We start from the raw sequence: 111,622 nt of genomic DNA on the forward strand, positions 1-111,622 counted from the left end.
CTATTGTATCATCTGATTAGCTATGGTGCCCCCTGCCACTGATCTTTTCTCTGCTGCCCATCTTATGCATTCATACTTTTTTAAGGAAATTAGATTCTTCCATACTCTTTCTAGGTTGTAACAAATGTTGTTGATGACTCACGTATCTGGTACCACTGGCTATGTGGGGCATCGAGCCATCAAAGGCTAACTAAAGAGCCTGGGCCCATCTGGTCCTGATCGCCTTCACACGGCGCACTGACATACCCCGGCAGTCGGTTACATAACGTGCTGAAACATGCGCGGTGACATCAGGAGGAAGAAGTGTCCAGCCCCCCTCCCCCTCCCAATGTGCTGCGTTCCCTGAGCTGGGGAACGGCCCTCGTTACTCTTATGCAGGCCTTTAAAAGCCCGACTAATGATCGCTTCCGTGCATTTGTGGCTGATTGGATAAAGGGGGTGCCCCTGCTGCCGACAGCTCACTTTAGCAAAAAGCACAGGAGCCACCATGTAGGACAGAGAAATAGCCACAGAGAGAGAGCAGGCGTGAGCTCTGACATCACATCCGAACCCAAAAAAGAAAGCAATTGTGTATGACGGATGCTGATGGCCTGAGACCACAGCACAATTTTCAATACACTGGAAGGGGAGAGCAGCCTCTCTGCTTGATTTCCCTACTGCATTCGACTGAGAGGGCAGGGTCGGCAAAGAGCAGCTGATCCTCTGTTTCTCCACAGCCCACACAGCAGTGGCCAAGCTGGGTTTCTCTTCAACACATAGTTAATAACAGACTGTATAGCTGACCTTAAAACAATGTCAGAGAAGTGCAGTATTTTTAATTAAACCCCTGTAGACACAATCACTGGAAATGAGTCAGCTTTGAATACAAGTCTATTGGCAAAAAATGGGATTCAGAAATTCCATTCATCTGTCAAACATAAAGACCCCACTTAGCTTTGAATTTGTTAAACTTCTCTTTGAGGTGTTAAATTTTGAAAAAGAAGGGTTAACTGCTGAAGTGTGATGGCTAACAGCTAGCAAACCTTCTTTGCGGATGCAAAGGGATAATCAGCCAAGGTATTATAACCAGGGTTTCTGATATCTCCATAGTAATTCTGAACTAGATAGAGCACGCAGGATCCATTTGACTGAAATGGGAGATTTAGATGAAGTAATCACAGTTTTCAGTGAGCTGAAATGCTAATATGGGCATGACACAGCAAGGGTCAGATCCTCAATGATGACTTCTGATAAGGACAACAAGAAAAACGTCAACTTGATTTCTCTTCCTACAAGATGGCTGAGCGGAACAGGCAGCGTATGGAGGCCCAGCTACTCCCGTGAGAGAACAGGGCGCGGCATGCCGGCCCGTGGGTTTGTCCATGCCAGGGCCTCGACCCATTGTGCCAGAGTTACCCGACCTTGTGAAATATGTGGAAGCGTCACAGTTGCAGGGCAGAAAGACAATGGTTGAGCACCGCTGGGAGGAAGGAAGCCCTGTAGAGGCGGTTTCTGGGGGTGGGTGGCCCCCACTCTGGTCAGGACGGCCCAGTTCACAGTTCATCACAGGACACCTATGGTCACCCATCCCAAAACAGTGCTGGGAAAACAATATGATCAAATCCAGAGCCCAACCATTCACTTCAATCATTAAGTACATATATTGTAAATAAGAATGTAAGTAGGAAACAAAAAAGCACCAATAATGCCCAAAGTTTGGCTGAATGGTTGTAGACCTCCCCACAATTCCAGAGTACTCTGATCTTTTACGCTAAATAAAAACAGACAATGGTACCATAATTGCTGATATAAAGCACACATGAATCAAACAATAGCATATTGTCTGTTGATTTTAACATGGAGAATGACAGGAACACGCAAAAATTAATTAAGTAATATAGTTTCTGTTTGTTATTATTGAATGCTGGGAATGCAACAAACAGACAGACTTTCTGTTTAATGCATCTGAGATATAGGCATGAAATAGGTGATCTGAGCAAAAAACAACTCCTGCATATGTCTGTTTGTACGGACAAAGGAGTACTGGTTGGCCATTGCTGACCTGCTATGCAACACTTATGTTTAAAGCGACATGGAAAGCAAAATGAGGCCACTGAGGCTGGCTGCTCTTGTTGTTATATAACTGGAACTCTCACAGACGGCTTAATGTGCTCCCGTGTGTAACCAGCTTATCAACAATCCACTTATCCTTAGGTATTTGCTTCACATGAGTGTGGTTACACTGAAATTTACAATGACAAAAATGTGAGGTTTTGATAACCACACAGGAAATAACAAAACAGATAAATACATGACTGGCATCCCATCCAGGGCGTGCCCTAGGCCTGTGCCCTGTGATAGACTGGCATCCCATCCAGGGCATGCCCTGCCCTGTGCTTCCTGGGCTTCTGCCCCGGACCAGGATAAGTAATGAATGTGTTTACTTACATGCATTACATATATAAATAAGATTAAATAAATTAAAATTACCAGGTCATACTATAATACTACACTCGATAGTGATCATATATAGCTGAGAAGATACTTGGTTAAGTGCTATCAGGAGAGAGTTTGCCCAAGTTTGAGAAAAACGATTTAAATTCATTACATCCTCAATGTAACCCACAGGCCCCAGTTTTGAGCAATGTAATGTGAATTATCAGTTGCATTGACAATATTTATTAATATTATTTAAAAGAATGCCTCAGAAGGCTAAAGAATTTAACTCCATCAAGAAACGAAAACCTAAAAGAGCAGAGTGGGCAGGAATGTGCCTGCAATCTTAATTTAATAATTCATATTCCTCCAATTCCTTCTTCATTTTAGCGTGATATTAATAACATATCAGCATTGCCAATCTTCAGTCACTTGCTTCAACTTGGAGAAGACAAGATGGCGATGAGGGGCTGACACATGCCAGGCAGAGCCTGAACTTTACTTTGCATTGCATCTCATTAACGCCTTTGTCCTATTAACTGTATTACCTGTTATTTTGTGTCTTTTCCTATTTCAAATATGAATAAATGTGGGGTATTTTTAACGCTGCCATTTTTCTTTGGTTCTCCAGTGCCTGGAAGACCAAGAGTAAATCACCAGTCCTTAATCCATTAATAAATAACTTGAACTTTAGTTGACAGTTGATCTCATAAAATTGCCTCCTGTAATATGGCCACAGCAAAGTAGCTTGAGACATCTGCAACCATTTCTTTTGCAATTTCCTCCTAGGTTGCAGATACACGATGTTAAGATTTTCACATAGCAAAATTCTGTCTCTCTTCTTTCAAAAAAGGTGCAATCGAGTGCGTCCGTGTCATGTGGAAGCCTCTGGACCTTTTTGCCGTGAGAATTTACAGCTGACACACCTGGAAACCTGGAAGTTATGGACCAGAAGTAGCTTCTACAATTGGCCATTTTATAAACCACTTAGAACTACGTTGTTCATGATTTCTAAAAGATAAAACTCACTTCCTCAAATATACTTCCCAAGAATACTCTATAATTTCCTTTGTACTTCTGAAGTACCGTTTCAGAACCATAACAATGTATATATACATTCACTTCCAGGGAAAATATATTGCAGTTAATTAGCATTTCCCAATGGATAAAGTTACTTAATTACTTTAATAATGGCAGAGGCATTTGTTAAAAGCAACAAGAATGTGTCCTCTCAATATTTACAACGTATGGAAATCATTTAAGGTGTTGAGGAAAGAAATTCAAATAAAAAACAACCAAAGTACAGTACTGGTGCAAATAACCAAGTTTTTTATTAAAACTTTTTGGTTTCCATTATTTTTGATAGTGAGTGCCAAAGTAACATAACTGCTGAGTCTTAATATACGCCAGAAAAGGACAACAAGGTACTGTACTGAGACAAATTCAAAGAAGAAATTTGCTGAATTTCCAGTAACTTCTTATCACACCAAGAGAACTCCAATCAGATCGAACCACAATAACACAACAAAATATTTCCACATCATACACTGTCAAATGGGCACGATTTTGTTTAAATGGATGGCAAGGGGTCCGTGCAGACCGACTGGCAGGTAGCAATGGATCCTTTGTCTTCTCTTCCTTGTTTCTGAGTGTGCAATCAAAAATAAAATCCACTGACTGAACCACATTCATGCGTGTTAATTTTATCTGCATATCAAACAAAAAAAGTTGCAAATTCCAAGAATTAAACAATGGTTAAAAAAAAAACTAAATTCAGCGTGGAAATTGGATTGAAAGCATTTTGGAGGCCTCGCTAGGTGGAAGCATGGCTCCGTGGAGGTTTTGGGCACACCCTTGCTCTTTCCCCCACGGTCATCTTGAGGTGTGCGCAGATGACACCAAGACCGAATTGGACCCAAATGAAACCAGGCCAAGGCATGGGCAAGGGGGCCAGGACCTCCAAACAGACTGCTAATCAGTAGTTTTCGTTCATTGCTGCTTTAAAAATGGGCTAAACTGCTTTTTTTTTTTTTTTGCTTTTACCAAAGTTATACAGCTAAAATAAGTGAAAAAGAAGGCAATGCTTGTGGAATGTACAGTGCATGGTGAAGCCTCGGTCTTCACGATGACTCGGCCTGCTTCTCCTGTTCAATGGCTGCAAGAAACAAAGCAAGGCGTTAGTATCTCCAGAAAACCATCATCAAAGCTTTCAAAACACACAGGTATGTACATATGAAAAGATTTTTTTAAATGCATATAATTCCTTAAAGTCTAACAGACTGAAATAATACAGCAGCGGGAACAAAGGAAAAGTCTAAGATCATAAAAATTTGCTATTAAGTGTATTGTTCAATCTTACTTTCTTTCGAGGGTAAGGGATTTTTCTCCTGAGTCTGAGTCTTTTTCAGCTTGCTCTTGTCAAAGCTGGTGACCTCTTCCAGGTTCGGTTTGTCAGACATACTTGCTGAGTATCTAATCAAGCGTTTTAAAAACACAAAAGATTAACATTAAACAGGTCCGTTCGTCTCCGCAATCTCCAAGTGCACGACAGACTGTAAGATTTGCATCATATGAGCAATATATGGACGATGAGGGACAAAAGCACAAGGGACAAAAGAATGATTGTATTTCTAAGATACAGAGATAATTTACATAACAATTCAAGTTCACACGCTGGGAAAGAAAACCTGCGGCGAATGAGGGTATGGCAAATGCGTCTATTTCTTTAATTGTAGATTAATAAATAACGGAAAAAAAATCTTAACAAATTTCATTAAAAACTCAATTCGCATGCTTGGAAGAAAAATAAAAAGAAAAAAAATCTCCTTCAAAGTTGAGTGCTTCCTTTAAACAAAAAGACTGTCCCGCAGTCTAAGGAACCACCGCCCAGCTCAGCAGACAGCCAGGTTTCTAACGGGAATCCTATTGTACACCATATTGTCTCCAAGACACGGGGAAATATACTCTTCAATGTAATATTTACGATTAATTTTCACAGGGAAATACTTATCACCATGTTTAACTTTAAGCACATGTATATCTTTTATTCCAATCGGTTGTTTTATTGTCGTCCTTGTGAAAATATGCATCGATGACCATACCACGACATTTTATAGCAAAAAATCTAATACATCTGTGCAAGACTGCACTGTGTAATGCCTATATATGCACATATCATCATGCATGTGTTTAATAATATATTATATATAATACATATACATCCTTTATGACTCACCAAGTTCGATGCACCAAGATACAGATTCTTCCCAGACGTCTTGCTGCAGCAGACTGAGATGCCTCGCTCGCGCTAACGGAATATACTGTGTGATATGCAAATGAGATGTGTTACGTCATCCAGGCGCTCCAGGAAAGACTAAAGGAAAGTCTATATTTTAGTCATTTTGCAAGCTGAAATCATACTCATATATGTTTAACCACATATGTTTATATAACCCAATAATGTTTTATCTGTTTACATACATTAAAAAACCGCTGATTTCCTTAAAGGTGTTATTGACGACATCTTGTGGGGGCTGATGGTAAACTTGGTCTGATTATATCTATGTATGTGATATATGTATTATACATACAGGTCCAGACAAAAGTAGCACTTAGAGTCACATGCTTCATTCTGCTGCTATTTGAACGTGTGATTCTCTCCCAGATACTAAGGCAACTGTTATAATAATCATTTTTAATGGAGGCGTCTTTTCAAATGAAAAGTACCACTGGCGACATGGAAGAGAGGGCGAACATTAAACTGATATCTCAGAAGCATGTGATTAATGATTCTTAAGTTCTTTCCCCATCTGTTAAACACACGTCCATGTGATCAGGGAGTGGAGGATCTGATAGCCTAGATATCTGCACAGTCTCTGTTATGCCATCTGAACAATCCTCTTTTATCTCAGGGCAATGACACGACTGCGATTAGAAAATGGTTGATTGCTGTCCACGTAGATGCGGCCATTCTGTTTGGAAGCTGTTGGAATTTTTCTGACTAACTTACCGTATACTTTTCACTTGGACAGGAGAGACTATACACTCTCCTCTTCGTTTAGCTCGGCACAGAGCAAACTGTGACGTTTACAAAGCTTCTCAAGTTCCAAATGGTAGGGCTTTAAGTTTACAAAGTACCACAGGCAGAAATTAAAGCTATAGTAGTAGCTTTACTTCAGTTGATAAGTGCAAGCAATGGAAGTCAAACCATCTGATTTTGTGACAGAGGCACAGTAAAGAGACGTCATCTGAGGACCATAATAGACCAACTTTAAAAATATTTAAAGTACCTCAAAAGTGTCTTTTAAAGCTCTGTTTGCTCTGGAGAATCCATTCTCTAAGACATATTGATGTTTTTATGATATATGATTTTAAAGTCATACATCAGACTGTGTACATTGTATGTATAACTTCACATAGTCACAAATTGCATAAATTAAAAGAGAAAAGAAATTAACATACAGGTTGCTGCAGTTGCATGCAGCTGCTTTTAATTTCTGTTATTTCTGACACAAATAGAGATGTGCTATAAATCAGAAGGGCCAGACTTTATTAAATTCACAACCAGTAAGGCTTGAATTTCTGGGTTGCTGTAGGGCTGCACTGCCTAAATCATATATAAAGTTAGCTTAATAAACTTTGAAGGAGATTTGTTATTTATTTTTTATCCATGCACACAAATTGAGTTCTTTTTTATTAAATCTGTTATGATTGTTTCCGTTATATTTTTCTCATTTATTCAGAAGTCTCCAAAGTTAGTAGTAAAATAGTAAAACTAACATCAATGTGGAGCTAATACAACTGCAGTCAAGGTAGAAGATATAGAATTTGTGAAATATTTATATATTTGTGTGTGTGAGAAAGAGAGAGTATATCACAACTACTAGGCATTTGATGGGCTATGCTTTAATATTTTGCTGACACCTAGTGGACAAATCTCAGGATGACATTAATCCTTTTGTCCAGAAGGTCAAATTAAGGTACGTTTCACAGGTCATGTTTTCACAGTTCTGCTTTCAGTGGTGGTTACAGTCTGAAGCAAAACTAACAAGAAAGTAGAATTACAGGCAATCAACACCATTACCTATGTTGTCGGAGAAGATTGTCCCTGGTAGGGTCACGCAAGGCAATTTGGTCCGAAGTGATCAGCCAGACAAAGTGCGATTCAAACACCTCTATGACGGTAAAAAGTTTGTATCATGTAACCTTGCCCAGATTAGGAAAAGTATGCCCCGCCCTGGAACCAGGCCTTGCGGGCAAGTGCCTGGTAGTCAGGTCTTTATCCATGGGGCTTGGCTGGACAAAGCCCAAAAGGTCTGCCCTCCTGTGGGCTAAGTTGTGGGGTATTGTAAATTGTAGATTGGGCAGAAGCTGAAGGGGCCTTGGTGGACTGATAATAGGTTATCAAAACTGGCTTTAGGGACATGGAATGTAACCTCTCAGGTGAGAAAGGAGCTTCAGCTAGTGCGGGAGGTAGAGTATCACCTAGACATAGTTGGGCTCACCTCAATGCACAGCGTGGGCTCTGGAACGTGGATAATGACTGTTGAACCTTGAGAGGTATGATAGGGAGGAATCACCAGGATGATCAGAACCTGAGCAATGCTCTGTTTTTGGCCTTCTGTGCTAATCACAATTTATCCATAACAAGCACCATGTTCGACCTTAAGGATGTTCATAAATGCACCCGGCACCAGAGCAACTTAGGTCACAGCTTGATGATCAATTTTGTAATTGTATCGTCAGTTCTGCAACTGTATGCCATGTAGACATTTGGGTGAAGGTGAATAGTGGAGCTGAGTTGTCAACTAATCACCACCTAGTGGTGAATTGGTTTAGGTGGCAGGAGAAAATGCCAGACAGACCTGGTTGACCCAAAAAATAGGGAGGGTGATTTGGGAGCATCTAACAGAGGCCCCTGTCTGGGAGATCTTCAACTCACGCCACCAGCAGAACTTCTCTTGAACTCTGATTGAGGAAGGAGAGATTGAGCTTAAATGACCAAAATACTGTGCCTCCATTCAGAACTGTGACTGTAAGGCAGCTTATAGTCACGGCAGTGACCCCTGAACCCAGTAGTGGTCAGGCTGAAGAACGAGGCCTTCTAAGACTGGCTAGCTTGTGGGACTCCAGAAGGAGCTGACAGGTACTGGCAGGATAAGTGGAATGCAGCTTTGGTAGTTGCAGAAGCAAAAACTTGAGTGTGGGAGGAGATTGGGCTCAAATAGATTCTGGTAAAATGTCAGACATACGTAGGTGGAAACAGGACTTTACTCATGCTGTTTATAGCAGGGATGGAGAGCTGTTGACCTCAAATGGGGATATTGTCAGGCGGAGGAAAGGACCTCCTGAATCCCATTGATATGCCTTCATTGGAGAAAGTAGAGCTGGAAGACACAGAAGGGAACTCACTCATCTCTAGGGCTAAGGTCACTTAAGTAGTCAAAAACTCTTTGGTGGTAGGGCTCTGGGGGTGGATGGGATTTGCCCTGAGTTCTTCAAAGTTCTTGATGTTGTTGGGCTATCTTGGCTAACACGCCTCTACAACATTGCATGGATGTTGGTGCGTTTAGATTGGGGAGGAGGGTCTGCCCATTAGTTGAACCTCAGATCCAGGAGGACCAATGTGGATTTCATCCTGGTGGTAGAACACTGGACCTCCTTACCTTTGCAAGAATACTGGAGGGTTCTTGGAGTTTGTGTTTCGTGGACTTGGAAATATAATCGTGTCCCTTGAGAGGTCTTTTGGGGGGATTTCGGGAGTATGGGGTGTCGACAGAAAGTCAGACTTATTTCAAGTGTGTTGGAGTACACCAGGGCTGCCCTTTGTCGCAAGTATGGTCATAATTTTATAGGTAATATTTCTGGACGCAGCCAAGAGATGGAGGGGGTCCAATTCACTGACCTCATGATCGCGTCTTTGCTTTTTGCAGATGTTGTGGCTCTGTTGGCTTCATTGACCTGCTGTGTGCACTGGGGCAGTTTGCAGCTGAGTGTGAAGAAACAGCACCTCCAGTCTTGGAGGTCATGGTTCTCAACAGGAAAAAGGAGGATGGCCTCCTCCAGGTTGGGGATAAGTTATTCCCTCAAGCAGAGCAGTTAAGTATCTGAGGGTTTGGTTCATGATTGAGGAATAAATTTAGCCGGAGATCGACAGGCAGATCGGTGCAGCGTCAGCAGTTATCTGGTCTGTCATGATGAAAAGAGAGCTGAGCTAGAAGGAGAAGCTATTGATTTACCAGTCAATGTGCATTCCTACCCTTGCCTATGGTCACAAGCTATGAGTAGTATCTGAAAGAATGAGATTGCGGATACAAGCAGCATAATGGGCTTCTATTGCAGATTGTCTGGGCTCAGCCTTAGAGATAGGGTGAGGAGCTTGAGCGTTTGGGGGGTGGGGGAGCTCAAAGTAGGGCTATTGCTCCTCCATATCAAAAGAAGCCAGCTGGGGTGGTTCGGCCATCTATCTAGGGGAGGTACTTCGGGCGTGTTCAACCAGGAGGAGACCCCAGGGCAGACCGAGGACATGTTGGAGCCATTATATCTCTTGGTTGGCCAAGGAAGACCTTGGTCCCCCTAGAGGACCTGGAAGAGGTGGATGGGCAGAAGGACTTCTGGGCATCCCTGCTTAGACTGCTGCTGCTGTGATCCTAACCCAGACGGCTGTCAGAAAATGGATGGATGGAAATCTGTTGTTAGTTAGCTGGTTGAAATATTTTGGATTTTGACAAAAAGCTGAACATGTGTAATTGGGAGATGCTGACACAGTGGTAAAACAATCTTCTAAATGAAGATTAATAAACTGATATTCAGTCATAATGGCAATTACTACTTATGTCTGCCTTATGGTGCTGACTGTAACAGCATACTGGACATGCACTCAGATTCCTGAAGATGCCCATTTGCATTACCCTTAAACTGTCTGATGTGTTCAGTGAAGAACCAAAATGTTTACCACATGGGCAGAACACAGTCCTATACAGCAAATATTCTCAGATGACCCCCTATTCAGATGCTTTAACTCCAGTTCTCCAGATTCTTGCAAAATTTAATTTTTGTGCCTCAAGATCAGAAAACCACTTCCAGCTGAATGTGAAATAAGAGAAGCCCTCCCAGCTGCCCATTTTCCTTCCAATGATAACAAAACATTTTGCCAGTAAACTACAATAATGATACTGCCAGCCAATCAGAGCAAAGACCAGTGACTCAGGTGATCTGTGATCTTGGCAGGATTCTTTCTGTAGTATTAGGATCAGAATATGCTTAGGGGTGATTAACAAGAAGTGCCATTAAAACTATGCTATGAAGAAAATTACAGACTTTTCACATCTTCTCACAATGAACAATCAATTGTTTTAGTCCACATTTTGCACACTTCCCCTTAAGTCACATGATATTACCATTTCTTGATATTCACATTGTGACACTTACTGTTAGTAGCAGTTCTTCCTTTTCGTGCACCCCACTAACTGTGATGGGCACATATCTGTGCACCTCAGAGTACAGTACTAAATATTTTAATTTTCCACTGTCAATCATAGTTAAATTTTTTTCATGCTAATTTATATTTTTTCTGCATCTTCTGTATTGTCCCAGTTTAGCTCTACTACATACCATCCATGTATACAAATCGGCTAACAGGAAAGTTCACTTCATTCGTAAAAAACCAAAACTATTAAGCAAAAGTATAAAAAGGTGTGTTAGCAAAATTTCATAGTATATCTCAATATAAAATATGAATGTTTTCTGCAGTAATCATCTTACAATTTTCCCTTTACATTCTTGGGTGGTGAAACCCATAAACGAGCTAGACATTCTTCAGAAAATTAGTTCCTAGATTTACTTTTATTAAATTGAAAAGGGGGCCAAGGTATCGAGGCTTAGGAACTCTTCTAGGAATCTGCATTAATAAGTGTAAAACCTCCACATAAGTTAAAAAAGAACAATATTTAATGTTCATAAGCCATTATGTCAGTCCTGCTTATAGTAAATGTTGGATTCCTCAAACTAGACCAACACAAACATTACCTGCCTGTTTTTTAAAGTGCAAGATCATTTGATGGGAATCCATCTGGTGGCAAAGCCAAGTGTGAGGAATAATGAAAAAGGCAATCTGATACCAAACTACAGATAATGCTGCATTTATTATGCGGTTTTATCGAAGGTGACAGAAAGCATGTTAGGAAGAGCATTTGGGTTTCAAAAATGCAAAAAACGGAATGTTTTTGGTTTAAAAATGAATAAAAGCTTTTTATAAAACCAGACTCCATATAATTGTTAATTCATGTTCATACAAGCATGTTTCTTCCATACAGTTCAGTTGAAGAATTTTAAAGTCTTGTTCATTCATACTTCTGGAAATTCTTTAAGTCTGATAGATGTTAGTTGCTTTCGTTGGGAGGGTGGGGTGGTATATAAATCCACTTTTACTGGAATGTTTCATTCATAGCACAATGGTACAAATAATCACCTATGAACCCCTATGAGTTATACTATTCCTGTTGGACCTATTATTTGTATATAAATAGAAAAAACAAGACCCTTGAGTGGAAATGCCAGTAAAAATGGGCTTAGCCATTTCGTATGGTCTAGCCAGAGGGCTCTCCACCCACTGGGAAGCAAGCTACAGGCACAGAGTGAGTAGGCCTTGGGTTGGGAATACATGTGGTATGTCCCTCCTTCACAAGGGGACATGACTGAAGAGGTAGGAGACGGACTCCCCATTATGTGTCCGTCTGATGGCTTCGGCCAGTATCATGGATATATCGACGACCTACAGGGAGGGCAATTACATGTTATGTGTACACTTCCTTGATGCCACTCATTGCTCAATGGTAAAGAATAGAAGGGAAAGTCCCTCCAAATCTGAATTACTAAGCTGGGCCCTTCCTGCGGCTCTAGATGGGTACCTGGATCTTCGGACACTGCTTCATCTTCTCTTCCTGGGGGATGGTATTGGTCACCACCACGGCCTCGAAGGGTGCATTGTTGATCCGTGATATGGCGGGGCCGGAGAAGATGCCGTGAGTCAAGATGGCATACACCTTGATGGCCCCGGCGGAGATCAGTCTGGAAGGAAGCAAACACACAAAAACGGTCAACCCAATGTGCATTTTGGCAGCACTGATAAATAGTTATGCTTCTCCGGAGGGAGAATCTTAGTCCCAAAGAGGGAGCCCCCTGTAGATCTGGGGAGATGCACCAAGCTCAGGGCAACCCCCAAACTGGATAGGTGGTTGTGAACAATGGATTTATTTCTGCATCGCGTGTGGCATATAAATGTTTGATGTTACTGCAAAATCCTGTTTAGAAGGATCCGGGTGTGCTGAATTATATTTCTTTTTTCTTTGGCAAAATGAATTGCTGAAACAATATTGTACCTGTACCAGCAAAGACTAAGAGAGACTAAAAGAGAATCAGTATAGATTGATGTGTCCTCAATCAAACTGTCAATCATGTGGTATGATTCTGCTTACTACGGCAAGAAAAAAAAAAAAAAAAAAAAAAAAAAAAGACTGACTTTCACGATCGCCGTAAGCGTGCAAGGCGGGCAAGGAGCAGGCAGACAGGCGGAATACGGGGTATTTAACAGCGAACGGGGGATCAGGAAGGGACAGGGACAAAGAGAGGAGCGAAGAGAGACAAAGATCTGTCACGATCACGCTGGAAGCGGGTGATCGCTCAGGCAGGTGAGCGAGCAAAGAACAGGCAGGCAGGCAAACTTCGGGATAAACGGGGATTTACTAAGGCAGCGCGGACTGGGAAACATCTCACGCATACAAACATCAATGACAGACAAGGGAAACAGGTAAGACCAGGACTTAAATACAACAGGACTAAGCGACGTAATCAGACAGGGCTGGAGACAATCAGGGAAGAACACGTGGGTAATCAGGGGGCGTGGCACACGAGGAGCCGACGAGCAGGTCATGACACTGACATACAACTCTTTCACAACATAACCATTCATCACAGTGGAATCTGTAAATGGCTTGTAATACTACAATGATTTCCAAAAAGGTGACCATCATTGTGGTGTCATCTGCTTCATTCATAAACACAAAGAGTGGCCCTTGGATCATGGTCATACTTGTTACAAACCAGCCACACTCTGATGGTGACTAAGATGCTGTAATGAAGCAGGGCAAACTTCGCACAAAAGGATTACGATTAAGATTAACTTTACTGATCCCAGGGGAAATTCTGGGGCATACAGCTGGAGAACACAGGCAAACATACACAGGCAAACATACACAGGCAAACATACACAGGCAAACATACACAGGCAAACATACACAGGCAAACATACACAGGCAAACAGAGAAGGTTCTAGGACAGCACACATTGTGCAAACAAAATAAATGTAGTGCAAACAGATAAAAAAAAAAACACAAATAAATGAAATAATCTGAGAAAAGATAACGTGATATCTAGAAATATTTATTTTAGAATAATAATTGTTCCCTGCCTCGTGCCCATTGCTTCCGGGATAGGCTCCGGACCCCCCGCGACCCAGTAGGATAAGCGGTTTGGAAAATGGATGGAAGAATAATAATAGTTTGAAACTAGGTATCGGTACCGATCCATAGTTAATTAGACAGATCGGTATCGACCATATGTGACCGAACCACATTTGATACTTACTTTTCGGCAGTCTGCAAAAAGATAACTTCCATTTCTTGTTAAATTATTTTGTACAATCAATCAATTACATGACAGATCTTTTCCATTTTAGATAAGTTTTTTGCAGCACTCAAGCTGAAAACTAACACTGCTACTCAGTTTTCCTCCTGCTGTGACGTCATGTGCATGCCCTTCGCAGTAGAAGTATAAAAACATCAGAGGCTGACAATCGAAGTATTTCATGCTTTTGTAAAAACAAATTTTTGAAAAAGGTGGAAAATCCCACTAAAAAGTACATGCAATTCTGCGAGACAGTGCAAGTAATGTGGAGAAAAAGCAATGGGTGATGTGGGAGTCGCTAGCTTGGGCTGTTTTGCGCATTGCTGCAGCTTGTGATACACGAGGGGCTGCTATTGCAACGAAGCGTGAATGATGCGGTTGCCAGTGGGAGAAACACTGTGGGGCATTTTAAGCATTCGCCACGTGTGTATCCTCACCTGGAAGATATTCAAATTGAACTGCAAATGCCTCAAAATTGCTTAAAACAACAACATGCACAAACGAGGTGGAACAGTACTTTATGTATATTTCTAGTAGCCTAATTAAAGATTATTCTGGCATACATTTTTTCTTATTTGTACTGACTTTTTAAAAAAAATACTACTACTATTAACAACAGTAATAAATTACAGTAAAAAGAGCCCTTGTATCAGAATCTGCATTGGTATTGTCAGTTGTGTATTGGAATTGGTTCGGAACTGAAAAATGTGGATCGGCTCGTCCCTACACGTGTCCCACATGCACTTCCTATAAGGACTGGACTCACTTGTCTGCAGCATGGCAGATGGTACCACAGGTGTCGGCCATGTCATCAACCATGATGGCCACACGATCCTTCACATCCCCAACTAGAACCATGCGGTCAACCTCATTGGCCTTCTTTCTCTCCTTGTGGATGAGGGCAAAGTCTACGTTCAGGCGATCGGCGATTGATGTAACTCTACAGGAAAGATGTAACGTGGGAACAAAGGGCTGGGTCAATAATGCAGTGGTAAATTCTTAAAACTTATCTTCACAAAGGTATGCAACAGAACCCTAATATTTACTGGTCATAGGGTTTGTGAACATGTTTCAGAGGTGTACTTGATGAAGAGACAGTAACCACAGTTTGACACAGTTAAGAATTCATTGAACACAAGTGCAAAAAATCCTACATTAACAACCTTCAAAAACACCATATTGTGAAACTGAGGTTATCTTGCCATTTACCAATAACAAAATGCTTCAGGCACCCAAGGTTTGAAGACCCCCATTACACCATCAGCCCTGGGGTACACCAAGAAGAAAGCTAACAGACTTACGGTTAGCGCTGGGTTTTGTTACATTGCAAGTCCCCATATTATGCAGTACGAACTAACAGACAACATATAATGATGTGCTTGCTTTTCAGAGATGGGACACACAGGAGTGGATTACTGTCAGCTGCAGTTTCATCTCAGAAGTGGCATTCAAAAAAAATAAAATAAATAAATAACCCCACCAAGGACTGGGAACCAACTACTCAGACCTTAGCTGCCTGAGTTCTTACACAGATGCAACGTCTGGCAACAAGCATCCAGTCTGATGAGTAAAGCAAGCAATGCAATCATGCGCACACAGACAAAAAAAAAATCGTAACAGGAAATCACAGAAGTCAGAGTAATATTATACGAATCACATGTACAACCTGTGCAAACAGGACATACAGTGACAGAAGAGGGGTGGATCATATCTAATAAACCCTTTAGACACTGAAGTAACTGAATAAGAAGCCAGTCTGAAGGAGCAAGGATGTGACTGTGTACATGGTACATGCCCCTTAGGGCCAGAGTAAAACCTACTCCAAGGTGTAACGACTTACCGAGACTGACCGTACTTCACAAACGGTTTACAGGTGGTTGCCAGCTAGCTAGTGTTCTATAGTTGTTAATAGTTTACGTGAGGCCCACACTACAAGCACCATTGCAAAATGTGTCTTATTCCATGGCAAATGTCAGAATTAAATATGAATACAGTAACTGAGGGTCAAACCCCTTCATAAAGATCACACACTAAATGTTCTGGCATTAGCAGAGCAGACATACCGCTTTGCTCCGCCTGCATCAGGTGACACGATAATGCAGTTCTTCCACTCTGGAATGTTCTCCTTGATCCACTGGAGAACCGCAGGCTCTGCATACAAATTGTCCACAGCAATGTCGAAGAAGCCCTGTGAATGTCAGACATGGCAATGAAGCCACAGGTCTTGTGACTAAACACAGATACTAGTACATTAAACACTGTAAGCTTATTTTTTTGCAGTTACTTCTGAATCCATTATATCACTGTGCAGAAGATACTAGCACCCCAGCGATATCTTTTGTGCAATGATACAATTGGTGTCTGAAATCGGTAGAAGAAAATAGTTTGTGCATTAAGCTGCCCACTACGAAGTGTCTGGATTATCTTCAATAACAGTCTCATGATTTCTGGTGAAAGACATTGTTGTTGAATTTTTCAAATGTGTGCTTTAAATCACCACAAAAGGAATGCCATTCACTCCCATTATATTCGAGAAAATCCTGACATTTTTACGGCTGGTGCCTCCATAACTATGCAACTCCCAGCAGAACAACCTAGATGAATAGATAGCATTAAAGCCCCCCCTAAAATACATCCTTTTCTCTGTTTTGGAGTGAACAGCGCCTTTAAAATTCCTTATATTAATTACAATTGTCGTTCTATTTAGCTGAGGCAGTATAAAAGCTATTCCATCAGTCTAAAGAAGAGATGTCTGCTTATATCTAGAATCAACATATTCATCATCAAGCAGCTGTGAACATTTTTGATGCTTTTTGATTGTGGATCTTTCTTGCTGGCAATCTCCCATAAATTGACATCCTGGCTGGCAGTGACTGTGCACTACTCTGGCTGTGTGATTCAGACGAGGGGCAGCAAAAAAGGGGGCAAAGTAACACTGCTTTTTGGCGGAGCTGCTGCCCCCCCCCCATGGGTACAGTCTCACACGGCTTCAAACGGAGTCCACTTTGACATCCCAAGTCTGCAAGAGCCCCACCTGAATCTGGGAGGCATGGAGGTCCATGGTGATGATGTGATCAGCCCCTGCCACAGACAGCATATTGGCCACCAGCTTGGCTGAGATGGGAGCACGACTCTGTAGGATGAAGGTGTACATTACACAAATAACTTAAACCTCCAGCTGAAAGTTACTGACTGTAGTGAAGATGACCAGCTGAATGCTGCTAAATCCATTTTATTAACAGCACAGCACCTCCCCAGTGTGCGTACACCCCCATGCACCAGAGGCATGGCACACTCCATGTTTGTAAACCTGTCTAAGCAGCGAGCAGAATTAAACTGAGGTGGGGGGGGGGAGGGGGCACATTAAACAGTAAGTGTGGCAGAGGTCAAAACAAACACAAAGGGCAAAACGCAATGGAGAGACTACACTGATCTGGGAACAGTCAGAAGACTGGGCTTCCCTAAGGATCAAAATAATTACTACTTATCACATGTATGTACACTCACTTTGATTAAGGGGTGCATGGCATTAACTAATACAAGTGACCCTCACAATAACTGTAATAACAATAAAATGATAATAATAATAAAAAATAAAAAAAAACAGTCTGACTGGGACACCTTCTTCCTGTAGAGTAAACACACACAGGGGTTTCAGTGTAATGCCAGTGTTTCCACAGCACATGGTGACCAAGGTTACACAGTACTAGACGATGTCCTCACACGAATAGACAAGTTTTCATATAAATATTAACCTTAACCTGGGAACCAACAGTTTTCAGATCTCACAAGTGATCTATATAGTACTTATTTACTACTGCTTTTTAGGTTAGGAATGTACATTACAGTGCACTGAAGCATATTAAGCACACATAATGAGAGAAAATGCATAGATACTGAAGTCCTAAGTGTGGCACTGGATATCAGAATCTTGTTAAAAAGATTAAATCGATTCTGTATATCCACCTGTCCTATGCAAGGTCACTGGGGTCCAAAGCCTACCCTGAAAGCTACGGGCGCAAGGCAAGGAATAACCCAGGATGGGGTGCCAACCCATCGAAGGGCGGGCACACACACGATTCAATATCTATTTGTCGACTTCAAATCACCTTAGCATGCTTTTGGACCTTGGAGGGCAAACTGAAACCCCCAAGGAGATCCCACGTGAGCACGGGGACAACAAGAAAACTTCAGACACTTAGAGCCGGGATGGAGACTCAAACACTTCAGAGATGTGCTGCTCCAAAAATCATCAAGTTCTGATATTAACCTGGTATCTCTAGAACGTACATGTTTCTTGGCAGATACTGCACCTGGCTACTTGGACCCTGCCTCTTTTCTCTAGGGACATCCAAGTGACGTCTGAGAGAATGTGACCGGAGCAGCCACTCTGGGGTCCATAAGCACCGTGGATGTTTACATAGCTTGACTTATGCAGCAATATGTATGGGGTTTGGGTAAGCAGACGACCTGTAAGGGGGCTGGAGTCACCTTGTCCTTCTTGTCCTGGCGGGCGTAGGGGAAGCAGGGGATGACGGCAGTGACACGGGATGAGGAGGCGATCTTGCAGGCGTTAATCATGATGAGCAGCTCCATCAGGTTATCGTTGATCTCGCCGCAACCGCTCTGCACAATGTAGACATCCTCACCGCGGACGCTCTCGCCTATCTCCACACTGCAGGGGGTGGGGGGTTCACGTTTGTAAGTGAGCCACGGCCTATCACTGCCCACACAGCTACCAGAAATTTTGCTGAATAAACACTTTATTTTACAGAAAATCAGCTGACTCAGCCCTCGATAGACACCACCTATCGAGTGACACTATCACTGTAAGATGTCATCACTTCGATGATGGAAAAATGTCCCAATATATCCAAGTTATACTTTTAATAAGAGTATACTCGACTATCCCAAACATACTCTATTATCATAATTATCATAACCATACTATTTATACACACAATCACATTGCAGAGACTCATTATTACATTCAACGCCCAATGACTTGGGATGAAGGCTGATTAAGTTAAATTATACTTCCTTTATGGACACGTTGTGACTGCAACATCTGTGTTTCAGTTATTTAATGTTTATTATGATGGGACAGCCAATAACTGCTGACATGCTTGAGAAGGCAAAGTTCCTTTCAAGTTATCAACTCATCTGAGACATGCAACTAGATATTCTAGTGATGCTGCAGGACACTAATAAAAAAATAAAAAAACAGGATTTCTCTGCTCCACGTTCCATTTTAGATAACTTAAGTTTTCCGGATGGGCAAATCACGAGATACCAAAGCCTACATAATGAATGAGGCATGACATTTTATAGCGGCCGTCCACCACAGCGTTCTAGCCAAGGGTAAGGCGCTTTGGTATTCTAGCAAATTCTCCAGACCGATTACTAGAAATAAGCAGGTAATGAAAGGTGCCCTTTTGTATTTTTAACTACGCCAGCGTGTTGAAGGATTTCGGCCGCATTGCGCAACGCAGTCCTTTACTTGACAAACTAGTTTGCAGTTCCGGCTATCACGTGTTCCGGGAAGACGCTCAGCTTACTGTTCGATAATGTGACTAATAAAGCAGCAGTGCACCAAACAACAGTATCGTTCTCTAAAGTTTAAACGCCTTCTGCATGGAAAGCTGCCTATAAGCTGCATCTAATACATACAGATGCACGAATGCACACACTGAGTGTTTCACTTCCACATGCTGCACTGGCTGTGAATGACGGTATGTATTTATTATTACTATTGTTTATTTAACTGTACATACAAATGGATACAATTAAAAGCAACTCACCAGGTCTCTTGGTTACTGAATTTCTTCGTAATGACTTTTCCCAATTCCAAACCGAGTCTGTCAGCCACTTTTTGTGAGAGATCATGATGAGAGCTCCCACTAAACAGAACAATATTTGGCATGATGCAAATAAAAAATGTAATATTCCGCGACGTACACGGAGGAAGCTAACTCTGTACAATATACAGCGTTAAAAATAGGTGTTAAACGAACATGCTAATTGTTACGGCTAAGCTTTGTGACTTGTTCAGCACCGCTTTTAGAAGGAAGGGTTGCGGCGTCCAAAAGGAAATGATGTGCGCCAGACCTGCCCAGTCTCCACCCACTTCGTTTTTCGCGGCCTTCGACGTCGTATAAACATGTGGTTTCGTATATTTGTATTCGGGGACTGACATAACTTTCGCCATACGTACGGCACTTTCTTGTGGTAACCGCGCAAATGCACGTACAATACGTACGCGTTTGCGCAATTTTGGACAGGATTTTACCGCGCAATTTTAACCTTCGCGCCGAATGCGTGTTTCATTCGCGTTGTACAGGTTAAAATGCGCGGTATTTTTTGTCGACGGGAAATGCACATAAATAGCAACGCGCTTGCGTTGTTGCGAAAAGACATTTGCCACACATATCGCTTTATACGGCGAAAGTGTGTCAGTTATGCATTTTTATTTTACCCGTATCGAATGCATTAAGGTGTATCTTTTTATTCACGAAATTTCAGAGCATTTCAAATAAATTTAATAGAAGTGTGGAGACATGCAACTAAAGAAATACAACATTTTTTAACATTGAGTTGGCAAAGACAAAATGGCAAAAGCCGTGATGCTTTCATGCACTAAAGTCGCCATACATGATCTTCGTCTAACTGCCCAGTCACCTCATTACTAGCTAATCAAAAAGTCAGAATGGAAATGGGAAGGTTACATTTTGAGGCATTCCCCCCCCCCCCAAGTCCCTTATTTATTTATTTATTGTAATGCTTTTATTTTCGGGATTTTCAACTTCGAAATTAATGCAGCCGATTCGAAACTACACGTCAGCGTTATCTAATATTCGTTCTTTGTTCATTTACTTAAAAGTCATTAGGAAGCATGTTTGTTTATTTTGGATTTCATGAGTAATGGTCATATGTTACCTATTATTTTAAGCAGTGCTGGAAGGATACTGTATCTTTAGTGTATAAAAGTTACAGATTTGTGTAACTAGTTCAGGTAGTAATGTTATCAGTATGTAACATGAAATTTGGAAGAAAAAAATTCCAGGTAGCAAAAGAATAACCCGTAAAACTTTACTCATTGTTAAAAGGTCAAAATTTTCTTCGTCCTTAAAGACTCCCGTGTTTCTGACCGAGATCTAACCATGTGGACCTTTGACTTCTGTCAATATGATTTCTGGTTCTTCAAAATCAGGATCAGTGGTCTGCAGCACAGATCGATCCTCTGGGTCAGCGAATACCACCGGCCGCTAGCTGCATGGCTGTGAGTTATTACAGTTAACGAAATCCATAATAAAGCTTTTTTCGTAAACGGAAATAAAAAAGATATGACAATACAAGTAACACTAAATGAAAACTACAAATATTACCTCCGAATTAACTGAAGTAAAATAAAAACAAACGTGAAGTACTTTCCTTTGCTGTTTTTTTTTTTGTTTTGTTTTTTAAAATTTCTGTTTATCTGTCATTCTTGAGTCTTGACGGTAACGTAATCCAGCACATTACATTTCGATAACTATTAATGATACCTGGAACGCGTTTTGTCCATTTCAGGACATTAGTGCATAATTTACTCTTTTCATATATGTAGGATTCTCTAAGGATCAGACACAAAACAGTTCCACAACTTTCAGTCTACCCCTAGAAATAAAGTTACTAAAAACGAAACTAAAATATAGGCATATGAACAATACATAGAAATATGTCTTTAAAATAAAAACTAAACTGAAAGCTAAATAAAACCAAACTACTTTTCAATTGAAAGTACTATTTTCAAAAGAAAATTGAAAATATAGAAAAAAAAACTAAATTTAAAAATCAAAACTATAATAATACTGGGATGTAATAGATTGAAAACTGATCTGCACTGCCCACAATCAGCCGACTGACATTAATGCCGGTCTCTGTGGGTCCCTTCAGCATGATTGCAAGAACAGGATCAGCTCCAGCGTCACTCGGTAACCAGTTACAGCTTCGATAGCACTACCCAGGGGACACCAGCATCTGAAATTTTATGCAAAACCCCCTTGTCAAAAGACGGACAGTGAGTCTGGTCAACTTACTCGTTACAGCACTAAATCTGACTTGATGACTATGATCCAAGTGGTGAGTAGGCAGCATAAAGCTGGCCCTGATGACACTAACCGGGTAATTCTGACATGGTAGATGATAAAGTAACCATTGAATAAGACAGCTGCTCTGTTCAGTTATTTAAAAACCTGGCACAGTCTCTCTTAATACAGTATGTGCATAATCTTCGGTTTCCATAGCCTATCCATCTGGTGCTCACGTCAACTGCTTTATTTGTCTTTCATTTCACAAGATAGTCATTCAGTTTCACTACAGCTTGTATCTTCCATTCCATCTCTGCCCAAAGGTACTGTAGGAGTAATAATTTATGAGGTAAAACCATAGATCATGTATAGACCACATCTTGTACCACTCATTTTTGCCTTAAGATACTGCTGATTAATATTAATATTAATGTGTTTCACATGAAACATAATTTATTTTCACTCCTCAGCTTTTCATATATCGTTCCTTGTGTTTTGGGCTAAACAGTTTGAATTGAGTGTTCTCAGTCAGCTGATATCCAGCGATACTCAGCATTTCCTAGCAGACAATGAAGATTTTAAACTGCAAGCAGAATCCAGGTGGTGGAAGTACTTAAAGGATGTTAGAACTTTCTGTTGATTGTTTGATAAAATGAGGTACATTAAAGTCTTTCCATTGGACATGGCAATGTACCAGGTTTCAAAGTCACGACTGAAAATCACGTTAGAAATATGAGCTCTTATAACAAATTATAACACACACACACATATATATATACCAACTGTATATATATATATATATATATATATACACACAGAATTTTACATACACTGTGTAAAAAGACACATAACCTTTTTTTCATACTGTCTAACATATAATCAGACAAAACATTTCCTATTTTAGGTCTGTTAGGATTACCAAAATAATTTCTATTTGCTAAATGTCAGAATAATGAGAGATAAAATGTTTAGAGAATTTTCTATTATTTTTTTCAAAGTGAATATATATGTATATACACAGACACCACACACACACTCACCACACACACTATATTCCCAAAAGTATTGGGACACCCCTCCAAATCATTGAATTCATGTGTTCCAATCACTTCCATAGCTACAGGTGCATAAAATTAAGCACCTAGGCATGCAGACTGCTTCTACAGACATTTGCGAAAGAATGGGTCACTCTGAGGAGTTTAGTGAATTCAAGCGTGGTACCATGATAGGATGCCACCTGTCTATTCGTGAAATTTCCTCGCTACTAAATATTCCACGGTCAGCTGTTAGTGCTGTTTTAACAAAGGTGATACAATTATGAACAGCAGCAATTCAGCCATAGAGTGGGAAGCCACGTAAAATCACAGAGGGGGGACAATGCATGCTGAGGCGCACAGTGTGCTGAAGGCGGCAACTGTCTGCAGAGTCAATAGCTACAGGCCTCCAAACTTCATGTGGCCTTCAGATTAGCTCAAGAATAGCCAAGCAACTGCATCCAAGTCTTACATCACCAAGTGCAATGCAAAGCGTCAGATGCAGTGGTATAAAGCAGGCCTCCACTGGACTTTAGAGCAGTGGAGACGTGTTCTCTGGAGTGACAAATCATGCTTCTCTGTCTGGATTTGGGTTTGGCTGTTGCCAAGAGAGAGGGGATTATGGTGTGGGGTTGTTTTTCAGGGCTTGGGCTTGGCCCCTTAGTTCCAGTGAAAGGAACTCTTAATAATGCAGCATTCAAGGCCATTTTGGACAATTTCATGCTCCCAGCTTTGTGGGAACAGTTTGGGGATGGCCCCTTCCTGTTCCAACATGACTGCGCACCAGTGCACAAAGCAAGGTCCATAAAGACATGGATGAGCGAGTCTGGTGTGGAGGACCCTGACTGGCCTGCACAGACTCTGACCTCAACCCGGTAGAACATCTTTGGGATAAATTAGAGTGGAAACTGTGGGCCAGGCCTTCTCATCCAACATCTGACCTGACCTCACATGTGTTCTCCTGGAAGTATGGTCAAAAATTCCCATAAACACACTCAAACCTTCCCAGCCTTCCCAGAAGTGTAATGAAAAGAGTTGAAGCTGTTATAGCTGCAAAGGGTGGGTCAGCTCCATATTAAAGCCTGAATCTAATGTGATCTTATGTATTATTCTTACTCTAATGTATTAAGAATGGGGTGTCATTAAAGATCATGTATGTGTAAAGGTCGGTGTTCCCTTACTTTTGTTAATATAGTGTATATTAAAGAAAGGGAATCCTGTCCTTATGAACAGTTCACAGCCTTAATCCGCATGATTTTAGTTTTGTAGCTGTTAAATTATTTTGTTAGTCTGGTCAGTTAATCTTAGTTGGGCTTCACTGATGTACTGATTTTGTGTCAGCCTGAATACGTTCTTTTGGGATGAATCAGAGTAACTACTGTTACTGTAATATGTACATATAATGTTTCTTTACTAACAGTAGTGGTGTACAGTATATAGGAAAGAGTTGGCATGATTTTTCACCAGATTAAGTGTCCTTTGAACAAAGAGAAAAACACTTCATCCCTCTCTGAGCATCACTCAAAGCCAGTGAACCGTCATCTGGTGTAATGCTGGACATCTGCACCTGTCAGTACTGTTTGCCATTACTTACTATAAAACTGCTACTTACCTGTAACCAAAAGACCAGTTCAAATGCTCAACAACAAATTTAAATGAATACTGTAGCTGTTATGCAATAATTATATGAATGGATGACACACAGTCCATCCATATGTCTGTCCATCCATCCATCCATCCATCCATCCATCCATATGTCTGTCCATCCATCCATCCATCCATCCATCCATCCATCCATCCATCCATCCATCCATCCATCCATTCCTTCATCCAAACAATAAAGACAGCATGGACGGTATTCAGTGCCTTGAGTGTTTTAATGTGTAAGCAACATGATAGAAAGAGAATTTCTATTTCAATGTTCATTTATCTATTATGATCTCTTATATAAGATTGTACAGTTAAGAAGATATGTGTCATAGCCTGTGGAATGTATCTGACACCACACTTGTATCAGTGAAAACACAGTGTGTGTGTCATTGTTTACAGTTAATACAAAAAATATATATATATCATTTTATTAATGATCTGTATGAATAAAATTTTTCTAGGGTCTTTTTCAAGTAATTGATTTAGTGCGGTCTTTACATCATTTTGCATTTATTAAAAAAATCATAAATTCATTTTAAATAATTTTTAAATTTTATAATACAAAGCAGTATTATATGCACAAATAAGACCATCTTGAGTACATGTTCCTCTTCTGTCATTTTTCCTCTTGTACTAAGGAAGTGTAATGAAAAAATCATACAAGTAGGAGCATGAAGGATTATATTATTTTACCTTCTTTCAGTTTATCTTGCTCTCTAATGGAGGATGAATACATTTTTCCTTTAATGCCTATATAGTGTTCTATATAATTTAATAATTTATATTATTCATTTACATATAAAACAAATATTCACAGGGTCAAGTTCGTGCAGTTCACACTGTGGACTGGTATCACCCCACACTACGGTATATGGCTTGCAAAAGGACACTAGAAAGAGTGTTTACTTATTGAGGAGTGCTTTGAGCGAGCGTGTCAGTGCGTTTATAATGGTGGACATGGAGGTGGAGTGCCGTGCCAGAGCTTTGATGTTGTGGTCATTAGCAGCATTGGCAGAAGCTGCCTCTGCTGCCTTCAGCAGGCATATGTAGTTCATGACAACTTCATCTACTATAGCTACCACCTCACGTTGCTGTACCTCTTCAGCCATGCCCTTCACTAGACACATGCAAGCCTCCGTGAGGCAGCAGAGTACTTGGAAGCTGCATGTCATGGCCAGAACCATTTCCTCTGCGCTTTTGTGGGCCAGCGCCATCTTCCTGCATGTGCTGCCCAGCTCCTTGGACTCCATGGCAAGCAGCTGTACGTACTGGTTCAGGTCGGCCCCTTGGATCTCAGGTAGCATTCTGTCGGCTGTTCCAATGCAGGAGCGCAGCAGGGCAATCAGCTCCCTGGCATCCCTCTGTGCCACTATGAAGCCCGTGGGGAAGCTGTACATTGTGTCCTTCAGGACATTGACACGGGCCAGCCGGGCACTGAAGGTCATGCCATTCAGGTTGATTTCGGGGTAGAGCTGCTCCCCACTTACAGGGGAGGCGATATCCAGTGCCCCTTTGGGGGACTGAGGGGCGTAATTCTGCACGGGCGTCCCTCTGTTGTCTTCATCCTCGTCAACCGTGCGTCTCTTTTTGAGGAAGCAGTGGCTGAAAGGCCCATGGCATGTCCAGTTGCTGGTGTCCAGTTTTGGCAAAGATCGGAACTGCTTAGTATCCTTTGGCACGGGAAGCATGAGGGAAGCCCTTCTGCAGGCCTTCCTGCCAGCGGAGGCCGTTGAATGCCAGGTGACTGAGCCCTGTGGGTGATTCTTGCGTAGCCTCCTTGCTCTTTTCTGCAGTTTGGTGATGGGGATTTGGGGAAGTTGAAAGCTCATGCCGCCAGTGGTGGTTTTGGTTTTCTCAAATGCCGGGGGTTCGATGCTGCCAGAGCTCCTCCTTGACATCCAGTGTTTCTTGGGGCCACCAGTGTCGGAATCACATGAGGATAAGCTGGAGGATGGTGCCTGGCTAAGGTTTCTTTTTGGGAAGTCGGTAGACTCCAGTTTTGGCACATTGGAATCTGCGCTAATGTTAGATGGTGGCAGCACAGGCTTGCCTTCGACCTGTTTGGAGAGAGAATCTCCTCTTCGTGCCATCTCGAGCTCTGTGCAAGCTACACTAGGGGTAGTAGAAAAACACAGAGAATCATTAAGCATTTCCCTGACAACATGCTGCGATCTGCAATCATCCTTGAACCAGTCCTTCTCGCCAGGTGGCTGATTGCTGTATATGTTTTCCGATGGCCTACCAATACTCTCGTGCATGTTCCTCTTACACTGGTACAGAATTGGTTCACCATCAGTGCCTTGCTCTAATTTGCCTCCAAGGCCGGAGATTGAGCTTCTCCTCTCGATACAGTACTTAACTTCAAGACTGTTCATGCATCTCTGAGCATGCAAATCGGGACTTTTCTTCAAGTTAGTGGGAAAAGTAGCAGAGTAGTACATTCTGGGATTGGTACCTGTGCTTAAGGCAGCTCCAACAGAGTGTACCAGATTTGTGATCTCAGAGGGTTCAGTGGAGGGCAGCATGCAGGAGTTTTGTGTGTTGGTATTATTCTTACACTTAACTAAATCGAATAATACTGGATTGTGATGGACATGCTTGTTAACCATCCTTCTTAGGCTAACACATGCGTTCATACCCTGCAGTTTAGCACTCTCTCGTGCCTGGCTTACAGTTATGCGTATAAAGTGCCTATAAGCCTGACTCCCTGCTATAGTTTTGGGTTTAATAAACTGATCCTTCTTATAGAGATCAGAGAAAAGATTATCCCTTTTGGGTGTACCTGTGGTTTCTTTAATCTTAGGCATCCGATGAGACCCATCTTGCAAAGTACCAACTGTGGCTTCAGAGGCAGCAGATGCATGTGCATTAGGCAGCATCTTCTGGAGAACTGAAGGATCCATATTTGGTTGGAGATCCTTCCCTTGATGTATGTGGCTTGTCATACCGTGGGCCTTCTCCTCGGACATTGTGAAACCGAGGCCTTTCTTGGTGTCACCGATGCAATGGGGTGAATCCATAGGTGTGGCACAGCTACTACTCCCCATGTTACACCCAGCATCAAGGGAAGAACACTGTGAGCTCTGCAGAGAATAGCTACCGTCGCTCTGCAAGGATGTCATGCGCTTAGCCAGGTGGTACTCACACAGGTGGCCCACGGGCTGCTCTGATGGGATCTGTGTTGATTCATGCTGTTCCTCACCTGCTACGTTTGTTGGCTTAGGTTTGTTGAGGTCCTTGTCAATGGGGATATGCCCACTGTCCGGGGGAAGGCTTTCGTCCTTTCGAGTCTCAGAGGCACTGTTTTTATCTGTTTCCTTCTCAGAGTCTTTGAGGCCCAGTCTGCCTCGCAGCAAAGCGCGGATACTCACCGACCCAGAGAGGGCAATGTTTGCCATTTTGTTTTCAGAAAACGCCTGCCATCTTTGACTTTTTTCACGAAACGAGGTGCGTTCCAGGTCGAAGAGACTCATGCGGTGAGTTTCCCTTGCACTGAAGGTGTTGAATTTCCCCATCTGTTGATGTTCTTCGTTGCCAGGGTCAAGTGCCTTTAACTGCCGCTTCCCAGTGGTATTTGTATCAAAGTGCCTCCTAGAATCTGCCTCACCCAGTTTCCCTTTTCGTTTGCTGTTGCAGGAATTCACCAGTGTACCCATGTGCATTTGACTGAAATAATCCGTCACAGATTTGGTTTCCATAGTTTCAGGCTCCATTTCGATGTCATCTGAGTGAATAATCTGTTTTGAAGGAGCACCTGCTGACTGCTGCTCTTCATCCTGGTGACCTCGAAAAGTGTTGCTCATTTTCAGGGTGGGGTCAGAAATGGGAAACTCTGCTTTTTCTTCAAGGAGAGGCTGATAGCCCTCGATGGTACCTACAAATAAGCGTGTGGAGCTTTCTGAATGCTTCTGGGCTGCTGCAAGCTCTGAGTTTTCAGTCATTTCAGACGAGTTTGTCTCATTCCCAGAATCTGAAGACGACTCTGGGCTAAAGGCCCGAGAAATCGCTACACCTGCATACCACAGAGAGACAAACAGCTCATTAATAACCACATGTGAGTCACATTTGCACATCTTTTTCAAGGGAGACACATTTTTATTTTACAAAAATAATGAGGGCTATCAACTGAAAATGCATGTATACATAGAAATCAAACAAGCAAGACAATGCAAAATGAACAAAAATCAAACAAATGCAGTAAATAATGAGTAACAGGGATGCAAAGAATGAGATGCATATACAAAACAAAAGAACACAGGACAACGGGTTTGTTTTGAACACAAAACAGATGTAAATGAATAGGATTTTGAATGCTATCAATGAATAAATGTCACAATCGTATAAGAACCTGAGCTATTGGCTGATTGTTGGTGTGACTGTTCCTCGGATGCAGCAAGCGCCTCCAAGGCCTGTAAGGTGGAAACGACAGCATCGTCCAGGGCTGCCTCGCTGCCACCTTCCACCTGTGTAGGGACTGCGTCAATTAGTGACACTGGGATGTCGTCGCTCGCACCCAATCCTTTGGGTTCTGCGATCTGTGCGGCCTGGTGCTCCTCTTCGTCTGAGCTGTCCCTAAACCCGGGTGGGGGAGCTGCGATGGCTAGGTTGAGAGAATGCAGGAGAACGTCGTTTTCTTCCTCATCATTGCCCTCTGGTGGGGGGAGGGTGGTTAAGTCAATGATGTCATCACTAGAGCCTGACAGTTTGAGGAACATTGTCTTGTTCATCTCTCCCACCACGCTGTCCTCCTCGCAGCTGACGTCATCTTCATCCTCTGCGTCGTCTGTGGTTTCCGCATAGCAGATGTCATGTAGAAGGGGCTCCTCGATGCCTTCTGCATTCCCGAAGATTTTTCCGTCACTTATGTGGCTGTAGCCTGAGTGGGTGCCATACTGAAACCCCAATCCATCCCTAGATGAATCCATACTCTTAAAGTCCTCCTCGTTTTGGAAGTACATGGATCTGTGTTCATCTAGGATTTCGGGGCTTTCGTCCAATAACCGCTCATACCCCAGGTTCTGGGGATTGATGCTATCTAAAGGGGGGTCCCCAAAAATGAAGGACACCTTGGCGCTTCGGGGAGACTCCTGGATGTTGTTTTTAGGGACAGAAAGGAATGGCTGGGTGTGAGAAACTCTGTTCCCTCTCTCCCCCATCTGTGCTGCATGAGGTGACTGCTGGATATCTGTGATATAAATGGGAGTAAGTCTATGTTCACTGCCTGCACAGTCCTGGAACTCTGAATCGTCGTCGTATGAATGTTCCTTGTTTATGCTGGAGTCTTCACTGCCGCTGAAGGACGTGCTGTATGTCCACTCAGCAGCTTGAAGGTTAATCTTGCGTCTTAGATCTTGGTCTGGAACGTGAAAATAATCTCAATTAAGTAATCTGAACCTTCCTGCTCTGTAAAAATCAATAACTCGACAGCTAAAAAATGCATGGACTGTTACTCTACCAGAGTCCATGCTCCCTGTGTTACTCCTGTTAGCCACATTGAAGATTGAACGTCTCGAGTCTACTAGCAATCTGTAGTATCCAGCTGTCAGGCAGGCTAAATTCATGGCATCACTGGAGTCCATTAAGAGAGTGATGGGCTGTAATGCAGACAGGAGGAGATTAGCATGCAGACACTGCAGGACCTGGGGCACTGTTCTGTAAAAAACACTCAGCATTTGATGACCTCGCACACCTTGCTCCTGAGATAGCAGATGTACAGTGATCTGAAAGGGCCACGCAGATGGTGGGTTTTCCATCAGTCAGGCTTCAATGAATTCATGACATGAAAAGTACTGACGGGTACATTAAATATAATTTAAGATTTTCTTGGATAACAATGCCGTGCATACAAATTACATAACAATAATAATGCTGTTGGTTCTGTAGCCAATATACAATCTATTCAAAACCAAAAAAGTAGGGCATCATTTGTGTTTCGATCAGAGCTGACTGTAGCACATTTCGAATTTTCAAAATGCATAAGTCTGGTAAAATATCTTGCTTTGGCTCAGAGCCTGACACACCTTGACGTCGAGAACATGTAGCTCCACCCTGACGTTCAGCTCATCCTCTGTGAACATCTCGATGCGGTTCACATGACTGAAATCGGCCAACAGAGCCACCAGGTTGGTCTTGGTGTTGATCACATGACTAATGCCATACCGGGGGCCAACGAGCAGGGTGACCTCTGTATGCTTTTCTCCCTGCTGTGATAGAAGAAAGAACCGTCTGAAATAGGCACAGACTCTTGATTTTATTTAGTGCTGCTGGGAGACTCGGACCTGGAGATCTGCCAGAAGGTGTCTGCTAGGAAGGGACTGAAGAAATCGCCAATACTACAGGCGATTTCACTACTTACTAGTAGGGTGGATTTGAAGACGCGCCCCCCATATAGTCTCAGATCACTGAGGTACTTCAGATACTGCACCTTTGCTTGTAAAGCAGTTAACTGAAAAAGAAAACCAAATTGTCGAGATGCAATATATAAGCACAAATTTAAGCATTCTGTACATTTGAGGTGTCAAAACTGAAAACTTTAGAGACAGCAAAGCCTACAGAATCACCTAGCTAGAGTTCGTGAGGAAAATCTAATGAAGAATGATTGGATATATATTTAAGTTATTTCCACTAGGGAGCAGCCTTGTCACTTAAGCAGTTTGCAATATCGAAGCAAAATATGTTTGAAATGTGTTTTTTCTCTTGAGACAAAAACATATACACGTTAGATTTTCAGAGACACTGTCAGGATTTCTTTTACTAGGTACTTTTAAAAGAGACATGAAATATTACTAGTAGCGTACAAGGACATGGAATGTAGAATATAAAATAGTGAATATAATTCCATTTTGCTTAATTGATTCAGCTGGCATTGCATGAATTGAAGTACATTGGTGTGGAATATTTTAAATGTAATTACATGAGGCGGGTTAGAGGCTATGCTGTTCACACAGCGTAAATGTTCCCCTGAAGGTGTTACAGTAACACTGTGTGAAAGGTGCTCAAACTTTCATTCGCAGTGTAGGGAATGCGAAGAACTCGGCGGCTGATATGTCAGCGGTGGTATGTGAGGGAGAGCCCTCAAACTAGCCAAACTTTGTCAGCAGTGTAATGTGATTCTAGTGAGGCTGAAAATATGATTTCTGTTTGTGTGTGTCAGAGACAGAGAGGGGGAGGGAAATAAAGAAACAGCAGGAGAGAGAGAGAAGAGAGAAGTTGTAGGGAGGGAGAAAGAAAATCCTTGATTCATGAAAAGTTAGCCTCCTGCTAATTTTGCAAAACTGTACAAGCTCACAAGGTCAGCCCAGAAAGGCCCCTCAGTAGGCTATAGCTGAAGTTTCATTTCACATGAAACCCAGAGAGCTGTGAGCTTCAGGGCAGCACAACTGAAATCATTACACAATTCACTGGAAGTCAAGAGCAAGGAGGGAAAGGAGAGGGAAAAGTTTCGGACAATATGCATGGGCTGGTTTGACTTCCCGGGGCGGACATGCTGAGCTCACGGATATGATCAGTAGGAGTCTCAGGCAGCATCTCATTTGCCCTGAAACTTGAAATGAATCACTGTCCCCCCCCCCCCCCCCCCCCAGATTTCCAAATCCTACCTTCCATCAGTCCACCCATACATCATCCATCCATCCATCCACCTATCCATCCATCCATACCTTTTCACTGAATGCTCATCTAATCAGAATGTTCCAGACACAAAGAGGAATGACCTAACTTCATAATGGAGGCTGCTGTCTAAGGGTAATAGTATACATTGGAAACGTTCTAGTTCATTGTGCTGCTTTAATTTCCGATCACATTAGATACGTCTATTCGTGTAATGTTTGTGTTCCCATGATGAAAACTGTTTTCCAGACCAATTCATATGCACTTCAATTGAATTCAGAGAGCAAATTCAGCAGAAGAAACATGTAGTGGCTACCTTCTTGCCCGGTGGTACGAGATTCTGATTGGTCTTGAGGATGTGTGTCAAGGCTTTCTTGATGTTCTTCTCCTTCATGCTGGACAGCACAGCAGGGGGCAAGAAGAGAGCTAAGCCCCATTCTTTCCTAAAGAGCAACGCAGGAATGTTACTAACTTTTAACCTTATTAAACGTGCCTTTATGTAAAAGTGACTATTTGGAAGGGTGGGATTTTCCTGTGAGACTCAGGTCACCAACTCTCACAGCTGTGAGATCACTTCCACTCGGGTTTGTGAGTTGAGTGGAAACATAGGAAATCCTTCCTATAATCCGTTACTCCAATCGCTCAGTAACAGAAATACACCCTCTATGGAGCAATTTAATCACAGAGTCCACCCCCCCCCCCCCCCACCCAAAGCTTGTGATTTTCCAGTGGGACTTTTGTTACATTAGTGTTTGGACTGCAGGTATGCTTTATATGGAATATTCTTTTACGATAACATAAAACATCAGTTCAAAGGAATACCTATTAATGAACAATCAGTGGGACGGGAAAGCTGTGCTGTGCTTCGTAAATATATTCGGACAGGCTCCATTCATGGCTTGATGTGACCCAGATATTAAGCTTCAGAACTCAGTGTAAACGTGTCATAATTTTTTCCATAGAAGAGAAGCCAATAAGCGACTGGATGAACAGACCAAACTTACTCGATATATTTGATGGAGACCTTCTGTGTCTGTTTCGTGGTGACCGTGAGGATGTACATCTGCAGGGCAGCTAGTCTCAGTGCCATATCGTACTTCAGCTCCGGACCAAAGCGCTCCAGCACCACATCATTACAGCTCTGATGGGGGGGGGGGGGGGGGGGGGGCAAAGGTCACATCCTCTTAATTTAATTCTTACTACTTGTGTAATTGCCAGGTTGCTGCTGTAATAGCCACTAATTTGTAGGGAAAAAATCTTTCTGAAAGAACTATAAAAGGCCTGTAACAATGAAAATGTTCTATTAAGCGTGGATTTTCAGTATCTGAGTACTTTCTGTCAGATGATACCTGAACATAGAGGTATTCGAAAGCCACCGCGTCTCTTCTTAGAAGGTCGATGGGGTCCTTCGGGACAAAGCTGAGCCTGAAGAAGCATTTCATCTTGTGAGACCCTGGCCGCTGTGTCACCTATTCAAGGGACAATACCATGAAATTAAATGTCACCCGCGGGCAGGGCTCAGGTTGTCATGGGATGTACATGAATATCATCCCACCTGTGGGGGAAAGAAATCACAAAAACCACCCCCTTTTCAGTATACCAGCTGCTCACCCTCATCTGAAATGCTAACCTGAGGCAGCGTCACCTGCTACAGGAGGAAGAAGAGCGACAGGCATGCCCAGTCTGACATACTAACCCAAGGTAGCATTGCCCCTTACAGGAGAAGGAAGAGCGACCCACACACCCCAGTCTGAAATACTAACCCGAAGTAGCATCACCCCCTACAGAAGGAGGAAGGGCAACCAGCTGCTCACCCCAGCCTGAAATACTCACCTGAGACAACATCTCCTGCTCATGAAGGAGCTGCATTTTGCTCGGAGCCCCTTCGCCCCGTTGCTCTAGCACCAGGGAGAACTGCTCGATGCTCTTAATAGACAGTTTTTCTTGCAGAGTCAGGATAACATCCTGCCACGCAAGGAGGCATCAGTTAATACAGGCTTGGAAAGGGTCTTGGGCCAACAGTCTTTTTATGAAAAAAAAGTATTTATTGCTGAATCATTTCTTTACAATTTTTTTTTTTCTCTAGGTTGCATTGATGTGTATTGTAAACTCATGAGCAATAACAATTCATTGTAGATATACAATACTGTGCAAAAGCCTTAAGCAGTCAAAAGAAATGTTTAAAACTCTCTATCTGGGTAGCAAGTGTACTTTGGCTTAGAACAAAAAACACAATTTAACATTAGAACATGTGCAAATTGAGAGTAACACAATAAAAACTAGCAATAATTTCTTCTGTTTTCTAAAAAGTTACTGATATCTAGTTGGATGGCTAGATGAACACCGCTTCAGTTCCCAAACTTCTCCTCAGGGGCACCTCAGCCACTCCATGATTTTGTTAAATTTCACCAACAGCTCAATTAAATAATTAAATATATTGGTTTAAAAAGTCAGTGACAGATTGACTAGCTGTATGAGGTGTGCTAGTGGCCAAGTCAAAAAATACATGGCTGCACTGGACGGTCCCTGCAAATACTAGGATGATTTTAGCAGAGGTTCTGAAATGGCTAAGCTGACACACTTTGACAGGCATAATATCATAGTTTTACACCAACACAAGGAAACATCATTTTCTTTGCCTGCCTAAGACTTTTGCACAGTACTGTACATATTTTAAAACAAGCTGAAATATGTAGCCCTACTACTTAAGCAGTACTATTTTATACTGTAAATATTACCAGCTGTGTAACATCATTCTGACCAGTAGCAATGGATATGAATTTAAATCCTGTTCAATATCGCAAACATAAAATGCAGTTTCCTAAATTTTTGTGTGTCAAAATTAAAGATAAATATCTGATTATAATTCCAGGGCAGTGCAGGCCCCATTCCATCCAAATCTGCACACCCGATCATGGAATATGAAGCTCACTTTTATGGAAGTGTTGCTATCAAATCGAAAGGACTTTGTCTGTCCGTTCTCCAAATACACCTTCAGGACATTTGGCATGAAGAGTAGTGAGTTGTCCTTGACTGTGTCCTGGGAATGAGAGAAAATTATTATTCATTAATGGTGATTACTACCTTTTAATCAAAATCAGCAAGATCTTCATTGGTCAAGTAATTCAACACACAAGGATTTTGTGTTAGTGTATGTGCCCTGGTATAACCTACAGCATACAAGACATTTTGAAAACAACTTACAAGTACATACAACATTTTAGACATACGTCTTACATTACACCATTTACCTACAGCGTGAAAGAATGAGATTGAATAAAGGTTGAAATAAATTAACAAACATACTGTATATATAGTAAATATGAGTAAACAAGGGCTATGCGAGTAAGAGTTATATGAACACAGCTAACTAAAGTGTGAAGTATCAGTAGTTAGCAGACAAAGTGTTGTTGGAGAGAGATCCCGCTGTGTCCATAATTTGTCTATTACCCCTGCACATACAGTCATATATTAACAAAGGTGTGTGGATAGCAGGCCGCTGCATTTCTGGGCAATAAGTAACCTAAAATCTATTTGATCTTCATTAAACTTTATTTAAAAGATCCATGCTTGTTGACATAATGCATAGCTAATGGTCTACATACCGAGACCTGACCATTTACAATGACCTCCTCTGCAAAGCGCACTTTAACTGGGTTTGACTTTAACTTTGCCTTTTTTGCAGCACTGATGAACGCCGACTTGGGGCACTGGAAAGAAAAGGGGACAACTGGTTAGCAACCCAAACCAGAAGAGGCCAAATGGATGACAAACTTTGTAAGAGGAAAACGGTCAAGGTATCCTGAAAAGCCCATCTGCATTTAGCAATGCGATATTTAGGGGACTAGACAGCTGACAAATGGGGAACACATGGGTAGGCTTTGAGGAAGTCTGCTTAAGGACCCTTTAGACCAGTAAAAGATTAATCATCACAATTTATTCATTTCTTTGCTACATCCAAGTCGACATAGACATTACTGATTGATTTATTCAGTTTGTTACATAAGCTTCTGTGTAAACCAGGTACATGGTTGCTATGGTCACAAGTAATGGTATGCAGGGACCTTCATTGTATGAATGATTAGTCTTCAAGCAAGAAAGAAACATCCAGTCAACCTCTCAGGAAAATGACACTGTTATACATGTATACATTTCCAGATGATGGCTGGAATATTCTTGCTGGTGTGTATTCTTTCTTGTTAAAGGCAATAACACTCAGTTACTCAGCGTTTCTCTGGGTCACTCAACTCAACTGTAAGTTAGTTAATAAATAAAATTACTAACTGGGAATTTGGCAGGAACAATATATCTATTTAATCCTGCATTTTCTGAGAACAAGCACCAAACACTGACATTGACATAGTTGTCGGGACCTTACACAAAAGTTTGAATGAATACAAAAACAAAAGCCCATCACACAGCGCATTCACACGCACCTACGGGCAATTTGGCAAATCCAGTTAGCCTCAGCATGTTTCATACTGCGGGGCGGGGGGGGGGGGGGGGACTGGAGTACCCGGAGGAAACCCCACAGTGACACAGGGATAATATTAAAACTCCACACAGAGAACCCTGGTGGAGGCTTGAACTCAGGACCCAAAGCTGTGAGGTAACAGTGCCAACCACTGCACAACCGTGCCCCCCACAAATTCCACTAAACTGTATAATAAATGTTAAAACGGACAAATGGTCACATGTACAGTTGTATAGTCTCGAGCATGATAGATGATAGATGGAAGAGGATTGTGCCTTTAACTGCACTCTGATAGCTTCTGCTGGCATTCATCATAGCACATTAGTCAGAAGATGGTGTTTCTTAGTGTTCTATTAACATGATTAGAATCCATGCTCCCATAGGTACTTCTCTCAGCCAATCAGATTGAATCAGCACCGCTGAGCTTGATTAGAACAATTGGTATCCTTATTCTGAAAGAGGACATCATGTTCATTCCAGATCATTAAAAAATGTGTTAATCAGAAGTGAAGCCTTGTCTCAATAATAAAAACTCGGAAGGTTGAATGTGCTCTCCTGTTTCCTCAAGTAGCTGGAAAACAGTCCAAAACGTAAATGGCAGTGTGTTATTTACAGAGGTGGGGAAGCGGGTGAGCACCGTGGTCCTGACTCCTCCACACAGCTCCACATGTGTGCAGTTTGGTCATTCTCCCTGTGCAGCCCTTAGTCTTAAGACATGTGTTTTGGTGAATCTGGGTTTGTAATTGCCATGGGGTATGTAGGATGGGTTCATGCTTCAGGTGCATGTCCCCTCTATCATATTCCTCGCAGCCCATGCTGTGTGTATGTATGGGGGGGGGTCACTGCAAATGTTCCCGATGGGGACAATACAGCAGAGGCCGGGGCAAATCTCTGACTCTCATGATAGTGTCAGTGTGAGCAGCTTTATGAAGTCCTGATGGACGGCGGCTGAATCTTGAGTAGTATTTTTACTTTAACTCAATTTTTTTTTTCTAAAGCCATGCAGAGTTTTTTTTTTCCTTTGGGAGTTTTATTAATCTTCATGTTGACCCTGTTTGGTAGAGGACACCTCCTATCCTCTGCCTGAGCTGCTGGGGGGGGGGGGGAGTTGTGCTGTCCTCATGTGAACAGCCTCAGTAAAAGCCTCGAATGCCCAGGTAACTTACAGGGTAAGGTTGCACAACCGTTAGGACAATGGATTCCTTACAGCTCCTGAAAGAGAGAATAAGGGTTATGAAAAGCATGCATCCAAGCCAGGAGTCAAACAGAATAAGCACGCAGGTCTTGAGATGCATATGTCACTTCTTGGTCATGATGATCCATAAACGAGACTCCTGGGTGAATAAGCAGAGGCGGGCTGGTCCAAACTGTAAGTCAGCCTCACCCACAGGGGCCTTCATAAGCTCTGACAAGCGCCCCACATGGCGGGCAGACGCCGGCTACATAATCTGCCCATCCTGCCGTGCACTCATGCAACCACAGCAACGGCTTACATCAGCGGCGCCATGGAAACTGGCCTCCATTCATCCTTTTTCTTTAGGGTTGAAAATACTATATATCTCAGTGCCTTGTCTGTGTATGGTTACGCCTACACCTGGGGCACACTTTATTTATAAATAGTAGAAGGAACTGTTTATATAAAACAAGAGCGACATCTATCCTGCATCTATGAAAAAATACATAGTACCAGTCAAAAGGCAAGACATTACTGAACACCATTTTTTTGTCAACAATATAATGGAGTGATACAACAGACATGGCCCCCACAATCTCCTAACCTAAACCCTATTGAGCTGTTTTGGGATGAGTTGGATCAAAGAGAAAGAGCAGGGTGGCCAACTTGTGCCCAGAACTTGTGGAAACCACCTTCAGGACGGATGGAGAAGCTTTACAGGTAGCTGAAAGAATAGAAAGAGTCTGAAATGGTGTCATTGAAGCAAAAGGGGGTAATTTTGAAGAGTCTGAAAATTTTGAGATGTTGAACACTTGGCCATTGCAATATTTGATTTATATTACGTCATTGCCTGGAGGCTTTTTACTAAAATAGAAACAAATGTATTAAAAGTGGGTGTGCCCAGATTTTTTACTGGCATTATATAATTTTTTACACACACACACACACACACACATACACACACTAGTGACCAAAATTGAAGGCACTTCCAATATTTATAGATTTCAGAACATAATTCTGGTTACTTCACTTACTCATTTAATTGTCCAACGTATGATCTTTTTAAACATTCTTTGATTTTTATAAACATTACCACCAATATTCATGCTTGATGCCAAATCCTTGGTGGCAGGATTGACACTCCAGCCACCGGAAAAAACCTCACACTGGTCCATTTGGACTAGTGTGGTGCTGAGGTATCACCTGCCACATGGCTGCGCCCAGGTTCTCATCCCTGAGGTGGTTTGTCGTGTGGTGGGTGCAGCGATGCGCTGTAATCAGTGCACGCTCCTTACCTCTCCTCCTCATGCCAGAAACGCTCTACAGTTCCCCAATAGCATGTGGCTTAGTGGGCTAAACCTCTGTGTCTGTGATCAGACAGTTGCTGGTTCAAGCCCAGTCTTAGCATGTCTTTGGGTCCTTGAGAAAGGCCCTTAACCTCCAGCTCCCTGGGTGCTACCACAGGTGGCTGCCCTTTGTGACCAGCTTACTCTCACCTACAGAGAGCAAGTTGGGGGAGGTAAGAGAATTTCCACATGGGGGTCAATAAAATGTCAGTTGTTGTGGGTATGTATGTCAAATCAGGTTGATACACTGGGATTGGAGTTTAGAAATAAAAGTATGATGTGTTACTTTACTGAATTTCAGTGGACACCAATATCTCTACATTTATTAAAGGACAAAAAGACTTATATTTTCACTAAATGGGGCATCTGCAATGACGATTGACCCTGAAACTCATGAATCACCTTCTTATGCAAGGAAAAAACTTATATCATTAACCATAGTCGCTGACTGATTTTCATGCAGTTATTGAAAAAAATGTAATTTGTTCATGCAGAATTGTACCAGCTAGTTGATTTCTGCTAGAAAAATATGAGAATATTAATGTTAATATTGCTAACTTGCTGATAAAAGATTAATCATTTTTACCCTGTCACTGCTGTACAGACTGCTGTGTTGGATATAATTGTCATGTTATATAACAGAGCCAATGACTGTTCTCCATTCTGCTGCAAGCTTTGGGCCTGCCTGTGATCAGACAGGTGGGCAGCAGCCTCACTGTTGCAGCCTCACTGTTGCAGCCTCACTGTTGCAGCCACTCTCGGACCCACTTTCTCTTGTGCAGGTTAGCCACCCTACCTGACGAGGTCGATGACTCGTTCCCTGGGTGCGCTGCTGACTGCCTCATCGTTGATCATGATGATCTGGTCGCCAGGTACAAGTCTGCCCTCTGAGGGACCCCCTGAAAGACAAGCAGAGGGCCAGGGCATGATGTGCCCCTAAATGTGAGGACCTTTCCTCTTTGGGTTGCTGCTTCCTCTCATTTCTGCATTCTATGCACACCTGCACCTGCATTTACACTGCATTTGCACATCTGCATCCGCAATTGCACTTAATCTGCTGTGTTTTCAGCATTTAACACAGTGAACTGGCCCTTGGCTTTTTCAGAGGGCAGAAGGAAAAATGGAGACATGTTTGTATCGGTAACTGCATGCATTTAGAATGGTGTAATTATTATCTGGAAGTCTGTTTGTTCATGATAATGTAATCCTCTGAGTCTATATCGGATTTTTAGGCACCGGATTGTCGAGTACGTGGGCGATACAAAACCTAGTTATTTCCAGTTATTCTTCCCTTTTACCGTGCAGGCAGAATTGTGCAAATGATACCCTCAGGTAACCATAAGCTACTGCACAGAGTAAAGATGTTATAATGCCATTCTTTTCCTACAGAATCATGGTTTCATGGTTCCTTTGCAAGAGGCAGACCTCATAGACTTTACAATGAGGAAAGTATTACTATACAAGGCCTTTCATGTTATCATATTTCAGACGAGTAATAGAAGTATTATCGAAACAAATGTAGTGAGTTGCCCTATGTCCTCACAATTTGCCATTCTGTATGGGTTGAGTTAGCATAGGTTACACATGGTTCAAGTACATTGGTACCTAAAAACTGACTAACAGTTATTATTATTAACCCTTTATAAGGTATGCTGATGATATGGAAACCCTAGTTTAGCCTTCAGACAGAGAGGGTAGTTACCTGGGGTAACAGAACGGACCACCACTGGTTTCTCGCTGCCTGCCACGAAGCCAAAGCCCAGTACAGGGTCTCGTCTCATCTCCACCTTGCGGGGTGCTGGTGGTACAAAAGGTCCACCCTCCAGACGGACCTCCTCCAGCGAGCCGCTCTGGGACCCGTAGCTTTAGAAGATAGGAAATAGGAAAACGGGGTGGGGGAGGGGGGGTGTCTCAGTTTACTTATATACACTAATAAACAATAAAAATCAGGCACTCAGCCTATACCTTGTTTCGCATAGCTGTGTTGCCTGAGCATGAGATTGCTGAGACACTACACTATTGTGAACAAATGTTTGTCTTTGGAATGTATCTCCTACATATTTTTGTTCAAGATTTATGATATGCTGTATAAAAATGGGCAAAGCCACAGAGTCAAATATAAAGGATGCTGGACTGTCCTCAATTCATGATTCACGCAGGATTTTATGACGCTTAGCCCGAGCAATGAGTCCTAATCTGTAGTGACAAATCGTCTCTGAAAATGAAAGATATCAGGCGATGGTTACGAAGGAGACTTGCGATGGCTATCAAGCCTGCCTGACAATGTCGGCTTTACACAGCTCTGCTTCCAGGCACTGAGCACTCTGTAAAAGTAAAAAAAAAAAATAAAACAAACCTCATAGAAATTTACTCATTCAAAATGTATCCTGTTACTATCAAATATAAAATACTATGATATTCATACTATAACAACTGACACTACTGAATTTAAGCCCCAACTAGTGGATGACCAACATAAATGACCAGGGGAGAGGATTTGTCCACTTCCCTATAGGCCCAAGTGCCTTGTTTACGGAGCTAATCAATCTCTGCCAGGAAATTCAGGCTGTGACCTTCTTGTTGTGATTCACTCATAGGAGCTGTGTTATATCCTCCCTACTAAATACCTACAGCATCTCTGGCCAGCCAGTAGGTATCAAGCTGAGGTATTAAGTGGCCAAGAAGCACCTGCGTGTCGGATGTCACACCAACTGCGGGCAGGAAGCTGCCTCTCTATAGCCTGAAAAACAAGTCTGTGCTGTAGTGACGAGTCTCATGATGATTGCTTGCTGTGTCTCCAATAGGGTGGCATCGCCATAGTGACACTGAAAGGGCAACATATACACAGTTCCTACTACTGTAGCAAAATAATATAACTTTAAATATGTGTTTCATGTTGGGGAAACGCCTGGGGAAAGCTGATCATCATATAATAAATCACCACAAATGATGAACACCTGACCGAAAACAACTCATTAAACAAAAATGCTCCGTGACTGACTGACAAAATCATACGGCCTAATTGTAAATGTCAAGTGTTTATCACAGCTTTAAAATCAGTCAATACAGCTCATTGCTGGCAAAAAATTGGAACGAATGCTTCCATTGATCATTTATCTTTTATTCGATGTACCTAAAGTCAGATTCCTTTATGGACTGCAGGAATTTTTTCATTTAAAATAAAAGTACTGAATAAACTGAGTTTTCAAGGTCACTGTCATCCAGATAAACCCGAGTTGCTTGAAAGCAGATGGTTAAAAAAGAAGAAGCATCTAACTATGGTCATGACCTTCCTTTGTACGTGTTTCTACATCCCTACAAGCCGTGTGTCTCCTCGGTGAAGCCCGCACTCCTGCCTAATTAGCGCTGTAGATTTTTAGGGCAGAGTGTAGCTCCACCTCATGCTGAAAAGGTACAATTAATCTTTCGAGCTACAGCATTGAGCCTGAGCTTCTGCATTTCTCTTCAGCAGTAGATGGTGCAGGGAAAAAAAAAATCAAATTAATCTTAATAACGCAATTATCCAAGACTCTTGGGGTAAGGATTTAAATCAATAATAGTCAAAATGAAAACTAACCTGCCAGTTGGCTTTTCAGTGAGTGATCCCTAACTCTCTATAGGTATGATTTATAAATCGGTGGTGGTTAACCAAAGCAAATAACTCTAATAACATCTCTAAACCATCGGCAGACTGCATCCCGCTTTGCTTTTGCTTCAGACTCAACAGGACCCCACCAGTCTCTGCTGTAAGAAAGGCATACGGCCATCTGCATCTAGGAAATGCACCATCCACAACTCAACACTGATTGGAGGTCTCCATGGTTCCAGCTGTCCCCTCCTACCCTGACATGAAGACGGCCCCCATTGGCCAGATCTTTCTGGCTGTTTTCTGCTAGTTGCTGGGCTGTGTACATACAATCTTGTCAACTACACTGTTGCGAATACACTGTGCATCAAGTCTGTTCGTTTCCCAAATTTGGCAGAGCATCGGGTATCGGGAGGGAAGATCTCTCCCGAATTTAAATCTCCTGCAGATGAGCTTTGATGAACTACCTTTGTAGGATTCCCAAGATCAGTTAATAAAGCTCATTGCTTATTCTCCAGGGGTAGAATTAGGGTGACAATATTAATATGAAACCACCATTTAACAACATTTATATTTTGTTTATTTTAATTAACTCACAGAGTTGTATTGGCACTAAATAATTAGATTTAAAATAGTATTGTTGGCCATACTGCTTATGCATCTGAAGGAGTTCCCTTTCAAAACGCAAAATTTGGGGGAGGAGAGTATTTAAATGAATCACACAATGTGATTTAATGTGATTTAATAAGGTTTGCAGTAGGCTTACTGCAAATAGCGCCATTATTTGATGCCGAAAAAATGCATATCTTATTTTGTTCTGCCCTTGGTAGATGGGATCGGTCATTATTTAAATGAACTGATTGCATCTGTGTTCATAAATTTGTGCATTTTTAGTAGATTACCCACAGAACTGGCCACTCCCATTGCTGCCTTTTTTATTGCATCGTCAAGCTAATTTGCTCTGCTTAGTAAATCTGGCCTTATCTTTATTAGTTACAAAATTTCACAGTGAAAATAACGTCCATTAATATCTGGGATTGGATTCTCAACATATTCTCATGTCCGCTTCCTTACCTTTCTTTTGCTTAAAGATAAACAGATATAGTCTATATGCTTGGAAAGTATGAATTATGAATTTGTATTAATGGTTTCCTTTGTCAGATTACTGAAGTGTCTCCAGTTCTCTGGAGGACTATGTATGCATGTATACACATTAATATATGAATGTACATGTAAGGCTCTGTAAGGTTACTTTAGTATTAATATGTACTTAATACTAGTGCTAAATTACACAGATGAAACAACTAATAACCAAAGGACTGAATGACTGTGTAGACAATGCCCTCCATCAATGTAACAACATCTCCTCACTCTGAATATATACCTTCGCCACGTGTGCTATTGCCTTGAGTAAGATAGGTTATTCATCTTGTTACTCAGCTAAGTTGGTCCTTCATAAAGCTTTAAAAAGTGAGATTAAAAATCATCAGGTCTTAGCATTCCTTCAGTTTATTTTTGAGAGAATAATGTAGGGTGGACATCAAAGAGCTGAGGTAAGATGGACTAACTCATAAGATCAGAGGCTGGTGTCCCAACACAGATAAAAGATTAGATGACCGTCATCTGACTCGGGTGTCAGCAGACTAAAACAATATTGCTGTATAGAAAGGGCATCCTCCCGGTCAAAAGTATGGAGGGTTTTATTAATCCACCAGGCTTTGTAATTTTCCTAAATGATTCTCTCATGCAAAGTAACTATCAGTTTAACCAATTCATACAGCTCTGTGCGTTTTTTGTGAAAAGTTCAAGCAAAGTGTTTATAATAATAATAATTATTATTATTATTATTTGAGGTTATAACAGTGGGACACCTTTCAGGGCTGTCAAACTTAGGATCTTTTGTTGATGTCCTCTCTCGCCAGCTCCCCTCTGTCATGATTCGCGCTGACCTGCTTCTCCATGATATACTGAAGACTCTTATTCACTCGTTTCTCTAGTGGGCCATTTCGTTCACCCTTTCTGATAAAAGCAACCAGATATATTATCAGGCTCCATTGCTCAAGCATAGATTTTCTTAGATTTTCTCTGTCTCTAAAAAAAGTAGATTCATCAACATTGTAAGGGTTGGACCTGTCGAGGCTTCAAAAGACATAAAATATGGGCTTGCCAGAAAAAATAAACAACTTTTCAATGTTCACTGTTATGTCCCCCCTAAAAAAACTCTTTATATGCACCCAAAAATATAGCTGCTATGAACCAAGCTCACAAGAAAACACATGTGGTTGATCACTAGACTGCCAGATGATTCCAAAGTCTGAGCTGCTACCTTGGGTGTCGGGGGAGGTCTATGTGCAGTGGGAGGTCTACCTGCAGTGGTGAGTTTATGACAAGGGACCTGGTCTTGAGGTATGAATGCTGCAGCACATCTCCACCCCACATGTTTTATACTGCGTAACACTGAAAGATTTATCGATTTCACATCAAAATCTCAATTTTAAACAACGCGATTAGCCAATCGCAAGGGCTGTGATTTAGGATATGCATTATACACTACATCGCACACAGGGTTTAAAACTCTTGTGAGAATAGTTTTACAAATTCCTGCAGTCCTCCTTGTCTTACAGTCATTTTCACCAATGAGAAGTGGCCCAAGATAATTGTGCATATGCTCAGAAAACCAAACATGTGAAACCCAAGGCAAGCATTATATTCGTGGTGCAAAAAGTATTGATCCTACTGAATATGGTGCTTAATATGGCATCTTATTAATAATAATAATAATAATAATAATAATAAATCATTTTCTTGGCTAACACTTCTTTGATAAAGATATATGTGAATGCAGGGGCAGAGTAACCATGGATGGGGGGGCATGCACCCCTCAAAATTTAATCTTGATTCATTCATACCCTCCAATAGAAAGACATAATTATTTTAGCCACCCTGTCATTGAGCATTTTTTATTGTATATATTTTGTTAAGTCACCGGAAAGGTGTTTAACTCGGTTTAACGATAAAATGGTGGCAGTTTGGGTTGGGAGGCCCCAGAGTATGTTGCAAAGTGAAATCTGTTTAAAATTGTTTATATATATATATGACCCATCAATACGAAATGAGTCTTATGGGTGCAGTTCTAGCAGTGTGACTTAAGACTCATTTCGTGGCAACGGGTCACATATATGTATTTCTCTATGTGTATACATTGCTTCTTTTTTTCTCTTTGTCTGAGAAAACAACTAAAAGGGACTGCAGCTGTGTGTGTGTGTGTGTGTGTGTGTGTATGTATAATCTGATTTCACAGCAAAGTACTGAATTAAACTAAACATTATGGCGGCATAAAGTTCCTCTGTATTCATGACATAAGACCTTTGAACAAAAACTTTCAACGTTAAATGCGGGAGCTGTGGTGTGATTTTATGTACAGTGTCTATTTGGGCTCACCGTTAGGCGAAAATGGCAGAAAATGTGCCAAGCTGCCTTAGAACCTCAGAATTCACATATACATGCAGAGTGGCCATTTTCCTGCCGTGCCGCATAGCAGCATGAGGCAAGCGGCACCTTGATCAAAGAACGGCGCCTTCGCTGCGTCCCAGCGTCTCCCTAAAAGCATGTGCACTTTCGGTCTAGATCTGAGGCTGGCACTGTGCTGGAAGTTTTATGAGACTGAGAGATGGGCAGCGGGTGAGGAATGATGCAGGGTGTCTCCTCCAGCCCAGCACGGGGCGTGCTGCTGCTTAACTGGGGATGGCACTTCGCTCGGCATGTGAAGGATAGGAATCAGTATTCTGCCCGCACAGATGGAGCATGCAGAGTCTCAAGCCACTACGTGTCCTGAATGACTGAGCGTTTCTCCGACACTGGGAACGCTGCCCTCCCCTCCATACCCCCACGCACTCACTTAATGAAGCAGTCTCTCCCCTCTCTACTGGAGGTCATGTCCCATCCGTAGGGGGGTGCTGAAGAGGTGGTCCAGGTCCCGGAAGGGGGTGGCCAGCCCGTGGATTTGGATCTGTGGCTGGAAAGAAAGGTTAGAGAATAAAGGTGAGCAGAGGCACCCGCAGCTACTTACAGCTAATTAAGGTTTATCTATCTGACAGAGACTCCATGAAATTTTAGCTTCAAATTATATCTGCAGCTCTTTGGGGTGATGCTTGACTCTAAGGTTAATGCCGTGATCAAAACGTCATCGCTCCCGATCCTGTGGTCCATGATATTACCACTGAGGCTGCTGAGAACGGGCCTTAACCCCAATTGCTCCAGGAACTGGCTGTCCCTGCTGTCCCAATTGCATGTCACTCCGGAATAATGCATATTAAGGGATGTTGCACGCAAACCCTATGCGTTTTCAGTCAGTCCTCCATGTGATGGCTGTATTTTAGATAGTTAACCTGGGAAAGTCTCCCACACAAGCATAAAACACATGCATAAAATCATGCAGAACAAGTAATCATTACTCATTGATACAAATGAGAGTTTCACTTAAACCACGTCACAGGAAAGGTGACACAGAACTGCAGTTTGGAAGGATGTGTATCACTTATTTTGTTTAAATGCCAACTCACATAAAGTCTGTGGTGGCTGCTCATTTCTGAAGAATTCACATGTTTCAGCATCAAAGTGGTTTTTGAAAATGTGCAGAGCTTCAGCCCGTATTCTTAAAGCTGGCTGGGAGAGGTCTCACTAAACTCAATATCAAGTGCACCAACAGAAAACCACTAGGGCCACAGGAAACTCCAGGCTGAAAGGGAGTGACACAGAAGGTTTTCTGTCTTCTACATCAAAACATAATATTAAGCTATAGAGAACTTATCCTAAGACACAAAAACACCATGGTACAGAATTATATCAACATGTGAGGATTGCACAATATGTGAGTGTAATCTAAGGCTGGGTGATATGATGATATTATCAGTAATCAATGATATCACAAGAGTGTAGATATGAACGTTAATATCTGACTAGCCAGCGATTATTGTCTTTGTAGTAGTAGGGTTAGGCTACACACAACGCAAAGATATCTGAAAGATTTATGATTTGATTTTCAGTTTAGTTTCTGATGGATTAAAAAAAACATAGCTATTATAGCGTAGCATTTGACTAGCTTTGCCTGTCATGGTAATGGTGTTTTCAAATATTCTTGTAAGGAAAGTTTGATGTTGTCACGTCATTTCCTTTCTTTTATGTGAGTGAGTGGTCTTCACAAGCTATAGCCAAAACTTGAGATAAAAAAGAAGGAATCATTCAGAATTTTTAGATGAACTCGGTTAAGCTATTAATTAGTTTTAAAAGCTTGTCCATTGTAGTGTGCAGACTGTCCTGTACTGAAATAAAATGCCGTGTCCTGTATTGATCCACAAAAATACGCAATTTGTGCTGTATTTTCATACACGGCCTCCTCCTCCACAGCTCAGCAAATTTAATTATGGAGGAACCACAATAGATTTATCACCGGGGAACCGACATTGCAGCCCATCAGATTAGTGTGTTCTGTTCGCACTTAAAATATAGAAACACCTAAAATAACGTAGAGATGTGGCTATTGATCTAAAGGGACTATCTTCCGTCCGTACTTCTGTGGGCGTTGGAGGGGTGGGGGGGGTGGGGTGTTGGTGAATTTGGACGATACGATATTATTGTTTATCTTGATTGATCTCGTAATTTTAAATATATATATATATATATATATATATATATATATATATATATAGTGGACAGATATCACATGACTGCAATGTGGCCAGCACTATGCATCTAACATTAAAACATGAGAAGTGAGACTCAGGTGGGTGTTAGTGCTGCTCTGTGCTCTGCTCACACATGCCTACAAAAAACAGGTTATTGACAGACACTGTAGGTATTTATGTGGCACGTAGCCTAGCGGTTCTGGAAGACATGTAAATCAATCAAACTGAGTACGCTGGAAGTGGTAGCTACGTGAAACATACTTCACTGCAATGTTATATGCGGATGTTCTTTATTGGACAAGAGTCACAGCATGTGTTTGAAGCCAGCTCATATCACTCGATCCATTTGGTATGTCACTACATAGCAATATGGGGAAATGGTGCTGGTCCAAGCCCTGGGCAACACTGTACTGTTTAGATTTAATGAAGGCTAGTTTGCTGAAGAAGGTACTTTTGTAGGGCTTTTACGCATCTTAAGAAAAACACCTTTGTTGCACTTTAAACTGCGCAAACAAAATCGGTCACTATAATTTTATATAACATAATTATATTATGTCACTTAAAAATATATATTGCCAAGGAGCACATAATGTAAGAAAGCTATGCAAAGTTACTGACATGTTTTGAAAGCTCAGTGAATGGTAAACAAAGTTTGTATTTATTTGCCAAGATTTAAATCATGTTTCTCTCCAATACTCCCATAATTTCTTCCTATTGTATCTCTTGTCGTTGAAAACATTCTGTGGGAAGATATAATTAAAAAACTGCTGTAAAGAGTTTAAATCACTCAAAGTACACCATTAAACACACTGGATACAATCATTTCATTATTCTCCTTGGCTGATAGCTGGAGTTGAACTAGTTTGGAAAATGGAAAACTAACAGACGCTAATTTCTCTTTTCAGTTAATTTTGAGAAAGCTCTTTAAGCCATTTCAACATGACCCATGAAATAAGCCACTACTAATTACAAAACGTATTCACAATTTACAAAGTTTACACTGGGTTAGAATGATGTAAAATGTAAACTTATTTTTAAAATTATCATTATCATCTTTGTGTGACCTTCAGCTTTGGCTCTACCAGAATATTCTTAATGCAGGACAAAATGTTAATTATGCATAATTGTGATCATCTTAAACCCTGTTCATTTAATATAACATGAACACAGGTTCCATGTGTATTATTCATGTGCCATTTGAAGAGTCCATCACATTTGCCATGATGCACTTTACAGTTATATTATTAAAAATATTCTTAAGACCTAGATTATTAAATCAATGACATTTGACAATATTTGTCAAACTGATCCAGCAATATTCTAATCGGCTCTCCATTCTTCTTGAAATGTGTTTTATCAGTGTAACTTTTTAATCAAATTAAACCATGGCTTAAAATGTGTTTATTGACTTGTATTACAGTATTAGGTTCCATAATGTCTTTCTCACACAGATGTTTTAAAACTTCTCGGGCTTTACTTGGATGGATGGACAATGGACAACATTTGATTGTATAGGTTTGTATATTTGCCATATTGTCTGTCTGCAGGAAGTCATTAAGTTTTTACAATCCATAATATTCATATTTCCTTATTTTTGGCTACTGTTGGCTTTCCTGTTTAACACTGCATTACAAGTATGGATTTTTCCACTTCTGCCATTCTGCAGGGGGGGGGGATAATAAAATAAATCCCCCAAATACCACGATTCCTCCACCACTGCAGAGTCTCTGAAGTAATGAACAATTAAAAGACAGCAGACAGAAAACAATAGATCAGGAATGTGGAATGAACAATGCTTTTATATGCAAGATTGCAGACACACTTTGACAAAAGAGCATCCATAATTCAGGGTGATGTTTTCTGACTCCTTCGCATAAGTCTGCAGTGGCAGTTTGAGAGCTGCTTCCTGCCATCAGATGAAACACGATGCCCCTCTTAGACATGTTGAGGTCTCCCTGCAGTAACTCCTGGTTCAAGTTTCCTGCCTAGCAACAACACTTAAAACAAAATCACTTGACAAAGACCTCTTTCCCTGTTCATTATGAATACAATACCATTTGCCTTGTAAGTACATGTCACCTAACATTCTCCCAAGAATGAGTTGCCCAGACCTGGCAAAGTGCCTCATTCTAGGCGGGATGGGAATGGTAGCATTATAATAATTGATGTATTGCACGGTGTCAGACCAGTAACCTTTTCTACTGGCTTCTGTGCAATGCATGATCAGAACTATCTTACCAGGATGTCTGAATCCACAACTCACATGTTTATTGGCGTGCTGTCGCATGCGTGTTCATGAGAAGTGAAAGCCAGAAACAGCTATGCGACTCATTTCAAGGTCAAAGAAACCCTAAACTGCTCCAGAATCTAATGTTTACAAGTGAATTTGATCCAAATGGCTTGATTTCAAACTAGTAATGATTGTTAGTGGGACCATTAATGGAATATCAAGATTGGGAGCCCTGGGAGACATAGAGAATCAGGCAAGTTTGGAGAAAGACAAATGCATGAGTCCTACATGATCTCACAATGAGTACTTTAGCTCATTAACCCCTTATTGGCTCTTTACCTAAATCTTGTAATTTAATTATTGTCAAAACTCTGTACCATTCTATTTTTCCATCAGAATTTGTAGGAAATGCCTTACAGATTCAGTCCTCTATTTAATCTGTTAATCCCTAGAATTACAGAGGAACCCAATCAGCAGAGTTTGTTGAGTAAGAGGATTTGAAAGTGAAATGTATAAAAATACAGTTTGAAACAGATTTTGTGTTGTTAGGTAGAATATCTTAAACTGCACACATCTGTTCTGCTCAAGATGACTCCTTGAGATTGTACATTTAAGATTAAGATACTTTGTGGGAACCTTTCAAGGAAACTGGTTGTAATCAAGAAATGGTTTAAACTAATGGTCAGTTATAAATATATGAAAAATACACTGAAGTATATAATATAAATTTATGCATTTCTTGTTTTTAAACAACATGCTTAAAGGAAATTACATTTATTAATCCTGATTAATGTCCAGGTGTATAACTAGGTTTTTCTGTGAAATAATGAGAGCCGTAGCGATGTGCAGAATTATCTATTCCCTAATAACAAACACGTAACCAATAATTACACAATTGTAACAGATATGTTACTGTTTCCATGTCAAATTAGCAAAAATAAACCACTAATTTTGACATCTGCTTTATTATTAACCATCTATTGGATAGATCCATACTCACATTTCTGGATGAGTTGCCTTCAAAGCCCCATTGACAATAAGTATACAAGTGCTCAATATCCATTTTTGCTCCTCGCTAAGTCTGCAGCTGAGTATGGTTTTGGGGCTTTAATGTCTTTTTCTTTAATTCAGATTTTAGGGCATAGTGCTCACATGAGGGTGTGCTATCCTGGTGTAATACTAAAGTGGGTCTGATCCTCTCTCAGGAAACCGAACCACGTTGGCCAGTATCAATAAATGATGAGCACACTGTTGTTTAGAAGGCTAAATAAGGGATCTCTGGATAGGGCTTCATCTTCCATGGTTTCAGTACAAGCTGCTCAGGGGTGTAAGAATTTTAAAGACATTTTAATGCTCTTTCTTTTTGTTAAGAGTACAACTATTAGTGGTGCTGATGTAACTACTATCTTACATATAAAATCTAAACTGTCCGTATGACCTCTCAGTACGAAAACATCAATCTGGGTGTCAAATTAAGACTCAGTGTGAAATTAACAAACTGAGTATTAAATGAACACTCTTAGTGTGAAATTACCAATCAAAGTATTAAATTAGCACTCACAGTGTTAAATTAGCCACTGATTTTCCTGCGTACGTCATCACGGCATGACAGCACGCTATTCATAAGATGTTTTACTCAAAAGATTTAGCTGCTTCATTTCTTTATAAAGTTAATAGAAAAATACAAAACAACACAGGACTGCATTTCTTCTTTTGGAATTTAAATGTGCTACTTTTTGATTCAATCCAGTTTGTTAATCAATTAATTAACAGTTTAGATGATTCTCCCCTGCTGGAAGTCAATTTAGGGTTATCAGAAAACCCACAAGGTAATGCTCAATTTAGTGAGTAAATTCACTCAGATGCTGTGCTGGCTCGTCTCGCGTCTATCCCAATGCAAATGACCGTGTCATAGACACATTTCAAACAATCATTATAGGGGTTATACACAGCTTACAATACGCCAACCAAAATGCAACGTTAGCAACAGGATGACCTTTATTCCACCAAGAAACTTGAAAACCAGAAATATAGGGAAACAATAACGTCTGACACAATATACAACCAGACACAGTACCGCAATTCCATCAGTTGTTTGCTTCCATATTAGAGTTGTTGTGGCAGCAATAAAATCCATCAGCAAGGAGTTTGTGCTCTATAAAAATTTAGCAGACACAGAACTATGAGCTTCATTATTCAGTCTTTTTTATTACACCCAATAACAGTGCAATATAATAAATGTAAGCAATTTTGCATACTCACTGTTGCATTAATAGTGCTGTTGGTCATCAGTGGATATTCCTGACTGACAACAACCAGTATGATGAGAAACCAAGGCCTGAAAAACAGCAATACAGAAGAACCCAGCTCTTCATTCTTGTACGCCCCTAAGCAAAAGCTTTATGTGTGTGTGCTGCCTGTGATCGATAATCGAGGCCATTCTAACTGCACACTTTCAGCTCACATTCCAGCCATGGCCAGTGATATTTAAGACGTCTGGGATCTACCTGCAGATGCAACAGTAAGAGCCAATTAACCCCACTCTGTGCCAAGAGCCATTAATATGCTTATTACTTCTCATGACACACCTAATATAACTTTACAAACTCAAGTATAATGTAATCAGTGGGCTTAAATGATCAGGCAGATGTGATTACTGGCATCCTGTCTGGGTTCCCCTGCCTTTGTGCCTTGACCCTGTACTGGATAATAAATTAGAAGATGGATTGATGGATAGATGAAAGTATTACATTTCGTGTCATAATATATAATCATAACTGTATCTCCATGCCAGCTTAAAATATAAACACAAACAAATTGAGGAATAGTGAATCATACCCCAATTTATACCACTGTCGTGCTTGGGTGTCTAGTTCTTGTGCTTCGCATCCCTGTGGAGGTTGACTAAGGCAGGTCCCAACTGGGATTCTAACTGACAGCATCAAGGCCCAGATGGCAGACATTTTGATTTTAGTTTTTGTGCAGTGTCTGTGTGGCCCTGATCCCTCTAAAAATATCTGCCAAAAGTATCGGTGATAATAATATCCTATAGTATGAGGATATAGGATTGGAAGGATGGCAGGAGAGGGGAAGAGGATTTAAAAAAATGTCTGGAGGACTCTTCTATTCCAGTTATATAAAGAAACAAGATAAGGCATAATGATCCTGTGCGTTTTCAAAATGATTCAGATATGTTTATCTTTAAAGATATACAGCAATAACACATTGATATTTCATGTCTGTTTAGTTACAGGATGTGTTCTTTTGAAGTGGACAGATAAAATGGTCTGGTTTTTCTATCTGGAAAAAATGAGATCAGTCCATCGTGTCACTGAAAACTCCCCGCACAGCGATGTATCAAAGGAAGCCCAGCAGAGCACCACGCTGGCTGCTGGTCTTACAAAACAGGGTTAACAAAAGATAAATATGAAATGTAAGCAGACAAGATGTCTCGGGTTACTCTGTGTGACTTATCAAGGTCTTAAGTGTTATTATTTGACCTTCTGCCATCTTTCATGCCTCTCAGGCCTTAAGTGAGCCACTTACTAAACCAGATACCAAAGGCACGTTTGTCTGTGGCATACAGACTGTTGACAGTCCTCATACGCATGGGAGACACGGGATCTGTGTCACTCAGCCGAGCCTTGATATAACAGGAAGTGACACGTTATGTCTGGATTTGTAAACATGAAGAGCTATAAAGGCCCATCTGATGGGGGAGCCCCCTCACCAACTCCCTACTCCACCATCCCCTCTAAAAATTCTGCCCCACAAAAGGGATGGAGGCTCTTCACATCCTTCTGGAAATGTAATCTGGGCAGCTAACAAGCTCACATCCCAGAGGAGAACCAGCTCTAGGAGCACTCACTTACGGATGGAAATCAATTCTGACGTTCAAACAGTGACACCTACGGTCAGGCAGAGGTCGCCTGAGAGCTCGCCTCCTGCTGGAAGGGACACGAAAAGACGGCGCTGTCTTAATTCCAGGCCGCTACCTGATACTGCAGCTTCTCTCTGCATTATCTTGAGCCTTCACCTGCCATGACTATGACTAATTGACATTTCACTAAAATGGAAGTTACTTTGTGAAGCGAGTTTGCCAAATATTTAAATGATAATTTTTGGAATATTGAACGCTATGGGATGGATATTATTGGACATTTCCTGTTTTAAGTGAAATACCACCCTCGATCAGGAGGTTGATTTTCACTGTAATCTCCTTTATTATAAACAGAATGACACCCTTACTGTGATACAGTCACTAAATATTCATTCATCACTGTGTATCAGTTGTCCTTAGAGTGCAGTTGTCTCACCTGACCCATGCTGCCTGGGATAGGCTACACTTTGACTGTGACCCTGTATCGGGTAAGTAATTATGGAAGATGGCTGAATGCACATTACTTATGAAGTCCTGAAACAAACATGGCCCATTACAAGCCTTCTAACCCATCTGACCCCGGCTGCTCACAGCATCTGCAGTGATACCTGGAATGCGGCTCTTATTCCAGCACAGTGCATCACCGAATCTGCTACACATCCTCCCTTTGCCAGTTTGCCCTTAATCCAATCACATGCATGCAGGAACAGGGCCTGCAGGAACTCATTCCAGGGGTTATCTTCAGTCAGCTACATAGAGATACATAAAATGCTGCACTGACGGTTTTTTAAGGTCAAACGTGACATTTTCGTATCACTCATGTCTTGGCTCAGCAGCTTGAGAAGTACAGACCTTTAAAAGTTATATTTACAGTCATGTTAATCACAAAATAACAATGCTTGACAACAATTTCTTTATATGGCAACACAATGAATTTAGTGCTACAAATAGCTCATAGTTTTATCATTATTTTATGTACTTTTAGAATGAAAGGTGCATGCTATCAAAAATAGCATGTCTCCTAGTTCCAGTAAAATATATATTTCAACAAAAAACTGAGAGCATGGATGTCATACCAGCATAGGCATTCCTCCAATGATAGGATGTCTATGAAGTCATGTGACCCTCACAAGGCAGCATGTTTGGGAGATTAGATGGCCTTGGTAACATCAAATCCTATACACAGTGTTTGAAACAAAGACTCGAAATTCAAGATACCACAACAGAATGTAAACTCCATTCAGTTTCTTCTCATCTGTATAAAATATATGAATTGATACTTTGGAGAAATGATTACACAAGAACACCAGAATCATGAATTACAAATCTAGATGGAGTTTGAAGCCTGAATTTCCCTGACAAGCACTTAGCTGTTTTAAAGGGACGTGTTGTTGCTGGGGTAGGGACTATTTTGCACAGTAGACTTACAGCAAGGGACGTGCCCCCCTCCCCCACTCCGCCCCAGTGGAATGCAGTCATCATCTCCTTTAGTGGATGAGACCAGCACTAAACATACTCTGCTGAGATACTGGCCCTCAGGCACGACTCTCATAGAGGAATGCTCTCATCAGAAAACAGCGAAGCTCTCAGGCTTGAGAAGACAAAGCATCTGCTCTCCTGAAGCACATCTTCTCCAGCTTGAAGCCCGAGTCCCCAGAAAGCCTGGTTTGCAATGTTAAAGAAATGGCGCTACTTGCTAGCAAAATGGCAAAAAAAAGCACCTATCTTATTTTATACCCTAATGAATAATTAGGCTAATTATTTTCCTTTCCAGTTTAATAACCATAGAAATGCTGAAGGAATTTCAGCCAGAGACTTACAAAAAGAAATTTGGGAAACGTGGTTAAAACGTGTCTTTTTTTTAATTAGATATTTTTGTTTTGAGGTGTATGTTACTATATGATCTTTTTTTTGGTGTGATTTCCATGTTTCTTATCTGTCATATGATATTAGACTGCAGTCTGCTTTTACAAGGGTTTTTTTTATCCTACAAGCACACTAATAGCCTTTTTTCCAAGATGCTGCAAAGCGCCTGTGTTGTGACCTCACTCCCATATACAGCTCTGGCGGGAGTGAAGGCTACTGCAACTGTCCATTAAGTCTGTCCCAGCACCAGGGGTCAGGAGCCCAATTGTGACCCTTAAATGTTCTCTTTTTCCATCATAGTTAAGGTTGTCCACTGAGCATCTTAAATGATGTGCTGTGTTCATGTTCTACCATCACTCTGCATTTTAAGGGATGGTGAGGAATTAAATGTGTAATTCTGTACTTCTTCATGATATCTTCTGCTTGACCAACTTATTTTGATATTCACCTATTAAAAACTAGATATTAGGGTGTTCAGCCTATACCTACTCACAAAGCCTGCTTCTAAATGATAACTTGTGGTATTCATCAATCAGGGCACGAAACAATTACTTGTCAGTGAATTTCAATAAAGCATCTTTTGTTGAAATTGTTTTAAAGGAGACCAGCAGTACTTCAGAAGCAGATCTGCAAGTTCATTCATTCATTCATTCATTCATTCATTCATCTATCCATCAATCCATTTTTGAACTGCTTATTTTGGTCATTGTCATGGGTGGGGGTAGAACATATCACATATTAATGTTTAACTGCCTGTCTTTGGACTGTCAGGAAACCATGTGCCGTGGAAAGAACATGCAAAATAAAACCAATTGTTGGACAGGGATGTGGGTAAGTAACTGGAATTTTATAAGTCTGCTCCTTGACCAGCATGCTTTGTTGTGCCACAGCCCTCCATCAGAAAATCAGAATGTGCTTTCAAAACACACATGAGATTATTTGGAAGCCTGAAATTCATGTAAAGGAATATTGAGCTCAGTAACCTTCACAGATAACATACAGAGATAGAAACATGAACTTCTACAGTACGTATAGTTTTGAGCAAGGAGGCTCCACAGAACTTATATAGTTGTGAATAAAAAGTCTGTCAGTCTATAATATTATATAAATGGATCATTAAATGTTGCTGTAAGTCTGGGCATCTGGGTTTGCAAAATACAAACCAATCACCTTAAAAAAAACTGTCTAACATGATCATACATGTCCCTTTAAGTTCCAATAATAGGAATTATTCCATTAAATGACCTGGTTGGAAGTAAGACTTCTGGAGATTCTATATTAAACTGACCGTTATGGCCAGAGAGTGCATCTCTCAGTGTTTAAATGAGCTGCAACAGAGGGGTAATTAATGCTCATTACATGAAAACGCTTACTACTACAGAAAAAGAAACAGATGCAGATTAGGATGAACGCCTTCTAAACAACCTTAGATAGCACGCAGCTATTCCTTGGGCTGTATACATATATGATTAGAAACCATTGCTTTTCATAGTGCTTTAGGCTAATACTTAATTGAGCAAGAATACAATGGAAAAGTTTCATTACACAGTGTGAACTGTCTGTCTGTGATAACACCATCCAAGGCTGTGCTGTGGGAGTTGCTGGTGCCTCACACCACCAGGGATGGCAGTTCAAATCTTGTGTCTGCTCCGTCTATGTGGAATTTGCATGTTCATGTTCTCCTTGTGTTTTTCTGCTGCTTCAGGTTCCTCCCACAATGCAAAGACATGCAGTTAGGCTACCTGACATCACTAAATTGTCCATTATGTTTGTAAGTGTGCCCTCTGATGGAGTAGCATTTAATACAGGATGCCTGTTGCTACCTAGGACACCACAACCCACTGTATGGATAGTGGTTAGAAGATGGATGGGTGGACTGTCGGAAGATGGATAGGTGGTTATTTTTCATATTGCAGCATAAAAGGTCTCTGGCAGAATTCATTAAAACATTCCATAACTTCATTATTTTCCTGGACAGCTTGGCAGCACGGTTCTCAATGAACCATAATATTTGAATTGACAGTGACATGATGCAAAGTTCAGCAGCGTCTCATCGTTGATTACTTTGTTCTGAGGGCAGACAGATCCGTTCATTAAAATAATTATTTAGCTTGTGTGCTCGTATTTCTACCAATGATGCTTGTGAGACTGTTCAGCTGCTCTGATGTGATGAATGGGTCTCTTGGTCAAAATGCTCACAGACAGAAAAGCTCAGAGCTGCAGTGCCAGAGGGTCATAAGTGGTCTAAAAACAAAACAAATAAATAAACCAAAATACACTCTACAGGACAACTGACTTCAGTTTCAGCTAACAGTATGTATACAAGGATTAGGCCAATTTTCTCGTTATACTCACTCAGTTATCCTTAAAAATAGTTACCAAGCTACAGTAATTCTGCTTATAAACTGTTTAGAAATTGCATTTAAAAATGAAATATCAAGTCAGTTTTTCAAAACCCTCATAATGTTTCACATATTAAAAAATATATAAATTGTTGATATTGCTGAAGAAACTACCCTGAATTATTTATAACATGGAATATTTAACATCTAAAGCTAAAATCAAAGAACTTATTACATGGAAAACATACCTTTTGGTATTACTGCTGGTACCGACAATCATGCGTGTGTTGGCGGCACCATAACTGCTGTTATACTGAGCACTAAAAACATTAAATATAACATACTGTACAGAGCTTAAGTCATTGGCATTTTAGCTCAAAAAGTCAGCTTGGAAATCGGTTACAACAGTTCAGAAAAATAATGCCTATAATTTTACTGTATCTGTGTTGTTCTGATTATTAGCTTACTATGATTGTATTACTTTTTTATCCATAGATGCATCTCACCTCAAGCCCACCTTGGCTCATGTTAACATTACGATGGTTTAACACAACAGCTGTGTGCCAGCTTGCCTATTAGCATAGCACACACTTACATGCTCTCCGGTTTGCAGTCCTCCAAGTGTGTTATGAAATGAGGATATAACAAGGGTTGATTATTAACCTACTTCACTGCATCATTATTATGCATTTTACAAGATTCAGGATATAGGTTAACTTCCCACATCTAATGCTGACAGTTGGTTAAATCCACCATCTAAGAAATTTATGTAGCTATTTATCCAGAGCAGAACAGGATTGGAGGCTTGTTAAGCCTGATTTATACTTCTGTGTAGAATCCATGCCGTCGTTACGGCATAGGTATGGTGTAACCATGTGCCAATCACAGTTGTTGCGATCTGTGTTGCCATGACCTATAGTTTCATTTCTGAGTTGGGCTACAAGGTAGGGCACGCAGCTCTACCGTACCTACGACATACCAATGGCGTAGATTCTACGCCAAACTATAAATTAGCCTTAAGGAAGCATGAGGCACAGATTAGACGCAGATTGAGAGACAATAATTGACTTAAGCATAGGTTTTTGGACGTCTGGAGGATAGCTAGAGAAAAACCCATGAAAACAAAGAGAAAATGTACAATTGCCACATTCTTAGAGGTGGGGGACTCAAGCAGCGACCCTAGAGTTGTGACACCTCAATTTTCCCCACTGAGTGACCGGGCCTACACTGCTTCATTAAGTAAATTCACCGATTAAATTAAAAACCTTAATTTTTATTTATAAATATTACTAAAATAAGACAAACACTTAGCTGCTATTCAACTCATATTTAATTAATGCATTTCAAAATACAAAGTACAAATATTTTTATATCCACAATCGGTAACTAATCTATTCAAGAGATCAGTTCCTGTAAAGCACCAATAACTGATGTATTTTAATTAATACTTTTCCTCCCATTTTATGTAGCAGTTTGGATAATATTTTATGTAAGCATACAGTTTCAGCTGCCAGGTTTTCCCAGATTTGGTGCTTAGTCCTACTCACTAAGCCCATTGTTCGGTATGACAGTGTGCAAGGTATCACACGCTTGTATAGTGTTCAGGCAATGTCTGTCCTTATTGCTATGACCATATGCCTCCAGATCATCAACACTTTATCTTCACACTGGGAAAACACCAGGTATAAAACACGCCTTTAGAGGCTTGTAATGGACTATGAACGTACCCTGCACTCAGTACTCTGAGCAATATAATAGCGAATAAAATGAAATACCTGACAGTAAATACAATGCCTTGTGCCCCCTTGAAAGCTTAAATAAAAGTCTGCTTCGAAATCGTTTAATCTTTATATATATATATATATATATATATATATATGAGGGTCTGGGTGATTTTTTTATATAAAAGTAGGCATTGCAGTTACTGAATAATCTGCCCTGTGGTAATTAACTGAGAGTTACTGTGATCTGAAATGAAATCCCCTGGGAAGATTATTTTTACCTAAATCAAGTAAAGAATGAACAACGAAAAGGCTGCAGGAAGTGAAAGGTCGAATAAAAGAATATCCATCCATCTCTTCATTTGTCTTCCATAACTGCTTATTCAGTTTAGAATAGCACTGAGGTCACAGCCTATCCCAGTCAGCATAATGCATGAGGGAGGAGATGGGATGCATTGAATATATATATATATATATATATATATATATATATATATATATATATATATATATATATATATATATATGAGAAATCAGCATTTTAAAGGAAACAGTGCTGACCATCTTTATTAGTCTTAGTTTATCTTCCCATCTCTGACATTGTTAGTAGTGGCCTGGGAGGTCAGAGTTGCATCCCTGCATATCTTAGGCCAGTCTAACTGCAGTTTCCATCTACAAGTTTCCTTCGTCTGGATATAAGAGCTGTGGCGCTAGTTACTCCTTGTCATATACAACTGGCATAGAAGTGGCCTGAGACCATTCAAGAGACTGACACCTAAATAGTTTAGAACAACAAATGTCTAACATGTTAACATATTACTAAGGATGACTTGCAGTCACAGGATTTCACAGTTCTGGCATTCTGTTTGAACATAGCATAACACAAATTGACTAAAGTTTCTTGAATAAAATGAAAATATAATGAAAATTTTTTTTTTATCTCGGCTTGAGGACAGTCTGTTCATACATGATTCTGGAACCTTTATGGTCTGCGAGCAGAAATACTGTCAGCTTCACTTTATTCTCTTGAAAGCCTTCATTTCGGCTGTGTGCTCCTACACAAAACATGAAGGTACATTACAGCCCACTGCCAAAATTTCTGCCAAAGAATGGGATGCTGACTTCAAAGCCATTAAAAGATTTAACTCATTGTCAAGCACTTTATTTGTATTATATACTGGTAGTGTAGCTACACCAGTGCTTAATGGTTATTTTTGAAGCCTCTAAACTGCACCCTCACCTGCATATCGGCTCTCGCACATACCAGGGTGGTGACCCTATCAAACAGGACTTGAGTACCTACTTCATCATTGATTTGGAGGTTCTTGCCACTCCAAACTACCTGCAAGGCATTAAACAATGGCACGGAATCCAATTACCATGCGAGTACCTGCATTTGATGTACAGTAACGACTGTCTTTCCTGTTTATTTTGTCCCTTCACATAGAAACACAGCTGGCTTTTTAGTGATGTCCCTTTTGTCATTTAGAATACGAATGGACTCCTGTATGGAGTCACATCACATCCTCCTATCTTACCTTTGTTCTCCCTGAGAGTGAAATCCAGTGAGCAGTGATGTGAATGAGGTGATCGCAGGTGTTTAAGAGAACCTGAGCCCAGCGGTGGCCACTAACAGATATCCGTGCGCTCGGCACTTCATTAAGTTCGGGGATGGGGGAGGCCTCTCCCCACCCTGTGCCCCACATTGTCAAACCGAGCCTCCCTCTCCCTGTCTATCATCCTCTCTCGCTTGCTTTATTTTCCTGACCACACGCAAAAAATGCTATCCAGAGCAACTGCCAGCATGACAAAAAAAATAAATCATAGACATGGTAAGTCCCCTCCACCATATCTGTGGTGGCCCACACTGCAGTTTTATTAGCTTAATTTTAATTTGCTGCATGCACCTAACCCCCCCCCCCCCACCGCTCCGTAATTCCTGTCATGTCCCCGGTAGATGAACCACTGCTCATCACAACGGCAACACACGAGTGCCCCGAGAAAAGAGCCTTGAAGCTCAGCCCGCCTGTTCACTCACCCCGGCAACTTTGCCATCTTCACAAAGCTGAACACGTCCATGTGTGCCACTTCACTCCGACTCCATGGCAAAAATTCTCTCTTGGCACAAATGGATAAATAATTCAGGAAAGCAGGAGCCAGCAGATGTCAGGTGGAGAGATTCGGCCCCTGGGGTTCACCCCTGCGTGCCTGGCACTCCGTGATTCCTCGTCCTTTTTTCTTGCCCCAGCCTCAGTCCCAGGAGCAGAGTCTGGAAGAGCGGGATCGTGGGCTACATCCTCGGAAACCTGCTTGCGACGAGCTGCCTTCATTTAATTTCCACGGTAGTGGAATGATATGCAGGGGGCTGGGCGGTGACAACGGCTTTGTGGAGAGAGAGAGAGAGAGAGAGAGAGAGCGAGAGAAAGGAAGAGACCGGGGGGGGTTGGAAGGGAGGGAGGGAGGGTGGGATGAGGAGGTGGAGGAGAGCAGGGGGACGCAAATCACTGTTGATATATGTTTCCAGCTCACGATTCCTCTTCCTCCATGGCTCATCCACTCCCTGCCTTTATTCATATTTCAGGAGGAGATGGAGATGGGCACAGACAGGGGAGCACGGAATGTTTGTTTGCAGAGCGAAACGGGCGCAGGGCTGAGAGACAAAGACTGTATATTGCAGAGAAAGGTCGAGATCTCTGACTGCAGGGGAGTGGATCAAAAGGTCACAGGCAGGAAAAAAAGACCCCGGGTGGCCATCTCCTATCATGGCTGAAAACTGCGAGGGGTCTTGTGTGTAAGTGTCAGTTAGCATTCCTGAAAAGATGAAGCAAATGCATACGCACATGTATACAGGATAGTCTTTATGTGGCCACAGGAATTACAAAAGAATACTATAAAAGTATAGTGTTCCACTGTAAAAATAATGTTTCAAGCCTTATCAATCAGACGGAATCCCTGGGGGTGTGTGGTGAAAGGCTGATATGCTTATTAAATTTTCCCATGCAACCTCTATCGAGAGTTTCCACAGTGCCACAGAGCTGTGGGCTTAACAAGACTTTCTGATAACAGTGGCTTTGAAACGAGGACTCTAAATGCATTGGAAATATGTAGTAAACCTGCAGCAATTATTTCCCCTGTTCCCCAGAACCGGCTGGTGGCTAACGAATTTACGGAGAGTACTGTTCCTGTGTTTCCGAGAAAGAAATGTAATCTAACTGAGTCGGTCCAATTATGCGACACGGTTAATGAGACAGATATAAAACACGCAAGCCAGGCCATTTTCTTGGGATAAAGCAAGCAGATGAATGAAACGCAGGGAATTGCCAGGGAAGAGATTCCACACGAGTAACTGGAGCCAGGATGGTGAGAAACCCGTCTAGCGATTTCACTGTAATGCAGTCGCCACATTTATTCATCTTTTACTCGCTGTTGACTGCACATGTTCTGCTCTCAGTGGGCCTTCGTCCGGGGACAGGCTGAAGCTTTCGGACGGCTCTCATTAAGGAGTATCAACACCAGCATAATTAAGCTCCACTGCTGCTAATTTAAATGCCGGCTTTAGTGGTGTCCCTCACAATACTGAGTCCCATCAGTGAGCAACGTTTACTTGCTGTGCTTGCAACCAAGTCTCGTCCATGCATGTAACCTGTATCAGAAATGTATTTATATATATATAGACATAAAATCTGTAATTTACATACAGCCCGAAGAGCTGACTTATTCCCCCATGTCCCCATGTTTGCTTTCTTCTTGTTGGCAATTCCCCAAATAGATATTTGATTCACGCTAGTCACTCTGTCCCATTTCCTTTTAAATTGACACTCTGGGCAGCTTGGTGGCTTAGCAGATGGCACTGGAAGCAGCATGGATGATGGCTGGATACACTCAGACTGGTATTAGAGGCATCTTTGAAAGGACATGCCGGTTTCAACATCCTTGAGATAACAGTTAGTAAGCAATGGCGAGGTTGTCTAAGTAGCAATGCATGATCATCGTGTCTTTTCTGCTGGGTTCAACAACATCGGGAATAGCGCTAATGCTAGTATCTTCCCCACATCTGGGTTTTGACTCCAATCAGTTGTAACGGACTGCAAAGCCATTTTAAAACTAAAATGTAAGGAGGTCTCACCACAACCACAGAATACACTTGGAAAATTAAAAGACATCACCCTGTGAGCATTACTCTGTGACCAGACTGCAAAAACATCAAGGGACTTCTTGACTAAGAATCTTGGAAAACATCCAAGGATATGCAGGTGTCTCCTGCTTGCAGTGATGTCAGTTTTCATCACATCATCAAATGGCACTTTGCAAATCTGTAATGTCCGGCACAGTGTAGGAGTCACTGCCTCTTAAGAATAACACAAATGGCGGAGTTTTGTTTGCCAAAACCCACCTCCATCTATAGGAACTGTGTTCCATTTGGGGAAAACCAGACCCTGTAATGCATAGTTAGGACTGCTTTCCAACAGCAACCACAGTGATATTCTCCATACTAACATATGGTGTGATGGTGCTCTCACAATTGGAAAGCAAATTTCCAAACCTCATCCAGTCCCAGGATGCTATTTCAAGAAAACATCTGTGGATTTAATGAGTTTTGGAAATTTAACGAAAGTTCTTTGTTGGATTACATATGAATTGAGTGAGTTTTTGGTTCCCAGTATTATAATGTATTGTGGCGTCGGGCGGACCGAGGCTTCGAGGGAGCGGAGAGAGACACGGAGACTCGCTTCCCAGAGAGAACACGCTCTTTATTAGCAGTCCTGAAAAGGACTACATCAGGCATCCAACGAGCACAAAACCAATTACGCATAGGAAACACAAGGTTGTCAGAAGCCGAACTGTAAGACGCATACAAGGTGGGAGATTTATGTAAGCTAATTACACACGAGGATGAGACTGGGTACACACAAGACATGGGTAAACACACGCGCAACAGTAAGGAAATGTAAACATTAACATTAACGACAGCACAACAAGGGCTAATTACAACTGCACGTGGGGCATGTTGGGACATGCTGGGGCATGCTGGGACATGCTGGGGCATGCTGGGACATGCGCCCCGCCAGTGCTACAATATGATGAAAAAGCTTCATTTTATGTCATTGGCGGCCTCATCTCAAAAACTACAAGAAATGGACTGAGAAAGTTTTGGAAATTTGCTCTTCAATTATAACCTCACACAAAGGATTACTGTAGCAGCAGTCCGCATTCTCATCAGATTGCACATTTACACACATTGTCTGTGACAATCTCCTTGGAGAGCCCAACTCTTGAGCCATCAAATTTACCAGTGGGGACATGGTCTTCTACTGTAAAACCAAAAGTGACATTTATCCCTTCACTCTCTTTAGTGTATGTAGATTGAAGAGTCACAGGTTCCTGTGCCAAAAAAGCTACAGTCAAATTTGACCATGAGCATCTCTGTACTGTGTACTGATACAAGGTGCACTTTAGTTTTTTATTTGATATAGTAATTACCTGGGCATTTGCAGGATAGGCCTTCCACCCACAAAACACCATTCAGATGTTGAAAGCTTTATTGGCAGTTCAGGGGGAAGAAGGGGCTGATTTGAGAGCAGGCCAGCCTGAGATTATCTCCCCACTCATCTCCTTGAAGGAAGAATGTCATGGATGGCATGTGAAAGGATGTCAGAATGCTGAACTACCCCATCAATAATGTAATTCCACATGGCGCTATTAAATAACAAAGCAACTCAGGCCAATCCTTTTAAGAGAAATGACATAACGTTTCCCCCAGTCAGAGAGTAACGATTCTGTAGCAGAGTAGCACTGCTATTTAGAATGAATCAAAGTGCCTTCGCTCAATGCCCAAGAACAATGAAGAATGAGGACATTTCCTTTTGAGTGAGTAACCCTACCCTTCCATTTGGCATGTAGAAGCCCTGGAAGGACAGAGATCAAGTGCCCAACTGTGACAGGTGGTTCATATTAATTAATCGCCCACAGAGTGAACATTTTGTGAAGTTCATAGCAAATCCATATATTAGGGCAACTCTACTGCATAAAGCAACTGACTAATAGAATACAGAAATATCAATGAATAGGTTCAGTCTTTAAAACCTTTAAACCTAAGACAAAATCCCGGAGGAAATGTCCAATTTGTTTGGAACACTTAATGACACTAAACAGCAGTGAAAAACAAATAATATATAACATAGTATATTGCAATGTGTTGTAATGACTGGATATGGCTGTATACCACAATCTCTTGTAGGCGTTAGGTCAAGACCTACCTGCTCCTGCCAGTCTGCCTAATAAACATTCTTTCACCTTAGTCTTTAAGGCAATTAACTGAAACTGAATCATCCCCTGCCTTCTATAAAGCATATGATGGGTTTTGCCGAAGGATCAGCCTGAACTTGATGGCATTCCTTGGATATTAATACATTCCACTTGTTTCTGTATACCGGTGTTCTTTATTATCCGAGCAGCAGAATCCTGATTTGTTGTTTTCTGCATTTTGAGGGTTTATCCTGCAATACCAGTATATTCTCCTGTCTGATTAGCAGATTTGATTTACACATATTTTTTTACAGTCTGTTCTGTTAGTCTGGGGGAGTCAACCTGTCCGTACATGGACAAATGTTCATCTGTGAACATCATGGCAAGATTCATCTCTGCCCGTGGCAAAATTTTTTGATTGGAAAAAAAAAAAACTTTGGCATGTATGTTTTAAATAGTATTTAAATGCTGTTAGTGCTTCAAGGACATTATTAAGTTCAACTATATTATGATTATGGACGTAAGGATGACGTGGGTGAAACTGATTGTTTGTTTTGTATGTTTCCACTTCCCCTCTCTTCTTTTTGCCATCAAGTTCACAATTTGCCTTGAAATGACTAGATTATACTTTTGGCAGTTTACCCTTTGTTCTGGATTTAGACATTTTTGAGTTAACTGTGTTACAGTTAGTGGACTGAGAGACATGTGAATAATAGGAGTTTAGTTTTTGCAGTTTATATTCACTCTGTTTTAGTGTACTATAGAGTTGGTTCCATCCATCCATCCATCCATCTTATCCATCTGGGTCATGGGGAGTCCAGAGCCTATGGGCACGAGGCAGGGAACAACCCAGGATGGGGAGCCAGCCCATCGCAGGGCACACTCGCACACCATTCACACACACATGCACACCTACGGGCAATTTAGCAACTCCTATTAGCCTCAGCATGTTTTTGGACTGTGGGGGGAAACCGGAGTACCCGGAGGAAACCCCACGACGACATGGGGAGAACATGCAAACTCCACACACATGTGACCCAGGCGGAGACTTGAACCCGGGTTCCAGAGGTGTGAGGCAACAGTACTAACCACTGCACCATTGGCTCTCTTTAGTAAATACTTTTTTGTTTCTATAAAAAATATCATTAATAATGCCTTTTGGTTATGATTGGTTATGAGTCAGCCATCATCTCCTAACCATGGTTCCTGTTGTTGAATGCAGTGTCTGGTTTTCAAAATAACCGCACTCATGACAGACAAAATGCTAAACTTTTGACATATTTGTCTGCAAAATGTCACGTCTGAGCTCTCGAGCATCAAAACGCTAGTTTTACTAAATCTGAGTTGTTTGTAAGTTTCTCTTGTTGCAGGCAGTCAGTTTCAGAATGTACAATTCATCACACCTTTTATCTATTAATCACTCACTCATGGCAAATATATAGGTCAGCTATTATTAGTTTGTAAATACCAACACTGTTTAAATTTTGTTGTTAAAGGTTGTTTATGAAACTATTGAAAACAAACTAAACCCTGAGCTTAATGAATGAGCTTATGGGCGTCTCACTTCTGTATGCACAAGGCCCTCTCCTGCCTTGATGAGTGGTATTGTCATTTACCAACTCAGACACAAATACAGTAATACAGCAATAAAAGGTTCCTTTTACAGTCATGAGTGCCATAAGCGTGTTAATGGAACTATGCAGGACTCACTTGAGCTAATTGCACTGTGTGTAAATTACAGATTTTATGTCTATGTAAGTAAATAAATTTCTCATAGGTATTTTACGTGGGGCAACAGACATTGTAATAATCATTAGATTTTTCCTTTATCATCATTCATTCATCCGTGTTCCATAACTGCTGATCTAGTGCAGGGTCGCAGTGATGCAGGGTTCTGTTCTCAAAACCAAAAGGCACTTCACAGCAGACACCTCAGTTAACCAATTCATTAATTAATTGTTTTATTCATTCGTACTGACACTTCTAATTTTCCCATTTCCGTCTAATTTTCCCAGCAGCCTAGGTGTGGCACATATTTCAGACCTACCTACACCACTGTATATTTTGCGTCTTCATGATAATGAATGAGTGGACAGAAGTTGGGTGGATATAAGGAATGTTAGCTGTTAGCTAGAATAGTGTGCTTCCTAGAATGTGTTATACTGCAGGGAGCCACATAATGCGGAATCGCTATAACTCTGTAATCATAAAAAAGCTGAGAGCATGTTCATCAGAGCATGATGGCTGACAACAAGGCCAGCCTTGGCTGTCACATGGTTGAAGGTCATCCGGTGAACAAGAACATTGATTTTAATTATTGGAGGATGGGCCGAGTTACAATGCTGGAAATATTAAGACTGACAACTAATTTAAAAAATCAATACTGGTATTTAACATGAGGAGCTCCTTGCCAGAATGGCTCATGCAAAGCAGCTTTACATATACGCTCCCTATGCGGAGTGGTGGTACGTCGCTCATTCATGGAAGCTGACTATTACACTTGATTCATACAACTGTCTTCTGCAAGCTATGGACATGAAGCTCATATGGTAGAATGAGGTAGAAATTAGGGCATTCTCACACTCATTAATGTGATGGGAGTCTGTTTGCGTGCTGCTGTGGGTGTTTTGCAAAATCCTTTACAAGGAAGTCTTGATAACAAATACAGAATAAGTATTAATATTAATTTCCAGGGAAAGGTTCAAAGAACATTACAGCACAGGAGTAACTGCACAGCCATTAATGCTTTACAAGCATCAGGGTGAAAAATGGACCAGGAGGACAAAGTTTATTTGTACGACAGATTTTTTTTTTTAGTACGTACACTAAATATCAGGTGTTTTCTGGGGTGTAACTCAAGCAGCACTGATGTACTTATGGCCAAATGTGAATGATAGGAGATACTGGGGTGAGGATGGAGGGGTCACTACGTCACCGTGTACTCATCAGTGTCACGTCTCAGATCCGCATCGCCCAGCTGCCTCAATACCTGCTCAGAGGACACTGACCTCAGCTTTCCCCAGACTGCAGTGGTTTGGCCTACAGAAAACAAACATCCCTAAGCTTTCAAGCTTTCTGCCAGCCTTTTGCTTTTTATTTCCATTTGGATGTTTTCAAGTCTGTCCTAAGCTGAGATAAAGGCCACCAGATGTAGCAGGAGATGGGAATATTGAGAAAAAGCCGCTTGCTCTAATATGGATTCAGACAGTTGTGTGAGTCATACTCTAAAACTGCAGTACAAATAAGCAGGGTTGTGTTTGTGTTTACATATTTCTCAACATGCTATTGGAATAGTAGCTTGGTTAAGTATATTAATATGAAGCCATTCTCAAGTAACATTACTGTCAAGTAACATTAACTGCAAGTGTAGTCAACTTAAAGTATTTGGGTATTAGTTGTCTGGTTCTGAAAAGAAAAAAAAACAAGTAATGCTTTATTTACCATTTGCACAGTTATATTGAAATACTCCTTTTTGCATAGCCCATCTTCTGTTCTTTGAGACGTGCACAAACACACACACACACACAGAAAGGACTGACTGAAGAGAAAAGTAAAGTTCCCTCCCTTCTAGCCTAAGTGCAGACAAACCTCTCACAGGAAATTCTCAGCACGAGCTGCAGTCAGTCCTGTTCACTTGAGACTGGCCTGGCTAAAGATGAGTCTGACTTCTACAGCCACTATAGTCAAAGTCATCTGCTGGTCCACATGCTAGCAAAACCAGCTATATACAGTATGTCTCCTAGTGTCTAAATATTATTGATCAAATAAAGGGGTTTTACTGCCACATAAATCATCTGAATGGTGATACTGTTGCTGTTCCCGTTTCATCATAAACATATTACAGTAGTTTTCAAATTAATTTTGCAGCGTGTTTTGAAATAAGCAATGGGCTGGAACCGATGGGGAAATTTCATAATGACCACAACAGGGAAAGGGTGCAAAACTGCTAATATAAGCAAAATGAAAGTGGATTCACCAAACATTAAAGATACATAATGCAAAAATATAACATCTGGTTCACAGTAACTCCTATATTACATGTACAGGTGCAAAAAAATATATATATTTACAAATCTGCATTAAAAAAATCTGCATTTTTAAATCCTGCTTTAATCGAAGTTCTGCTGCCCGAAGCCTACACTGAACAGCAGGTTAGTTCCAGGTTCAACTGTTCAAAGACAGCAGTACACAAGAAGGTGAAGCTGGAGACACTGGGGAACGACCAGAAACCAGCCAGGCAAAGGGCGGAAGCGTGCGTGTGTGTGTGTGTATATATTGTATATATTGTGTGTGTGTGTGTGTATATATATATAGATAATTAAAAAATTTTTTTTTAATTATCTTCAAATTGTGCTTCATTATTAACTGTCAGATAAAAGGAGTACAAGAAATATAGTCAGAATAAGCATCATTTTCTTGCATAAAACTTGGAAAGTACTAAATAACTTCCATGTGCATTTAGCAGGTTTCATTCCTCAGCCACAAGCTCGAATGAGGAAGATTTATGAGTTACTTAGCAATAATGACTCCCTACATCTCTACTGCCACCAATTTTTCTTCTATCATAATGTATTATCAATATTTGCATAATTGTTGCACAAACAATTAACTTTAATAAAGCTCAGCCGTGTGCCTAAATGAGATGATTCTCTAAATGCTCCGCTTACAGGGACAACAAGTGACTATGAATAATGATACCTGTTTGTTTCCTGAAATAAAAATAATAACCGTCAATAGGACACTAATAACAACTGCAATTATTTAGAGATTGTAACTGAGAGGTGTCACAGAACTTCACAACATACCTGAGGAGGTTTCACTAAATTCTGGCTGTTCATTTAAACACAGAGCCCCACAATCACCAGGACTCCAGAATACCCAAAGTACCCCTTCCCATAATGCACCACGGCACACATACACCCACTCTGCCTTCTGTGAATGCAATCTGGAGGCTGAATCTCCACCATACACACACACAGGGCCAATATAGTCCAGCTTACCAAAAGCAAAGTGCTGGAAATTCACTTAAACTCCCCCCGACACTATCAGGTATGATTAATGGCTTATTGAGGTACCTTGGTAATTATTATTTTACATCTGTTGTGACTGGATATCTCCACAAAGGAACGAGACCGTCTGTACATGTGGAATTATGGGAAATATTTTTCCCTATTAAGTTTCCTGGCAGTTTTCATTGTTCTGTAGTGAGTGACATTGCCATATTCAAGTGAAATTGTTCATATTTTTTGTGTAAAAGACTTGCCCTTCTTATTTCAATATTTCCACCCCACTGATAACTCTTAAAGCCGCTCTCTATCGATAGTCAGCTTTTTAGGTTGCAACTTGGATGTTCGTATGGAAACCAATAAACATTTGGAACGGAGGAAAAAACATGTTTACATTTAACAGGCTAAATGTCAGCCAGTGGCAGTACTAATGTATATAAGGCATGTGAACGATTAAAATACATAAATAAATTAACTTAAAACAGAAACAACATGCTTGAGAAGCTGGTGCATTTTTTAACAATGATGCATGACTTAAAATGTGTAGCCGTTTATCACTTCATTGTGGGTATTCTATGCCCTATAGCACTATTCCAGCCTTATTGCACACAGCATGTGAGAAGCGTCCCAAAAATCGAACTGAAATGTACAAGAGATACTTCTGTTTTTGCTGTCTCCTTACTGATTTTAAAATCAATCTTAACACAATGCGATTTTACACTCACAGAAAAAAAAACCTCCTATAAGAGATGTACTCATCAATAAGGACATTTTTCAAGATATCAGAATAGTTTTCCTTTTTTTCTCTATAAACACTGTCAAATTTGTCTTGGATGATACAACTACAGAAGGCGGCCTGCGCATGAACACATGGAAAGCGAATGTGTCCCCCTGAATCATAGCAGGCTGGACACTCTGCAGTCATTTATCAGCATTATCAGCCAAAGGGGCTGCGGAGACCTTCCCCCCAAGCCCTGCCACACGGGAGGCAGCTCGGCGGGAGGGCAACATATTCACAGTAAGAGGAGCATTTACAGAGATCCTGCAAGTCCTGCAGAATTCTGGCATGTATGGGCAGGACCTGCTTTGCCTGCAGGATGCAAATAGACTCTCAATCTAATGCCTGACAATAACTGATTCCAGCTTTGCTGGAGGTGAATGTTTACACCACACATGGGTGCTGCTATCATTTTAATACTATCGCATCTTCAAGTATTGGTTTGTGCAGTATAACCAAGATAGATTTGTGCCCGAGAATATATAGAATTAAGTACATTTAGTGTGTGTGTGTGTTTGTGTCTGTGTGTGTGTGTGTGTGGGTTATGTATAGATTATAAAAACCTGCCATTTTGAATTTGTGGGGGCAACTTTTTCAGTCCTCACAAGGAGAAACTCAACGTTATAAAGATCTGTCACTATAATCAAAGAAAAAGCCAAAAGTCTTGTACTTTGGTTGGTTACTTATGGTTATGGTCAAGATGTCCAGCACACCCTGCTACATGTGACGTTGCCACTACCATTCTGCCTGTGTCATCTTCCATGTATGACCCTCTGCCTTACCTCTAGCTGCCTGACGATTGGAAGAAGACTTGGCACTGGCTTGTCATCACCTCCCTGCTCTCCAGTTATTTCTCAAATCTTATGATTGGGACAGTGTGACTTGGCACTTAACCATCTCTGGCACTTAACCATCTCTCCTATTTGACTCTCCCTGCCGGCCCCTGGAGGTTGGGATCCCCCTTTGAGTCTGGTCCCTCCCAAGGTTTCTTCCTTCTAGGGAGTTTTTCCTTGCCACCATCGCCTTTGGCTTACTCACTGGGGGCTTTGGGTGTGGATGCTGTAAAGTGCTTTGAGATGATGTAATGTTGTGATAATGCGCTATACAAAAATAAATTTCTTTGTTGTTGATTGTTGTTGTTAAGGTTAGGTCTGGGTAGGGGTTAAGGGTGTCATTGTTGGTAATAGGGTTTTTCCTATAGAAGTGAAGGGACAGTGCCCACAAAGATATGAATACAAATGTGTGTGTGTGTGTGTGTGTGTGTGTGTATTATATCTGTGTCAATTTAGGTTTGCATGCAATTTGTCTATAAATATTTGTTTTTTAAGAATGCCCATATGAAGATTGTTGATTGTTATTGTTCATTAATATGTTTTCTCCCCATCAAGCTCAGAAACTTCACAAGTGATTGTAATGAATACAGAATACAACTTAAGTGGTTCTCTGGGATTAGTTGTATTCCAAATTCTTACGAAGATAAATTAAAACAAAAAAAATGTAGAGGTGTGCAGTTGTTTCGGGGATAAGGAATTACATTGTTTCTTTTCCAGGAAGGGAATCATTGTTCTTTCCTTTGAACAGGTAATGAACTCCAATTGTGTTCAAGTAATATGTTAACAAATAAGATAACACTGAAGAAAAACCATAATGCACTTTATTACTCACTTTATTAGATACACCGACTTATAAGCATAAGCAGCTTTCTACTCTAAACATGTGTCTGCAACTGAACACAGAACTGAAGTCATAATCAAGACATTGTCTTACTGTTTGACTACGCATTAGAGAACCACTGAGATGTGTGTTCTAAGTGATAGATAAGGAGGCTCCAGAATCTACATCTAGTGGTTCTATCTAGAGTTTGGAGTGAATGGAGTGATGAAAAAAGCATCCAATCAGCAACAGTCCTGAGGTCATAAACACTTTGCTATTCAGCGAGGTCAAAGTAGGATGGCCAGACTCATTAAAGCTAACAGGAAGGTCACAAGTACAAAAATAACAGCTGAGTACAACAGTATTCTGCAGGAAAGGATCTCTGAATGCTAAGCTTGTCTACCCTTGAAGTGGTTCTGGAGGGAAAAGTATGTCCTACCCAGTATTAGCTAGACATGCGTAATAATGTCCCCTGACTACATGTGCTGCCTAGTGTCAGTCATAGATAGTAACATTAAAGAGATAACAGTAAGAAACGCTTGCAGATTAGAGCATTCATTCTTTAATATAAGGTCACAAGCCTGTACTCACTGAATAACTGTGAAGACACCAACTTTGTTCTCTTCTTCATCCATTTCTTTGGCGTGTAATGACATTACGGCAGGCTTGCGTAGTCCCTCTCTTTGTCTGCTCTTGCCGCTTGAGTCTCTTTGGGCTTTTCCTGGGTTTGGATTCGCGTTCCCCGCATTCAGTGTGGCCTAGCCTGTCCACACGGCTTCAGCGTCGAGACAGAATGAGTTGCTGTGCGATTGGAGGGCCGGGCCTGTGCCGCATCTTTTACGCCTCAATAATGAAATAACATCACATTCCAGGCCAGTGCATTAGTGGACAAGTGCTGAGATGGGAGGGGCGGGGGGGGTAGGAATCAATGCTGAACGGCTGGCATAAAGGCATGGGGTGGGGGGGGGGGTGGTGGAGTGAAATAAAAAATCAAATAGGAGTCAGCAATTTCCAGCTAAGCTGGCCTGCGTCAGTGCAGCAGTGATGAGACCCTGGAGGACTCTGGTGGGACAGTCGCCTTGGGCAGGAAAACACAGACATGCTGTACAGCCAGATATGCACCAGCTCAGACTGTTCCTTTAGCCTGGACTGTCAGGCTCCAAAAATCCCTTTTTCTGCTTCATCTGTCCTGTTGACAGAGAGATCTCTGACATGGTGGAGGGAGTGTTTCACCCATGCGGATAGGACTGACTGTTCACAAAATGTGCAGTCAGCAGACTCGATTCTGTTTAAATTATATTTCAGTTTAATGGATATGTACATGCATTCATCTTATATTTAACATTGATTATATTTTCAATGTCCGGCAATTTTTGTGCACTTAAGAATTTGTTGTAAGTTCATTCTCTTCTGTTCAGGCTTTATTTTCCAGCAGCAAACTGTCTGTAGACACACATTTAATGAAATATGTGTCATGGAAATATTTATAAAAATTATTCAAAATTTTACAAACTCTAACCAGGGCAGTAACTGAGCTGAACAGGTAGCTAAGAACTCTAGAACATTATCTGCATTGTAACACCTGTGACATCCATCACCGCTTGCAGATATCATCACAGTGTAACCATTTACACCTGGCATAAATCTCAGATCTGTGCTACAGTTATGATATGTAGTTATGGCAGGTGACAGACTGCGATTCAGAAGTGACATCATTATTAGCTATATCTGACATGGCAGTTTAACCTCGGTCTGACAGGCAGAAAAAATAGCATCTTATATTGGTCTTGACCTAAATCATTCCTTGCGCAATCCACACTTTCATTAAAACCATCAGTTTATCATACTTACTTGTTAAATATTATTGTATAATATTTACAATACAAGTATCTTTATTGTCCTCTTCAGCTATATTATCCATGGGTCATACACTGAGAAGTTGTCATGCAGTTCTAGCACATGCAGTGTTGTCTTTTCTACAAAAACTGGAAACAGCTCCCTGTTGTTCCTTTAGCTTGAATTGTGCTGTTTGCTTTTGCAGAGCTGTGTTTTATGTAATGTAGCACTATCATTGGAAAACCAGAGGGGATTATATGTTTTTTAAGCACATATATGCACTCAATCGTGATCCATTATGACTGGCTTATGTTGAGCAGATGGTATCATCCAAGAAGGGAAAGTCAGATTTTCATTTATGGGCTTTTACCAGAACCTGCCCTCTGAGACATAGAACCAGTGAGGCTGTATGATTGATTTCAGGAGGGCCTGAGAAAGCCTTACCATGTCATCCCTTTGGGATCTAGAAAGGATCTAAGGCCTGCCACTTCCTGTACAACCCACAATTCTGGGCCTTTTTCTTAATTTGTTCTGTTTATGACCATAATATTCTGTCATAGGCAGTATCGACCATGCCTGAAATGTGTGTGAAATATTTAAATAAATGTGATCATAAATAGAGGGTATAAACAAAGAAAGTTTGTCACTTTCATATCCTCTGTGCTATAAAGGGATTTATCCTCATGTTTTTAGTGTCCAAAACAATAACAATCTGGTTTTAGCTGGTCTACGATGGTCTTAGATGGTCGTGTCTCTTTGTTGGTTTAGCTGGGCAGGTCACCATTAGATTATACTGGAGTGGCTAGCCTATAAAGCTGGCCACCATCATACAAAAACATTACTTAAGCTGGTCAACTATCTTAAACTGGTCGACAACTTAGCCAGCACTAGCTAGTTTTTTCAGCAGGGGTGACCCAGAAGAAGCCCGTGGGATCGTTTTTAGTGGCCTGTTTCCCCATGACTGTCAGATCATGTGGACTGGGTGGACAACTTTCCCAGTTTAACAATGCAAAACCATCTTGGTGACTAGTCTGTCTCTGTGGTGGTTGGACATGGTATGGTGCTGCCCGTGGAGAATCACTTTGGCTGGAGGAATGTTCTTGCGGTGCTGAGCTGATACTGTATGGAGCTATCGGATCGCACAGAGGATTTAATGTCGTTCATTTGCTCACTGCATCGAGACGGGAACATGACGCAACAAGTCCGCTTCTTAAAAAAAAAAACAAAATAGTTGAACAATAGGCTTATTAAAACTGAGTTTTATCAAAGCTTGTTTTATTTGCGTATTTATTGCAAAGTTTCTTTGTTTTAGTGCTCATACATTTATTTTTTTTTATTTTCCACTGCATGTTCTCATTCAGTTTCATTATTGGCATGGATAATGATCACTTCACACCTCCTGGGGTGGGTGTTAGCTCTCGCTTTGTATGTGTGTGTGGTCATCTATATTACAAACATGTATATATTACATTGTGGGACCAAAAACTGTTATTTTGATCCTGTGGGGACATTTTTCCGGTCCCCGGAAGGGGAAACTCAGTTGTTATGTAAATCTGTGAAAGTAACTGAAAAACAAATAATGCTAAAAGTCATGTATTTTGTTTTCTTACCTACGGTAAGGTTAGGACTGGGTAAGGGTTAAGGTTGGGATTAGGATTCTGCCCATAGAAATAAATAGTCCCCACAAAAATATAGATGCCTAATCTATGTGTGTGTTTTTGTGTGTGTATGTTTGTGAGTGTGTGTGTATGTGTGTGATCGGGTATACCTTACCTTATGGGGACACAATGTCCCCATAGCGTGATGAATACCCGTTTAATAAAAACGTGTGACTGCAATGATAAAACTAAAAATGCAAAAAATCTTGTATTTTGCTTGGTGACTTATGGTTGTGGTTAGGGCTGGGTAGGGGTTAAGGTTGTCATAGTTAGCGTTAGCAATTTTCCCATAGACATGAATGAACGGTCCCCATAAAGATATGCTTACCCTATATTAGTTTGTGTGTGTGTATGTGTGTGAGTGTGTGTGCGTGTATGTGCCCATAGGCCAGAGAATTAGGGTTTGGCGTCTAAATTGTCCATGTGGTGTGTTTTCCCTGTGCTGGACTGACATATGGCTCCATATATATCATACATGCACTCCATAGCAGAGCATATGTATAATGAGGTGTGTGATAAGTGCCTCATATAAGTTACCATTACCACATCGAACAAACATAACTTTGTGCTGTCTTCCACAATAAAATAGTCCACATTAAAGGCTCAGTTTATTCCAATTTAGTATATTTAATTTAAAAATCAGACATTCCTGGGGTCCTGTTTATTTTTTGTTATTGACTAACTCTTGATTTACCTGTTGTAATAATGGAGCATCAGGTTCAATAGGCACATCTTTGGTGTTTCGATGGTACAGCTAATAACCTTCATAGTTCTGAAAGACATGGACAGAACTGGCTTTAGGTAAGCATGTTTACTCTGAGCACGCACACCAGTTTATGTGGAAAACAAAACAGGTTATTTACGAGGAGTGTTATCGGTTGTTCAGAAGTAGTGTCGTCAAGAAAGTCTCCAACAGCCACAGAAGGCTAAAAATGACACATTACCTCATAACACACTGACACATCTCGTAATTCCTCCTTCTGCTACATTGTTCTAGCACAGCTGTCAGCCAAAATACAGTGAGGAAACCGCTCAGCTAGCGGTCTGAAAGGTGGAGGGACGTGAAGGAGATAAACAGGTTGAAGTGCTACAGTAAGAAGTAGATGTAAATTTTAGTAGCAACACATCAAGTGGGAATGAGACTGAATCAGAGATTTCTGGGCATCTCCAGCTGCAGGCAGCTGGGTCTCTCTCACCTGTCATGTCCTACGGAATCCGTTTCCAGATGGCACCATCTGATTGAAATTCTCCCCTGACCACCAAAATCCTTGAGCTTTAAGTAGAATTTAGGGGCATTAATCATTGCAGTATAGCAGCTGCAGTCTATTGGTGCTCTGCCGTACTCTTCCTTCCTATGATAATGAATGTGAGATATAGTGTCATATTTTATCATCATGCATGATCAAACTGGATTGGTTACATTCAATTAATATTTTGTGCTCCATACTATGAATTAGATTTGCATCAGATGTTTATTGAAATAAATTTAAATATAGCATTCATCAAAGTAGAATTAAATATGTTCACATATGTTCAGTCTGATTTAATTTTATTGTTGAAATATGTCAGTTCTCTGTTTCATCTTTCTAGTCCTTCTCCTATACAGGGTCACAGAGGCATGGATGGATGAGTAATTATATTTGGGGAACGAAGATTGTCATTTGGGTGCCACTCATACCTAGTCACGGGAAGCTATTAGCCTATCCTAGCAGGGTACAGGGTGCAGGGACACGAAGGGGGTAATGCTAGTCCATGGCAAAGCACACACACACACCTCAGAGGATTTCAACGACACCCATGTTAGATGAGGAGAACGTGTGACCAGCCATAAACAGAATTGAGACAGGCGCCTCCAACTCTGATAGTGTGAGGCAACAGTGCTGTCCAGCGAGCTGCCATCTCCATGCATCTACATACCTATACGCATAACGATACACTGTCATAAAGGATCCCGAAAGCTCACAGAAACACACTTGTCTTTATGTGTCGCACATAGTGGATGATTCCTTTACATATATGATACATGTATATATGCATTGCACTGACATCGCTTGCCCTATGCTAGCGCCTGATTACTTTATTAATCATTGTGTCTTGTCTTTGTCTTTACCCACTTCTTGCCCACAATTACATGCTAACACCATACATTGTAGAAATTTTATCACCTGTGGTTGCAAATACTATCACAAGAGTTTGGCTGGATAATATGTGATAAACCCGAAGAATATTATAAAAATATAAAGCAAAAAAGGGTTACCTTAGAAACCGAAGGAGAACATCTCAGGCATTGAATGAAGTTTCCATGGTCACCATTGAACAATGAAGTCTAAGTAAAGCTTTATTGAAATAAAGTGGATCAGCCAAATAGTGGAGTAGAATATTTGGACAGTCCATTATAAAAGATGTGCTTGCGTGCACACACACGCACACACACACACACACACACACACACACACACACACACATGTGTAGGGAGGGCGGGGGTTTGGGGGCGGTCATTTATGGAGGGCCCTGCAGCCCCAAAGCCTGACATGACTGGTCCCCAGGACAAATAAGTTTGAGAAACGCTGGCATAGCCACAACTGGTCAATCCACACCGACTCATCAAATCACAGAAGGCAGAAAACTGTCTGTCTCCAACTTTGGTGCCGTTTTTATCTGAGACACATGAAGAGAACGCTTAACTTCAACGTAGCACTAAACGACAGGCAATAAGATTTCTGGGTGTCACATTTCAGATACCTGATAGCAACACTCATGTCCACAGACCATCTCTCATCCGCTCTGGGAGGCTTGGATTGAAAGTAATAAGCAATTTACCCATAATGCAGAAGGAAAAAAAAATCAATATTCTTGTGGAAAGCAGCTGAGATCACAGCGTTGGGGCCTAGACAGTTCAGCCTGTATTCAACAAGAAGCCCTGCTCTCCATTGTGGGCTGCTAGATCACCTAACTTTTCCTGCAGAAAGGAAATGTTTGGATGCTATAAAGCATGCATTACATCTACATCATCTAAATACCCAGGTCTGTTAATCAAATCCAAAATACTCCAAATCAATTTTATATAATACCGATCCTGGATGCTATAGGTGCAAAGCCAGGAAGTAATGCAGAACAGGGCACCAAGCCATTGCAGGGCGACTCCAGTTAACCTCAGCATGTATTTGGATTGTGGGGAGGGAAATCCCAGAGAAAACTCCAGCAAGACACAGGAGGAACATGCAAACTCCACACACATACAATAGAACACTGGTGGGGACCTGAACCCGAGTTTCAGAGGTGTGAGGCAGCAGTTTTAACCACTGCATCACAATATCACCCTAAATTGGCAACATCACACATTCAAATTAGCATGAGTGTCTGAGGATCCCATTAGAATTTGGGTCAAGCTTAATATATTCTCATTTTCTGCTTATCTAATTCTTCAGGAAGTGTTTCTACAGTCCTCTAAGTATGCTATAAGTATGATACCAAGAAGAGTGTGCTGATTACTGAGACCCAGTGAGAGCCATGCACATCTAGGGGGCACATAGTCTAAGTACTTGCAGGTTACTATAAACCGATTGCATCAATCATTGTGAGGGAAACAGCATCTGTCACACTAATCATTAATTACAGTTCTATAAATGCAGAAAGAGACTTTAGTTCCACATGGTACTGCTGTCTCTCAGAGGACCGCTTTCAGAGATGCTGGGTAACACTCTGTAGGCAAAGAGATTCTGCAATGATCTTCTGATAAAGAACCTAACACTACAGGTCATTTCTATCTCACTCTTATGTTTGACGTCTGATCTAAAGAAACTGGTGTAGCGGAGGACTGGGAGGGTGAGATACAGCACGATTCCAGTGGCAGCCCAATGATGAAATTAGCAGTAAGTGCAGACTGAGATCAATACATTTTTATTCAGTTATATTCCAGAGTTCATCCCACTAGCAATTTGACACCATTGAGCTTTACTCCTAAACCAGGGACACTTTCGTAAGTGCTTGATTATGTGCTTGTCTAAGATCTCAATTGCCTGAGTTCTCGCCATCATCCCATTTCCGAATCAGAGATATGTGTTTAGTGTGATGATAGCACTCAAAACCACTGGCACCTGGTCTTCGCCTGGAGCTGACGACCTCCCAGGGGTTACAACAAGAGATTTTATCAATACAAATTACTTCCAGAAAGAAGAAAACTGGGTAATAGCTGAGAACAGTCTGGGACTTCACTCGTACTTTCATTATTCATGGTTTGTAATTTCTGTTATAAATGTCACTGAGAGACCCATTAACATGCGGGCATATTTGTGTGGTCTCGGTGCATCATGTACTAGCAGACAGATGTAGGGTAAACACAGGCCTTCAGAAACCGTTTCAGCGAGAGACATGCTGTACTGGAACCTGTTTTCCAGTCTGGAGACTCAGTACAGGTTTAGGTTCAATTCTGTCTTGGGTACCAGCTACTTACACCCCAAAATGGGGGACACAATCACACCTTTTTCAGGAGTATGTGGTGGCCTCCGTTTGTCATATACTCAGTACAGTTAATCCTGTGTAAACAGCTGATATGTGAGAAACAGTTTTCAAGTATCGTTAACCCTATGACGTTCAGAGGCAGACATCTGCTCTACAGTATTTGTGTGGTATTTGAAGGAATGGGACTCTACAAGGATGCTAAGAGCAAAAGCCAATAGAAAACTGCTATCATTGCTTAATTTGCATAAAAAAACAGCATGGTAATGAGCCAGCCAAAATACAGAGAAATGCTCTTCCATTCACGGTGTCCTGGTGAGAATCTGTGCGGAGCCAAACGCTGGGAAACAGCAGGAATACAATAACAATGATCTCTCACAGAGCACTGAAGCTGACATCAGAGGGCGGTTTGATTTTGAATTAAGTGTTAATCATGACTGCAGTGTCCTTCGAGGCCTCAGCCTTAAACTTCCTTAATTAAGTAATACGTGTAAAAATGATCAGCAATTTAGAAAAATCGAATCAAATATAACTCTTTGTAACCCTAGGAAAAGATTTATTCCTTCTTTTTCAAAAAAAATATGGCAGTGGTAGGTGACAAGTCATATTTCTTCCAGGAAAACTGAAAGTACATCATGGAGTGCTGTGTGAGAATTGATTCTGTCTTTTATAGCTCTGTCATTCTCACTCTCTCACCCATACACACATGCACAAATATAAGAACATTTTTTTCTGAGATATATGCTTTTTAATGTCTGTATTTTAACTGTGGTAGAGGAGATGCTGGAATAGTGAACAATAATTATTTACAGTCACATAGAAATGTCACTTTTTTGCCAGTGACATTAAGTCCTTGGGTGACAAACTTCAAGTAGCAGAGAATTTAGGAACTTCTTGTTCTAGAAGCTTTTCACGAAGTGTAACTGCCTCAGCAGCTGTCCATTTGATTTCTCTCCGTTGGATCTGCATTTTGTAAGGTCACTGATCAGGCTCCATTCCCAGCAAAATTATGTTGTGTCTTTATTACGATTTATGAAATCCATCATAATTTAGCACAGGACAGTGGCTCACTTGGTAGCACCATAGCCTGGAGTTTGCATGTTTTTCTCAGCAATTCCCTGTCGCCAAACTGAACCACATTTCCTTCAGTTTTTGGTCAATGCATGTGGCAACCTATTCAACTGTACAGAATCAAGAGTATCGGGGTAAAACTGAATGCAAAGATGTTTCAATGTTTATTGCTGATCAGAACAAACTTTTTTGCATTAGATTTTTGAAAAGAGTCTATTTCAGTTGTTTAATATTCGATATATTTATTTCAATAATATAAAAATCCTATAAGGCTTTCCTCCATCTCCATCTCTTATGCTGTAGCTCAACAATAGAGAATTGTGCCCCCAACACGAAGGCTGTGTGATCCAGGGCGCATGCAAAAATTGTAACTCTCTGGTGTATATTGCTTTGGATGAAAGTGTCTGATAAATGAAGTAAATAAAATCATTCATTGTAGAATCCATACAGGATCTAATTAAGTTGGTACAGTATGCAGCACTTCCCTGTGGCCACATGATCCACTTTATCCCTTAATCACTAATGTAATCATTTTCCTGATTTGATTGTCCATGAGATAAGCAGGCTTTTGTTTATGTTTGACTACTGTACCCAGGACTGTCATTTCATTTCATAATGTGTCCCAAATAATTTAAAACAAAGAAATAATACCTTCTGAAGAGTGCTAATGACCATTGGTATATACATGGATTCCTATTTGCTACATTGTAAAAAAAATCCATTTTAAGTTTGACGGTATAATTGTAATTGTACTCGGTGTTATTTTGTAATTTAAGGTATAGAAATTAACTCTGAGGAACATTTTTGTACCACTGGAGATTTTGTCCCGTTGTACCATTAATTAAATGTTGTTTGTACCTTGCGGAGCAAAAATTCTTTCTGATAGTGTACTCATGATGTCAGCAGAAGTGGGGGTGTCGTCGACTCTGGTTTTTCATTTAGCTTGACAAATTATGATTTCAGAGAATGGCTACTCAGTTTAGCTTGTCCCCATTGTTTCCAGGAAACGTTATGCGTTCCCATAAGAAGGGGTAGATTAATTGATGCTCGTGTCTATAAGGCTACCATATGGGTTAAGCACGGCCCAACAGTGAGTCTAAGCCTGAGGAGGCAGCCGGCTGTAACTAAGCAATATTGGGCATGGGAAATGACCTCCCTTACCTGCGCTCTTAATCCTGTCCACACTATAACCTTCTACTGAATGCCCCATAAATAATACTGCTGAATTTTCCACATTCATTATTACATCGTAAAGCATATTTGAAAGGCAAATGTGATTAGACTATTGATTGTAACAACCAGTTGACTTTAATTTCCTTGTTTTACTACTTTTTCTCAAACTGCCTTTGACTCTGTGTGTGTGTGCATATATATATATATATATATATATATATATATATATATATATATATATATATATATATATATATATTTGGCATTAGCTCTCCTTACTATATTCTTTATGTTTAGAGCTACAGTGAGAAACCACAAAAATTTCATTGCAAACTCAAATTTAAACCTCTAGGATGATTTAGGTGTTTTTCCAGCAAGTTTTTTTTTTTTTATATTATTGCAGTGGTGTAAGTTCCATGTGTAATTTATAACCTAACAGCAAAAACGAGACAGTTCTTTTTGAAGAGGACTAATAAGAACCATTACATTCTCACATTCTTGGAGGTGCAAAAATCCAAAGGCAAATCTCTTCATATGTGGGCTTTTAATTAGTACTTTCAATCATAAAAAAACCACGCGAGCGGGGAGTCAGAAGTACTTGCCAGAGAGAAGCAAATATCTTGTGTTGGCTGAGATGGTCGATTAATGGCTGCTTTTGGCCGTGACGCTGGAGGATGACCTTTCGATAACCAGACAGTGGTCGATACATGGGCACTGCAGATAATACCTTTACAGTTCTGCGTGCTGGCTGAGGCCCACACCACACAGCTCAGCAGCAACAACCCAGCGTTATTTGAGGCCTACTGTGCTATAGAGTATGGTCTGATATGTCACAGGAGTAATCTTTTCGCTACTATATCACAAGGAAAAAAGCCTTTTGAGGCTAAGAAACACTAGACGGCAACAGTGGCAGACACGGAAAGCGGTCGAAGGGTGGGCCTGAATTCAATTTGAATGGGAAGCTCATTACCGCACATTTTCTTAAACAGGCTGCAATATTTACAGTATGGTGACCACAACAATACTACAGCCACACTGCGGTGTCCTACCTACGAGCAGTGCGAAACTCACATTTATAGAGTTAGTGTAATGTCAGTCAACGAAGAGAGGAAGTTTTAAATATTATCATTAATACATACTTGCATAATATAAAACAATATTTTCATTAGTCTAAATTGGTGAGCCCAGATGTCAATCTGGATGGGCCTGGGCTTGAATGTATTTACTGACAATATGCACCTTCTAAAAGCTATTTCACGCAGTAACGTGAAAGATAATAGTGCACCTTGACCACCACTAGCTACATGGGCAGCATGTGGCATGGCTAAGCTGTAACTATCCTTCAGATAATGAAAAGGAGCATCAATCATAGCAAACCAATGACACCACCAGCCTATAGCTCTAATCATGGGAGTAACTCTTACTCAGATATATGTCCAAAAAGGCCTCTTCTGCCTGGTCTCCAGGCAGGACATCAGTTCTGCAGGCATTTTTTTTTTACTGTCTGTCCACTGTCTTTGTTTTCTTGGATCATTAATGAGGGTGATGCAATCAACACAAAATCATTACTACATGAAGTCTGTCCTTGAAGCATATTATTATTCCTGAAATTATGTATGTTTACAAAGTAAGCAGCAATTTGTGGTTAAGGAGCAAGGAAACGCAAAGACCCATGAATGGCCCTTTTATTTAATGATACTATAAGGAAACATGATCACAGAAGGTTACTTCCTAATTGGAGATTCATCCAGTCAAAGCCTCCCATGGATCAAGGACAGTTTATGATGGGACAATAAGTATGAGCTCATTAGCCTCCTGACAAGGTCGACATAAAACTTCCTAGATTGCTACGCGTCATCTTACTCTATATATCGATGACTGTCTCTGATGTCAAATCTGTGCGCTCATTTAGTTGAATGTTGAAAGCTAACATCAGCTAGATAAATATATTATAAACGATCAAGACTGAGGAATTTCATGGCATGATGCGATCGTTTACATTTTTTTTTTAAAAGTTATTAAGAAATGGGAGCGGTAAATAAAATCGATGAAGTTAAAATGGGTAAACAGCATTCATTAAATTTAAATTACGAACCAAATTGCACATAACTAAAAATGATGGCCTTATCAAGGCTTTTTACAGGAAGTAATGGAATTGTTATAAAATCTCAGTTAAATTATCAAATTGGGGGCTGCTTAACAGCTTTTTATTGTCAGTTAGCCCTTGGCCACAAGAACTTAACTGGGACTGTACTTAGGGGCATATATGTTGGAGTATATGGTTTGTTTGCTGCTGATTTTGTTACATGGCGTTCAAGTTATTGGAACGATGTATGTGTCACGCCCGGCTCGTCCGCTCCTCGTGTGCCACGCCCCCTGCTTACCCACGCCCCCTGCTTACCCACGCCCCCTGCTTACCCACGCCCCCTGCTTACCCACGCCCCCTGCTTACCCACGCCCCCTGCTTACCCACGCCCCCTGCTTACCCACGTGTGCTTCCCTGATCGTACCCAGCTGTGTCCGTTTACTTTCAATCAGTCCTGTCTGTTTGAGTCCTTGTCTTATCAGAGTTCGATGTCTGTCATTGATGTTAGTTGGCGTCTGATGTATCCTGATCCCCGTCTTTTGATTAAACCCCTAGTTCTGCCCCGTATTCTGCCTGTTTGCTCGATCCTTGCTAGCCTGCCTGTCTGAGCGATCACCCGGTCACGCTGAACGTGACAGTATTGTGTAAGACCGACAATATCTACAACAAATGTATTTAGCTAATCAAACTATCACAAAAACCTTATCTTACTGTAACTGGTCATCAAATGGTGAACACTGCATCGTGGGTCAAATAGATTCACCATAAAACACAAGACATGGGAAATGGGGTTGAACAGAAGAGGCCAGTGAAAAACATGCCACTGACATGAAATCATTCCGCACATATTTAATGAAGCTCATCTGAATCCCAAGAGAGAAACTGAAGCTAATATACAGCAGGACACAGTACACAGAAATTGTCTGTTAGGTAACACTTTCTATGCTTGCCATGTCTGTAAGAATCATTATAATGGATTCATAAAGCATTAGAAACATGGCTATAAATATTTTCTAAAAATGTATAACACATTATGGCCATGTTTATTATGCATTATGAATGCTTTATGAAGCCTTCATCTATAATGCACTATAAATACCATAATAATGCAATACAAAGTATTAGTGTTGCAACAGTTTTTTCTATGGATTAATCTATCAACCATTTTACCAATTGTTCAATAAATCTAAATGATCAATTTTCCTCCAGAAAATCTAATTGACCATTTAATTAAATTTTATGTTGACAACAACAAACTGTTTATGATTGCAGGGCTTTAGATAATGGACGGTGGCATTTTGGCACTATACGAACATTATTTTCACCTATAGTTTGCATAGTATGCATAAAATATTTATGAGAGGCAGACTGTGATGGCCAAAAATTAGTAATCTGTATAAATTCAGCACATTCTGATTTTTAATAAATTTGGTTATCGGAGTATATATATACTGGTATATCACGGAAACGATAAGCACTGAAGTCAAGGTGAAGAAAGGGACAGCTTGACAGGCACAACATTTTTAAAAGAGGTGATATTGTAGATAAACAAGTTAATAAAGCCATCGGTGGAATGGCAGTACTTTGCAGATTAATGTGAGATGTTTTTTTTTTTTAGTAAATATAGTTTTCATTTTTATTCCAGTTCACAATTATCTTCCTTTGTTTAGTGTCCATTTTTGTTCCAGTTTCAATTCACAATAACAACACTGGTCCCAACAAGCCCAACATACACTTGCACTGTAGAATAAGCTCAGATTTTACGCTAAACATTTTCTCAAACACTTATTCAATGATAATTCTAAGGTAGCAGGCAGACAACTTCATGGCTTTAATAATGAATGCATTTAGCAGCTCCAACAACAAAAGATATTAAAATGCTCTCCGTGCTGATAGTAATTCAATAAACATGAATAGACAATTTATGGCGACCCGTCATCCAGAATTGCGCACGTTTTCTTTACAGATGCTCATGCGTAGCACTATTGTGGTGTGCTACTGAAACTTTGCACAGCGTAAAACCTCATTTTTGTTTTGTGATAATTTGAACTACTCCCATAATTACAAAGTGATATTAAAGGAAAACATATTATAATGAACTGAAGCGTTTTAGAAAGGTAATTTCATTAAAATAATGAATGCGTTAATTCAAAATATTGATGTTGACATCATCAACTACATCGACCAATTCTGGCAGCCCTACAAAGCATCCTTAATTCTTATACCAATCATTATAATGCATTATTAAGGTATTTCTAGTGCATTACAGCTTTGCGCTTCATTCAACCATATGAAGTATTATAATAAATATTAAGTCTTATGACTGTCAATAGAAGATGCTATAATGCTTTATTAATTCTTATACCGAGCATTATAAGGTATCTATAATGCAATATAGATGTAAAATGTAACCGTTTCTCTTATTACTATAAACATACATAAACGAGAGAACTCAAAAGAGCCACAAGAACACATGAGGAACAGCTCCAAGCAACCAAACCACTCCTGCCAGGAGGAGATGGAATAGCTACAACCAGAAAACTGGCCGTGGTCTTTACCATCATGACCCTGGGACACATGCGAGTGTACAAACTGGGATCAATCCTGGCCGGAAAAACCGAAGGGCTCAGGTAGCGGGAGAGGGATGCAGGACACAGGAGATGATTGTAGTGAAGCGTCAATAGGAGGCCCGCGGGTGCTTCATACTGTAGTGGGCCTCGGAGATGGACACATAGGCAGACTCAGGGAAGAAGTCCTCATGGAACTCTGCTAAAAACCTACGATGGGAGACAAGCAAGCAGCAGTGAACAATAGAGCCAGGTGTCACGTTTTCTTTGCTCTATAATTATTTTAAGGCAAAGGCACATTTTAAAACCCCCCTTTAAGTGGTACGAAGTGAAAAGGTACCCTACAAATTTAAACGTCATGTTCAATTTCAATATTATTCAAGCATGTAGCAGCTAAATGGCTAATCCAATACATGCACATAAACCCAGGCATCCACTGCAAATTCGGAAAAAGCTGCAGGCTTAATGAAGTACTATTCCACAGCACAAGAAAGACGACGTAAGACAATGATGTAAATTCATGGCAGGTCTTCAAGCTGGAAGCTAGGTCAGCTTGGTGAAATCAGACAGTACCTGACTGGGTTCTGTGATCCTGAAGCCTCACTGCTCCCTTATAGTAAGAACATAACATGGCGGCCATCAGTGGCAACAGAAGTATTTCTCCAGATTCCCTACTGGCCACTGGGAATCCTGTTTATATATGAATATTCCATTATGTTTCATATCACATTCAGGTACCATCTACCATCCCCAGTTTTTGAACACTACGTATGTATAAAAATAAGTGTACATGTGACTGATCGATTAATAATGGATTCTTTCTGTTCTGGTACAAATCCGTCTGCTCTTTAACATTCTGAGGCATACAGGATGGGGGGATGGGGGAGAGGCCAGTCTGACATTAGTCCAATCCCCTGGGGGATACGCTGATGATCTGACTGATTCTTTCCACAGGGATGAGGGAAGCCATCCCAGCCACAGATTCTTCATGCTCCTGCCGTCTGGCAGGCAGTTCAGAAGCATGCAGACCCACACCAGCACGTTCAGGGACAGTTTCTACCTGCAAGCCATCAGGCTACTGAACTGCTGAAATACTGATCACTGAACATTCTGCACATCCCTCCCTTTAACTCTGGTATTTCTCTGACTAGAGAGAAACTACAGTCACTTTAAGGTTACCTTTTGCACATATGCAGGAGTGTGCACACTACATTTTTTTGGACTTTTTTGAACTTGCAAATCACTGTGTACTATGCACCTTATTATTTGACTATTATTTACTGCTGTACAATTTTGATAATTTATTTTATTCTGCTTAAGTGTTTTTTTGATACTGTTAAGTGTTATTTTATGGTGCAAACTCGTGGGGGCTCCGAGTCCAAGAAACTTCACTGCAGGCAATGATGCTCCATTGTTATCTGTATATGACAATACAATTTAAACTTGAAGGGACATTTCCAGCATGTACAAGCCATCCTGTAATCTGAAGTAACCTGCCCACATCTTAGTATTTACCATTTGCAAATCTTTACATCTCATCTAACCTCTCTAGCTCTTAATCTTACACAGATGATTATTCTCTCGACCACAGCAGTGATGATTGCACCATGGCCGTTCCGTTGAATGCACCAGATTGCATTCAAAAACAGAGCAAGAACAGCTACGTTTCAGTCCGGCAGAACTCTCAGGAATGGACTCTCTGTTACACAGTACTAAAGATAACTGATTTACCTGTTAATTTCAGAGTTATGGTGAGGTTGGAGAAAAGCCTTCGTCTCTCATGCATGCATAAGGACATGCAGGCAGACAAGCAGGCGGCCCTGAGATGAGATTAACCCAGATCACCGCTTCATAACGATATGTACTCAGTACAGAGTGCTCATCCAATCAGCATCACCCAGCAATCGCCCCTGGAAGCAGCAAATGTCTCGCTGGGAGATGCTGAAGGATGGGGGAGGGATTCACAGAACACACAGGGAAAGCATAGCTGATGCATCATGGTGCTTCAGTGCCCACTAGTGGCTATGGATGGAAAGTATACTTTGTGCAACAAAAAGAAATCAGGACATAATGCCAAGTGTGGATCACTGAACAGGATTTAAAGATTAAAGTTCTCATAACAGTGCTTGCATAACCCTGGCCCCAATCTTCCTATTTTTTATAAACTGAGATGAAACAGAAGGGCACACACTATATAGAAAATAAACATTTGTGGAATTTGAAAATCCCTGTGTATCTGTGTATGTTGTCCCATAAACTCAATTCAACAGTATATTTCAATAAAACCTCATCCATCCATGAAATTTTAGCCGGTAGACCCTTCGTTACCTTGGTGATTTGGGGGATGAGGTATGCAGGCGTGAATGGAGGGTCAAATGGACATCATGGGAAGCAGGAGCAGGTAGGTACCTGAGGAACAGCTCTAGATGCTTCACCAGGGCCCTCAGGTTCTTGTCAGGAATGTGCATCTTACCCAAGATCTCTGGGAGCTTCACTGCACCACATAAACAAAGCACCTTTAGATGTTTCCAGTTGAGTACCTGATTTGTATAATTTGTTATGCTAAGATTGCACCAGATGACGACTTTGGGCCTACAGAAAGGAAAAATGGCACAATTCCTGTCTTTTTTAAAGCACAAAATGAGAGCAAAGTTTAGCGTTCATGCTTCCCATGCCGGGGCTGAAGGGGACACCGGGTCCATTTGTCACAGAAAGGCCGGCTCACCGAAGAGGCGAAGCAGATGCTGGGATCCGTACATGCAGGATGGGGGAGGGGGGCGGTCCCTCTGGGGGTAGTCATCCGGGGTCAGCCTCCAGCTCAGGACCTAAGGGCGGCAGGCAGGCGGGAGTCACAATGGGATGGAAACATGAAGCTGCTTATGTGTTGACAGAGAGACATTATGGGTAGCAAACCTTAAACATAAAAGCTCAACAAAATAAAGCTTACTGGACTTTGTAATAGACAGAACATGGCGTTTAGATCACACCTCATTTAGGCCGCAGTTCCCTCGACCCTCCAAGCCACCGAACACGCAGCTGCCGTCTTTCCTAGGGGGCGCTGTTACAGGAGAGGAGGAGCCGCTATGGGGGGGGACTTCTGGGGGAACACAACATGGCAGTCATGCACTGGACAAATGTATCTCCAAAGCACAGCATTCCGTTAGCGTACAGAGATTTATCTGGGGGTCATTTAGTTTGGTATTTACTTGTAATCCCTGCCATGTGTGAAGCATAGCAGCTCAGACTATAAACAGTATCTAAGCCAAAGGGACTGGGGGAGTTAAGCACATACTATACATACTACAATCACACAAACCACGGGGAAAACTACTGGGAAAAACTCAACCAAGAGTAATTTAAACTATTATAAATGTGGGATCACAGGCCTGTTAATAAATTGCCCATGGTAGACATGGAAATAGAAGGTGGAATTGGAACATTTGAAAAAGTTGTTATAGTTGATGGATGGATGGATGGAAGGATAGATGGATGGATGGATGGATGGATGGTGCCAAGTGCGTACTCTTGTCCAGGCCTAGGAATGCCCTGGCTTTTGGCTGTGGGGAGGCTCCACTCTCGGACGCCCGGTCCCCCCCTGGTGCGTGGTGACGTGCTGAACGCCGTAAGGACTGCAGCACATCCGGGTCGGCACGGCGACGCTTTGCTGTTGGGGGCTGGTTGAGAGGGGGGCGGCTTTCCGGGGACGTGTGGGGGCTGGGGGAGCTGGGGGAACAGTCTCGCAATGTCCTTCGGTACAACGAGAGAAAGAGAAGCCAGGAAGATTCCCAGGTAATCACATGGGGCAACTTATCCTGGTTGAGTAGGTCTGACATACAATGAGCTGACCTCTTTATCCATCTCTCAACGTAAAGCCAAGTGACTGACTTTAAGTCAGGCAATGACCAGTATGAACTCTAGGTGGAGTCATGTACAAGTTACAGTTTTCTAAATTGCTTTGGAGCATTTCTCAAATGACAATTAACATTTGCAAAACAACAATTGTAATCCCCACACCACAACGTCACTTCCGCACAGAAGAATATCATTTGTCATCATTTCATAGGAATTTCCAAATGATTTAGTGCTATCATGCAAATGGTTTTGTACAATTGCCATCATCTCGCACAGTTTTCACTCGCTTTAGTTTTGTTGATCAAAACAGATTATGTAGTTTCTCTTTGTAATAATTTTACACCCAAAACTATGTATGAATGCGATCATTATATTAGCCACCCCATGCGAAACAGTTAACAAAACTGTCAAAATTATTTAAAAATACATTCCGCAAATTGCAGTAGTAACACAGCATTTCTCTGTTTTTGGTTCCCACAGTACATAATTTTCTTGTCCTTTTGTTGTTGTTTTATTACCATTTTTCTGTGTTTATATTATAAAGTGCTGTGGGACTTTATTTACTACAGTACTGTGTCTTGCGACCTGAACAGATTACATGTGAATGTGAGTGCTTTCTCTTGCCGGTGATCTTTACATACTGTAATGTAGAGCCTTGCAATGTCTTAGACCTGAATGATCAGTCGGTAACAATGACAAAGTGGAAACTGACTATCATTCAGAATTATAGAGCTCAGGAGCAAACTTACACTGACATTTTCACAATATATCTCAGTATTTTGACTCTAGTGGTTAAAATGATGCTGATTGTACTTTTTCCATTTAGATGGCACTGACTAATTCATTGCTGAAATTATTTGCTCTTGAGACATCAGTTAATTGTGTAGCTTACAGGAGTTTTTGCAGCTAAACCATAGTTTGCTATATGCATGACCTGTTTTGAGAAAGCAAGTGTGAAAAACTGCAGTAAAGCCCTAATTTTAACGCATAATAAATGTATATCAGTATAAATGGCATTGTGTCATCCTATATCTCGTTCTGAAAATATATCAATAGGAATGTCATGCTTTTTTCTATGCTTTTCAAGTAAATTGTGCATCTCACACAATGATGCTGCGCCCCCCTGGTTGAGAACCACTGTGCTAGTGAGACATCTAAGTTTACAGGGGATTACCATCTTATCGCTAAGCCTCTGTAACCAAACTGCAGCCAGACTGATCCTGGAACAGCAATGTACAGTAGAAACAGCAGGTGTGAGCTACAGAAACTGTGTAGATGTTCTGTTCAGAACACTTCCTTGCTGTCCTTGAAACTTAATCCCCTAATTTATAAACAAAACTGACTCGGAGTAGCGGCTGTGTGAACCGAGGCCCTGAAACATAAACCACTGAGTGCCACTGCAGTTCGCACGAGTGAAATGGTCTCTCTCAGGTGGGGCTTTGCTGACCTGCTCAGGCTGGCCGTAGTGACGTCCCGACTGGGCAGAAAAAACCTGGATGAGCTGACCTTCTTAAACTGCGCATGCTCATATGGGTACAGGAGGATCACGGGAAGGGTGAAGTCGAAAGTGACCCGCAGCCCGTCCACCATTTCTTTGCAAAGCTCCTCACTGAGAATGGAACAATAGAGAGGGTAAATTCCCTTTATGGGAAAGTAAACTACAGTACAGCAGTAGAAACTACAGTACAGCAGTAGAAACACAATCTAAAACGAGAACAAGATTCTAATAATTTAAAATTATAGTCATCATTATCATCCATCCATTTTCCAAACCGCTTATCCTTCTGGGTCACGGGGAGTCTGGAGCCTATGGGCAGGGAACAACCCAGGATGGGGGGCCAGCCCATCACAGGGCACACTCACACACCATTCACTCACACATGCACACCTATGGGCAATTTAGTAACTCCAATCAGCCTCAGCAGGTCTTTGGACTGTGGGGGGAAACCGGAGTACCTGGAGGAAACCCCACGACGACATGGGGAGAACATGCAAACTCCACACACATGTAACCCAGGCGGAGACTCGAACCCGGGTCCCAGAGGTGTGAGGCAACAGTGCTAACCACTGCACCACCATGCCACCCCCATCATCATCATCATCATCATCATCATCAATAATAATAATAATAATAATAATAATAATAATAATAATAATAATAATAATAATAATAATAATAGGAGTTTGCACGCTCTCCCTGTGTTCGCGCGGGTTTTCGCTGGGGGATCCAGTTTCCTCCCACAGTACAAAAGCGTGCAGGATAGGTTGATTGGTGCATCTAAATTGGCCCTGTAGTTGTCTGCGTGTGAGTGTGTGCCCTGTGGTATGTTGCTGACTGCCCAGGGTTGGTTCGCGCCTGCACCCATTGTTCCTGGTATAGGCTTCAGTCCCCCCCGTAACCCCAGTTGGGATTAAGTGGTTTCAGAAAATGGATGGATAGACGGACGGATGGATGATAATAATAATAATGGTCAATGCATGATAAGCTGTGCATTATATGATTTAAATGCATGGATGCAGAGGCGAAGAACCGTCAAATGTGAAGTGGAGATTAAAAATATATAATACGCAGCTTGCAGAGAATTAACCCATTTAGACCATTGTTACCATACATTTGCACCTAAAAACATAATTTTCACATTTACAAATTGAAAATGCATTTATTACAACTACTTTCTTCCACCAATGACTGAACATTTATGTTTGGCTCCTTTATCTTTTCAATCGTGTCCTAAATAAAGATTTACTACTGTGATTTGCCTGACTGGCACTACGTGCAGAGTTATAGGTAATGAATCAACATCCTTCTGACCAATCAGATTTAAGAACAAATACCATGCACCATGTCATAATAAAGTAAATAACAATATAGGGGTATGAAGTAGCATGGCGACTTCGCTGTCTGGCCTGCAGGTGGGCGGCGGCCTACTTCTTCTCGGGAGGGATGTAGTGTGAGCTGAGGCTGGGCTGAGTGCTGCTCTGGTGCCGGAACCTCTCGTTGACTGCCAAGGCGGCGTTTATGGCGAAGTGCTTCACATAGGACTCCAGGATGTTTATGATGTTCATCTGGCAGGGGATCTTCACCAACTGCGAGCAGCCACACAAAACCGCACTGCCATCACTGCAGACCACTGGCCCGACTCCCCATGATGGAAGCTCTAAAAAGCACCGATACATTCTGGCTGGCGCTGACGTACCTTCTTACGCTTGTTGATGTAGTAACAGTCATCCTCCAGCTTCCTCTTCAGCACCTCGGGGATCTCGATGCTGATACTCCGATCCTCGCTATCCCTTTTGGAGTTACCCTCCTGGTCCTCCTTCTGGACGGCAGAAGAGTGTCTGTCATTTCTCTCATTAAGCTCTGCATCACCATTAGACAAAAGAGTGTCGATCGTATGGTGTGATATTTGAATCCTTCATATATTGCTCAGATTAAGGTAAGTACACTTTGGTTATACATATTAACTCAAAAGAGGCCATGATCTGTTTGCTCAAATTCATTTTTGAAGATTTTTTTCCCCTTAAACTGTTAATAGAACCAAAAAGAAGAAAATATCACTGAGAGAAAGGACAGCCTTAAAAAAATAAGGAACGCCAAAAAATAAGATGTACTTTATAACATGGGGGAAACTATTATGAGAAAAATATTGCCCATATCTTTAAGCTGAAAGCCTTCTTTGTATTTATAAAACCATACAATCCAACCACAGGCTGAATTATAATAAAAGGTTGATTTTTTTTTTACACAATCTTTCAATTAGCCATTGATTTATTTCTGAAACAGGCAGGTATCCTTTCAGTCAAAATAATGAGTCCATTCTAACTGTTAATAGTGGTAAAGAGTCCCAGAAGATTCTACGTCTACCAAGGACCATGATCACCCTTCCAGATTCAATTAGTAACCAATTTATGTGGGATGAGACAAGTAGCTTAATTTTCACAAATGTGACAAATAAAAAATAAATGTCTGCAGACTGCAATATGGAGAGGATGGCGAAAGGAGGCGACTAAAGCATTACCATTTGACCAAGTTCCTCATATGTGTCGCCTTCACTTTTTAATTCCACGTCCTCAGAGTTGTCCTCGTTACTGTCTTCCGAAGATGAAATTAAAGCTAAACAAATGAAAAGGGGGAAAAATGGTCTCACAGACTTTTACAACAGAAAGTGGTGCTTCGGGGGGGGGGGGGGGGGGGTTCTGCCTGACGTGCTGGTCTGCCAGTGAGTGCCTGGCTATGCTTAAAGTACGTGGGGGGCCCTGGAGCGTGTCCGGAATGTGTTTATGAGAGTGTGGGGTGTTCTGGCTGCATCAATAGGGGCAGTCAGGTGAATGTGGATGTTCCTGGTAATGTTGCCAGGATACATGTTGATGGATGGATGGTTTACAGATGCAAAATGGGTCAGCAGTCATACACAGATGGATTAGAGAGAGAGTGAGAGAGAGAGAGAGAGAGAGAGAGAGATAGATAGATGGGAGTTTACAGTGAAAAGATAAGTCCACCTGCCCTGAACTACCCGTGACTTAAGTTACAGACCGCCCTCAGTTGCACTAAAGATATCTATGCTGAAAACAAGAGCCGGGTCAGTTGCTCGCTGCTCACTCACGGGGACCATTGCTCTCCTTCTTTTCCTCTCCGGGCGGGCTTTTCAACACAGAATCAACACCGGACAGACGACATCGTCGTTTCTTCCATCCCTTTCTCCTCCTGTGCGGGACGGCAGAAACAGCTATCCGTACTGTTCATTTCACACTGAACACTGGTCATGATCGATAATGCATTTCACGGAGGAGCAGTGCACAATCAATTATATGCTTTCGGACCGAGGAAACGCTGTTTCAGAGTGAAAACTATGACATGCCGTGGGACGTGTGTTTTCATGAGGTTCTTTATAAAATTATGCCTTCATCTGATGAAACCTAATGATCGCTGTATTCGTAGAGATTTATATATGCCAGCTAACGTATTCTGTCACCTGTCTTGCATAAGCCTACAAACATGCTCGTGCAATATACATTTGTGGGTTTAAGGAATGACACAGGAGCATTACGGAATTGTGTTCATCATTGAAGGGCTAGGTTTTAGTGTTACTACGATTACGCATTATCAGGCTTGAAGAGACCATTTAAAATGAAGCAAATGTAAACGTCGCGTTATTTTATTTTTTTGAAAAACGTTAACAAAATTAAAGCACGAGCTACGACGTACAGATGAGTAAATTCTCTGAGCAGCATTTCGCGATGTGTATAAAATGTGGGGATACTAAGACTGGTACCGAGATCTAATTCTGCACGATCAGCATGTGTTAAATGGTAGTATACTCTGGTATAAGGTATACCAGACCGCAGCAATTTGCCAAGGGCCTTACAATCTCCATTTGAAGAATAGAAGGTTTTGCAGCTTCACGAATTGCGATAAAAAACAGAAACTGACAGATCCTCCCTTTGCTCAAGAAGGGGGCAGCTTACATGGTATCACTATCAGTAGGGAACCCAAAGCGTTCACGAATGTGTATATAAGCAGGGAAAAACACGGACATGTCGCATATTAGCGAGGCTAACTGCAGCTTACAGCCGCTCGTAAAGCCGACATCACACATACAGACGCTATCTCACACAAATGCACCCGGGGGCACAGCATTTCCGTTCGTACTTACATGCGAGCCACAGCTTTGCGAGCCAGTTTACATGGCAAGACGCGCTTTTCGTGTGTATCCCGGAGGAGACGCTCCTCAGCGGCCCACCGATCCCGGCTGGATCACAAAGGGTGTGGGAGCGGCGAGTATTAGGCTGTTGCGGAGATTTATGCACCGTTTCTTCTTGTATGGTGGACGCTACCTCCGGAATCTTGACATCAGAAGTGATTTATTAAAAGAGAACAATAATTCAGTATTTAATTAACTCAGTGTATTGCATTTTTACTTAATCATATTAGGCCACTGTATAAGGACAATATGATATATTTTATACGCACCTCAGATACTTTTCTTAAAATTCTCAGTGGTTTTAAAAGGGAGTGTTTGGAATTAAAAAAAAAAAAATCAGAGGAGACGGTTTCAAACAAAGTTGCTCTTTATATGCGGCCATTAAATGAACACGCAGTAAGCAACAGTACAGAGACAACCATGGCATGCAAACGCAGGGAGGTTACACACTAGACAGGAAGGCTCACACATGGTAGGGTAATTATACAACACTAGAATACGTTAAGATTACACATATGATCCAGGTAATGGTACACACAATGCCGGAATATTAAAATCATGCAGATGCTACACTGCCTCCCCCCCAAAGGTCAGCTGTCCTGGCGCCCACCACCCCCCAGTCCCCTCCTCAGGTCCCAAGGTCCGGTGGCAGCCGCGATGTGTCATCTCCAATGACGGGGGGGCCATCAGCTCCCAATGCTTATAAGTGTTGGTGGGGCTTAGCTGGTGGCGTGCGCTGGTGTAACAGATCTCCCCGGTTGGTGACCCTTCTTCTTGCGTACCTTAGGCAGATCCAGAGGGAACACCACTTCCAATGACTCCCACAGCCAGACCCCTTCTCCGGGCACAGCTAATACACAGAGCAGCTGGAGACTGCAAGCGGTGCAGCCTCCTCCTGGCCTGGCCCTTCTTTCTCCCCCGCTTAATGGGGTCCCGATGTTGTGCGGCAGATTCGTCCTGCTGCGGGGCCTCCTGCTCCTCGACCTGGGCGGTCTCTCGCAGGCGTGCCAAATGGGCCTTCACCTCCCGCTGCTCATGAAGGACCTCCATCAGCTGGATTGCGTGGTGGCTCATTGCAGTTAGCTAGCGGAGAGTACTCAATGACCGGTGTGTGGTCAGAGTCCGCCGAGGTGCCTACGTGTTGCCTCCAGCGAAGGTCCGGCAGGCTGGCAGGAGAGGTTTGAGGTCACTCAAGGAGAACAGGGCGGCACCTTCATTGGTGCACCACTCCTAGCTGGTCCGCTGGCGGGTTTGGGGGAAGCTTCCTGCCAACAAGGTAGCCAGTGCCCCCTCTTGCTGCAGCCAAAAAACCTCATTGAGTAGATTAGCCACTATGGTGATGGCTCTCTGGTCAGGAACAGCATACATCTCGGGCCACTTTGTGACATCGATCATGTAGTGGTTCCTGGCCTCGGTGGATGGGAAAGGGCCCAGGACACCCACCCCCATCCGCTCCATGGAGGTTCCCACCAAGTATGGCTGCAGGGAAGCCCGGGACTGCGGGCTAGGATCCTTTCGAACTATGCATGCATTGTAATAGTGCACGATTAGCTTGGTGTCCTGCCAGCACCCAGGCCAGTAGAACCACTGCTGCAGCTTCCTGAGTGCCTTTTTTCAACCAAAACGGCCCTGACTGCCCCATGTACTGACTTTAACACTTTTACTGACTCTGCACTCGGTCAGGTACATGTTGGTTGTCTCTCAGCCATTTGGCACAGCTCCACCAGTACCTGGTAACACGCCCAGGCAGATCATGATGATGGTGGACCCTATGTCCACCAGGGTTCGGCAGGGTGTCTCATCTACCAGGCAATCAACGTACAGGCCAGTGGCCTCGCCCTCGAGTCAGCCCACTCTGGGTGCAGCTGTTGGGGTTGAACTGGTGTGCGATATGGGTGGTGCCACCATTACAGCACGACTTGCCTGGCATTTCCCGGCTGCTGTTCAGGACACAGGTGAGGCATCAGAGCGGGGCAGTCATAGTCGAAGCGCCTGACCTCGCTGCAACGGGACCAGGGAGCAGCGGCTGTCAAGCAACGTCTCTGCTATGGCTATGTTTGGGCTGTGCGCACATTCTGTCTCTCTTTGCGGTCAGAGCCCCCAGGCGCACAGGTGCAGGTTCAGCATGGGGTGGCTGGCGACCAGCATGATGTTGCAGGCAGAGACAAGATTGCCTTGGCCCACTGAGCCACTGCCAGGGCCTTGGTGAGTGTAGCTGGCACCCACATCTGGATGTGTTGCTGCAACCGCTCTGCTGTTAGATCCTTTATAAAGGCTTGGCGAGCCAGTTCTTCCAAGGCATCCCTGGGGATCTTCAGGTAGCTCCTCTGTGCAAGAATGTGGAGGTCCACCACGAGCGCCCCATGGTTTTGCCGTCCCATTTTCATCAGTTCGCCAGTTCTTCCCGCTCCACTTCCACTGACTGCCATCGGCCGAACTGCTGCTCCAGTGCTTCCACCTGGGCAGTGAAACTTTAATGCTCATCATTGGTCAAATTGAGGAGAGCCTTTAGCTCTTCCTCCTCCAGCATCAACATAAGGTGCATAGCGGTCTCCCCTTCACTCCAGGCGTTGTGACAGGCTGCCAGGTGCACCTGGATGAGGTAGGACACAAGGGGTTTCTTCCTGGAGTACCATGGGAGCTTTGCAACTGTCTTGGCTCCCCCTCTATTGGGTACTACAGTACTCGGCGAGGGGGCTTCTGCTCGCACTTCCTGGGGTCAGCACAGATGAGTTGTGCTGGACACTTGGCTGACAGGCATCGTGGCTGCGATGATGAATAATGAGAGGAGATGGTTTAAAACAAAGTTGCTCTTTATATGTGGTATATGTGGAAACGGAACGCAGTAAGCAACAATACCACAGGTAATGGTACACACAATAGTTGGGAGTAATGGAAGTAATTATATAGTAATGGGCTATATAAAAGGCTCCATACATGCCGGGATATTCCAATACTGCCAACGCTATGATAGTATAATTCCTCAGATACTGTCCAGTAAATTGAGGGATCTGGGCCTGAACACCCCCCTTGTTAACTGGATCCTGAAGTTTCTGACAGAAAAACTTCAGTAAATCCACACCGGGAAGCCCATATCTCTGACACCATCATTACTGAGCATGGAAGCATCACATGGCTGCATTCTTAGCCCTCTGCTCTTTACCCTCTAATCTATGATTGCTCAGTGAAGTTCACCTCCAATCATATAATCAGATTTGCAGATGACACGACACAGGTGGGTTTCATTGACAATAATAACATTTCATTATACATGCAAGAGGTGGCAAGACTTGCTGTCTGGTGTAAGTGCAATAATGTCTCTCTTAATATTGTCAAAACAAACGAAGTAACATAAGAAACTTACAAACTAGAGGAGGACATTTGACCCATCAAGCTTGTTTGGGCAGAATTCTACTAATAGCTTAATGCTGTTAAAATCTTATCTATCCATCCATCCATCCATTTTCCAAACCGCTTATGTTACTGGGTCGCGGGGGGTTCGGAGCCTATCCCAGAAGCAATGGGCACGATGCAGGGAACAACCCAGGATCGCAGGTCACACTCACACATCATTCTCTCACACATGCACTCCTACGAGCAATTTAGCAAGTCCAATGAGCCTCAGCATGTTTTTGGACTTTGGGGGGAAACCGGAGTACCCGGAGGAAACCCCACGACGACATGCAAACTCCGCACACATGTGACCCAGGCGGAAACTTGAACCCGGGTCCCAGGGGTGTGAGGCAACAGTTCTAACCACTGCACCACCATGCCGCCCCCTGAACTAATATTAAAGTAACTATTTGGCTGAACAGCATACAGACCTGTTAGAATCTTATTTACCTGGATCATGTCCCCCTCTTAGTGTCCTTTGCTCGAGGCTAAACAGATTCAGCTCAGCTAACCTCTCCTCATAAGACATCCCTCTAAGACCAGGAATCATTCTTGTAGCCCTAGGTTGAACCCTTTCTAAGGCAGCTGCACACAGTATTCTAGGTGGGGTCTTACCATGGAATTGTATAATCCTAGCATCACCTCCCTTGACTGAAACTCCACATACCTAGAAATGTAACCTAACATCTTATGGGCATTTTAATTGCTTCCCCACAGAGTGGCGAGAGTGGGACATGGAATCATCAACATACACACCAAGGTCAGTTACCTTTATTTCAGTGGAATCCATAAAATATCTGTACTTTATATTTCCACTCCCTGCATGGATTACCTTATATTTGTCTACATTGAATTTGTGCTGCTAGTTCAGTATCTGCAAATTTAACCAGTTTATTGTACATATTGTTGTCAATATCATCCATCCATCCATTATCCTCCGCTTATCCAGGGTCGGGTCGCGGGGGCAGCAGTCTCAGCAGGGAAGCCCAGACTTCCCTCTCCCCGGCCACTTCTTCTAGCTCCTCTGGGGGGACCCCGAGGCGTTCCCAGGCCAGCCGGGAGACATAGTCTCTCCAGCGTGTCCTGGGTCTTCCCCGGGGCCTCCTCCCAGTGGGACATGCCCGGAACACCTCCCCAGGGAGGCGTCCCGGAGGCATCCGGATCAGATGCCCGAGCCACCTCATCTGGCTCCTCTCGATGCGGAGGAGCAGCGGCTCTACTCCGAGTCCCTCCCGAATGACTGAACTCCTCACCCTATCTCTAAGGGAGAGTCCAGCCACCCTGCGGAGGAAACTCATTTCGGCCGCTTGCATCCGCGATCTCGTTCTTTCGGTCACTACCCATAGCTCATGACCATAGGTGAGGGTAGGAACGTAGATCGACTGGTAAATCGAGAGCTTCGCCTTTTGGCTCAGCTCTCTCTTTACCATGACAGACCAATGCAGTGCCCGCATGACTGCTGACGCCGCACCGATCCGCCTGTCGACCTCCCGCTCCATCGTTCCCCCACTCATGAACAAGATCCCGAGATACTTAAACTCTTCCACTTGGGGGAGGACCCCATCTCCAACCCGGAGAGAGCATTCTACCCTTTTCCGGCTGAGAACCATGGTCTCGGATTTAGAGGTGCTGATTCTCATCCCAACCGCTTCACACTCGGCTGCGAACTGCCCCAGTGAGAGCTGAAGGTCATGGTCCGATGAGGCCAACAGAGCCACATCATCCGCAAAAAGCAGAGACCTAATCCTGAGGTCACCGAACCGGACACCCTCAACGCCCTGGCTGCGCCTAGAAATTCTGTCCATTAAAGTTATGAACAGAATCGGTGACAAAGGGCAGCCCTGATGGAGTCCAACCCTCACCGGAAACAAGTCCGACTTATTGCCGCCCATGCGGACCAGGCTCTGGCAACGGTCATACAGGGACCGAACCGCCCTTAAAAGGGGGCCCGGAACCCCATACTCCCGGAGCACTCCCCACAGGACTCCCCGAGGGACACGGTCGAATGCCCTCTCCAAGTCCACAAAACACATGTAGACTGGTTGGGCAAACTCCCATGAACTCTCCAAAACCCTGCTGAGTATAGCGCTGGTCCACTGTTCCACGGCCAGGGCGAAAACCACACTGCTCCTCCTGAATCCGAGGCTCAACAATCCGGCGGACCCTCCTCTCCAGGACCCCCGAATAGACCTTACCAGGGAGGCTGAGGAGTGTGATCCCCCTATAGTTGGAGCACACCCTCCGGTCCCCCTTCTTAAAGAGGGGGACCACCACCCCGGTCTGCCAGTCCTGAGGCACTGCCCCCGATGTCCACGCGATGCCGCAGATGCGTGTCAGCCAGGACAGCCCCACAGCATCCAGAGCCTTAAGGAACTCTGGGCGAATCTCATCCACCCCCGGGGCCCGGCCACCGAGGAGCTGTTTGACCACCTCAGTGACCTCCGCCCCAGAAATAGGCGAGTCCACCCCCAAGTCCCCACACTCTGCTTCCAAATCAGATGGCGTGTCGGTGGGATTGAGGAGGTCTTCGAAGTATTCCTTCCACCGACCCAAGACGTCCCAAGTTGAGGTCAGCAGCGCACCATCCCCACCATAAATAGTGTTGATGCTGCACCGCTTTCCCGCCCGGAGCCGCCGGATGGTGTACCAGAACCTCCTCGAAGCCGTCCGGAAGTCGTTCTCCATGGCCTCGCCAAACTCCTCCCACGCCCGAGTTTTTGCCTCAGCAACCGCCAAAGCCGCATCCCACTTGGCCTGCCGGTAGCTGTCAGCTGCCTCTGGACTCCCACAGGCCAAAAAGGCCCGATAGGACTCCTTCAGCTTGACGGCATCCCTTACCACCGCTGTCCACCAGCGGGTTCGGGGATTGCCGCCGCGACAGGCACTGACCACCTTACGGCCGTAGCTCTGGTCAGCCGCCTCCACAATGGAGGCACGGAACATGGCCCATTCGGACTCAATGTCCCCCACCTCCCCTGGGATATGGGAGAAGTTCTGCCGGAGGTAGAAATTGAAACCCTCCCTGACAGGGGGTTCTGCCAGACTTTCCCAGCAAACCCTCACTATACGCTTGGGCCTGCCAGGCCTGGCCGGCTTCCTCCCCCACCAGCGGAGCCAACCCACCACCAGGTAGTGATCAGTTGACAGCTCCGCCCCTCTCCTCACCCGAGTGTCCAAGACATGCGGCCGCAAGTCCGATGACACGACTACAAAGTCGATCATCGAACTGTGGCCTAGGGTGTCCTGGTGCCAAGTGCACATATGGACACCCTTATGCCTGAACATGGTGTTCATTATGGACAATCCGTGACGAGCACAGAAGTCCAATAACAAAACACCGCTCGGGTTCAGATCGGGGGGGCCGTTCCTCCCAATCACGCCCCTCCAGGTCTCGCTGTCATTGCCCACGTGAGCATTGAAGTCCCCCAGCAGAACAAGAGAGTCCCCAGGAGGAGTGCTCTTCCAAGGACTCCAAAAAGGGTGGGTATTCTGAACTGCCGTTTGGCACATAAGCGCAAACAACAGTCAGAACCTGTCCCCCCACCCGAAGGCGAAGGGAGGCTACCCTCTCGTCCACTGCGGTAAACCCCAATGTACAGGCACCCAGCCTGGGGGCAATAAGTATGCCCACGCCCGCTCGGTGCCTCTCCCCGCGGGCAACTCCAGAGTGGAAAAGGGTCCAACCCCCCTCGAGGAGACTGGTTCCAGAGCCCAAGCCGTGCGTCGAGGTGAGCCCGACTATATCTAGTTGGAATTTCACAACCTCGCGCACCAGCTCAGGCTCCTTCCCCATCAGAGAGGTGATATTCCATGTCCCTAGAGCTAGCTTCTGTAGCCGAGGATCGGACCGCCAAGGTCCCCGCCTTTGGCTGCCGCCCAGATCCCATTGCACCAGACCCCTATGGCCCCTCCCATGAGTGGTGGGCCCATTGGAAGGGGGACCCACTTGCCTTGTTCGGGCTGTGCCCGACCAGGCCCCATGGGTGTGGGCCTGGCCACCAGGCGCTCGCCATCGAGCCCCACCCCCAGGCCTGGCTCCAGGGGGGGGCCCCGGTGACCCGCGTCCGGGCAAGGGAAATCGTGTGTCCATGCTTTGCTTCTTCATAGGGGTTATTTGAGCCGCACTTCGTCTGGTTCCTCACCCAGGACCTGTTTGCCTTGGGTGACCCTACTAGGGGCATAAAGCCCCAGACAACATAGCTCCTGAGATCATGGGAACACGCAAACCTCTCCACCACGATAAGGTGTCGGCTCCAGGAGAGGTGTTGTCAATATCCTTAATGTAAATTAGGAATAACAGTGGTCCTAAAATTGAACCCTGCAGTACCCCACTATGAATGCAGGCCCACTGTGACATCATGCCTCTAATAATTACCTGCTGCTTCCTGTCAGTTAACCAGTTTTAAATCCAAGCTGCTGCAGTTCCCAAAAACCCTGTTGCTTAAGCCGGAGCTGATTGTGGGGGACAACATCAAAGGCCTTCTGGAAATCTAAGTAGATCACATTGTAGGCCTTTTCTGTGATCAATTACTCTTGTAGTTTCCTCAAAGAACTCAAGTAGATTACGTAAACAAGATCTACTTCCTCTACCAGCATAATCTTCCATTGATGCACCAGCTTCCGATCGTCAGCTGCCTCCTTTGCACATTCAGCTACCACCAGAGGATCTCCTCTCTTCCAATCATGCAGGAAAGGGCCAATAATGGGATCCTTCTTTTCTCTGATCGGGAATGCGTCAATGGTCCTACAGCCGGCGGTGTGCGGCGTAGCAGATCTGGCCCGGGCTGCCTGAAGGGGCACTGGAACAGCGACTCCCAGGGCAACTTTGGTAATGGATGAAGAGACCGGAGAGCCTGGCAGATGAGATAGAGCATCCGCGTTTCTATTCATGGCCCCCTGGGCGATACTTAAGCTCAAAATCAATGAGTGCCAACTGGGAGGCCCATGGTTTTTCAACCGCCCCCAACTTAGCTGTTTGCAGATAGCTAAGGAGGTTGTTATCAGCGTACACTGTGAACTTCCTCCCCAGTAGATACTCTCTGAACTTTTCTGTTACCAACCATTTCAGGGCTTGTAGTTCCAGCTTCATAGAGCTATAATTCAGCATGTTTCGTTCCGACAGATTCAGCCCTCGACTAGCGAAGGCCTGGTGTTCTTGGGACAATACTGCTCCCAAGCGGGCATGGCTGGCATCAATCTCCAAGATGAATGGTTTAAAAAAGTCAGCATATCCCAACACTGGTGCACTCACTAACTTGCCCTTCAGGCTTCAGAAAGCTACCTCACAGGCATCATCCCAACGTCCCTCCAGTGGACTAGCCCCTGTCCTCTTCTGTGCACTCTGAAGCACTCCCACCAACTTGTGTAAGGGAGCTGCACACTGCGCAAAGCTTTCTACGAACCGGAAGTGGTAGGTAGCAAAACCCACGAAAGAACGCAACTCTGTCAAGATCCGAGGCTGTTTCCACTCCTCCACTGCCCTAACCTTCTCTGAGTCAGTTGACACTCCCGCTGCCAAAATGATATGCCCCAAATATTTAACCTCGGTCTGAAAGAAGTTGCATTTCTGTGGATTCAGCTTCAAATTATACTGCTTCAGTTTTCCTAGAACCATGTCCAGGCACTGTAAGTATGACTCAAAAGCTGGTAGAAAAAATTACTATGTCATCGAGGTACAACAGAAGGGAGCAAAACTGCTCATCACCGGAAATGCTCTCCATCAAGTGTTGTAATGTGCTAGGGGCATTATATAGTCCAAACGGCATTTGATTAAACTCAAACAAGCCAAACGGTGTACAGAACGCTGTCTTAGATTTATCATGCTCAGAAATGGGCACCTGATTGTACCCACTGGCAAGATCCAGGGTAGAAAAGAGCGTGGCCCCAGCCAAGTCACCCAAGGATTCTTCTATTCGAGGGAGGGGAAAAGCATCTTTATGGGTTCGAGCATTTAGCTGCTGATAGTCAACACACAACCTTATGGTCCCATCCTTTTTCTGCACGATCACAATGGGAGAAGAGTTAAGGCTACAGCTCACCTGCACCACACCCCTGTCTAAAATTTCACCAATATGGGTCTTTAGTAACTCATACTGGGAAGGCGGAAGTGAACAATCACGTTGTCAAACAGGGGCCTCATCTACTAAAGGGATTTCATGCAGGACTAAATCAGTGCACGCAAGATCTCCTTCATTCTGACTAAACACTGTACTGTATTTGTGAAGAAGGGCCCTACCCTCCTGATCTTGACTGGAGGTAAGATTTGAACAAGTAACTTCAGAAAGGTTGAAGGGGCTACTTGGTATGTGTACCGAATGCACCTGAACCACATGTTCCGAAGCAGTAGGCTTCTCAAAGGTAACAGTAGTATGGTTGGCCTACACTTCTGCCGCAAACAGCTCACCTAAAATGGTTCAACATGGGAGCCAAATATCACGAGTTTCCACATTCACAATAGGTACCCATACTTTTCCCTGATCCACCGACAGAAAATCCCTAGAGGCTAGAAGACCATCAGGCAACCTACTGGTGGTAGGCTCGAATAATGCAGAGGACAGGACGTGGCTAAAGTATTGGGTACACGTTCCAGGAACCATCTTTCAAGACCCAGCAGGAATGTGAACAGGCTTGCGGCCACCAACTTTAACCCTACCCAAGCAGCCAGACCCTGGCATACCGTCAAGTTTATGGCGCTCAAACAAAGCATCCCTCCAAGTTTTGCTAGCCCCCTGTACAGAAATCGACTGAAACAGTGTGGGGGATCTCGGACGACTAACATGCCCATACATGGAAGCGTCTTGGCCAGCACTAGAATATCTAGCTCTAAGTAACCCAAATAAGGAAGTTTCAGCCCATTGGCTGCCCTCAATTGGAGCCAACTACAGTTTTGAAACTGTTTGTCATCCCAAGACTGAAAATGCTTCCTTAATAAAACTCTAGTTTTATAGTTGTCACCATAGACCCGGTGTCAAGCAGACAAGGGACTCGAACACCTCCCATATCAATCTCTACTGGCCGAATCTGTATGACAAAAACGAGCAATTTGTCCAGGTTGATTACAACGCAAAGATATTGGCCTACTATCAGGCTGTCTATGAGGGCGTCCACTAGGACCCCAGGTTGACATGGTGGATGGGTGGGCAGAAGCCGGTTGTTTTAAGATATCATCTAGCTGTGTCTGTTGTTTACATAAGCACTGCTTCAGGTGTGACCTCCTTCAAGCTCTGGGTGGTCTCCAAAGTGCTCTCCTTTCTCTGCCTTCCAGTTTGGTTATGACGTGAAGAGCAAGCAAAAGAATTTTGCTATCTCACCTTTGCTTATATTCATAAACTTCATAAAAGCACAATCGGTCCTTTTAATGGCAAGTAAAGTACTCTAACACATAATTGTGTAATTAAATAAAATTTAATTCATTGCGTAATTAAATTGCAAGTACACCCAGGTGCAAAGTCTTCCACTCCTTGGCGCAATAGTTTATATGGTTTAAGGAGAAGGGAATGTGTGGAAAAACAAAAAGGATACCACGCGAATGGAAACAGAAATCAGAGACGAGGTAAAATGAGTAACGCATAAGGACCATGCTTGTAAATCTCTACCCCTGCCTCCATTCAGAATCACTTTGTTTTTCACATTAGGTATTTCAAGTTTTTCATTCTAGCAAATATTCTGATATCCTTTGGCATTTGTCACTAATGAAGATGCCCATGTAACATGCGGTGGACTGTGGAGTTTAAGGCAGAAAAAACCCAGAAAATACCATGTCATTCTCATTTCAGCGTAGCTTCTAAACTGTTAATCAGAGAAGAATAAAATGCATTAATTCTGCAGATGTAGTATAGGGGAATAGGGGAGTGTGCTGAACAGCTCACATGCTCCTCTTCAGAAGCCAAGGCTGCCCCAAAAGAAGACAGTGCCAGAGGCGAAGTGTGTACGTAGTAATAATTGGAAACTACGGGACCGATGCGCTTCAGAAGAGTCACAGGTCACCTTGGTTGGATTCCAAACGTGCAGGTGCCTATTCATCCTCCTAAAGCTCAGCTGAAAGCTTGGCCATCACGACCTGAGTTCCAAAACGCAGAAGCTAAACTCACCACTTTGGTCCCTCCTAAACAACAGAGATTTCTCCATCCTTCCAATCTGACTTGGATGTGAAGACCGTCATGTGAAATACCACACGTGATTTTTTTCATCTCTCGTCAAAAGTTGCACACTCAGCACTTCGGGAAGCACAAGCAGCTTTTCACCAAGGTAGTAGCCCCAAAAGAAGTTCAGTCAATCCTCTGAACACTCATGTTACACGTGGAAATCGGAGGTCAGACTATTCGGTGCATCCTTTTATACATATTGTACACAAAAAAAAAATTGAATTAAAATAAACACTGCACACCATTCCTAAAATCTAGGCCATGCTTTCAATACACACTTACAATACTCACATTAAGCAGGTTCTTAAGTACAACTGTGAATCTTTAAATTCACATATTTCATTCAGACACATTGCCACAGGTGTATAAAATAAAGCACAAGCCATGCAGTGAGGTTTACAAACATTTGTGAAAGAATGGATCTCAGTGAATTCAAGCGTGATACTGTCATAGGATGTCATCATTGTCAAGTCAGATATTCCAAGGTCAACTCTATTCTGTTTAGGAACAACATAAACTCATAACTGACCACATAAAATAACAAAGCAGGATCACCGAGTGCTGATATGAATAGTACAGTATATAGAAGTCACCACTGCTCTGTTGATTCAGTAACTGCAGAGTTACAAACTTTCTCTGGCACTAACCCCAGGACAAATACTGCAGACTGGGAGCTTCATGGAATCGGTTTCCAGGGCCAAGTAGCTGCATGCAAGCCTCACATCACCAAGCGCATAGTGAATTGAGTGGTGTAAAGCATGCCGCCACTGGACTCTGGAGCAGTGGAAATGTGTTCTATGGTGTGACAAATCATGCTTCTCTATTTGATGGATGCCAGGAGAACATTACCTGCCTGATTGCATTAACTGTAAAGTTTAGTGGAGGAGGGAAAATGGTATGAGGTTGGTCCCTGGGTAAATCGCAGCATAATTTGCAATATCTGGCCATTAGAAACAGTTCCAGTTGTGTGGATGTCTATTCTGAAGACCAATATGGAGCAGGGTTTGTTGGACAGTGATCTCAGACACAGCCTTCATCAAGCTCCTTCGTCAGGTTTTGCACTGTGGCCCATCTGTTGGCCTGTACAAATGGGATAAATGGTTTTGTAATTGATAGAGATGGATTGAGGACCGTTAATAGTTTTAGCTTTAGCTTAAATTAGCAAAAATGTAACATTAGGCTTAGATGTAGGAGGAAATCATCACAACATAAATTAATTATGATTTAAGGTGTTCAAA

General features: G+C 42.3%; 4 protein-coding genes across 8 annotated transcripts; all 4 read right to left on the reverse strand.

The window, feature by feature from the left end:
* Positions 1-3,724: 3,724 nt before the first annotated feature.
* LOC125745867 (thymosin beta-11) lies at positions 3,725-5,754 on the reverse strand. Its single transcript, XM_049019111.1, has 3 exons — positions 5,651-5,754; positions 4,775-4,887; positions 3,725-4,570 (listed from the first exon to the last, which is right to left on the reverse strand). The coding sequence occupies exons 2-3, from the start codon at positions 4,872-4,874 to the stop codon at positions 4,536-4,538; spliced, it is 135 nt and encodes a 44-aa protein (XP_048875068.1). The 5' UTR covers positions 4,875-4,887; positions 5,651-5,754; the 3' UTR covers positions 3,725-4,535.
* Positions 5,755-11,539: 5,785 nt separating this feature from the next.
* Positions 11,540-20,222, reverse strand: LOC125745041 (ribose-phosphate pyrophosphokinase 2-like). Of its 2 annotated transcripts, none has more exons than XM_049017446.1 (7): positions 19,899-20,222; positions 18,568-18,772; positions 17,132-17,230; positions 16,161-16,285; positions 14,864-15,037; positions 12,324-12,483; positions 11,540-12,187 (listed from the first exon to the last, which is right to left on the reverse strand). In XM_049017446.1, the coding sequence occupies exons 1-7, from the start codon at positions 20,018-20,020 to the stop codon at positions 12,095-12,097; spliced, it is 978 nt and encodes a 325-aa protein (XP_048873403.1). In that variant the 5' UTR covers positions 20,021-20,222; the 3' UTR covers positions 11,540-12,094. The 2 variants fall into 2 exon arrangements, with proteins under 2 accessions (XP_048873403.1, XP_048873414.1); XM_049017457.1 differs by having other exon boundaries at positions 18,589-18,772; positions 19,899-20,213.
* A 4,836-nt stretch (positions 20,223-25,058) lies between these two features.
* Positions 25,059-63,130, reverse strand: LOC125745027 (FERM and PDZ domain-containing protein 4-like). 3 transcript variants are annotated; one of them, XM_049017425.1, is made up of 17 exons: positions 62,800-63,130; positions 46,937-47,053; positions 41,155-41,315; positions 40,249-40,351; positions 38,099-38,144; positions 36,064-36,168; positions 35,391-35,498; positions 34,292-34,423; positions 33,808-33,927; positions 33,463-33,599; positions 32,775-32,901; positions 31,206-31,295; positions 30,871-31,053; positions 30,306-30,444; positions 29,199-30,206; positions 27,633-28,862; positions 25,059-26,957 (listed from the first exon to the last, which is right to left on the reverse strand). In XM_049017425.1, exons 1-17 carry the CDS (start codon positions 62,838-62,840, stop codon positions 25,753-25,755), a joined length of 5,052 nt encoding a protein of 1,683 aa, XP_048873382.1. In that variant the 5' UTR covers positions 62,841-63,130; the 3' UTR covers positions 25,059-25,752. The 3 variants fall into 3 exon arrangements, with proteins under 3 accessions (XP_048873382.1, XP_048873372.1, XP_048873391.1); XM_049017434.1 differs by having other exon boundaries at positions 26,824-26,962; XM_049017415.1 differs by having other exon boundaries at positions 25,059-28,862.
* Positions 63,131-87,560: 24,430 nt separating this feature from the next.
* On the reverse strand, positions 87,561-99,135 carry LOC125747964 (male-specific lethal 3 homolog). 2 transcript variants are annotated; one of them, XM_049023674.1, is made up of 12 exons: positions 99,117-99,135; positions 98,800-98,989; positions 97,750-97,850; positions 97,165-97,259; positions 96,343-96,465; positions 96,075-96,232; positions 94,593-94,754; positions 92,817-93,040; positions 92,281-92,390; positions 92,019-92,118; positions 91,622-91,787; positions 87,561-89,503 (listed from the first exon to the last, which is right to left on the reverse strand). In XM_049023674.1, coding segments are annotated over exons 2-12 (1,341 nt in total). In that variant the 5' UTR covers positions 98,802-98,989; positions 99,117-99,135; the 3' UTR covers positions 87,561-89,403. The 2 variants fall into 2 exon arrangements, with proteins under 2 accessions (XP_048879631.1, XP_048879641.1); XM_049023684.1 differs by having other exon boundaries at positions 91,703-91,787; positions 99,117-99,134.
* Positions 99,136-111,622: the final 12,487 nt, after the last annotated feature.

The sequence above is a fragment of the Brienomyrus brachyistius genome, chromosome 1 (assembly GCF_023856365.1).
Source record: "Brienomyrus brachyistius isolate T26 chromosome 1, BBRACH_0.4, whole genome shotgun sequence".
NCBI lineage: Eukaryota > Metazoa > Chordata > Actinopteri > Osteoglossiformes > Mormyridae > Brienomyrus > Brienomyrus brachyistius.

Bases quoted from the DNA above. Each gene is read 5' to 3' on its own strand.
- LOC125745867 (XM_049019111.1), bottom strand. From the start codon at position 4,874: ATGTCTGACAAACCGAACCTGGAAGAGGTCACCAGCTTTGACAAGAGC. The intron at 4,571-4,774 runs GTAAGATTGAAC...TGTTTCTTGCAG, and splicing joins TCCCTTACCCTCGAAAGAAA to CCATTGAACAGGAGAAGCAG.
- LOC125745027 (XM_049017415.1), bottom strand. From the start codon at position 62,840: ATGGACGTGTTCAGCTTTGTGAAGATGGCAAAGTTGCCGGG. The intron at 38,145-40,248 runs GTAGGGTGGCTA...TCTCTCTTTCAG, and splicing joins CGAGTCATCGACCTCGTCAG to GAGCTGTAAGGAATCCATTG. The intron at 30,445-30,870 runs GTGTGTCAGGCT...TCTGCATTACAG, and splicing joins TACATGTTCTCGACGTCAAG to CCCATCACTCTCTTAATGGA.
- LOC125747964 (XM_049023674.1), bottom strand. The intron at 94,755-96,074 runs GTAGGCCGCCGC...TTCCATTCTCAG, and splicing joins TACATCCCTCCCGAGAAGAA to TGAGGAGCTTTGCAAAGAAA. The intron at 89,504-91,621 runs GTAACGAAGGGT...CTCCCATCGTAG, and splicing joins TCATCCCCCAAATCACCAAG to GTTTTTAGCAGAGTTCCATG.
- LOC125745041 (XM_049017446.1), bottom strand. From the start codon at position 20,020: ATGCCAAATATTGTTCTGTTTAGTGGGAGCTCTCATCATGATCTCTCA. The intron at 18,773-19,898 runs GTGAGTTGCTTT...CACCCCCTGCAG, and splicing joins TTCAGTAACCAAGAGACCTG to TGTGGAGATAGGCGAGAGCG. The intron at 12,484-14,863 runs GTGAGTCCAGTC...GCTTCCTTCCAG, and splicing joins ATCTGCCATGCTGCAGACAA to ACTGATCTCCGCCGGGGCCA.